The sequence below is a fragment of the Echeneis naucrates genome, chromosome 14, assembly GCF_900963305.1.
Source record: "Echeneis naucrates chromosome 14, fEcheNa1.1, whole genome shotgun sequence".
In the NCBI taxonomy this organism is placed as follows: domain Eukaryota; kingdom Metazoa; phylum Chordata; class Actinopteri; order Carangiformes; family Echeneidae; genus Echeneis; species Echeneis naucrates.
The window spans coordinates 4,346,611-4,459,735 of NC_042524.1; the positions used below are offsets into that span (position 1 = coordinate 4,346,611).

The 113,125-nt window shown below is 42.5% G+C and overlaps 6 protein-coding genes across 9 annotated transcripts; 3 read left to right on the forward strand and 3 right to left on the reverse strand.

Moving 5' to 3' along the window:
- Positions 1-1,208: 1,208 nt before the first annotated feature.
- On the reverse strand, positions 1,209-61,680 carry fat3b (FAT atypical cadherin 3b). Its single transcript, XM_029519717.1, has 54 exons — positions 61,589-61,680; positions 57,249-60,114; positions 57,023-57,157; positions 55,794-55,995; positions 50,164-50,282; positions 47,803-48,001; positions 42,546-42,607; positions 41,191-41,505; positions 39,978-40,188; positions 38,548-38,619; positions 36,019-36,155; positions 35,212-35,487; positions 34,834-35,044; positions 34,457-34,671; positions 33,855-34,013; positions 32,387-32,508; positions 32,094-32,276; positions 31,861-31,975; positions 31,495-31,776; positions 30,874-31,224; positions 30,299-30,472; positions 29,631-30,161; positions 28,462-28,826; positions 27,943-28,096; positions 27,041-27,148; positions 26,734-26,917; positions 26,424-26,644; positions 25,375-25,827; positions 24,532-24,666; positions 24,031-24,424; positions 23,022-23,218; positions 21,086-21,239; positions 20,723-20,956; positions 20,301-20,479; positions 18,782-18,995; positions 18,445-18,659; positions 18,220-18,357; positions 17,871-18,014; positions 17,589-17,786; positions 16,855-17,132; positions 16,204-16,763; positions 15,826-15,960; positions 15,511-15,668; positions 15,180-15,418; positions 14,887-15,131; positions 14,448-14,601; positions 12,907-13,063; positions 11,192-11,602; positions 10,265-10,520; positions 6,829-6,927; positions 6,124-6,183; positions 5,813-5,851; positions 3,132-3,197; positions 1,209-1,963 (listed from the first exon to the last, which is right to left on the reverse strand). The coding sequence occupies exons 1-54, from the start codon at positions 61,678-61,680 to the stop codon at positions 1,209-1,211; spliced, it is 14,328 nt and encodes a 4,775-aa protein (XP_029375577.1).
- A 36-nt stretch (positions 61,681-61,716) lies between these two features.
- On the forward strand, positions 61,717-70,677 carry chordc1b (cysteine and histidine-rich domain (CHORD) containing 1b). 2 transcript variants are annotated; one of them, XM_029518705.1, is made up of 11 exons: positions 61,717-61,901; positions 65,055-65,104; positions 65,190-65,246; positions 65,403-65,563; positions 66,195-66,295; positions 66,559-66,617; positions 68,103-68,173; positions 68,405-68,510; positions 68,673-68,792; positions 68,899-68,961; positions 69,340-70,677. In XM_029518705.1, the coding sequence occupies exons 1-11, from the start codon at positions 61,838-61,840 to the stop codon at positions 69,511-69,513; spliced, it is 1,026 nt and encodes a 341-aa protein (XP_029374565.1). In that variant the 5' UTR covers positions 61,717-61,837; the 3' UTR covers positions 69,514-70,677. The 2 variants fall into 2 exon arrangements, with proteins under 2 accessions (XP_029374565.1, XP_029374566.1); XM_029518706.1 differs by lacking the exon at positions 65,190-65,246.
- Positions 70,678-71,170: 493 nt separating this feature from the next.
- On the reverse strand, positions 71,171-74,404 carry LOC115054475 (tyrosinase-like). The gene is made up of 5 exons (XM_029519719.1): positions 73,583-74,404; positions 73,128-73,344; positions 72,090-72,237; positions 71,817-71,998; positions 71,171-71,436 (listed from the first exon to the last, which is right to left on the reverse strand). The coding sequence occupies exons 1-5, from the start codon at positions 74,402-74,404 to the stop codon at positions 71,171-71,173; spliced, it is 1,635 nt and encodes a 544-aa protein (XP_029375579.1).
- Positions 74,405-78,757: 4,353 nt separating this feature from the next.
- Positions 78,758-96,091, forward strand: grm5a (glutamate receptor, metabotropic 5a). Of its 2 annotated transcripts, XM_029518746.1 has the most exons (18): positions 78,758-78,960; positions 79,043-79,176; positions 80,396-80,657; positions 81,069-81,183; positions 83,739-83,988; positions 88,478-88,713; positions 88,843-88,964; positions 89,038-89,162; positions 89,265-89,433; positions 90,720-90,846; positions 91,336-91,453; positions 91,799-91,985; positions 92,958-93,116; positions 93,240-93,365; positions 93,503-93,685; positions 93,770-93,939; positions 95,008-95,344; positions 95,471-96,091. In XM_029518746.1, exons 1-18 carry the CDS (start codon positions 78,763-78,765, stop codon positions 95,912-95,914), a joined length of 3,462 nt encoding a protein of 1,153 aa, XP_029374606.1. In that variant the 5' UTR covers positions 78,758-78,762; the 3' UTR covers positions 95,915-96,091. The 2 variants fall into 2 exon arrangements, with proteins under 2 accessions (XP_029374606.1, XP_029374605.1); XM_029518745.1 differs by having other exon boundaries at positions 95,008-96,091.
- A 3,164-nt stretch (positions 96,092-99,255) lies between these two features.
- rab38b (RAB38b, member of RAS oncogene family) lies at positions 99,256-103,855 on the forward strand. The gene is made up of 3 exons (XM_029518853.1): positions 99,256-99,487; positions 100,836-101,113; positions 102,837-103,855. Exons 1-3 carry the CDS (start codon positions 99,265-99,267, stop codon positions 102,984-102,986), a joined length of 651 nt encoding a protein of 216 aa, XP_029374713.1. The 5' UTR covers positions 99,256-99,264; the 3' UTR covers positions 102,987-103,855.
- A 2,963-nt stretch (positions 103,856-106,818) lies between these two features.
- On the reverse strand, positions 106,819-112,334 carry bach1b (BTB and CNC homology 1, basic leucine zipper transcription factor 1 b). Of its 2 annotated transcripts, none has more exons than XM_029518852.1 (5): positions 112,174-112,334; positions 111,792-112,040; positions 109,842-111,290; positions 108,691-108,897; positions 106,819-108,574 (listed from the first exon to the last, which is right to left on the reverse strand). In XM_029518852.1, the coding sequence occupies exons 2-5, from the start codon at positions 112,038-112,040 to the stop codon at positions 108,239-108,241; spliced, it is 2,241 nt and encodes a 746-aa protein (XP_029374712.1). In that variant the 5' UTR covers positions 112,174-112,334; the 3' UTR covers positions 106,819-108,238. The 2 variants fall into 2 exon arrangements, with proteins under 2 accessions (XP_029374712.1, XP_029374711.1); XM_029518851.1 differs by having other exon boundaries at positions 106,819-108,577.
- Positions 112,335-113,125: the final 791 nt, after the last annotated feature.

A 113,125-nucleotide genomic window follows, 5' to 3' on the forward strand; every position in this document is an offset into this window, starting at 1 on the left:
TAATACTGGGCGTAAAGTGGCTTTAAATTCTATTTGGAGCATGACTAAAAGTTCATCTTGGCTAATATATACAAGGGACATAATGCAATGCAATAAAGAGAGCTATATCAGAATCCATGTTGATAAGTGAATCTACACATGTCCACTGAGTGAGCTAAACTGAGAGGACAAAGCTGAGCAGCATGAATGGAGACAGAAATACATAACACTACCTAAAGTGCTGTATCTATTTATTCCTGAATGATTCAGATATTTCTGCTGCTTGTTTTTATGAAGAGGCTCGTAAGCAACCAAACAAATTAATAGTATAATTATAAAAATAAATAAATGATTAGACAAAGGCCCTTTGGAGTTACGTCATGTATATCATAATGACATGTATCAGGCTTTTGTCAGCAATGCAGGTAAACAGGAAACTACCGCTGGCATTTGTCAGTAAAAGTAATAAATTCACAAACCTTTACACTTGATTGAGCAAATGAAAGTGACTCTGTATTTGATCCAACTGGAAAATGTACAAATGGTGTAAGAACTTTGTCATTCAACAAAGGCACACACATACAGTAATTTTTGTTTGCTTAACCATGGTACATTTTTTTTTTTTTTTTGTCTACATCACTGACAAAAGCCTCACAGGTGTTATTAAGATATCCGGTAAATGATACCGGACAGTGGGGGGGAGCTTCATTTCAACATTATTCAGGAATATTTTTATCATGATTGCACAACTCATTTGTGTGGTTGCTTGTGGGTCTCCTCATAAAAAAAAAAAAAAAAAATGCGTGTAAGTGTGCGATCCAACACAACGACATGAAATTCATGATCCCATTTACACACAGCACTGTTGTCATTAAAATGGCTGCTTTAATACTTGGCGTTAATAAATGCTGTGCCAATGCATGTGGCAGGTGTGTGTGTGCGTGTGTGTGTGTGCGTGTGTGCGCGCACCAAACTCTTGCTAAAGTTTCGGAAGAACACACGTATCTCTCCTTTTTTTCCTCTCCAGTTTATAAATGAGCCGGGAGATCGTGGTGGATTAGTGTTTCCTTAATATGGGATAGTAAAGGTATATATTTTAATGTTCTTCTTTAATTATTTTCGGGTGGTCTACCAACGGTGTGGTATTATAAATGTCAAGTATAATCAGAGAGGGTCACTGTCACTCATCAATACAGAAAGGATTTGAAACCGATTTGTGTGGAGCAGTCTTATTTAAAGCCATCCCAGCCTGTCGTGGGCTCAGATCCGGTGGAGGCTCTGTTTATTCGTGTTGCTCTCCTGGCTCTGAGCGACACCAGGTTCAGTAGTCTCTCGAGCTCGTCCCCAGAACCTGCCAGACCGCTGGAGCCGAGCCCTCCGTGATCCTCCTGGGACTCCCTCCACTCCCCTGTCTCTAAGTCCCACGCCCTAAGCGGGGGCAGCAGCTGAGCCGGGTGCAGGTTTAGGCCTGGGGGGCTTGATGGGTATCCTTCGTAGGCTCGTCGGGTTGGGGGTAGGGTGTCATAAAGGCTCTCTGCGTCTTCGTTTTGCTCTGGCTCGTGGCTGCACTCTCTGTATTCCTCATACACAGGCGAGGAGCCGTCTTCACGGCTGTCGGGGCCGTGAAACGGCTGCATGTCTCTGCGGTCCTGGTGCCCGCCCATATCTCTGCTTCTGCTGCCCGTGCGCTTTCCTTCCCCTTCATATCTTCTCTTGTCTTCTCTGCCAAGGATGCATTTCCTCTCCCACTCACCCGACTGATTCCTCTCCCACTGGAAGGTCCGCCTCGTGCTCTCCCCTCCCTGCTCTTGGCTTCTGTCATAGCCCATCATTCTGTAGTCCAGCTGGAGAGAGCGCGTGCTACCTCCACGTCTGATGTTCTGCTGGGTGTCACTGAGGTCGAAGTGAGATCCCACCTCTGGTGGACGCAGACGCGAAGGTGACAACCAGCTTGAAGTCTGGCTGGAAGACTCCCAGCGGTACGCTGAAAAGAAAAGAAAAAATGCGGAAAGAATAAATCTTTTTATACGGTTTCAGTGTGAAACAATTCCTTTTTAATGAAACAACAAGATGAGTTGAGAAAGTGATCTGAAATAAGATATGCTCTAAGTGGCCTGAAGCTTTATTTCCTGGATAAACTGAAGCTGCCAAAACGGGAGGTGTGTAGTTCTCACTTGAAACGTATTCATTATGTTCGGTCTGGATTGCCCAGCGCGAGAGCGAATGAGATTATTTATCTAACAGGATCAGTTTGGGAAAAGGTGCCATGCCAATAAATCACTTCTGCACTAAAACAAGAGTATCACTGGAATCTTATCTTTGGAAGCTAAGGCAGGTGATTAGAGCGACTATGCTGCAGTGCATCAGTTACAGTTAAAAATGTTCCCAATTACTTCAGTAACCCCTCGCCCTGCAGAAGCCACAGCTGCTTACTGCAGGTGGAAAACCATAAAATCAGCGTGTCGGGATCTGGACTTTTACCAGCACCTAATAAACAACCTCATTTACGTAAAAGAAAAGATATAAGCCATTAATGAATAGGCTCTCTGGCTTATTTGTATTTTTCCGCCTCTTTAGTTTTTCGGAGGGAGGCTCATGAGCAGCTTTGTCTCTTATTGTGTCTGTTTTTGTGTTTGTGTGTTCTGAGGAACTTTTCCAGTGTGTTTTTGCGCTTCAATTCTCATTTACTATTTATTAATGTGTAAACAAAATCTGTCTGAATGCTTTTTTTTTTTTTTTTTTGCATCCAAGTTCATGCCGTTTAATGGACTGACACAGAACTCCCCACTAATCCCCTACTTCCTCCAAACTACGGCATGCAGGTTGCATAATTCATGGTTAGGTTAATGAGCTGTGAGAGAAAAAAAATATCATATTGATGAAGTGAGAGAAGCCTGAGGGGTCACCTTCTGTGTGGGATGGAGAGTACACTTCATTAGCAGTGTGAGCTTGTGGTATATAATGCATGACACATGCATTGACAGGGATATCTAACAGAGTGGCGTGCCAGCACACCACAAAACATGTGGGAGTTCTCACTGCATGCCACGGTGCTCTTTCTGCTTATATTTTCAAATGAAAGGTTAAGGAGAGGGAGTGCGCTGGGGGCCGGGGGCCGGGGGCCGGGGTGGGATATAACACAATGCTCTTACAATCCACAGAGTATTCTTTGATGAACTCTACGCAAATCTCATCTTTGCTCTGCAGGTGGCCAGTTGCTGTCAGTGAAAAGGAAAACAAAACAAATATCTCCTGGGACAGGACGCCTTTGATGATGAAATCTTCTCATTGAAAACAACTGAACGCAGACAGACAGTGAATCAGGACGTGGAAGACAACACACCGAGTAATGAGAGAGGGGAGCTGGCAGGGAGACATTTAGTGCGTGGCAGATACATATAAACAGAAATAATATACATATACATGCACGTGCACTGTACACAGGCGCATGCTGTAATAATGTGCATTTGGCTGCCACTATATGATAAATGGAGACTGAACACTTCAGATCCCATTTCCAGCATATCAGACGCTGTTGTTATAAATGACTTTTTTCCTATCTCACTTTTCCTTATGCAGCTGTTTCTGCAGAAGCCAATGTTTGTTATACACGTACGGTGGCCCTGAGGGCTCAGTACTCCGCAACCTATGCAAACACATGCCAACAGACAAAACACAATTCAGAAAACATCTTCATCATTTTGTAAACAAATGCACACCGCAAATATACAGCAAACTGCAGAGGCACAACCAAATATAGAGGGAGCACTTAAAAGCAATGAATGCAAAGTGTGTATTTGCAGTACTGGCAGTGTTTGTGTATTTGTTTGCTTTGGGTATATTTGAAGAGAGTTGTATGTATATGTAAGTTTCTGTAATTGGTTGTGTTGTTGAGGATTTGCCTGTATTTTGTGTATTTGTGTGTATTTTCTTAAACTGTCTTACGTTCCACTCCCAGGGGTGCACGGCCTTCGCCATTGTGTCACTTCAGTGAGGACAGGCGCATGTAAAATGAAACTGTCAGTGTGTTATATTACCACAAACACACTAAATCCAATATTTATTAGGAGCAACACGTTCGACAACGATTTCATTCATCGTTTCATCCTGTGTCTGAATTGAAGCTTCCTGTGCTCCAGCTCCAGCAGGCTGACACTGACACAGCCATAAACATAGTCTTGCTCTAAGTAATGAAATGCTTTGCCGACCTAGTAAATTACATGCAATTGACAACAAAGGGACTTGGTAGCTTTGAGCCACTTAATATTGGTTTTACAACTGTGGCACAGAAACACGGGGATGGGGATAGGAGGGAAGAATTAGATCATGACTGCCCTCATCTTTGTTTAAGTAAAACCACGCATTGGTTAAGATTGGAGAGTCAATGTTTAAGCCTGCAGATGATGCCCCATTTACTGTGAGAAAGAAAGCGTTTGAAGCTGCCATCTCCTCTGTGATTCTGTGCGGATGTGAGACTTGGCTCAAAGAGCCCCTAAAATCCACTGAGACCCTCCACAAGGCCGGGGAGAAAACTTTGCTGTGCTTGGAGTGAGGACGACTACACTCCACTTGAGCAAGCATAATTCAGCATGATTCAAATGATCACAATTAACTATTCAGTTACATTATTCACCTGCATATGCTGCCAAGTAACCTTCGGTGAAAGATTTGTTTTACAAAGCCAGAAAGAACATTTTTATTTTCTAAGACAATAATCCAGTATTAATCAGCCGCACAAGCGCTTTTAGCTCTGTAATTAAGCACATAAACAACGATCCAAAAAGATCAATTGTAGATCTTTGTCAGCTTTCACCAGCTAAGAAAGCAGAAACACAAAAGCTTTGATTGGAAACCTATTTAGTAAATAAAGAATTTACTAATTAGTTTCAATAATTAAAAAAAACCTGTGGTTCGACCTTGGAATGCAATATTGAGTTTGGAGACACACTGGTCTTGCTGACTAACAAAAGAAAAGAAAACGCAGGGCTGGCTGCAGCCCATCCCAGCTCACTCTGGGTGAGGTCGGCAGTACATGACAGGGCCAACGCACAGACACGCACAAACACTCACACAATTTAGAGTCACCAATGAACCTAAACATGATGTGAATGGAGGAAACCCCTTCAAGCACGGGGGAGAATGTGAAACCTCCACACAGAAAGGCCCCAGGCCTGGGAACCGAACCCACAACCTTCTTATCGTGGGGCGACAGCGCTAACCAGTGTGCCGCTGCGCTGCCCCAGTAGGGTGATTTGTACAAATCAACGCTAACACAACTTTGCTACTCATGGTTGTGGAGGGGTGTCTAAAAGTCAAACAAAGCTGAGCACAGATAATCTCAACCAGACAAGGTCAGAAGCTTTGATAGTTGATAAATTCCTCACAAGAAGGGCTGCTGGAGTCAGTGATGACAATGAGATCAGAAATCTGTCAAGGTTTTGTAACTGATAGCCATAAGCTGACGCCAAATATCTTTCACACCCCTTTGAAATCCCACTAGAATTAATGCTAATTAGCCACAGCTCAAAAAATTCTTTTGTTGTTGTTGTTTGTTTTTTGTTTTTTTGCTCTAGATTTGAAACAGGACCATCTGTCAGACTTCAGCCACAGATGGAAGTCAGGAAACACAAACCAGAAAAGTGGGAGTCCACATTTTATATTCAAAGTCTGAGAAATGGTAATCAGTGCTCTACTGCGTATGATAAAAGTATTCAGAGGAAATAATGTAAAGAACACAAAAGGTTGGGATTTTGGGGGGATCACAGCTTGAGAAATAAGCCAAAGGGGTGGCAAGTTAATAAGATGTTTTGCCGTTGCTTTTCATCTCACTCACCAGGGCTGTTCCGCTGCTGCTCTTTGTCCATGTTTGACACTACAAAGGGAAAGAGAAAGCAGAAGTCAGAGAGACAAACAATGCTGAAACGCAAAGGGGGGAATTGAAACACAGAGAGATCCAGTGTCAGTGTCAGGCGCTGACAAAAATATTGGAAATCTAAGCAGGATGTTTTTTTGTGAATAATAAAAGGGGCAGATTGAAGCGCGAAGGCTTGGCTGCATCAGTACATTATATCTCACTGAACAAATGCTTTGACTTCTGAGGACACACACAAAAGACACAGGGGAGACAAAAGCATTCTTTCTTACCTTCACTCTCGATGTTATCAACAGCGTCGTTGACTAGACGTATGACTGTCACAATAGAGGCTTGGCAGAACGCAGAAAGAGAAGAAGAAGAGAAACGTCAGTGTACTTATGAATAGGGTAAAGTTTCATGTGCTGGGTGTAGCTGGCACATGTGAACAACAAGTGACAACAAGGAGACAAGTTGGTCCTACAGACATGTTTGTGTGCATCTGACGTGTGTGTGTGTGTGTGCGTGCGTGTCCTGTAACGGGGTGGAAGCGGCATTACGACTCTTTTCTTTGCTGCTACACTAATTAGACAGGAAACACAACATCTACTGAGTTCCCCGTCTGAAAAAACACACACACCTGCACGTGCACACACGATCATTAGCGAAGATCAATGGTATCGAGTGCTCTTGGAAGAAAGACACCCTATAGAAGCCGAGAAAGAAGTTGAAACAGTTTTTTTTTTCCCAGCGAAGGCCTGTGCATTAACCTTTAATGCACTTGATGCATACAAGAGGACTGTTCCTACATTAGAGGTTTTTAACTACATCAGTAGTACCCACCCTTTCTTTTTTTTCTTTGTCTCTGATATGGTATATTAATTGATGTCTACTTGCAGACCCAGTTTTTCCTCCGCCTCGCACTGTTTGTTTTGAATAACTTTTCAAAGCCGTCGTGTGATAACACTATAAAGACACAGTGGTTTGGCTGGGCTTACCATTGTCATCAAAGGACTCTGAAGTGAAGGAGCTGAGGGAGTGTTCTTCAGACGTGGAGTCGGTGAGACAGGCCACCTCGTCCAGCAGCTCTGGCATGTCTAATGTGCAAACACATGTAAAACACAGGTAGAGTCAGGTGAAAGCAATGCTACATTTTCTGGGATGAACTCAGATCTGCTCTTATTAGGTCCACCTTAATCCTGCTCTCACACACCTACATGCACGTTTAATAGATTTTTCTGATCAATCCCTCTGTACACTTTCAGGCATGACTTCTAGTTAACATGAGGATTTTGCAGTTTGATGGTATTTTGGAGACTTAGTCTTTTTAGCTCCCTTTAGATTGAAGCAGGCGTTTGATTTAACTCAGACCGATGAGGACCCTTATTAAGGTTGACTGGGCTTCGGTACACATTTGGGAACTGCAGAATTCCCCACGTGTTCCGAAGAGACCTCATTACAGCCTGGTTAAACAGATAAAATGGCGGCACGGAACAAATACTGTTGGGTTCGGGTATCCACGTGTCCCTTAATTTTCTTTATGAGCATGCCAAGTAAGGAGAGCCTGACTGAGTTACCTGTGTATGACACACATCACAAAACCATTCACACCTAAAGACAATTCACCTAAAACCTGGTCTGTTTTCAAAGGTTGTCCAACTGCTGTGGAAAGCAGATATTCCACATAAATCCCTGCACCACCCAGGAGACTCCAGGTTTACTTATTTAATACTGCCTGCATCAGCTTGAGTCATGGAGGAGCGAACACCACAGAGTTACTTCTGGTGCAGCAGTGTGTGAAACACAAAACTTCTCAAAACAAGAGTTATATGGGTGCATGTTGGACAAAGGCAGCCTGAAGTGCAACCGGTGGGAAGTTGTTGCAGAGCAATGAATGCTCTCTTGTCTGATTACATTTCTTTTGGAAGAAACTGCCAAACTTAAGGTCTCCAGTTAAATGTAACTTCCATCTCAGAGGCAAAATTTCAAATAGATAAACACTTGATGCCGGTGTGATGGCTGACGTTATTTTAATTTGCCAAGCAGCTGTTACAAGGGTTGTAATCTTTAAAATTACTCTGAATTGCCTCTGAGTGATTATCAAACAACTGCCAGTGGGACAGAACAGGTAATTTGAACATTAGTGCTCAAACTGGGGGAAAGACACTGGTATCGGCTCTAAAAACAATTCTATTAGGAATATAAAACCACTTGGATATAAGAACTGCCAGCTCCCCTGACGTGATTAAAAGTAGCTTTGGAAAAAACTGAAAACGCTGGTGGATCAAGTAGGAGAAAGCAGAAAGTGAAAACAGTTTTTCACAGCCTCCACTGCTGAATGCCAATAAGACTTCAAGTACCAACCTTACTGTGTGAAGTCGATTGATCAATGATTGACACCTTAGCATTTATCAGATATTTCCTTAATTAAATCCTAACTTCTTTCATCAAAGGAAACACTATTCCAGAAATCATGCGCTGATGTTTAACAGATGAAATTCTTTCAAGGCCACCTAAATATTTAACATTGCCAAACAGCTTATCCGGTTTTTAAACAATTTGCAAGAGTAGCATTGCTTGTTTGACAAGAGTTGTTTCTTAAAACTGGAGAGAGCGTGTCCCTTTCACGCTTGTTTGTCGCATCTTCTTAAAATTTCCCTGTCTGTTTCACACAGAACAGACACTCGGAGGCTGCTTCACGGTTCAGTGTTTATGGAAAACTAAAATGCTCTGTCGGGAATGATAGCAGCAGGGCAGCACCATCAATCAAACTAAATAGGAAAGCCTCTAATTCAGCGTGGAGGTGGTAGGGCACTTTGAAACATAACTATGTTCGAGAAAGTTAAAGAAAACTAAATCTTTCTTCATTTTCTATATATTTTCTTTCCCCAAACATCTTATTTGTCATTCAGCCAGAGACTGTCCTGCCACGTGCCAACATTGGCAGCTGTGCCTGAGGTTGTGGACCTGACCCCTGCTCTAATCCTGCTACTAACTAACACTGCCAAACTATTTTCCCATCCTGGTAGCAGACTTTTTAAATCCCACACAGTTTTCCGTAGTGTAGGAGCCATTTAAAAAGTTTCTCACTTTTCTCGACAAGGTAGAATCATTTCTAACTTAACAGCTCACCTTTTTTTTTTTTTTTTTTTGGACATCTTTCCCACTGAAAATTATTTACAACATTTTATTTGGAATTTGAATGAAGACCTGAGCACTTCCCTTTTGAGAGTATATTTGCAAAAAAATACACACAAAAAAAAAAGAGAAAAAAAAAGGCTTGATGTGTTCGCAAAGTATCCTCTAAGTTTTTAATTATTCATTTCATTTTCTTTATTCATGAAGCAGCAGGTAGTGACAGAAAAATGACCAATGTGCTGCCTTGTTAGTTTATGCCTCATGTATTGACTTGTGCCAAGCTAGTGCAATATTCATCATCAGACTTGTTAGCGGTTTCCGTGGTATAAATAAATAACTGTTTTCAATTGATTGACGAAACTGCCGGTTAATATTGGTCTCATTAACACAAACATCCGGGTATTATCATGTTATTCTTATATGCCTCATCACATATTAATGGTGAACTCCAGGGACAAATACTTCACTTTCAATTTTAACTGCAGATAGTCTCAGCAGGGTTGGAAAAAAAAAAAAACAAACTACATAATGTATTTCCCATTCCTACAGGAAGGATAATTAACGAGCAGGAAGTTTCCACCACAGGCTGTATTCTTCAAACAACTAGGTGGACAGAGGATTGAAATATGTGACATTTACTTTACCACTGAAATGCAAAGTGGCTATTTCATTGGCACACACCAAACTCTTTATTGGCAACTAAAAGTTAAAAGATCAAAAAACGTTGTGTTGTTTTCACTCACACCAAAGGCAAACTTCATATAAAAAAACGGCTGAAAGCATAGTAGGAAAGTTGACTTTCTTTGAGGAGAAGTCTGCCAACTACTTTCATTTTGACTTTACTTTTTTTTTTTTGGTGGGGGGAAGTAGGACAAGAACATAGGACATCAGTTCTGGCTGATTACCCTGACCATTCAATCAGAAGTGCACAGAAGATGTAAGAGACTTATCCTTATACAGGAGGACGTAATTGCCAATTTCAACAGTGTAACAGAGGAGTCAGTTATCTTATCATTTACCGCTCCCAGGAAGTAAATAGTAGACCTAAAATGAAATGATAGCAAAATAAAAAATGTTACTTCTTAACCACCATTGCTCACTTAGGGCCATTTTCTTTGATGTGTGTGATCAAAAGGCATAGATCAACGTAGAGGCAAACTCCCTCGGTCGACATGGGTGCAACACAATGAATTCATGGCCTGTGTACACAGTGCCTTTTTTTGATCAGAGGTTAGAAAGCGTGCATATACGCATAAAAGTGTGTGTGTGTGTGCGTGCAAGTGGTTGCAGTCTTACCCTGTGGACTGTTATCTCTCTGTGTTCTCTCCAGCTCAAAAGCTCTCTGCCCCCATTCCTCCTCTCTCTCATCTCTCGCCCTCTCCAGCCCTTCCCCTCTGGTCTCCTCGCCCTCCCAGGACACTTTGTGGGCCGGGCTGTGCTCTGACCGGCAGGCCGACGCTGTGGGGAGATTGGGTGCCACGCTGCACACGGCGATGCCCCTCCTATTGGCCAGACCTCGCACGTTAGACATGTCTGAGAGGAAGCTGCTCAACTACGAAAGTGAGGGGGGGAAAAAAAAAAAGCAAACATGTAAAACACTTGACGGATGTTTAGTAACAGTCTGTATTTTTCTTATTGGGAATAGCTGCAGTGAAAAGTGCAACAGTGAGGGGATTTTACTAAAACTCTGCTTTTGTTCATTCCTCCCATTCATGGAGCTTAAACGTTGTCCAAAACAATTAAACACACACACACACTGTTTCCTCACATAAATTCTTTCTAGTTAAATCTGCAGCAAGAAATATTCCCCGAAAAACTAATTTAAACCATAGTGGCCAGCTAATTTTTATCGCCTGAGATTTTTTTTTTTACCTTGTAACAAAAGTTAAATGTCATGAACTGAAAATCAGAATGAAATATATTGAATTTTAGGTATAGGTATACAACAAGAGGGTCCAGGGTGACCCCACCCTTGCCCCATGTGAGCTGGGATTAGCTCCAGCATCCCCTCTGACCCGCTAATGGATTAAGCAGTAGAAGATGAACAAACGAATGAATGAAAATAGAGAATTCAAATATACATGTGACTCAATACTCATTTTAAACAAATAAAACTGAGTTTGACCAAAAAAATCAAGCAAAACTAAATCATAAAAATCAAAAATAAAAAGAGGAAAATAAACTTTAATTATTAATATGCCCCCTAGTATAGTCTGACCTTACCTGACTGCCCTCACTAGAGGTGGTCCTGTCACCGTCTCCACTCCTCATGCCCTGGCTGCTGAGTCCTCCCGGTAAAGGGGAGTGAGCGTTCGGACGCACCATGACCTGAGGTGGGCCTCCGGTGCTGCTGCCCATCTCACCGTAGGTGCTCGTGGTAGCCGGTGACCCTGATAGACGCACAGCTTTAAACTCGATCCCTTCTGCCCCGATGCCAGTCTTGCGCAGCATGTAGCTGGTCTCTGTGGAAATAGCTGAGACACCCATCACAGCCTGAGTCCCTGGCCCTGGGTCTGAGTCTTTCCTGAATTTGATCTTTTTCCTAAAAGCGACGAAGAGTATGAGGAGGAGAATGATGACAAAGGCAAGGACCCCGATGCCAATTATCTCGCCTGGTCCGACATAAGACAGCGGCTCCGCCTGGGCAACAATAAAAAGGTAAAAACATGAATACAGCTACACGTAAAAAAAAATAAATAAAATAATAAAATAAAATGCCTATCCCATCATTTTCTGGTGGAAGCATAGCAAGTCCAGCTTTGGGGATTTTAATGCTGCTTTAAAATGACTGAGGTGGTTCAATGTAGTGAAGACGTTTGATGGTGGACTGGACTGTCAGGCTCCCAAGCTCAGCAGGATCTATTTGAGTCAAAGCCGTTCATATGCAAATGCCTTTTAAATAAGTAATTTGCTATTAGTAATCATGTTGTCTGCTCACATTGGTGATTCTGTGTATTTTTAGACATGACAACATATCATTTTTTATAAGCTTCCATCTCCTGAAGCGCTCTTTTAACTTCACTGTACTGGTTTTGTGGACTGGTGCAGTAAGTAACAAGCTTTCCTGCTTCCTCAACACAAGTTCACTTCCTGCAATATCTTCACTGCTGTGGCTCAGTGAGTTCTTTTGCTTCCCAATGCTGCTCTGCTGGCATTCTGGGACTTCAACAGTTTGCAATTACCGTCCTCTGTCTTTCTCACAGCAGCAGGTATGTTACGTGAGTGGGTTGTAATGCTTTTACCCCTGGAGCCTGGAGCAGGAGAGAGCCACAGCGCTTTAAGGTAAAGCTGCCCGTGAGTCCTACAAATGGGTTCCACTGTACTCACAGAGGAAATCAATAAATCCATCATTACACTGGCTTTGAGACATTATCTTGGTGTGAAATTAAAATGTTATGTCATATGATGTTGGGTTCATTTTCTAAATCTAAAGGATTATGACAAACACATCTCAGCTTGGCTGCATGGAGAAAATGATTGTTGATTTAATAGAAAACATTAGTGGTAAATAAATGACTATAAATAAGTATGACAGCTAACACGTCCATCAGCTGTAAAAGCTAACGAATGCATTTAGTTGACTTTGGTTGCTTCTCTTAGCCTTTAGGGGAATAATGAAAGCACGCTGATTCTCACAATGTGCATTATCAATTGAGCTTGCAGTTTTAGTAAGCTGTGTCATGCATGCCCAAAGTCAAGAGCGTGACAACTTCAAATGGAAACCGTGGTTTATCCATTACCACACTTAAATTCATCTACTATGGAGAAAAAGATACCAAGCTGGCAAACAAACCTTCTGGGAGGCCAGCGCACACTTAAAATTCTCAGCAGCTTCCCTGAGTATGTAAAGTCTAAATGGGTGCAAGCTGAATACACAAGAAGCAATTTGATAACACCTGAAATTCACTCCAGCATCGATTGTGTTTTTCATACTTCACCTGCGTGTCATCCCCCAGATCTCCAGCTGCCTGATCATCACAAAACTGACCCTCGTATCCCTCCGAACAGTTACAGTAGAACGCCCCGAATGTGTTCACACACTCTCCTCCGTTTCCGCACTCGTCCTGGTCACACTCATTTACATCCTCATCGCATCTGCAGTCACCGTAAAAAAAAAAAAAAAAAAAAAAAAAAAAAGTCACCATGCACAGAAGTGCTGAAGATTTATTTGATTCAAGGTGAACCAAACAAATTATGCCAATGAGACAAAAACAGAGGGAGAAAATTAATACTTCTTCTCTGAGGGCTTTTCCTTTGCTAAATGAGCAGATTATCTCCACCAGTGTGCTTTCCCTCATTTGAGTGGGCCTGATTTTGAAAATGTGCCTTACAAAGAAGACTCACCCTGTTAGATGGTGACATTAATTCAAAAGGAAAGTCACAAACACAATTTTTGTCAGTCAGACACACACATGCATGCTCATCTTAGCTTGTCATTTCAAACATGGTGTCCTGCTGTGTGGGAGATAGAAAATACTTGTATGTCTCTCTTCAATTATTTCTTCTTAATGGGATTTTCAAAACACTATACATGAACGAGTGTGATGTGAGAAGAAAAGGCATTTCTGAGTGGTGCGAGCTTGCTTGTATAACTATCCAAAGTTTTGCATTTCGTGATTAAAGTGCAGAGAGCGCTGAATCACATCCAGTTTACCGAACAAGGCCTGAATATTGTGGACAGTGATACCCATAAAGAGTGTAGACCTTAATTAAAAAACATGGATTCAGCCTGCTTATCCAATAATAACATAAATTTTACTGTGACTGAAATGAAATGAAACATTTGTCCACATTTTTATACCTTCACAGCCAGTTATATTTAACATCGGTTTGTTTGTGGAAGACTGGAGTATTTGGTTTAATTTACCTGTTTATCAGAAGCTGATATTAATCTGATAATCTGCTGCCTAAAAAAAAAAAAAAAGAGTATTTCTTTATCTTAGTTGTGATGCCGCTAAATTCTATTTAATCCAACTTAATTAAAAGCATTTTTACAATGACAAAAAAAAAAAGGCAGAACTATTTTCTATTTTGAGGGAAAACTGCTCTCTAGTGGTGGATACCGTGAACAACCACATGAGCAGAGAGGTTATTTCAAAGACAATTACTGAGCCGTAATTAAGTGGGAAGCTATAGAACGATTATAGGCTTTTCTAAGGAAATGGTACTGAATTGAAATCGAAAGACTAATTCACCTCACACAGTAACAACGAAAATAATACAGTTGGTGCCGCAATGTTAATGTGGGTTAGTGAGAAAATATGTGTGTGTGTGTGTGAGTTCAACCCAAGTTCATTCCTGATTCAATGTGTGTGACGACGGAGACGTTTGTGTGTCTAAATCATCACTGCTGTTACCATCATTGCGTGAATATTGTGTAAACAGGCCATAACATTTGTCCACTCTGTATTTATAGTCAGTGATTAAATCTTGAAAGTGTGCTTGTATGATTGTGTGACTTTTTTTTTTTTCCCCTTACATAAGCCCCCCGAGTCCCCTGGGACAGACACAGACGAATGCACTGCCTACAGCTTTGCAGTCTCCACCATTCTGGCATGGATTTGGCATGCAGGATGTCAACTCGATTTCACAGCGCCCCCCAGTGTAGCCAGCAGTGCAACTGCACATGAAGCCTGTTGAAAGGGAATTTAAAACAGAAACATGTCAAATGAAAAATATTATTTATTACTGATAGGAAAAGGTGATTTCATATTTGAGTAATTTAAGGTTTGAACAAAATAAAGACAAAACTTACACAAACCGACATTAACTGCTGCACATATTAGACATAAATTGTAATAATTACGGAAATGAAACTCTAGATCTAAAATCCGTTTCATGCTGCTTCCAAGTTGTCATTGACATATAAGGCAGGATGGTGAACACCCCCATGCATTCACAGTGTCTCGTTTACAGACCTCCAGAGGGCAGGCTGCTGCAGATGGCTCCGTTGAGGCAGGGCTGACTGACGCACGGATCCGGATACAGCACACATCCCAACTTGACCTCGCTCAGCCCGGCGATCTCGGCGTAACGGCTCCTCTTATTCTGTAGGGGAAGCTCATTGCCATTCAGGATTAGTGAGCCCAGGCAGCCCTGAAAGCCGTCCTGGGCTCTTGGTGGGCCCCTTGTGCCACGGTCTCCAAGTCCTGGCCCTCCTTGGCTTCTACCTGGTCCCGGACTTGGTCTCTCGGCTTGCCCGTTTGGTGGCCTCACTTGTGCCCCAAAGAAAAAGGACGAGTCTGGGGCAAGAGGCCACAAGCGGACAGGAGCCCGAGCTGCGCGGCGGCGCTCCACGTAACTGTCGTCCAGTGACAGGAGGGTGTAGTTCCTAGTCAGCTCCAAGGCAACGGCATGCCAGAGGCCGTCATTTATTGGTCTGCCGGAGATACCCATGATGCCGAGAGTGTTGTCACAGTCTAACTGGAACCAGAGTCGACCACCTTCAATCTGCGGTATAAACGTAGGGACGAAACCATTTACATTCAGTAAGGTTCACTGAGTTCAGCTGACTCAGTAAAAGGCAGCATTCGGATGTTCACCTTCAGCATGGTGCAAGGGTTAACCCGCGTGAACATAATGACCCCTCTTCTCTGAAGTGTCCTAATTCGCAGGCCGAGCCTCATCTCTCCACTCTGGCCACTCTCTGTCACCCTGTACTTGATGTAACTGTTTCCTGAGAAGCTCAGAGAGGTTTGTCCTTCACATTCACAAAACAAAAAGGCACAGGATTCAGATTAGACAGGAAAAGCTTCAGTGTTTTTACTTTAAAGCCGTTCTATGTGGTTATCTGTCTCCGGAGATCAGATGGACAGATGTAGCACAAACATGAAACGTGAGAGAGGACATGAGCGTACCTGCACACTCGTCTAGTCTCTCCGGCTGGCACTGGCAGACAGATGGCGCTGTAGGACCAGAACGGACACACTGCATGTCTGCTGGGCAGGACTGACCTTCACAGAGCTCCACAGGGGTGGGGCATGTGCCTCCTGCTCAGAAAGGCATAGATACAGAAGTGTCAGGAGATGACATCTTCAGGTTGTCAAAATATTATATGTCAACAAATGAAAAATCCTTGAGGTTTATTGCATTCTTTAATGCGCTGTCAAATCCAAACGGACTTCACACAAAAACTTTAGGATTTCAAATATTTTGACAAGTGGCTGTGACAGACAGTGGGGGCTCAAACAGTGTGAGCTGGGCTTCTTTCTTTTTTTTAAGTGCAGTCTCACCACGGCAGGTGCAGGTGTCCATTCGGCTGAACGTGGGCGACACCAAGCTGACCCTCTCCGTGCTGTAGATTACAGGCGAGCCACTCTCCAGCAGCAGAGTCTGTTCGCAAACCCTGTCCCCACAATCCACTTCCCCAGAGCAAGCATTGCTCAACACCACTGCCACTGCGAGGACACCTCGAATCTGGCCCCGCGCTGCCGCGTCCTCCAGCTTTGCAGCCAACTCTTGCTGGGTGTAGAAGCCACCCATCCGTCCGCTGCCTGACGTCTCAGGCCGCTCAATGGCCAGGAGCAAATCCACATCAGGTGTGCCCATCACTGGTTGTACACTGAGGATGTGGAGGGGATCCTGCTGTCCCGGTGACCATTTCCACCCAGCTAGTCCACGTAACATAAGCTTGATCTGGCTCAGGTAGCGACTAAGCAAGTCCTCAGGGGACAAGGTGGTGAAGCGTAAGATCAGGGCACTACGCAGGAGCACGTCTGTCACCTGTTCGACCTGGACCGACACGTCAGCGATCACAGCGAAGCGCCCATCGCTCACTGTGGCGTTCATCTGATATCTGAGGGAGGACAAAGAATGCATTTTCTTATTGCGCCCTGAAACAGAAAGTTATTTCCCACAGCATACTTCTTTTCCTTCTGCCCGCGTACCTTCCAGGTTCCAGACCAGGCAGAGCCACGATGCTGCCATCCTGTCTGTTGATTGTGAACATGCTCTTCGACTGAGGCCTCTGCGTAAAAGACAGAGCATCAGTGGGGTCGCGGTCAGTCGCGTAGATCCGACCGACCGGGCCGCCCGGGAAGGTATCTGTTGCCATGACAATGAAGATTTCCAGGGGCGATGCGATGGGTTTATACTGGCTGTTCCCGATGACCCTCAGTAATACCCAGGATGAAGACGTAAGGCTCGGCTTCCCAGAGTCGCTAGCCTAAGAGACAAAAGCAAGCTGAGAGCAAGATATCCAGTACTTCCTGTTGAAAAGTTAAAGGCTGAAAGTTCTATTTTTAAGTTTCTTCCAGTTTTGGATGTCAATGAAAAAATAGTACCAATAATAAAAGTGTCTTATTGTCTGACTCACTCTTCTGGTATCTGCGTCAAAGGTTAATGAAAACATAGACAGAATCAGATCTGATCTAGATCTGACACTCCAACATCACCAGATTTAAGTTTTAATTTCCTCTCTGTGACTGAAATCTGTCTTTTTTTTTTTTCTTTCTTTTTTTTACACAAGGCACTAATAGCCCGACTTAACAGCTAAGAATAAGAGACTTTGAAAGTAAAGAGCAACTCCCAGCAGTGGCTCTGTGTGCTACCACGCTGACAAAATGTATTTGTCAGTCAACCTTTCTTGATTATGTGGGTTCAAAAAATATCTGCCCCGAACCTGGATTTCAAGAACAAACTCTCTGGGGGCTTCAGGACCAATTACACGGTTGGACCTCAGAGTTCCAGCCTGGTCCAGAGACAGGAAATTTCCCTCATTGCCTGACACCATGCGAAACTCAAAGGGAGGGCCATTTCTGGTGGAGTCTTTATCGCTGACTGACAGCCTCAGCAGGGTGGTACCGGCAGCTTGATTCAGCTGGAGGTATGTAGGGAGAGAAGTTGAGATTAGGTAAGCAACAGAAACGCACAAACACAAGCAAACAGAGCACTGGATCGTTACCTGGATGACGGCTGTGGAGTTGGCTGGGGTGAAGACGGGAGGGTTGTCGTTGACATCAGAGATGTCGATATTAACGGTGACAGTGGAGGACATGGCAGGAGAGCCACTGTCGAACGCCTGCACTGACAATGAGTACTTGGATACCTGGGTGGGGAAGAAGTGAACCAAAGTCCCATATCATCTGTTTGTATCACGCACCGGGGCAAGTGCTGTTATGCTTAGATAATATGAGACTTCACTGAGTATTGACCTTGAGCCGACTTGGTGTATTCTGGCATGGCTGTGCTTATGAACCATAAAATTACTATTGATTGTTTATGACATCTTCTGCTTAAAGATGCATCCTTACTAGTTCTCTGTCGAGCCGCTTGTTGACCTTGAGCAGCCCGTTTACAGGGTCAATCCAGAAGTGGTTGTTACGATCACCCTTCAGGATAGAGTAAGTGATTCGTCCGTTGACCTGACTGTCCAGATCCTCCGCCAACACCTGGAGAACGGCACAAAATGGAATGAAAACGGGAAGAACGAAAGAATGAAAAGAACAAATAGACAAACGCAAAGAGAGAAATGTTACCCTTGTAATCGTCTGCCCAACAGAGGCATCCTCGCTGACCAAAACATTGTAGATGTCTTGACTGAAAGCTGGAGCGTTGTCGTTCACGTCCATGAGCTCAATGGTTACCATGGTAGCGGTGCTTAGAGGAGGGTTTCCACTATCCCATGCCTCGACAGTGAGATAATAGTCCTTACACACCTCAAAGTCCAAATCATCAGCCACAGAAATGGAGCCTTAAGCATACAAATATATACAATATATTCATTGAATTAATATTTCTGTTTTTTGGGCGCTTTTGCTTGATTCAGTATTTAGTTATAGAAATAATATTCCTCAGGTGAGGACCTTGGCTCACCCAGAGTTCTGTCTATGGTGAACTTCCTTAACTCGTTTCCTGACCGGATGCTGTAGCTTATCTCGGCATTAGGCCCGATATCAGCGCTGGTCGCCAGGACCCGCAGAACCTCTGTTCCCACGGCAACATCCTCGGGGACCGTAACAGCATAGTCTCTCCTCTGGAAGACCGGAGCGTTGTCATTCACATCCAGCACCAAAATGGTCAAATCAACCTGAGGGAAACACAAGAGGCTGTCACATGTTTTCGTCAGTGTCTTACTCTGTGACAGCGGGCCAAAAATACTCATGGGAGCGAATATACTAAAAGCTTTACTAGCAAGATTGGGTCCAAGAACGTCTGACAGTTCCTTAGCTGAGCGAGATAAATGCAGGTATATTGGTGGAATTCCTGGATTGCACAGATGCTGTTTTGCTCAAGTGAGTTGAACTCAATATTTCACCTTTTCTAGCTGTGTCACGTCGATTTCTGTTTCTTTTGGACGTAGATTCAAACATGTTACAAAAATAAAGTGTTGATCTTATTAATGCGTGAGAGGAATAAAAGTTATTCTCATTGTTGTTCAGCCTGGTGATAGAGATCCTCAAACTTATTTATCCTGATAGCCTTTACTTGTATACATGAGCCGCGTATGGTAGCTTATTACGGAGAAGCCACAGTTGCTCTCAGTTGGATGCCACCAGTGCCACTACAATTTCTACAGATTATTTTATCAATACATCTTATATTTCTGGGCGAAATCTACAGGTATAAATTATAACGTGGACAGTGGAAAAAGGCACGAGTCGGTCAGAATCGGTGCCTGGTCTCACCGGTATTTATATTTTGTGTTTGTGGCTTGATTTAACAGCTGAGTGGGTCTGAGAAAGACGGCGTTGCTCCAACTCGTCTTCTGGTCTTTTCTCCCTCCTCCCACTCACCGTGCAGCCTCTGCGTCTGGCTCTGCCACCTTCCCCAATTTTTCTATCCAGCCCACTGCACAGTTCTAATGAAGATTTATCTTAATTAGATCTACAAGGTTTCTTTTTTTAATCATTATTTTAGCTGATCTTTGCAGTAGATAATGTTTATTTACTCTGGTTTTATTCCTGTGTGTGGACAGAAATACAGATAGCACATCGCCGGATAGATGACTCAATCTATGACTAATCTGCAATTTAATGTGTGGTGTATGAATTACATCATTGTGTTAAAATGGTCTAATTACGAAATCATATCTACTTTGCTTTTGGAAATAATTGATGTTAATTACTCAGAAGCTGCGTTAATCACTATGTATCTGATATAATTAATCAGAAGACCTTGATTAAATCTCATACAATACAATTCAAAACAGAAAAATAAATGTTGTGCAGACTGATGCAAATTTTACTAATGCTGACAAGCGCATTTAACTATTATTATTATTGTTACCATTGTTTTCCAGGATTACTTCAGAATAACATGCCGTGTTCTTTGGGGAGTATTTCTCCTCGTGAGATTGAATAAATACTGTGTAACGCTCGGACCTCTCACCAACCTGAGTGGCCAGCGCCCCCTGTTGGCCGGCTTGGTCAGCGGCCTGGACACGCAGGCGGTAGGAGTCTCGGCTCTCTCTGTCCAGAGATTTCTCCAGTGTCACCATTCCAGATATTGGATCAATGGAGAAGATACCGTTGACTGAATCCATCAGAGAATAGACCACCGTACGGTTGAGACCTGGGCAGGGCAGGAAACAAATTCATCCAGACAGAAGACCTCTTCTCCATCCATGGAAATCAATGGAGTATTGCTCCCGGTCATGCTCATCATCTCGCTCATGTCCAGCTCAGCAGTTTGAATGATTAGTGACACAGTGGATTGAACTTGCATTCATTGCACGTAGGAAAATGTGCTCATTATCAGCCTCGTTTGAAGAGTCACACACCTAATATATAACAGTATGACATCATTGCAGCTTACCTTCATCAGGGTCGATGGCTTGAAGCCGGGTAAGCAATGCCTTGGGGGCTGCATTCTCATACACACTAGCCAGGTAATGAGTGGAGGAAAATGAGGGGGCATTGTCATTCACATCCAACACTTTAAGAGAAATGTCAGAGCGGCAGAACAGCCCTCCCCCGTCAGTTGCCTGAGCTATGAGTTTGTAAGTGGATGTCATTTCTCGATCCATGACAGTAGCTGTGCGCAGCTCACCTTGGGACACAATGTGATAGAGAGAGAGAGAGAGAGAGAGAGAGAGAGAGAGAGTAAAGCTGCAGAAAGAATGAACTTTTTAGAGCATAAACAACCTGAAAGAAATGGGAAAAAAAAGACTGAATGTACCTGTGTTTGCATCCATGTAGAAGTCCTCAACCCCAATGCCAAACAGTGAATATTGAATCTCAGCACTGGAACCTGAGTCAGCATCTGTTGCGCCCACTGTCAGGATGCCCTTGTTAGTGGGAATGTCCTCAGGAAAGGAGGCACTGTACACCGCCTGTCACAACACATACAGTGAAAACACACTATCACAAGTCACACTGGGGGACAAAAAACAAACAAACACACCCCACATACATCCGTCCAGCATGTCAAAGAGCACATCAAACTGTTGGGCGCTACATCCATTATCCCCATTGACAGAAAAAGCCCAGCACAGTTAAGTGCCCTTTCTGAGCCGGCTCTGCTCCTGCCCTCACTATGTCAACATGCACAGACCGGCACAGTGGGACGGCTACTGTACAAGCACAGAGCAGCTTATTCCACCATGCTGCAGCCTGCAAGTGACTGAATAGTATTTAAACCTGAAATGACTAATATGAGAAAGTTATCTCCAACTAGCAACTCATGTTCGCAGACTATCCAATGTGGTACCTTTTCATTGTTGGCTTGTATGCAACTTTAATACACCACCTTGGACAAATTGTGACCTGTAACAATATGTACAGGAGCTAACTGCTTACAATACCGCTGCTATACTTACAGCTACCGCTTTCACTAGTACCATAATTAGTACTACTAATACAGCTGAACAACTAATGCTACAACCGCTACTGCGAAAACTACTACTGCTGCTCCACAGAGTTCACCGAGTGTGCGTAACAGAAATAAAAGAAATAGGCATTAAAATAAATCAGCATGAAACATAGATGAGAGAACAGATAATATGTAATTAAACTGAAAGATCAAGTGATTAAATACAGGCAGTGGGAAGTAGATAAGCATTATTTCTACCAGCCTCTTATTTCTTGTGCTGCCAGCTCGTAGCATTGATGCACTAAGTCCAACTCTAAATCCTATTGATCATCTGACTACCAGAGCCACAGATAGGACTACTACAACTCCAAATAATGATATAAAAAAGGGAACATTTTACTAACAACACAGCTTTAGTACAGAGCATGAGGCTTAATAACTTCTGGTACATTTGATATATCTGCAGTGTAACGCCAGAGTAAGCACTTTGTGGTTACTCAGGCCTGACGTGTCTGAGAACAGAAGGAATATAAGAGGAGAACAGGGAGACGGGGGTGTGTGATTTCAAAGAGAATTAGTAAGACTTTAGAGGGAAAATTAAAGTTTCTCAACTAATTATGTGAATTTGAAAAACTGCAGAATAATACTAACTGAAAAGGAATATTCCCAGACGTCTGCACAGACAAACTACTGTCCCCTTTGCACAGCGATATCTCTCTCATAGATCGTCCCATGGCACAGCATTTACATTCATCTGAAGATGACACCCTAAAAAGGTCCAAGGGAGGAATAAACACATTAAGCTAAATATGATGTGATTATTTTGGTTTGCTTTCGTAGGTTTTGCCATATTTAAAAGATCCTGTTCGCCAGCACCTGGCTGTTTCAGGGCCGACTTTTCATTATACACCAATTAAAAGCGCAAACACAATTTATTGGAATCACATAGTTTGCGCTTACTCTACAATACAACAATACATTTTTTTCAGTAAACAAATCCAGCTGTACAAATGCAGTTAATAATATAATAACAATAATAATTGTTAAATGACTTGATGACTTTAAAGATGGATATAAAAAAACTGAGGACTTTGTACTTCCCTCATATTCAGTGTACATGACTGTAAAAAAAACAACATGTATTCTCTTTGTCTGTGTGTCTCAAGGAGACATATGGAAGCAAACGCCTGAAAAAGACAGGAACTGCAACAGTGAGGAAAACAAACGCGAGTGATGGTTCAGCCCACAGTCTGCTCTGCGTTTGCTCACTAAGCGTCTAATGTTTTGTCTTCTTTTTCCTGACCTGGTTGCAGATGGGGCTGTTGTCATTGGCATCCATGACAGTAACTTCCACCGCAGTGCGAGCCACATACAGGCCGTCGCTGGCTGTGATGTTGAGCAGATACCAGTCCTGCTGTTCACGGTCCAGCAGACCGCTCACATAAACCTTCCACTCCCCCTGCACCAGGGCCAGGCCAAACACCCCCCGAGGGTTTCCCCCTGGAAAAGGCAAGAATGAGGATTAGCGCGTGGACGAGAGGCAGCAAAGAAAGAGGTAAAGATGTTGTGTAACAGACTTTTAAACAAACTGGAAGTCTTAATCCATCCACACACAAAAACAAATACTGCGGGTGCCACAATCAATAAACATCTATCAACGCAGAGTAACGGAGAAGCCGGTGTAAGTGACACTCTAAGAATCTGACCTTTTATTACAATGCATCCATTTGGCCAATCAGTGTTTTCAAATGCCAGAACATGAGGCCAAAATATGTCGTCCTTAGCCATTATTGGACAGTACGCTCTTACTGTACATGAATGGAAAACATCGAAGTCAGCATCAAGGTGAGAGCTTTGCTGGAGAGCCTTCGCAATGTTTTTTTATTACTCCAATAAAAGAGGAGCAACCACACAAAGACATGCGCAAGCCTGTGAATCTTATTTCTGATTTTTCATTATCGTTTAAAGCAGAGAGCTTTCAGGTTGCTTGGCCTTGGTAAAAGTAGCAGTGCATATTTTACTTTTTTTAGTTTTATCCTTTTAGCAAAAGAAATTCTTGAATAGAGTTTCTCGACCTTGCTTGAAATGTTGTGTTAAATAATGCATACCTTTTTGTACTCGAATTAAAAGAATATATATAAAAAAAAAAGAAAAAACAAAAGGTTAGTCACATTTGACATTTCAGAAAAAAGTTATTTAAAAATTGACCTTTCGTAATAACAACCCCATTAGGACAATGAGTAATTTTCATGCAAGTTAACATTATCTCCTCTCATGAGGGAACATTACTCAACTGAATTCAGTTTCCTCACCGGTGATGTAAAAGCTGACTTGACGGTTTTGATCTGTGCCGTCTCGATCCTTTGTCTTCAGGACGGCCACCACCTCACCGAGGGGGTCGCTCTCTTTCACCGCGCCACGGTAGAGCTCCCTCTCAAACTGCGGCGGGTTGTCGTTGACGTCGGACACAGTGATGGTCACCACTGTGGTGGAGGAGAGGGACTGAAGCTCCCCCAGATCGGTGGCCAACACCTCGAAGCTGTAGCTGGAGCAGGCCTCGTGGTCCATTTGACTCACTGTTGTGATCCAGCCTGTTTTGCTGTCCAGGGCAAAGACAGAACTCATCTTGACGGGGCCACTGAAGGAGCGTGTGTCCTTCGTCAAGTCCAAATCGTAGGTGAGCAGAGGCCCGAGTCTGTAGGTTACCTGCAAGTAAAAAAAAAACAACAACAATAAACCAAAACAAAACACACATTTCTCAGAGTCTGAACCACGGTCAAACAAATTAGTAGCTTCACTTGATAGTCACATACCTGTCCGTTGGAGCCCCAGTCTGGATCAAGGGCACGCACTTGGACCACTCGAGTCCCTACAGGCATACCCTCCATCACTGTCGCTACATAAGTGTTGGTCTCGAACACTGGCCTGTTGTCATTCACATCCAGAATCTGCAAAATGACAAGTGAGTTTTAAAATCCCCTGCATGTCATAATTTTAGATGCTCTTCTGGTCCTTTCTTCCTTCTGTGATGTTGTTTTTAAACATTTATGTTGGATTTTCATTGTTGTGTCGGTCGTGAAACTTAACAGGAAATATACGAATTACTAATAAACGCATTCTTTTGAGGTCACACTTGCTCTCATGTTTGGTAGTCATGGTGAATTTTGAGAATCGCAGCTGTTTTCAGCTTTCAAAATTGCCTTTATTAGTCACCCTAATAGATCCTTTATCACCGTGATTACCTTTAACATGTGTAATTTATTTTTGGTGACTCATTGATATGCCTGTTATGAAACTGATTTAACATTTTTATCCATTCATACATCCATTATTTATACCACTTATCCTGTCTGCTGGAGCCAATCTCATGTGACATTGAGCGGGGGTAGAGAACCCACCATTTCATCACGGGTTGCCCATAAAGAGGAAAACCATTCGCACCTAATTTAGAGTCACCAATTATGCAAAAGTGCTTTCTCTTTCAACTGTGGGGTCAAGGAAGAGGGAGCGTGCGCTGTGAGAACAAGCAAAAGCCGTAGGTTTGAACCCTGAACCCCACACTGTGAGGCAGCAGTTAATACAGCATTTTAATTAAATTCCATTAAAAAATAGCAACAAAAAGGCTGTGAGGCTCTGTGTGTATCGCTTTCACCAACCTTAACCTCCACGTCCACAGTGGAGACGGACTCAATCAGGTCTCTTCTTGTTGTTGCTGCTACTTTGAAGCGGAAGATGCTGACCTGTTCGTAGTCCAGCGGCTTGGCCAGACGGATTAGACCTGTCTCCCTCTCTACAAGGAAAGTCCCTCCCTGGTTGCTGTCGAGGGTCTCCCCTCCAACTGCAGTGAAGAAGCCGCTCTGTCCAGGGCCCATGTATACAGATCCCAGGGCTGTTCCTGTCGCCGTGTCCTCTGGGATGGTGAAGGAATACTGAGGCTGGCTGAAGGAGGGAACGAACGCATCTGGAGGCACCACATGGATGAAAGCGGAGACCAGGGAGTGTTTGGCCGGCAGACCGCAGTCTGTGGCCTTGACAAAGAAGGACAGCACAGTCCCCTGGAGGTGGTCCACAGTGCTTTTAGTCATCATCCAACCACTGTCTGGCTCCACCTGGGCACCAGCAAAATTACAACAGTATTTAAATCTACTTTAGAGCTGATACTCTCAGTGTAAACTCACACTCCGACCGAGCCAATTAGTTCTCACACCTCTAATTTTCACTAATGGGCCTCTTCCTTGACTGAGCTCATCCTTTTGCTTCCATGAAACAAAGCACAGTAAACAACACCATGGAAGCTCCCGCTCATTAACTCCTGCCACTTTTATGTATTGATATTCATTCATGTCATACCAGCCTTTTAAACTTAAGCCTCTCTGCTCATGTAGTCATTGATTTTCATTCTGTTTATTTCATTACATTTCCCTTTTTAACTGTGAAAATCGATTGAGGCATCAATCTTAGTTCAACATCATTTTGACTTGATGAGCAGAAATGTATAATCTACAGTTAACAGCTGGCTGTTAATCTGCTGAAAATGTGAAGGGGGGTCTTCCATTGAGAATATCTTGTAATGGAAAAAAAGAGGGTGATGGAAGCACTTTCAATGAGGTTCATAAAAACGAACACTTTTGTTGAGATTTGGGACTGGTTAGACCTTCTCTTGAGGGATCCAAGGAAATTATGACAAAGATTTAAATGCACTGACCTCGAGGACGTCAACCAGGGACAGGCGCGCCTCGCTGTAGAGGGAGTAGGTGATCCTTCCATTAGACCCGGCATCAGGGTCAGTAGCTTGGATCTGTGTGACCAGAGACCCTTTGGCAACGTTTGCTTTAATGCTCATGCGGTACTCAACAGCTCTGAACCGAGGGGCATTGTCATTCTCATCTGCAAGAACCACTCGAACCGTGCAAAACGATGCCCGGCCTGGAAAAATAACAGAATACAAGTGTAGAGAGGTGGTTGTGGTCGTTCTACAACATGTAATTTAAATCAAAAAGTGTCGAAACGGATACCTCCACCGTCCAGAGCCATAACCGTCAGCACCATGTCCTTGTTAAGAGGATTTTCTCTGTCTAGTTTCTGATAGGTAGATATGACTCCATCTGCATCGATGAGGAACTGAGTTTTCCCCAGGTCATTGATGAAGGAGTAAGTGATCTGGCCGAACAATCCAGAGTCCTCATCTGTGGCACGAACCTGTAGGTCCACCGGAAAAAAAAAAAAAAAAAAAAAAATCCAGGAAATGATATCAGATTGTTCTCCTCTTCATCGCTATTGTAGAAATATTCCTGAAAGGGAGCAGTGCGCCATGAAGTTTACCTGAATGACCTTTGACCCCGGAGGGGCGTTTTCCTGGACCTCGGCCAGGTAGAACCTCTGGCTGAACACTGGGCTGTAAAGGTTAGCTCCCAGGACACGTACGATCACCTGCGAATCAGTATCAGTATCGTCATCCTGTGTCAGAGTCTGTCTACGTTCTTAATTAAGACATCTGTAGTCCCAGCGAGCTCATCCAGTTAAGATTAAAACAGAACTTTGGTGATGAGCTCCCATTTGTGTTTCGTTTTTGTCATTTTTCTCTGTTCCGTGCCATGCTTCACATCTTGTGGCGCAGACAGCCAGAGCTGATTAAGGGAGTCTCCCTATCCACTTATAGCTAATTAGTTCAAATGAAGCTCAGTGAGTTTCAACGAGTGGGGGGACAAAAATGCAACCATGCATGCGCACATCTTTATTAAATGCACATGCGTATCAATGCTTTAGTGCGCCCACACGGTTTTAGTCATGGATCTGCAGACAGTTTTATGGGTCTGGCACCAGGTACCCTGCGCTCACATCAAGTCAGATTGAGAGGAAACAAAAGAATGTGTTGACGTGTTATTGCTACAAAATGTTATACAGTCTCTCAGAGATGTGGTGTAAAAAAAAAAAACAAAAACCCCAGTTGTAATTACCACTAAGTGACAGATGTGAACAATTTTTTGTCCAGTTGGCAGCTCATCCTCGTAGTAAATCCTGTATGACCTGAACACACATTAACCTCCACCAGCAGAATGGCTCAGCAGACAGTAGTAAAAATCTGTGGTTGTGCTGCACGGCTGCAAGTGTAATAAATCTGCGCTCAGGGGTTAGCAGGGGTCGCTTAGGTTGCCGTGTATCGATGCTGCAGAGGTGAAAAAAAGAGCAGGATGGTTGACAGAAGTAAATTGTAAGTGCCTCACCTGAGCAGTGTTTGTGAAGACTCCATCTGACACAGACACATTGAGCTGATATGAGAGTTTCATGCCTTGTCTCCTCTTGTTCGACAAACTGAGCACCCCTGTATCTGGCTCCATCATAAAAGTCATTCTTTCATTCCCCGAGAGAATACTGTAGCTGAAGGCAAATAGAAAAAAAAAAAAAAAAAGATTAAAATGACGATTATGGTGGACAATGTTATTTGACTCAGGAGCTGATGGAAATGAAAGACTCTAGTTTTAATGACAAGAAAGCCCGCCTGAGAGATAAAAGATGGAGTTAAACTGACAGCGTTTTCTCTTTGGCCAAAGTATAAACCAGACAAGTGAGAATGGCTCAAAACACCATGAAAGGAAAACTTGAGGAATAGATTAAACTTTCCTCAATGGGAAACCGTGTCAAGAAATTTCAGGCATCAATGGCAGAGAGCATGACTAGAAAAAAAGAAAAAAAAAGGACCAAATCCAGAACTTTCTGGTTTTAAAGCTGTTCTCTATTCTTACCGCAGCCTGTGAGCATCACAGATGTCAGCGTCTGACGCCTGCACACAAGTCACAAAGTGTCCCCGGGGAGCAAGCTCACTGACAAAGGCCTCGTACAGCGTTTGGCTGAAGTTGGGCGGATTATCGTTTGTGTCGGTAACCGCCACAGTTACGCTGACGTCGCTGCTGAGGGCAGGCTCTCCACTGTCTGTGGCTCTGACTATGAAGTTGTACCGCTGGATGAGCTCGTAGTCAAGCAGGCGTGCGGTGAATACCAGTCCGCTGTTACTGTCAATGTGGAAGTAGTCGCTGCTGTTGTAGATATCGGACAGGATCTGGTAGCTCACTATAGAGTTCTTCTCTGAGTCTTGGTCTTGGGCAAAAACCTGCAGCGAGAGTAATATTTAACTTTGCACCACCTCATGCATTATTCAAGATAATGTCTGGTTTATTCATCCTGCAACCCAGTTCGACGTAAAAAAAAAAACTAAAATAAATGAAATGCTGGATTTCACTCGTGATACCTTGGTGTCTAATACAACATCATACAATTTCAGTGTTATCTTCCATTTGAAAATGTCACATTGTTGATTGCAGAACCACAACATAGTAAAAACAATCACACACACACATTTGGTTTAAACTTGTTTCACGGGAAATATAATTCTCAATTTGAACATCATACATGCCATTTGCTGGATTTGATGTTTTGTGTTGGTTATTGTAGGTTGTAGTTTTCCAGTTTTGCTATTTTTTGTGTTGTAATGAGTTTGAGTTGGATTCACAATTTTGACTGTTATTCATATGTGTGATGATGTCCCAGCTGTATTTTGACTAACAATCAACAATAATGGTGATTTGAGAGTTAGTGATCATCTATCAAATTGTTTGGTTAAATTATACTGTTAAATGAGGCCAATAACTTCTTCTGATGAGTGAGTAAAGAAACAGTCAAAAAAAATTAAAAATAAAATACAGTCAATGAAATTGTCTTGTGCAAATATGCTTCTCACTGGTGTACTATTTCGTAAAGGTCAAGAGCACCCACTGGGAAATATCCCACTGCCGTCTCATAAATAAATGATTCGGCATCAGATATCCATTCAACTGCTGAAGTGAGTCTTGAGTCTTGAACACTCATTTCATAAGAGTACACAGTGGGCTGCCTCAGTAAACAAACAGACACACACCTGTAGCACGGTTGTTCCAATCATGGAGTTCTCTGGAAGCACACTGAAGAAGGAGTTGTTCTGAAACAACGGAGGATTGTCGTTGACATCCAGCACAACGATGTCCACGTCCACCTCCGACTTTGCTCCGGTCAATGTGTCTGTGGCCTTCACCGTTAAGCGGTAGTACTGCACAGACTCATAGTCTAACGGGTAAATCACACTGATGACTCCTGTGTCAAAGCCGATGTCAAACTGGAGTGAAGGATCTCCGTCTGTGATGCTAAAGATGACGCTCTGGCCTTCAGGACTGGTGGCGTTGATACACAGAACAGAGGTGGAAATGTCCACATCCTCTCTGACAGTGACGCCGTAGAAAGGCTTGTCAAACACTGGCATGGCTTTGTTTACCACAGTAACGGGCAGCTCCACCTCGCTGTACAGGGGAGGGGAGCCACCGTCGGTGGCCACAACGACCAGCTTGTATTCTGCATTAGATAAGTCTACTTCAAAGGCTCTCTTCAAGGTCAGCTCTCCTGTCACAGGATTCACCTGCAGCGGAATATGAAAATGCCGGTTTGTACCATAAGGAGCAGATTAACATACAAACCCGAATGCTATTTAAATGTACAGCCCCCAAGTGAAACAAGGAAAACTTAAATCAAGAGCAGGAAAGATGTAGATCTCACCTGGAAGTTCCTGTGCTGCTCCTTAAGGCTGTAGGTCAACTCTCCATTAGGACCATAGTCTCGATCGATGGCTGACACCCTGAATATAGCTGATCCCGGCCCGGCTTCTACCTGCACTGCAGCGTAGTAGGGGAGATTTACAAACTCTGGAGCATTGTCGTTTACGTCCTCCACCTAGAGAAAGGACAGGTAATTTCAGAACCTGATGGGGTCATTGTAGGGAAAGACAAAAAAGAGACTTTGGTGGATATTGAGGGCTTAAACAATCAACCCTTTGTAGCTTGTGCCATATATTTTTCCATCCTCTGGTTATTGTATTTTATTGATGCTACTGTGCATCATGCTTACTGAAATATCCCAAACCAAAACACTGTTTTCTGGAGCTGCGCCCAAAAATCTTTTTCTGCACGGCGTGAATAAGGAAAAATAAAGTGTCACACAGATCATGTATAACAGGGACCGCATGTACAGTCGGAAGAATAAGTAACAAGGAAGCAGGCTGTCCAAGGTCACTTATTCATACGTGTGGAGAGAACTTCACATACACACACACACACACACAATTCTACACTAACCTGCACTTGTACAGTCACCCTGGCCACTCGCAGTATCTCATCCTCTCTGCTGACCTCCACCACCAGCTCATAACTCTCCTCCTCCTCTCGGTCAAAAGGCACGCCGGTGGTGAGCACCACTCCACAGGTCGGCCGAATGATGAAGAGTCCGGCGGGGTTCAGCAGCGTGTACTTCAGTGGCTCATTGAGCCGGTGGCCAATTGTGTTGACTACAGTGACTAAAGTGACATTGGCTATATTCTCGGGGATGGAGGCGGAGTAGACAGGGAATGTGAAGAGAAGACCGCTTTCTATGGCCTCTCGGACAAGCACGATTACAGACACCATGCTGGAAAATCGCCCATCCCAGACCTTAAAACAGACAAAAAACAGATATCTCAAGATGAACATGACGGCTGGAAGCAATGCTGTAATTTTTATGTATATTCAGTAAAACCTCTTTCCTGTTTGCAGACATCCACACTAACTTAAGTACGGAGCATCCCTGGGAGCTGACCCTTTGGAAATCATTACTATCTAAGCCAGTCTAAGACAGCAGCCTGCTGCTTATCTAAGCTAGTGACAGGATACACAGGAAGTCTAAGCAGGTGGCATATCCGCTGGTGACCACTGGTCACTTGCCTTGATATGAAAGCGGTAGCGATCCTTATTGAGATTCTGATTGATGACCGTGACAACTCCGGTGTAGCGCTCCACAGAGAAGTACTCCATACCGCTGTCCACAAGAGAGTAAACCAGCACGGGGCTGATGGACTTGTCACGGTTCAGGTTGAGTTCAGGGGTCATATCAGGGTCAAAAGCCTCAACTCTAAGGACCTCGACTCTCATGTAGGTTGGCAGGAGGAGGACTGTCTCATAGGCATCCTGGGAGAACTTTGGAGGTGAGTCATTGATGTTGATCACCTGAGACGGGGCAGAAACAGGAGAGACTTGTACAAAGCTGATGGTTTGTGCGGCAGTGGAAGCTGATTCTCATCATTTACTTACTTTTATAAACACCTCTGCTGGTCTGTCAGCACTCCGAGGAGGCTGCCCACTGTCTCTAACATGAACCCGGAAGAGGAACTCAGAGAAGGTCTCATAGTCCAGACTTGCAATAGTTCTGAAATGTAAGGGAGAGGTCAAATTGGAGTGCAGTAGTATTTCCTTTGAGATTAATTAAAAACACTTATCTTATCTTATTTCAGCGATAAGAGGTCAGGCTTTTACATGTCACCTACCGAATCGATCCAGACCCAGAGTCCACGCTGAAAAACATGCGAGCGGTATCGTCTATAATCTCAAACACAAGCAGGGCGTTGTGATTGCGGTCCCTGTCTGTCGCCAGGATGACTAAAGGGTTCCCATCCTCTCCCAGCACCACACTGTTGACTGGGGCAGCCTCGCTGATTTCACCCACATACCTGTCAAGGTAAAATTGGAGGACGCTACTGTCAGAACTCAGAACAAAGCTCGAGCAGCGCAGCGCCTTTAAACCTCCACTCTCCCAGTTTGTTTTTACCACAGCGGATACCTGATCTGTTGGAAGACAGGCGGGCTGTCGTTGACATCCCCCACCTGGACGATGACAGTGGTGCTGGCCTCCATTCCAGCTATGCTCAGAGCCTGCACCACCAGGAAGTAGGATGTTGTTTGCTGTTAAAAAAAAAAAGAAATTCAACAAGGAAAAGTCTTTTATTATTCTACAAGTGCATGTATAGGTTATGAATAAGTTCTTTATGACATATTTAAGATGCACAGTAAATATTAATTATGAGGTAATAAATGCTATGTGTGCAGAAAAAAATGGGAGCCTTGCTCAAATATTAAGGTGCTGCTGGTTGTTATTTCCATAAATTAAAAAGTTTAAGATAAATGAAAAAAAATATATTGTAAAAAGGTTTTTACTTGCCATACATGCAGAACTTTTAAAAAAACATTAAGCTTGAATTGACTCTTGAAGTATTGCGTGGCTGAAATTATAATTAGAAGCCATCAGCTCATGGCATTTCCAGAGCTGGTAAATTCTCTGACTGCAAATCTTGTGGTAACATTTAAAAGCCATAGTCCGCTCTCAGCAACTGAGGATCTTAAAATGAAGCTAATTGATGTCTGCAAAGCAGAGGAGGCCATAAAAAGATATCGAAATACTCTGAGCATTCCCACTGCCTGAAATGCAATTAAGTAATGTCGGCTAAAGGGAACTACGGAAGTCAAGACAAGGTCTGGAAGAAAACAAATCGTCGTGAAGGCCACATCTGAGTTGTTTTGGAAATATTGTCGACTGATGAAGTTTCCTTTTTCTTCTGCTTTTTATTTTATAATATTTAAATTTTAAAAATTTTAGTTATTTATTTGTGGGAAAATAAAGGAGCAGTATTTGAAAGGAAGACCACGCTAACTGTTAATCAGAGAGGATGGAAATATTTAGAATATAATTCTGTATGCAAATGAAGCTAGTCAAGAGAATGAAAACAGAAATGAGGCTGGCATGTAAAGCAGGACAATGATCCAAAGTAAACTTCAAAATGTACCTCCAGAAACAGAAGCAGAAAAAGGCCCTCACAGTCCCCCTGAATTAAAATCTCAACGGAAATCTGTGGATGGATCTGAACCCTGCTGTGTGCGCTATACATCCTAAAAATATCCCAGAACCTGAAGTGAGTTGCCGGAGGAGTGGGCATTAATTCCTGAATCAAGAATATAAAGACTTTAAGCTGCTACAAAGAGCATTTGTGAGCTGTGATATCTGCGAGGTTACTAAGTCTTCCTAGGCTGCCAAAACTTGTGAGCATGCCACGAAATGTTTCAATGTTCTTTAAGTTCATGACACAACAATGCATTAATATTTAACGAAAGGCTGCAGGCTTTGTTTTGAACTGATGTTCACTTAATTTCTAACTTTCACACAGAGCTGTTTATGAGCACAACTGTTTCTGAGTGACTCCTAAAATGAATCATATCTGCATTTAGTTTTGAAAGATGCACAAGCATGAACAAACCTCAAAGTCGAGTAGTTTGCGTGTGCTGATGACACCAGTGTGCTGATTGATGAAGAAGCAGCGCTCCTCGTTGCCCCCGTTGATGTCATAAACGAGTGTTGAGCGGCTCAGGGCGCTGATGGTGGTCACATAAGTCCCAACTGTGCTGTTCTCCATTATCTGCAGACACAACAATCGGTAATGAATCATTTTTTAAATCAGTTACATGCCCAAGTAAATTGATACTGCATTTATATAGTGAATACCAACTTTTAAACTTTTACAGAGTTTTATTTGAAGTAGAGGGAGATATATTTGTGGTGTTAAGACCCAAAATAATCAAATAATAATGCATTTGTTTTGTTGTTGTTTTTTTTTTTATCTCCTTTCCTGCAAGGTGGGTCTGGGTGGACTGGGCTTGGTGTGACATCACAGAGTTACAAATGTCCTGACGGCATGTTTTAATGCTCAGTTTTCCGAATGCATGCTGTATGACTCTCTCCATGGACGGATCACTTTAATACTTTTTCAGCATTGATAGAGAATCTAGACCAACTCTATAGTCCAAGAAGACTCTATACAGTATGGGACCTTTCATTCATATCAGCCATCTCTGTCTTTACCTCGGCCTGATACTCCTTCTGAGAAAATTTGGGTTCGGAGAAATCAGAGAGTATCATGGAGATGCGAGCCGAAGCCGTTGCCATTAATGGAGGGAATCCACTGTCTGTGACGTGAACAGTGAGGGTGTAAAATCCCACGCAGGTGACATCGAGGTCCCTGGCGATGAAGATAAGGCCTGTGGCATTATCGATGCCAAACACACCAGCAGTGTTACCTGAAATCAGCAGAAGCGTTACAGACACTGTCACTGGTAAATGAGAAAAACAGAACTTTAATCCCAATTTGTTCCCCTTCTTAAAAAGCATTAAAAAGCAAGTCACAGCTGAGTCACAACACTGTTTCTAATAATTATATCTACTTTCAGATAGTATCGTACCTGCTTCCACAGTATACGTGAGTTGCCCATTGATCCCATTGTCTTTATCTAACGCTGTAACTTGCATCACAGAAGTGCCTACGGGAGAGGACTCGTAGGCCACAGCATCATATACAGTGCTGGTGAAGTAGGGGATGTTATCATTGGAGTCCTCCACTGCTACAAGGATACGAGCCAGGTCACGGTTAAATGGAAATTCCTGATCCTTGACCTAAAGCAGCATCAGCCAAAATGAGAGATGAAAATGGATAGCGTTGTATGGGGCAATAAATGAAAGAAATCAGCTAAAATTAAGTGAGCTGTGCAGAGTAGCCAAGAGGAGCATCACTTGGAAGAGAGCACAGGGATGGACACACACACACACACACACACACACACCATTATTGTGAGGATGTGCTGGGTTCGGGCCTCGTAGTCCAGCCTGTCCGCTATGTAGACCACTCCTGTACCAGGGTTGACCCTGAACAGTCTCATGCTGGCTGGGTCCACGCTGCCATAGATGGAGAAGCTCAGGCGGGCACGCTCGTCCATGTCTGACGCTCTGACCCTCAGTAGCTCCGTGTCAACCGCTACGTCCTCTGAGACGCTGACATCGTAAGCCGGCTGTGAGAAAACCGGAGGGTTGTCGTTGCTGTCTTGTATTCGGATGAACACCTAGTGTGAGAAAGAGGCGGAAGGGCTGTAAGGTGCTGTGGGTAAGAACAGCTTTGATAGTACTTGACACAGTTGTAAGGTTGTATCTTGGCTGGATTTTTTTTTTTTTTTTTTTTGGAAGATGGAGATACCACTGGCACAATGTAGACTCAGGCAAAACAATATTTATGGTGCTCCTCTAAGCCGAGTATCCAAGAGGGATATGGGCAATTTTTAGATTTATAGAAACACTTGACCTTTACTTGCCCAGGCTAATCCTATTAATCCATTGATATCAGGGATTTCCTTTACAAGGAAGACCCATTGAGCCGGCCTAGAGAGCAGGATCACGGGGACAAAACAGCAGAAATCACATTTCATAGTCAATAAGGGATCATTTCAGAAAAAAAAAAAAGACAGCACTTGTTGTTGGAAGGACGAAAGCTGAGCACAAACAGCTTCCCTAGGCAGAGGTGACAACAGTTTAATTTGATGCGGTCCGGAGTGTGTAAGAGGCAGCACCAGAGCATAACAAATCAAATGCGTGTGTACCTGTGCTGTGGCAAAGTTGGTCCCATCTGTAACCTGGACGGTCATGTTGTACACAGACTGCACCTCTGCATCCAAGGGCTTGGCCACAATTAGAGTACCCACTCCCACCTGAAGGTCAAACTGCATGTCAAAGCTCCCTGGAACCACACAGACACACACACAAAGTTCACACGGCGTTTCAGTCATTTGGTATTCACTTTGTGTTGCTAAACTCAGGTGCTTTAAGTTATTACTGTGTAATTGTTTTGGCCATGTGCCTGCATCTAGAGCCGGAGGGTCTGTGAAATAAAATCAACTGAAATGCAATGCTATGTAACAGCAAGCCCACTTGGCAGCCTGAGTGCTGTTAACAGCCACACAAACATCTGTCTTATCACTCCAAAACACAACCCATCTCAGAGATCAAAAACCTGCAGCCGGGTCTTTTCCACGGGCGGTGAGTGTACAGTTTAGAGGCTTAATGTTTGATTAGAGCGAGGGAAAGGATTGATACCTGTTAAGTATGCAGTACCATCCTTCTTCTCATTCCAGCTTCTCTCTGGAGATATCTGGGAACCGGAGCTCTCCTCAGCATATGAATACTGATTGAGCATTTTTCACAGAGCCACTGATGCGTGCTGAGTTGCAGCAAACCACAGGGACAAAATTTTTCTTTTCTTTTTGTGTGTGTGTGTGTGTGTGTGTGTGTGTGTGTGTGTGTGTGTGTGTGTGTGTGTGGGAGAAGAGCCTGGTCAATATTAGATACAGAATTTACAGTGTGGAGTCTCTAAATAAAAACAAGTCTCCTGTTTCCTTTCCGTCTGGGGTGTGTGATCATCCTTCGCAGAGAGCTTCAATGTTTTTCTGTACAGTAGCATCTCTTTTTACACGCTGTGTGAAAAGCATTTGTATGTACAGTATACAACATATCTGCTATGTAAACTGTTCAGTCAATGAATAATCAATGATTAAAGAACGTTTGACAAACACTATATTTTCCTTTCCGTTCCGTTCAAGAGTCGAAAACATAGATTTTCTTTTATATTTTTTGACATTTCTCTAAATTTGCTGTCAGTAGATCAGTGGCAGGTATAACTAATAACACTGAGATGCCCTGTGGAGTCGCTCTAATGGTACTTAGGAGTAATATTTTTGCTATTCGGACACTCAGAGGTAGTATACAGTTAACATTGCAGTTGATGTGGCAAACTTGGTTGCTTGTTTCTGCCCAGCCAGCGACTCTTTCCTCTCTTTTATCTCTCTATTTGGTGTATAGCTGTTCCCGGGGGAATAACTGTCTCTTTAGCTGGTGAATGCTCATCTATGTTCACCAGCTGCTCTCTAACGGTGAGTGTGCTGAGCAGGTGCTGCAAAGTGACTTTTTAGGAACTTTTTTTTTTTTTTTTGGGGATCGATAAACAGCTGCAGCTGGAAACATTGCCAGGAGTACAATGGGCATGAAGCAAAACAGGAGAAGTTCTGAAGTTCTGAAGTAAAACAGCTGGGATTTTTGGCTGGTAATTCACCACTGCGAGCAATACAGTAAATCTTAATTTACATATGATCACTGTTACATTTTTCTTCAGGGTTGTTATAATATATTGTGTGGATGCAAAACCACCAACCAGGTTTATGTAATGAAACAAATGACCGAAACCTCAAATGAACACTTTCCCATAAATGTGGCGTTCTGTTGCACATTACCAACGTGTTAAACTGAATACAATGTATTGTAACAAAATTGTGTTGCAAATGAGTGTCATTGCTAAACTTCTCTTAAACTGACACTACTACTATTATGCTGTAAATGTCTTTGAGAAATGCATTGAATAAATAGTACACGAGGATAATGTCAGGCACGGCATCATTCTTTAAGATATTGAAAACATAATACTTTTACTATCACAACACTTATTAAAGCCACTTTAATGTTTCAGGTGAAGAAGATCAACAGGTTGACTCAAGTAGCTGCACAAGTGGGTGGCTGCGGCTCGGGGGGAAAAGCAGATCACCTACTGATCAGAGGGTCTGTGACTCTGTGTGTCAAAGGGACCTGGGCAAAGATAATGAACCGCAAATTTCCCCCGATTCAAACATTGATCCCATCATTGTATGTGTAAAGAGCTTTGAGTGGCTTGATAAAAGTAGAGCTAAAGTCAAAACCTGAGCTATGTAAGTGCAGACCATTTACCATCGCAAGATAGTCATGGATTTTTAAAAACACATCTTTCACCTTGAGATTTTTCTCATTTTTCTCTGAGGCAGAAACATTAAAATCAGTGAGTCACACCCTCTCCCTATTTACTTTGTGAAATAACAGCATTGTAGCTGAACTAATGGTATAAACCTGTCCTGCCCGGGCAAAGATAACAAACTAGTGCTGCTTATGTGAAGCCGTGTGAGAATCCTTTTTTCAAACTCAGACTAATATACCCTGCCTTTAGCTCTACAAGGTCCTGGCACTGCATGCTGCATTTGCAGAGATTTATACATTTCCTCAGACCTGAGGCCCTTGACAAAGAGGTGTGGCAAGATAAGCTTTGACCAGACCTGTATCAAGCGAGCAGTTTCTTCCACACGCATTCTGCGGGATGTAGAACATTTCTCTGGCGAGCCGTCCGCCTTAATGGTGCAAGACAGAGAAGGAAAATAAAAAAGGATTATTAATATTTAGGGAGTCTAGGGTATTCTTTTTATCAAGGTTTACACCATTTATAATTCATAGAGCACTCCTTTATTTTGATGTTTTCTGCATTCTTCAGTTTTTATTAGGAAAAGCAGGTACTTCTGTGATTCATTTGTGGATGATGTTTGTGTCCAGTTCTAAAACTTTAAAAGAGAAGATGCTCATCATAACAAATAAAGAGCTAACAAAGAGCTTTTCCTGTACAATCACCCCCTCTGAAATCAACAGAAAAATTCATTTCTTGACATGATTCTGAAAAGAAAAATGGAGTAAAAATCTATTTGTTTTGATATTAACTGAAGGGAAGGAGCTGGAGCCCCACTAATGTTTTTTTTACTGTAACCATGACTATTGCGTGGCAATCACCATGGAACTTTTATTATTTCAGACACTTGTATCGAGGGGCATGGGCATGGGGTGAACTGGTATGACTCTGAGTCATCGTGCTCACCAGACGCAGAGCAGCAGCAGAGGCTGTAATTCTTTCATTGTGTTTCGTTTGTCAGTTTAGTTTTTGGCCAAATAAACCCTGAGGAGATGCACGACTTTGTCTGGACATTGCTCTTTGCCTGAGCGCAATTAATCTCAACTACAGAATATGCCAGTGGCCTTTTGATTTTAACAAGCTAAGTTTGATTAGAAGAAAAATGTCCAGCAAAGGTTTGATCATGAGAAATATCAACCATGCATCAGAGCAAAGTTGCTGATGAGGTTGAGGAATTTGAATAAAGCAAAGTCAACACATGCAAATTTTGTGTGAAATTCAAATAGGACATGCAGAGATGATTTTTGTTGAATAAATGTATCTGAATTAACTTACTCAAGTCCCCAAACCTTAGTGAAAATTAAATTCAAGGATTTTTCAAGGATTTTCAAGGCCCAATCCTGCCAATTCCCTCAAAGATATCCACATAAAACAGCATAGGACATGGATCAAGTTAATTTGTGTTAAAACATTATGTATTTTTTATAACGAGGTCAAGTCGCGGAGCTAAAGAAGCATGAATGTCAGAACACGTCTCCACTGTGTTATGTTACGGTGAACGCAGACTCTGTGCCTTCTGTAATGCAGCAAAGCAAAACATTACATTGTGTGAATTGAACAAGAGAGACAGGCTCCTATTTGCAAGCGGAACAGGCAAACGCAAACAGCGGCACATGGCATACCCACTGATGGCAAATAATCTAATTAACTCAAATTTCTACTTTTCAAAGGCTTGACTTTTTTTTCTTTTTTTTAAACTAACATTCAAGGTTTTCAGAGATTCTAAGTGTCATGCATTGGTTTTCTTACCGATGATATTGAACCAGACGGGTGTGCTCGACTGGCTGACAGCGACTACTCCCACTGGCTGAGCGACAGCAGCTGTCTCCAAAATGGAAAAGTTGTAGGACCTCTGCGTGAAGAGCAGCGGTAGAGGCAGGGGCACGGGTTTGCGAATCCACTCCACGTGGAGTTTTACAGTGGACCATAACGGGGGATCGCCACTGTCCTCAGCTTTTATCTAAGAGGAGGAACGATGCCAAAGAAACAAGACAAAGCTGCCTGTGCATCTAATGTTTAAGGATTCAAGCAAAACAATGAAACAACAGATTTCACTTTCAAAGACAGTAGATTTAGCCCTATACTTATTATTGTATTCTTATGTCGTTATGTATAATTAGGTAGTTATGTATTCAAGACAACAAGCATCAGCAAAATGTTAGAAAACTGGCTCACACAAAACTATGCTGAAATAGACATTTTTCCTACACTGTCGTCTCAGCGACCGTGTCCTATCAGTCTATGATATTTTTCGCTCAAACACATTATTTTATCGCACCAATTACAGTCTAATGGGATGGCTGCCCCTGTCTTCCCTTGCCTTTTGCACACCAAATAGGGATATCATTAACCAAAATAAATCTGCTAAACCTTTGGAGGAACCTATATGAGGGGTAATTAGAAAATATAGAGCTGTAAGTGGTGCTCAATGAAGACCAGAGGCTGTGAGCCAAATACATAATTTGATATATAAATTGTTATTTGTTTAGAGAAGAGCAATAATTATCAAGCCTCATTTTGACCATGAGCATTGAAAATGGCACCAGGCCCCCTGCAGTGCATAAAAACCCCCGGCATGCCACACCATCCATCTCGGTACTATTGAGCTAATTGAGCATGGAATTACCAAAAGTATACCAGCTCAGACACCTGGGCTTGTGCCAGATGAATTGCCAAGTGTTTGGTCCCGCCAACTTTGAGCCTGTCCATCCGAATGCACAGCCCATAAACTAATGGCATCTGAAATGCCTATCAATTTAGCTGTAATAAGAAACAGGAATTGGAAAGGCAGCACTGGAAAGAGAAGTTGAGCCTAAAAAAACCTAACCTGGAATTCAGACTATAGTTTTACAGTCATGTCTGCCATGTTGATTATGAAAGTAGTTTTGTTTTTTTTTTATAATATCTGAAAATATTGAATTCAGCTGAATCTTTTGAAACCAAACTGTAATTAAAAACTCACAGTGAGGATGTCATAGCTTCCAGCCGTCACCATCTTCTTGGATGACACCATAGCTGTTCTGGGGTCAATGGTGAACTTCTCGTCGCTGTTACCGTCCACAATGCTGTAGGTTATGTTGCCATTCGTGCCAAGGTCACGGTCATAAGCAAAGACCCGGTAGACAGGTTCACCCCGTTTGTTGCGGTCTCTTTCCGGCAAGCTGATGCGGTAGGTGACTTCCGGGAAAGTGGGCGGGTTGTCGTTTTGATCCTCGATGTGCACGATGACCCACACGGTGGACTGGCGGGTGGTTACAGGGCCGTCTATAACGGTCACCTGGGGAAAACACACAAGTGCACCGTTGCCTTTTGAACATGTTGCTGTATTTGCAGGGTGTATTAACGTCTTGAATCTCGGCCCTCAGCCGTGTGTGGATGGCAGTCTGAAGTGCAGGGCCACGTGGAGCTGAGCTCACGGGAAATCTCTTTGTATTATTGATCCCCTGGAGGCAGAGGCAGAGGTCTGATCACTGATCAATTAAATCAGGGTGAACACCACTGCTGCCAGCCTGACTCCTCACTAGACTATTAATTACAGGCAGGTGGAGCGGTGGGTGGCATGAATGCACAGGCAGTCCCATTAAATCTCAGGACAAGACAGGACAAGACAGGACAAAACGATGTAACAACAGAGACTTCTGCCCCCTGAGTCCTTAAAGACGCAAATGTTAAAATATATCATGTTACAACAGATAAAAGCCTCTGGCTGCCTTCAGCTTTTAGTACACACTCATAATCTAGAGACTTATTATGCACTGGAGCTGAAACAAAGCAGAACAAAGATCTATTGAGCTCCAGACAAGTCAATTGGCATGACAGAAAGAAAATACCAAGCTGCAATTCTACGGGTCAGCAGGAGGTTACTTCATTTTGTTGAGGGGCAAAGTGTTTGTAGAGTCAACAGAATTTAATAAGTCAAAGAAAAAGCCCAGGAAAGTAAAAGTTTGTGTCTCTGAAGTGGAGAATCTCTGATTATCCGGTTCATCTGCATGCAGAGCAGCAGGACCAGTTGAAGTGGTAATCACAGAGCTATCTGTATGCCCAGTGTCTGCGCTTATCAAATGCTGGGCAGACCAACTCCTCTCCTCTCTGCTCTCGTCCTGACTAGAGAAGATAACCAATGATGAATGATTACATTTAGAAAATCCTAAACCTGGGGCCCAAAACTATAGCCATTCATCACAGTTTATGGAGCCTTGAGGGCCTGCCAGGGTTGTCCTCCACCCTGTCTCTGTTAATAGTCGGCTGTGGCAGGTGGCAGAGCCAGATAAATAATAATGCTATAAACCCTTGAACACTGTTAAGGTTTTACTGTACCTCCAAGAAGTGCTCTGCCTGTTGTTCTCTGTCTAGTTTCCTTGCAGTGGTTGTGATCAGCCCTAAAAGTGACAAAAGATAAAGTTTGGATTACACACAGATTTACACAAGGTCAATAAAGATCTGCTGTTAAAGTTGGTAAGAATGAGAAAGGAGGAGTCATTGCAACCATTTGTAGATTTAAATCCACATATGTGACTCTAAAAACTACTGCCTGCAGCTCTGGAGGAGGGGGAGGTGCATTTGGCACGTGTTCATATGGCATTGCATAGCTGAGGGTCATTCAGTTGGCCAGCATGCCACCAGGACAGCGGATCTATTGACAATAGCTTTGATCGAACAGAGTTACTCGCATGACAGTTGGACAATCACTATGCTGCATCACAGATCACAGCTCCATTTTTGTTGTGCAAAACCAAAAAGGTGCCACCCCCACAAAAACCCACACAAACACACACACACACTAAGAACAAAAATTGGCTGAGTTTACGTTAATCAATAACTGCTGGATTTACTCAGTAACAGCTCTGTGATTTAAACAAATCAAAAGCTCCCCAGACATTATCCCGACTATCACACAAACAACAAAATGTGGCGATCGATCCCTGAGGAGAATCGGCCCCATTATATGGCAGTTTTATAACATTACAACCACTTTTTTTCCAGAAGAAATTACTTCTGTTGACAATGGACCTTGAAAACTATTTCAGATCTAATGAAATCATCACAACACGGCAAAATAGGTACATCTGTCTCAGCCTGGATCTATTTCATCACAATGCACACATACAAGACAGAAAACGATGCACTGACGCACGCTGTTCTCTAAAATTGCTTTATGTTTTTATGTATTCATTGTTTGTTGTAGGATTATTGTGGCCAGGTACAAAATCACAACCACATGCATGCATGCAAATAAAGACATCAAAAGAATAAAAGAGATACATGCAGAAAAAAAATCATAGCCGCACATATACTTACTCTAATGTCATTTCAGTTTGGTTGTTTACGAGCAATGATTACACTGAATGTGTGTGAATGATAATGATGGGTTTGTTTCGGTGTAATGAAGCATTGCAGTTAAGTAGGATTATTTTGGGTGCTTAAAATATCAGTGCAGTCAACTCTCGGTGGATAAGACTAAAGCCATGGAACGCAGACACTGAAAACACACACACACACACTCGTGCTCCTCCTGCACTTGCACATCTCGCAGTGTCACCTTGAGCTTGCTACGCAGGCTAACTTCAATTAAGCAAATTAGGAGTGAATCTAGAGCGGCGGTCACAAGCTGGAAGAGAGAAGGGTGGGAGGGGGCGGGAGGGGTAGTTTGACAGGACCCCTTGCGAGTAACAGCCCTGATAAAAATCAATGATCTGCAGCTCAAAGCGCATCTGGAGCTGAACAATCCTCCATTTTAATTGGACATCAGGAAAAAAAAAACAAACAAACAAACAACAATTTAGAAAGCCTCAACTCGCAGCTTCATGTGCATACAAACATGTGTAATGGTCCAGTAGCCTGTTTCAAATCTTAATCCCCATTTCCCCTCCAAAAAGATGCCAGCCTCAATTCACAGCCTACTTCTTATCCATCTGGTTCCTATACTTGTCCTACCTGGGGTCAGATTAATAGCACAAACTGAGGATATCAAAATCACACTCAGACTTTTTCTCATTATTGATCGTGTCGCACAGCTTCCATGACTCCATGTCTGCAGTTAGCAAACACGCACGCTTCCACAAGAAGCGCGCAATCTAACGCCCTGTGCCAACACTTATCTTCCCCTCTTCTCAACGCCCTGAAGAAGGTGGGCCTCACTCGCACACCGACCGAGATGAACAAACAGTGCTGTAAGCTGTCACCGCACACTGACACACTTTTGGTTCATTCAAATGCTTCAATGCATTTCGGGAATTGTTGCAGTAACCTAAAACACATCCAATTGACACTTCCGGTGTAAAATTGTGAAATGTATGACCATGAGCCATCCCAAATGTAGTTTTTGAAAAACGACTTTAAACTTTAAGGGCTTTCTCTCTTTTTTCAAAGCATGTTGTACTACGGCTGGAAGCTTTTTCATTCAATCAGCTGAGTTTTGTTTATGCATGTATCCAATGGAATCACTGTGGCGGTGAAACTTTTTGATTGGGTAAACAGTGAGAAGTGATTCACATTGAATGCAACTCTCATTCATGCATGTCTCATTACCAAAATAATAAACCAGAATTGTCGGTCCAATTATTGAGAAAATTATGATGCTGGTGTATCATACATCTTTTGATTGGGAGTTTCTAAAACTGCAGAATAGTATTATCCACAGCGGACACAATTTCCATATGCTATTTATTCGACTGGGTGAAGTTGATCTGATGTGTGGCCTCTGAGGGAAAGCATGAAACATTAAAAGCCCATTTTCTCAGTGAAAGTTCATTTATTGCAGTGTCAACAAGACAGCTATCAATACTAGTTCCTTTGTTTGGCATTAATGAGTAACATATAACAAAATGCTTAGTCTGTGCCGTTGACACAGACTCACAGATGCTCAGAAGGCTCAGATGGCTAAAAACACTCCCGTGTGGCACACAATCCAGACAGACCCACACAAACAGACACTCTCAAAAATGTGCACAAAGGCAAATTATTTTTGTGCAGCTGTTACGTTTCTGCGCAGTAGCTCAGACAGAGATGCATTCACACTCTTGTGCATTAGGAACCATCATATTCACAGACTCATTACAACAGAGCTGCCCTCTCTAACACTCTGCTGTCACAAATTAATTAAAGCGTTAAATTGCCACACGCACTTTCTCTGGCACAGACACACAAAAATGTGATTTAATCAGCAGGAAAAAAAAAAACAAAAACAAAAAAAACAAAACACACATAAACTCAATATGATTTTACCGTTCATACATCTGACGGACACACTAAAGCAGACAGAGATATAAACTGAATGTCCTGCATCATATTTGACTCACGAAGGATTTGAAAGGAGGAATTAAAAGCTGTGTGTCCAGCATAGTTTGCATATTAATGAGTACGTGAGGACCAGTATGTCCCTATTGGAATTAGCCTTCTCATCGTGGTTCAGCCCACTCTGCCTCCCAACTCCATGTCCTAATTATCTATCTGTGATGATGTAATGCACAAAGGGAAGAAGAAGATGAATGGAAACATCCATGTTGATTCACAAACAGAGCAAACATGCGACAGTGCTCCATTCGGGAATTCCTTCCCCCATAAGCTTGATAGCTGGCATACTGCACGGTGTAGACAAGCCATCGGGTTTTGATCATGATATTGACATTTCTTTGAATCAGAGCGCAGGTCCCTGTAACAGCTCAAAAGTGCATACTTCCCTTTTGTTGTTTACTGGAAAACTCATAACTTTATCTAGGGCAGACACAGCTAAGACTCCACAATGTTTTTTTTTTTTTTTCCACTGAATTTGAATAAAACATTACAACTGTTCAATAATTCTTCAATGGAAGCTTCAAGAAAAGCTTGTACTCAAAATGCACGGGGCTCTCCCCAGACTTCAAAACAGACAGCCAAAAATGAAACATGTCTGAATTTATTTGTTTTAACCATAATGTTTGTATTCATTGTGATAAATCCCCTGATCTTCAGTTAATTAGTTCATGTCACTTAATGAGAATCAACTGAAAGCAAACATTTTATGATACGCCAAGACCATGAAAAGTAAAGCGCCGAGACGGGTGACAACTATTATGTCTGTTAGACAGTCTAAAAGGTTTCGGAAAAAGTTTTAAAATTATGTTCAGGCATTATGCGGCAGGAGATGATATTCAGTTCACATGGAGAGGTTACAAATCATTTGTGAGGCTGTAAAAAAATTGCACGAGGAATTGAAATGTGCAGTTCATGTTAAATGAAACGCGGATGTTAAATCATTTTGAGACTCTATAAACAAAATATATGTGCACAGATTATCTTGCTCCGATGTGTCACACATTTAAGAAGGGACTTGCAGGAATACACCTGCATATGTGACAAGTGAGAGAGTGAGAGTTTTTTGAGTCCATAAGACGGCGCACAAAGTTTGATGAATTGTTTTGGTCTGATCTGAAAGGAAATTAAAAATGGAATCTGGAGGCGTGAATTTAGTAGAAATCTGTAGCTGTCCTTTATAATACAACAGACTTGGCTCCCGGGCCAAACTGTCACCAGATGAGTTGGATTTTGTGCAATTAAGGTTGAAGGTTTTTAATCGAAGAAGAATGCACAAACTGAAAAAAAAAAAAGAAAAACATCAGTGGTTGTGCTGCAGCAGTTTGAATCATAATTGTCTATGGTTTGTCATTGGAGGAGTGCAATGAGAAAACAGTGCACTCCTTGAAAATATTGCCAAATTCTGATCCTTTGTTTGTAGTTCACTACATATAGACAAAGAGAGAGTTAGCAGCTGACTGAAACTGAAACTAGAAAGCAGGTTTTATCTTCATTTGCTGCATGCACGCAAATAATTCCGATCATCTCAGTGTGTGTGTTTAGTATTTTTCTGCACGCTAACAAAAGACAGCGTATAGTCAAAGGATGCCAGCATATAATTTCCATAATCACAGAATCTGTAAGGCCAAATTATTATCCTATATGGAGTGGAGCGGGTATATGGCAGTTGGCAGTATTCTCCAAAGGAAAAAACTAAATCCAAATCCCATCTGATGTTCCACAACCCATTTTTTGGCCAGCTTGCGCTTTGGTTTTTCCCTTAGACTTTTTTTTTTTTTTTTTTTTTTTTCAATTTAATAAGAAATGCAAATTTTTTTTTTGCCAAATTACACGGGGAGACAAACCCTGCAGCCCTTCTATCTGAAATACAGGTAATGGGAAAGGAAATTGCTCTGACTAATGTAAACATCCTTTATAATGATTCACCCACACAGGGCTTAATAAAAAAACTAAAAAACGCTAATTTGCCACAAAGAGCTTATATCCCCAAAGAAGCCTGGAAGTCATATTTATTTAAAAGTGTAAAGAAAATGTTCCGCACAGCTCATCGGTGTCCTAGATGTCTGACTGTGTGGGCACAAAAGTCTCTCCAGTTTTTTGTGTGGGAATGAAAGCCTTTTATTGGGCGAGTGAAGTAGGAGGTACATGATGAAAGAAAATCTGAGTCATTTCCGAGACGTGTCATGACTTTTTTAAAAGGATACATCACAAACTATCCTTTTTATCTACCATTTATTACTTTCAGAGAGGCAATATTTTCATTTCAAATTGTGAATTTTACCTGTTTTTGGGTTGATAGAGAAGAAATTCTGTGGGTTGCCGGCAGTGATACGATAACTCAGGCGACTGGGTGTGGCAGTGAGATCGGGGTCCTGCGCCTGGATGTGGATGACTGACACATCCTTTGGGGAGTTCTCCATCACGACTGGGTGGTAAATAGGATCCGATGTGAGGGGAGCGTTGTCATTTATATCTTCCACCTGAGAGAGGACGAGGGGGGAAAAAAAAAAACAGGGGAATGGAGAGAAGGGTTGGGAGGTGTTGCTCATATGTATTCCTATTGTATTCCATACTGTACCTGAGCTGGATCACAATTGGCAGCAGGTGATTAAAAGCAAAACAAAAACAAAACGAAACATAATCCTCTGCAACTCAGCATATATGGCAGATTTAAATATATTTGTTAATCAACATCTGATGAGATGCAACTTAGACTGGGCTGATCTGTTATCAATCATGAAATGGAAATTTATTTAGCAGAAAATGCCAGCGATGTCACACTTTAAACGCACTGGAAATTAATTTCTCCCTTTTACAGCATGGATCTACAATATTTATGGCAAAACAGAGCACTGATTGAGTGTTGGCTGGGAGGCACTGAGAGCCAAGATGGTTCGGCCGGTGAATGAGGAGCACCTGTGCCTGATTAATCTCCCTATTTCCGTCTGTGATGAAGAGGCAGGGAGTAAAGCACCCGATCACACCACTGCACCTGAATACCCCGAAGCCAGAAAATGGCTGCTTGTTTATGTTTGTTTGTTTTTTCTGCATTGTAGCAGCAATGTGTGTATATGAGTGTTTAGACAGCTGATTACTTGGTGCCAAAAATCCAAAGCTGCGGCACAGAATTCCTGCCATTGTCTCTTTTGCTTGCAGACCGAGTTCCATTAGCACATTAAAGAGAAACACGCTGACTGTTTAACTTCACAGTCGCTCTAACACACAACACTGATGCACAGTCATAACTCTCCTGGATTTGCACATGGAGAGGCAGAGACGCTAATCTGTTGACGGCACCTCTTAATGCATTGTCATAATTTGTGTAAAGATGTGACAAGTTGTTTGAAGATGTCTGAAAACCGAACGGCATTAGTCGTGCTCGGTGTACAACCAAATGCAGTATTTAGAATGAATACACAGTAAAAGCCTGAAAGCTTAACTAAAATGTTACTGGACATGGTGGATATAATTAATGCACCATTAAGTGAGTAATTCTCCTTCCGAACGATTTCTCTGGTATCAAACAATTGCCCCCCTTGGACTGGAATCTGTGCTTTAAAAATGTATGCTCCTTTGCAGCGTGTGATTTCTGGGAAGCTGCAATACAAACTGTGGCTTGGTTCTGCAAAGGCCAATTAGTGCAATTAGTGCTCCGTGGTAGAGACTCACTATTTTCTTGGTACACTACGGGCTCTTTGAAGATCAAATTTGCAGAAATTCACAATTTAACTGCCTCCAATTTGCAGTTTTTCTAAATTCACTAAAGGGGTAATAGACCTTTTTTTTGTTTTAACTTGTTTGTTTTAACTCATCATTATGCGATAAATGTTGCTTATACAGTGTAAGGACTGTACAAACATTCAGAATAATTGGTTCCCTCTCAGGCTTGCTTCCACAAGGCAATTGTTTCTGCCAGCGATGATAAAATTTTCTCAGAAAAACAAAGGTGCAAGCTTGCTCCATCAAGTGGAATCTCGGTCAAATTGTGACAGAAATTCAGCCTGGAAGTATCTGCTCAGACTCCGGGGATTGTTTTTTCTGCTCACCAGTACCATAAATGCAGCTGTCCACTGGAGTTTGTCCCTGCAGTTCCTGAATAAAGCCCCAGAATTTGAAAGGCATCAAAAGCAGCAGAATTTCATCTGCTGAGATCATATTTTATAGTTCGACATTTGATTTCTCTACTTGTTTCTCGCTTTGGGCAGTAGCCTTGTTGCTAACTTCAGCACTAGCAGCCAGAAGCAAACGATTCATTGTCATTGATTCTTGGTCTGTTTAATAATCGAAGCAAACAGCGTTTCCCGACATTGACCTTTCTGAAATAAGCAGCAGCGAAACCTATATTCTTCACAACAGCAGCACCAACATTAATACCACTTGGAAACACTGTGGGGTGAAAGTTGTCTATTGCCACTTTAAACACAATGTTGTATTTTAGTGAGCGATTAAGGTTCCATTGATGAATTTTTTTATGAGAAGCAACATCAGTGTGAAGCACACAGCCCCGTCTCACACTGCAAACTATTACTTGGCATTTCGAGCCATGCCTCATCTCTGCGAAATCACAAAAGGCATTGTCTCCGTACGAGGCCCCTAATGCATGCACATTATAATGTGAATATTGGCAGCAGAATATGCGTACCTGGATGAAGACTTCAATAGAGGCTGACAGGGGCGTAACCCCTCTGTCTGTGGCGTAGACAGTAAGCCAGTAGGAGTCTTTGGCCTCACAGTCCAAGATACCAGCAGTGTAAATTACACCTGTTGAAGCAGAAAGAAAAGATTAATGGGATTTTTACTTGGGCTTGAAAATACATATCTATTAGGTGTGTGTGTGTGTGTGTGTGTGCGTGTTTGTGTCAGTGAGTGTGTAGGGGCAGTTGGGGTGTCATCACTAGAATACAACAAAAACTATCTCCTGGGGAAAGTCTTTGAATACCAAGTTTCCAGAGGCAAAGACATAAATTTGGAGTAAACTTTATGGCCTGGCTTCAGTGACATTCACAGGCATTAGGGGCGCCGTTATATTCACCTTCAATGTTTCAGCTTCTCTACAGCTAATCACAGCTGACCAAACTGCTCCCGCTGCTATTTGCTTAGTGCTAAACGTACCCTGAGCTGCCCTACAACAATGAAGACACACGCACGCATGCACACACACACGGACATCCAGACCCTCACGCACATTGACTGGCGTGTGCTTACTGGCCTTAAGGAAGATGAGTGGCTGACAGCTCTGTTGACCTCTGGAGGGACAAAAAGAACGCTCACGACGGATGACACATCAGTACACACATCTTTTTTTTCTTTTTTAAAAACAGTCAGGCAGGACTGTTCACGTAAACACTGGAGAAATGACACACACTCAGGCATGAGTTCCCATTCTAAATTTGAGGGTCAGGTCTAAACAGCGCACTGAAGCACAATGAAGTATGACTTTCACACCGAATATTTTACATTTTCTTAACTTGGGATGAATAAATATGCCAGCACAAATACATTTTAATATGTTCTTTTAATATAAATGATAGTCGTATCATTTCTATTAACATAAAATAAGGCTGCTAAGAATCAATAGACTGAGGTGATGCGGTTGATGCGTTTAAGCTCAGAGCACACAAACTTCCATCAGATCTAAGAGGTAGATACTCCCAGAAACATATGAAGCTTCAACCGAGTTCAAGCTACTCTGTGTGAGCGAAGATGTGTTTGCCAATGCTTGTAGAGTGCAAGCATCAGCACTTGAGCAGAAAAACAATTAACCCAAAGCAAATGCTAGACCACGCTCAACACGACACGCCAGCAAATGAATATTTACGTGGGCACTTTTGTGTTAAAAACCTGGGGCTAAGCAGTTAATCAAAACTTTATCAAAATTGTAACATGCCCAAGATGTGGGGCCCAAATTCTTGGAAGGTAAAATGTTTCATAACAGCCCATAAATGAGGCGCCTTAGTGGCCTATGAATCTTATTCTCCAGATGCACAGTGCACAGCAGAAATGACATCATCAATGTTGTTTATTCGTAGGGACACTAATTGCAAATATGATCAATCCCACTATAATTGAGGGTCATATCACGATTGCAATATGATTTTTTTGAATATCATCCGCTACTCACAGCTAAAAATTAGCTGATATTGATGGCATAATGATCTTTCATGTGCCTTTTTGGCTCTGCACTGTGTTGCCATTAGAATGTGTTGTAAAGGTAGAAGTGAGCTTGATTGAGTGGCCTGCGGTTATTACCAAATATTACCAAATGCACTGGCTTACCACAAATTCATTTCTAAAACATTGCTGACAAGGCCGAAAAACGATTGTGTTCGAAATAAGCAAAGTTGTAACCACTCTTGGTGGGTTTTTTTTTGGGGGGGGGGGGGGTTTAATACTGCTCCACTTGACAAGTGAAACCATAGGTATACATAAACAACCAACACATTTTTATCAAACAATGTGTTTCCTCAACCATGTAGTGCAGAAACAAGACCATATACTGGATTCCTTTATTTGACCAAAACAAAGGAAGACCTGTGTCTGTGATTCCTGGGAGCCAGATAAGGCAAAGATAGTTCAAGCCTAGACTGAAAACCGCAAGGGTAAACATTATGCAGCCCCACACGCTTGATTTCGTGCCTAACCTTGGCCGCTCTATCAAAAACATTTTTGCAGGATATCATTAAAAGATTTATGAAATAAACAACATTTTTTTTGTGAAAATCCTCTGAACGGAGGAAGAGGTTCAATGTCATTTTCGGAATAGATTAAAGAACTGACTGTTATATCAATTTCTTTGTGCTGTTGAACTTGATTTCTAGTCACACAGTAGATGTCAGCTGTTCCATAACTTGACACCTAAAAAAAAAAAAAACAACAAAAAACACATATGCCCTTGCGATAAATCATACAACCATCAGTGTCTTCAGGTGTGACTGTGTGGCCTTTAAGTACATGTGAGCCCTGTCCTGGCTTCTTCAGCTGGACAGCGAAGGTGTTTCCTTATCACCGAAAAAGCGTGTATACGTGTCGGATTATGAGTAGGCAGCAGCCTGGGCCACGCACAATGCATAGTAAGACTGTTTGCCAAAACCCATCCTTGCTCTGTTGTCCTTGGCCATGTCCTTTTCAAACCACATCTCATCTCTGTCAGATAGCCCGACACAGAAAGACGACAAAAACAGAGCTAGCTGTTCAAAAGCTCTTTGAACTCTAAGACAGGCAGGCAGTATTCAGTGAATTCAATATAAATCTGACTTGACAGCATCCATTCTCACTATAAATAACACACTTCAAAGAGTGAACACAATATTGAAGGGTCGTGACATAATTTCTAATCTCGATGTTCACAGAACACTCAGGTTTATGCATCTGTCACGTCTATTCAACTTCTGTGCCAAACAAATAGGTTTTAGGTTCCCACGCTTTAATTAGTACCACTGTATCAAACAATCAATCTCTAGTTTGATCACAAAATATAGCATTCATATTTCTGCATCTTGAAGCGACTGAATAGATGTACAAAAGAAAGGGGGACATCAAGAAACATATCGCTGCCTTTTTTCTTTTTTTTTTTAAACAAATGCTGAATACATGACGGCCAAAAACTGTGTTTGCCTTTAACTTAGGGAGTGCTTCATCCAGACTGTGACAAAGCCTGGAGCTCACACACCCACTAATAGAGAAGCAAGGGCGTCTGACAGCAGCCCAATGAGAAACTGCAGGGCTTGCTTTCCCTCCTAAACAATGACAAGAATACCAATTCCTGTTGAAAGTGTGGGAGAACTATGGATTTAAGCCAGAGGAAGATCCCACTTCTTTCCTGATGGATAGGGCTTTCGCTTTCCATCCACACAGGTTTGAGCCGTCTTACGCATGCACAAGATGTGGGGAAAGGTGGCCTTCATAAATGGGAGATATGACAGAGAAAGTGGGGTGTCATTAGCTGCACAAGAGACAATTTGCAACCTAAAAGGGAGGCAAAGTCATAAATTAAGACAGGGCTTGACAAAATTGATTTCTCGCTTCTTCCTCGTTCTCGCTGTCCCTTTTACTCCACTGCTCTGTCTATCTTACTTCCCTCTCTCCTCCATACTTTTGGCAGTTAGAGCCACAGATTGACAAGGAGTAAGAGCGCAGGCACTCAACAAGGCAGCTAAATGCATGGTGTGAGGACAGAGCGCTGCTCCTGTGTCTCAGTGTCTGACAACACCAGATCCTATACCTCAAGACAGAATGAAACGCTTTGATGAGAGTGAAACCTTGGCAGGTGCTTACACTTTCCCTTTATCTGATACCAAAGTGGCACTTGTCAGAAACTTTTCATTAACTTTTTATATTAGGTTGAAAATATATAACAAAAGAGAAACTTACAACAAACTCCCCAAAAGCAAAAAAGAAAAAGGAAGAAAGAAAAAAAGAAAAAAATCTAAAAATGTCTGTGAAGAAGAGAGCAGTATTTTCTTCTGACACATTTTATCTTCTCCAGACTCCCCTGCATCCTCTTCCTTCCTCTCCTCGCTTCACTTCCACTCCCCTCTCCCTTCACTTTCTGCTCCAACAAGCACTCAGATTTCCCTTGGAAAATCTGCGCTCAATAAACTTTCTCACTGGATGCGATGCTCGTTACTGAGGTTATAATGCTAAACTGAATAAAAGCGGCAATCACTATTACAGAATTCTGGAGGGATCTCTTTATGTACTGTACACCATTTTGTCTGTCAGTCAGTATATATACAATACATAGGTCATTGTGTATGTCTCAATGCATTGTCTATATGAAGAGACAGTGATACAGACTGTGGGAAAGAGACATGCTCTATGTCCATCCATCTGTTCCTCTCTAGCTCTCTCTCTCCACTACAGTCAATACTAATTAGCCTAGTTAAAGGTCAATACAGGCCTCCAGTGTGAGTAATGTACAGTAGGGATAGTGTGACGAGAGGTGAAAGAGAGGCCAGAAGAGGAACACTGACATTTCTTACTTGAAATTAAGGTCTTAAATAAAATAAAGTGGTTAAAATGAATAACTGCTACACTGTTGTAATGAAGTTTATCTAGCCGTATGTGAGTAGACAACTGTGACAAACTCTACACTGGAGCGGCAAAAATGGTGGCGGGCACCAAAAACCTGGAAAATTCTTATTCTGCTCATACAGTGCACTCTGGTGCGCTCTCCACTGTCATGCGAGGAAGAGAGAATAAATGAGCGAGAAACTGATTTTTCAAGCTCAAAGTTGGAATGTTTCAGCAGCACAGGGAGCAACGAGAAGGAAGATATTAGGTTTCACAGCTTCGGCAGCGCAGAGACAGAGACAGAGACTGCAACAAACTTTGATGGGAACGCTCGAGAGTCTTCAGCCACAACAGTCACACCTGCTTCAGTTCCCTGGGAAATTCCAAGCATGCACACTTTTCTACATTGTTATTTGTAGATCTGTTATTGGTAGGGTCCAAGATTCCAACCAATATCTCTGAGCTTACAAAAGTCCTGTTTCTCTGACAGATATATGGAAAAGGCAAAGACCTATATATATTGTTACTTCGTGCTCATGTCAGCTCATGCACTGATATAAATGTAAATATTAAAAAAAAGAGCTAACCTGAAAGAATATGAGCTAATATGAAATGCCCCATTTTGAGTCATTTTCTCGCTGGCTGAGTGAGTCACTGCTTTGTCTTTGGAGCAACATGTTTTCAGTTGTGCTTAGACACTACAGGACAGTTAGGGGCAACTACTTGCTTTTTTTGGATCAGGCGCCCTTAAATAAGTCAGAGTGATTTCAGTACACTTGGAGAGGATGAGGCTGGAGAGCCTTGATCAATGTTATCCACGCAGCACTTGAATCAGTCTGACCGGCCCGAGGCCCAGCCAACATTGCTGCCATGCTGCCCTCATTACAGTAATGATCTCCCAGTACACAGCTCCCACGTGAGGCCCCATCAACACACTGACTCTGACTGTACCTCACACTCACTCCTCCCGTCTCTCTCTCTAAAGCACACAGACAATATCTCCAAAACCATGCAACTGGTGATGCTTTCTCTCTTTCCATTGCTTGCAGTACAACTCCACACTGTGACAATACAATAAAAACTTGATAAAAACAACTGCATGCAAACGAAAATCATGGCTAATATGAATAAATAAAAAGATTTCCCATAACATGCAATAATTTGCAATAGATTTAGATCTTGATATTCCAAGCATGGCACTTGACATTATTGGATTCTCACTTTACATAAATAGGCTTCAAAATTGATCTAGTGTCACACCTGTGTCTTCGTCAATGGTGAAAGTGCCGAGTCCGCTGCCTCCTCTGACAGAGTACCTCAATACACCGTCTCGTCCCTTGTCGTCATCCTTAGCGCTGACTGTTAGGACGCTTGTGCCTGCACGAGAGTTCTCCTTCACTGTGCCCCTCATAGCAAAGTCGGGGAAGTAGGGTGCATATAAATTTTCATTGACATCCACCACCTGAAGAAAGTGAAAGGTTCACTTTAATTTTGATTAAAAAGCTAATTAAAGATTTGTGGAGAATTAAACAGCATGAATGTAAGAACTGAAAAACCACTAAAACAATATTCCCATATTGCCTTTAATTGCATTACAGTAAGCTATTTATAGCCTAATTCTTAACAACATGTTTTCTTCAAATGCAATCGCTATGGTAATTTTTTTTTTTTTTTACTTATACCAAGTATTAGGATAGTCCTTCTGACCTGAACTGAATTTAATTGTTGGGCATACTTCAGCTTCTCTGAAGACAGTCATTATATTTCATTGCTGTGGGTCGGTCAGAGGAGTTTTAGTGCAACTTGATCTAAATGCTGTCATGCAGGCTTTCTGCCCTGAGAATGAAAATGTAGGGAGCATCAATAACACAACTGTTTATGTAAATGCATCACTGACAAAGCTACTAGTTAAAATTTATTCTAATAAAAAAATTGTATGTGCGTGTTGTGTGTTCCTGGGCATATATAGCTCAAAGATGCAACAACACCTCCTACAGGTCTTTGTTCTTCAGCAATGAATCTGTTTTTGCTCCCAAAATAATGGATATGAATTAAGACCTCATAAAACCACTGAATCTTTTAAATCTTTTTTGGCAAACTTATTCCCACACTCACAAAGGCATGCACACGCTATAATGTTTTCACAGTCAGCAGCAGTACAGCATCCTCTTCTTCCTCTGCTCTGGCACTATGTGAATGCAGGCAGGTTGATAAGCACAGAGGAGCCACGAGGGAAAAGGAAGCGGAGGAGGAAGTCCAATATTAGGATATTTTCTTTTAAATAATCTCAAAGCCAAGAGCTTTACCTTCAGTTAAATTCTGGTTGTTTTTCTAGTTTGATATTTAATCTTAAGGTAATGTCACCGGCACAACTAATCCAGTATTATCTGCTTACTGAAAGTCTCTGCATTATTTTCTCTACAGTTTAAATATTTACGTGAGACCTGTATGTGTGTGTGTGTGTGCGAGTGAGACAGAGCGATACCCACCTCCACCTCCACAAATGTCTGACTTCTGAGGCTCGGTACGCCCCTGTCCTCAGCAAGTACTGTCAAGTTGAAAAATTGTTGCTTCTCAAAGTCCAGTTCCTTTCTAATCCTCAACACTCCGCTCACAGGGTTGATCTGTACAAATGATTACATTACCATACATTATAGAACATCAAATGAAAGAGGGTCACACACAACCGTAAATACAAGAAATTATATCACTTACCTCAAAAGTGCCATTGAAGTCATTAATTAGAGAGTATCGGACCTGTCCCCCAGGGCCAATGTCTGGATCCTGAGCCTGTACCCAAGTAATCACAGCCCCTTGTGGGAGGTCCTCTAGCACACGAGCACTATAGCTGCTGGGGATGAAAGCTGGGGCGCAATCATTAACATCCTCCAGTATTATACTCAGAGTAGTCACTGATGACCTCCGAGTGCCTCTCTCAGCCTTGTCTCTCACTTCAACCTTCAACGTGAACATTGGGAACGTTTCCCTGTCCAAAGTGCTGGCAACAAACACGCTTCCAGTTTCACCATCAATACCAAACTGAGGGACACTGGTCAGCATCACGTAGGAGAGCTGCCCATTTTGGCCCATGTCTCTGTCAAATGCCACAATGGTAATAACTTCCATTCCAATGGCCGAGCTTTCTGAAACTAGAGCCGAGAAGCTGTCCTGATAGAACTCGGGGTCATTGTCATTTGCATCCTCAATAATCATCGTGAGTAGTCTCCAATTGGACATCTGAGGAATGCCCTGATCATAAATGGTGATATTGAGGAAGTAGCGATCCTCCCGCTCACGGTCAAGAGGCTGCAATACAGTTATCAACCCAGTGTCCATGTTGATATTGAAGCAGTTTTCTTTGTTACCATCAGATATGGAAAAGAGAACACGTCCATTGAAACCTGTATCACCGTCTCGTGCTCGCACCTGAAATACGCTGGTGCCGGTGTTGAGGTCCTCTCTCACTAGAATACTAGTAGGCAAGGCCTCAAACTGTGGAGCCTGAGTGTTCATAGAGAAAAGGTCTGTATATCTCTCATCTAGTCGTGGTCGAGCCATGGCTGATGCCTTTGAGAGCATTTTTTCTGCCAGCATCTGGGCTACCCTGGTCTCTTTGCAGTTGAACCCCCTGGATGGCACCCTTCCCCTCACCACAGACACATTCACAAACGTAGGATCAGAGAACAGTTCTCCATCTGTTGCAACCAATTTAAGGTTGAATATACCATTTTTTAGATTATCTGCAGCTAATGATCTTTTAAGAGACAAAGCCCCAGAGTCTGGATTCAAGTAAAAATAGTCTAACTCATTACCAGACACTATCTTATACCTCACCATTCCTAGCTCGTCCATATCTACAGCTGACAAGGTGACAATTGTCTGCCTGAGAGGAAAATCGCGGCTTATCATGCCCCTGCACGAGACCCTCTCAAAAAGAGGCTGGTTGTCATTGATATTTATCAGACGAATGGTGACGTTAACCTCAGTCTCCCTTCTGTAGGGTGAACCCCAGTCAGATGCCCGGACCGCAAAAGTATAGATATCATCTGAGGACTCAAAGTCCAGGTCTGCTGTGAGCCTCACCTCACCTGAATCTTGGTCGATGGCAAATGGAAGAGACTGCTCACCGCTGATTGTGTGGGTTACATAGCCATTTTCTCCTTCATCAAAATCCACAGCTGACACAACAAGAACAACAGTGCCGAGAGGTAAGCTTTCATTGATTGCAGTCTCATAGAACGGCCTGTTGAACACCGGAGAGTTGTCGTTTGCATCTTCTATGGTGATTTGGACCCTTGCTCGCTGCTGACTGATCATGTCAACCACCTCCAACACCATGAAATCCTGTGATATCCTCATCAGCCGCCTTGTGGTGGTAATAACTCCAGTTGATGGGTTTATTTCAAAGTACATTGGATCTGAGAGGCTGCTTAAGCTGTAATTGACACTCAGAGAAGCAGGGGAGACTTTTACCACCTCTACAATTGTGCCTGGGGGAGTTATTTCGCTCAGCTTAAGTACATAAACATCTTTCTCAAAATTTGCCAAGACTGGCACTGGCTTCGTGACCAACAACTGAACAACCTGGGTATTTGAAAACTTAGGAGGTATTCCCCTGTCTTTAGCCTGGACTGTTAAATTGCAACCAAACGGGAATATATCCCAGTCTACAAAATCTGATGCTTTAACCCAATACTCATTGCCAACAGGTGATCGATCAACCACAAACTGTTCCAACGCGTCACCCTCAATGATAGACACCCACTCAATGTCCCCAGATACCCCTTCGTCTTTGTCCTCCACAGTCACAATAGCATAGACCGGGCTCTTGTCCTTCCACGATGGAATGACAGCAACCGCACTGAGGACAGGAGCAAATTCATTAATCCGCTCCACAGTCAGGACCAGTCTGGCAGTGCTGCTGATACCACTGTTCCCGTAAAGCTTCATCCCTCTGTCGACAACCTGCACCTCCAGCTCAAAGCGCTCTCGTTTGTCCACCCTGGGCTGACCTGTGAGGGTGATGACCCCACTGGTCGGATGAACAGCGAAGAGTTCCACTTTGTTGCTGAAAAAGTAGTAGAACGCCCCATTAGAGCCCACGTCAGCGTCTGTGGCTGTTACACGGCCGACGCTGGTGCCGAGAGGAGCACTCTCAGGGACGATGAATGAATAAGAGGTCGGAGAAAATAGAGGTCGGAGATCATTGGTATCCAAGACCTTGATATAAACAGTGGCTAAGGCCTCCAGGCCTCCCTGGGCAGATGCCTTAACTGTCAGTGTGTAATTGTCCTGTACTTCCCGGTTCAGTATCGCGCCACTGCCTCCATTTGTGCGTATGCGGAGGAAACAAAAATCTCCCATTACAAACTCCTCAGCCTGGAAGAGTCCCTCATTGTCTCCAGACACGATGGAATATTTTATGTCTAAAGACCGAGGTGGCGCAAGAATTATGCCCATCTTGACCTCACTTCTCGTATAGGTTCTTGCTGCAGAGTTCTCAAAGATGGAGGCATTATAGGCAGGCTGGGTGAAGAGCAACAGGCCCTGTCCTGACCTAGGTTCTAGAAGGAACTGGGCACTGGCGGAGGGGAACAGGAGGAGGAGGTGGAAGCAGAGGAAGCAAATGAAATGAAAAAGAAGAGATAGGCTGGGTAGAGGAAGCATTTTTCCCCACCAATTAGCCTTCATCACTATTCCATCACCCAGTCACCCTGTAGTTGGGAAGAAAAAAAAAATCTGGATTCAGTTGATGTGTTTCTTGAGACAGCTACTCTGAACACTCAGAAATTTGACAGAGTACTGTGAAGCAAAAGTTACAGACATTTCACCGTGGGGATATGATAGTGAGTCAATGTTGAACTCAAACTGTTTGCATTCAGACACTGAACATTGTTCCCAAAAGGTTCTGAGGCAAAGTCTGACATGTCTTTACACAAACCACATCAAAAAGCACAGTGCACAATTTCACAGCCTCAGTGAAACATATCATGCCACTGTATAAAATATCAGCGATCAGGAGCAATCACTGTTACTATTAGAAATGCTGCCTAAAAGAGACGAGGATTTATTATTTAGCGGGTGGGGACTTTTCAGGGATGTGGTATTTTCACCGCTCAATACAATAGGAAGACAGAGGATGCCGTGATCTGACAAATACCGTGCTGTCAAGAATAATACACTTTTTATAAATCAGCTGAACAAACACCCAAGCCGAGAAAGTTACCATCGAGTAAACTGTAATGCACAAAGTTTTCACAGACGTGTATGCCAGTGCCAGTGTGATTGCAAATGCTTTTAAATATTATGTAGATTGGTGTGGGCTAGATTGAATGTTGCGTGCGTCGCCTTAAAGCTGCTTCTTTCCTCATGAAGTACAACTTAAAAGACGGGTGGTATCTCAATATAGGAATAAAAATGAAATATGCGGGGCTCATTTACATTGCATAGACGAACTGTGCTACGGATTAATATGAGCAATAAATAAGCTGTCAGAGAGATACTGTCCCGGGAGATGTTGGGCTACATTTATTCTCTCCCATGTTGACGCAGGAGCAGTTGATGCTGATTCTCTGTGCAAAATCAACGAGTTTAATTCAGATTTATTTATTTCTATTTCTGAAGTCTGCAGCTGAATGAACTGTGTCGAATGGACACTTCTCACACACACATATCACCGCGGGTCCTACCTTTAGAAGAAACAGCAGTGATCAGTGAAAGTAAATCCTTCCCCATCCTCTCTGCGACAGTCTTTTATTTCAAGAAGAGATTGAAAAATACAAAGAAAAAAAATAAAGGGGGCAAAAGTCGGCGGTGATGCTCAGAGGCAGTTATCCGGGCGGCTGCAGTCGTCCTCCTAAAACTAAAAACCTATTGCCCCAGTTTTTCGTGCACCTGACCACTATCACCCCTCCGGGTGCAGTGGGAGTATTGTTCTGCTCCCCCTCTGCAGCAGTTTACATAAAACACTTAGGTGTCAGTTTGCTGGACGGATTTAAACGAGAGGAAAACGTCGCCAAGTTTGGAAGAGGGCAGCTCCAGTTTGTCGCTTGTGCCGGACCGGCGGTGCGCTCGGGATGGAGGCAGCGGCTGCGGCGGGCTGGGTTCGGGTTCGTCTCCGAAGTTTGCCGAGCGCAGCCGACGACATCCGGAAGTGTGAGCCGAGTAACGTGCGGCGGAGCAGGCAGAGCAGGCAGAGCAGCGGCTCGGTTATCTGCCCACCACCTCACACACACGGCCGGCTACAAACTTTGCCTCCGATTTTTTTTTTTATTTTAGCTCTTAAGACTCGTCTTCGGCCCACCATGTCTGTTTTGTGTTATAACAAAGGATGCGGGCAGCGGTTTGACCCAGAAAATAACCCGGACGGTGAGTAGTGCCTTAGCTAACGCTGCTCTGATGGTCTGTTAGCTAGCTAACCTCCGATCTTCTAGAAATTTCTCAAGTGTGGCCAGGCCTGTTGGGCCCATGAAGCTAGCCCGAGTTTAGCCACCTGGTCCCCGAACTGTGGCAGTTTCATTCACTGGCACTTCTGGAGCTGATAAATTTGGTGGCAAATGGCACTTTAGCCCGCTGCTGCTACCACGTTTAGCTCGTTTGATTAGCCGAATGATGGCTAAGACTTTGTCCCGGACAGGACGAGCTAAACTTGGTGGTTTTAAGTTTCAGTAAAAAAAAAGTCATTAAACTTTTTAATTATACTCGGACTGTCCACATTACATTTCTCAATGTCACACACAAGGTGCGGGGACAAGTGAGATGAGGTTTTTTATTAGCTTTGTGTTTATTTTACCAAGTTAAAGTTAGCACCACCTTAATGCACAGGACTGTGGTCGAAACGTCCATTCAAATGGCACTTTTTTCCCTCTAAAGCTTCTGCAGCCAGTTTTACACAAGTTGTCAACTGTTATTAGTGGAGCAGCAGATGAGGACAGATACTGAAAATTCATCACAGCTTCCCGTATGCCCAATGTCTATCCTCCTTATGCAGACATGGCAGGTCTGCTTTGAGATAACTACAGTATATGGCAGGTCTTCTTGTCTGCACAGAGATGTGCAAAATATCCATCACATCCAACCATTACCCATACTGCTTATCTGTCAGGATCACAAGGTGCACAGGGGTGAGGTACCACCCCGGACAGGCTGCCAGTCTGTTGCAGGGCTGCTGGTAAATATTGGCATAAAGAGACAAAAGGCCCATTAATGCTGACATATGGATGTTTAAGGGCAATTTAGGAGGAAGCTGGAGTAACCTGAGGGAACCCACATAGGCATGAGGTGAACATGCAAAAAAACACAGAGGTTTGAACCCAGAACCTTCTTGCCATGAGGTGATAGTCCTGTCGAAACGAGGACATAAAATTTAAGTGACGTAATAGAAAGAAATAAAATGACCTCATGGGCTAATCCCTTTCTTGACAATCTGAGTATAAGTATATTTTGAACCCTCAGTGTCCACCACAAGCAGCTAAACCTGGATCTGTGGATGTAAGCGCATCCGCCCCAGTAATTATTTTCCTTTTGAGATCAGGACCTCCGACAAAATATGTGTGTGCATGATATTTTAACAGTGTATCTTTCTCTCCAAAATCATGGACTAATGCTATAGTTACTTTAAAGAGAGATGTCTCTAAAAATGTTAGTTATTTTGGCACACATGCTTATGTGAGGAATTGCTGATTATTAATTCTGGAAATAATGTTAGTTATTCATTTTGTTATTATATCCTCACAGATTTGCCCGAAGAACAGAGGTGCACAATAAACTAAAAATAATTTAACCGTGAAAGTCATAACATTGTCTTCAGCTCCCATTACAAGACCTCCATTACTTTTATTTGTTAGAAATGCCATCTTCTATCCTCAAGTAATATAGGATTGTGTATCAGTAGATGCTCAAAACAGGAATCAAGTCTAATTTCCATTTTAATAGGATGCCTCTATTATCATTATTTTTCTATCTAAGATGTGTATCTAAGGCAGTGGCATGGAACAATTGCAGTTCACCCTGATCTTTCATGTCCCCCAACCAGATTTCTTTTACAAATCCACTTTGCAAAAGATGGACATTAGAACTAATCATGTTTTGCTATTCGTTAAAGGGAAATCTGAAGTGATGTATTGTCAAATACATTTCTGATTACATCTCAACTCTAACACTAATTCCTTCATTTAAAATTTAAAGTATTTTCATTTGGTGTTCTGTTTTTAGAGTAGCATTTGGTTTGTCTATCGTTATGTTTGTGCTTCAATGGGAAATACTAGTTTTCCAGAGAAGTTTCTTTGGGTAAAAGCGGTGTGTAATATCTCAAGTTAATCATTTATGTATGTCTTTGTTTTGTCGCACTCCACAAGGACGAATGCAAATCATTTCATAAATTTGCAAATGTGCAAGAGGTTGTGAAAATTAAAGCCATTTTTATCAAAAGGAAGTGTAATACTGAGTGACTTTTGAAAACATGAAAAATGATCATAATCTATATCTTCTATATCTTTTTTTAATCCTTTTGTGTTTTGGGGGTTTGTCTGATTTGTTTCTGATTGATATTTTAGCCCAAAGAGGAAGACGGTTGATTTTAATGTATCTTTTTTCAGTTACTGCTGAAGCTGCTTTGATCACAAAGGCTATCCCTGCTGTTTATTTTACCCACCTACAATATGCATGTGATTTATACTCGTTCATTTCAGCATGTCAAATCATTATAGCTTAAAGTTTAGCATTTATTTACTGAAAATATTACAATAGATATTTAAACTTGACCACAAACAAACAAATGCTGCCATAATCATCCTCTGAAATTACTTCATGGTATTTTGTTGGCGATTTCACTTGAAGCACTTCAGTTGGCAACATATTCCTTTGACAGGGTACACCTAGAGGCAGCATCACGCAGTCTTTTGCGAGTTTTACCACACTTGAAAGGAGGAGTATGACATCATTGATGTTCCAGTACTGCGAAAGGCTCTATGCCCATCAAAACTGTTGAAAATGAATATGGATTACTTGCAGTGATAGTCACAAAATCCCTTGGCATATTCAGAGACGACTGGTCTACAACCTTTCTCTGTGTTCTGTGATGACATGGGCATTTTTCCGGTCTGAGCAATTTAGATGAACCTTTTCTTCTGAAAGATGATGGTTTAATTCTTTTTGAAGCTACAGACAGGTGAAAAATCCTGAAAATGAGGACGCTGCCCCCCATCCACGGGGCTTCATGGGTCACTAAATGATTAGATGAGAATGGAAAATTATGTGGATCATGCTACTGCCTTCACGGACACCAGATCTCAACTCAGATGTACTCCGCACCACCATTATGAAAACACTAAATGATGGAAAGTCTTTTAGAGGGATGGTATTCTTCCCTACAGTAGAGTTTGGATACTCACTGCTACACATCATTAAAACTGCTCTGGTGGTGTGTGGAGGCCAGGCAACTTACTAAGACATTTCATGTTGTTTTCTCTTAATTTACCCAACATCTATAGATTTAATCAAAGCTGTGTTTTCTATTCACAGACGGCTGCACATATCATCCAGGAGTCCCGGTGTTCCATGATGCATTGAAGGTATAATACTTAAAACTGCTCAGTCAGTTCGTGTCCTGCAGTACTGTAACCTGGTCAGCGTTAATGTCTCTGTAACTTCCTCCAGGGGTGGTCTTGCTGCAAGAGAAGAACAACCGACTTCTCAGACTTCCTTAGCATTGTTGTAAGTTTGTTGCCTCAGTTTTTCATCTATTCTTTTAATCCTCCATGGTCATGTTTCCATTGTCTATTTACAATCATTGACTGCCGCCTTTTCTGTGGCTATTTTGGGCAGAGCAATCATCTGTAATGAGTTCAGCAAGTCACTTTCTCTTTACAGGGCTGCACTCGGGGCCCCCATAACAAAGAGAAGCCCCCTGAGCCAGTGAAACCAGATGTGACATCATCAGGAGAAAAGGAGGCAGATGACCAAACCAAACCAAAGTTCAATGAGTACATCATTTCCGCGCCAAAGCCTCAGGAGGCGATATGCAGACCCAGGTTGTACAGTTGGCTTCAAACTTGGATTGTGATATTTGAATCAATACTGTAGGAAAACCCTGAGCTCTTATCTGGGCAGTTACTTCCTCTCCCTGCTCCTCCATTATAGCAGCTATGATTTTGCTGACACAAGGATTTAGCCTACACTAAACAGTAATGTAATTATTTCATAGTTTTAATTTGACCTTGTTTTGAAATTTTGCTCTAAAGTATAAATAAAATGGCCAAGAAGACATCAAGAAGCTTCTATCCACTGAACTGGACTCTCTGTTTACTACTGTATATCCGCATTCTGCTCCAAATTTTTCTGATCCAATGCATAAAAGGATTGGTACTGCATAAGAAGAATCAAATCAGCCTGAAATCATCAAACACATCTACATCTACAGAATAGTCAGAGACGTTGTCTGGTGTTTTATCTAGGTTACGTAGACCCATGATTGATGATGCAATTACCATTTAATGGTGAAAACCCTTTCAAGTAGTATATTGGTGTGTGGGTGGCTTTACACCAGAGACCTACATTTTTACCAAAAAACTACAAATCACAATATCCTTTCAAATAGTTTTCAATTAAAAACATTTGCAGCAAGTTACTGGTTCATAATTGGTATGTTTCTTATGATTATAGTGCTGATGAGCCGATGGTGAGATTGCAGCATAAAGTTTCTGCATCGCTGAAGCAGGCTCTGGAGAAACTTAAGTTGTCTGAAAACGCAGCAGAGAATAAAGGTGAGAACTTCTTTCCCCTCTCTACTACATTTCTGTCTGTCCTCTACATCCTACATTAGCCCATCTACTTATAGTAGACAGGAAGGTCATAGTGACAACAAAAGCTAATGGATGGCCACTGGGACTTTGCCCTTACTTGTGTCAATCACATCCCAGGTGTTTGAATAAAAGCTGACAGGGACAGGGCAACATGGCACCATTGCATTTTTTAAAATGCACTTCCAAGTACTGGTGTAACTTCTTCTATCTCTCTGTGTTTTTAGAGGAAGATAGCGACGAGATCAAGATTGGAACGTCCTGTAAAAATGGAGGCTGCACTAAAGTAGGTGAATCTGTGACTATCTAATGAGGAAACATTCTGGTGTTATGGTGTTACAAAAATCTGTCTTTGTGAATATTGTTGAAGTGGCTACAGCTGCTTAAATCTTCAAATTTTTAAGCCAGATTGAGTTCACCAATTCAAACAGTTTTTCAATTTAGAGAAAACAAAATATACATGTAATGAAATGAAATCAGTATGAAATCACATAGATCAAAAACAACTAGAACACACCAGACGCACTCCCCACTCCATTTAAGGTGGAGTAAAACCAGCTCCTTTTCCTCTTCCGTCACGTTTATTTCGACAGAATGAAAAGAAAAAAAAAATTTTTTTTTGCTCAAGCTAATCTTGCCTGTCAGAGCAACAACCCCAAGATGAGAGCATAAATTGTGAGAAAAATTTGCATTGACAGGTTCCGTAGCAGCTCACAGTGGGACTTTACTGATTTGCATAATTGTACCTTAAATGAGTTGATTGCCATGTGATTCTCTCAAGGGCTGCCTGCTTTTAGTTGATTAATCAGTCAGCATCTCAGTACAGTCTAAATGTTGTACTTTTTACATTTTGTCTCTGAGGTCTTTATTAGAGAAGGCAGTATTAGTCATTAATCATGCAATCCCCTCTATCATTCTAATAATAACCCAGAACAAGCTTGAGGCTTTAATAAGCAGTATATTTGATGTGATCCCTCTGCATGCTACTACTCATCTGCAATGAGAAGTCAGCACTAGAGAAATAATGTAAAACTTATAAGTTCAAATATCTAATTGGGACTCTTACCACAAGTTACTAGGGGTTTCAAGCTTTTGTTGAGAGCCTATTAACGTTTTCATTTATGTGCTCATTCGATGGGTTGTCTGTGAAGGACAAAAATTGTCTGAATAACATTAAAGTCTTCATTAAGATCACAGGAGCCCCAATAAATGACCTGTGCTCTCTCTGGAAGAAAGAAGAAGGAATAATTTGTCAACCGGATCATGTATTATGTGCCCATGCTAAAAATGAATAGCTATGCAAATTCATTTATTCTTTTTGCTATTCGGCTACTAAATGCTGATAGTAGCCAACTTGCAGATCCTAAGCCAACTCAATAGCATGTGATTTCTTTCTTTCTTTTTTTTTTTTTTTTTTTTTTTTTTTAACAGTGAGGTCTTTAACAACTCCATAAAGAGTTTGGTCTAGATCTGCTCTATGTGTAAAGTGCCTTGACGTAACTTTGTTACGATTTGGCGCTAAAAAATAAATCTGATTTGATTTTGGTTCAGTGGTTTCTTTTGAAGTTCTAACCCGTTGATCTGTGTATCTGTCATATCGGGGTGAATGTCAATGACTGGTTGTTGCCATCAACTAACTTATTCATTTTCTTCTTTTTATTATTATTTTTACATGAAATGGATAGGCTGTAGAAATTGGGCCGAATAAAATATTCTGAATCTGATTAGTACTAACTACAATCTTCTTCAACTACACTTTTGTTGTCTTCAGAGTTTTGAAGGGCCTGCAAGTGATTCTGATGTGTGCTTATACCACTCTGGGTTTCCTATCTTCCATGAAGGGTTAGTATTAATGATCTTTTCTTAAACTATTTAATTAAAATACCTAACTTTCACTATGTTGCCATAAAATCGTAGCTACTCTGGACAGTATAAAGGAGACATACAGAGAACAACACTTGTATTTTTCAGTTACAAGATAAACAGTAAGGTTTATCTTGTTTATTGCTCCACTTGAGTGACAACTTATTGACTTCTAAAAATCCACCGGCTGTCTGTCTTTAACATCTGCAGGATGAAATACTGGAGCTGCTGTAAGAGGAAAACCTCTGATTTTAACACATTCCTCGCTCAAGAGGGGTGCACCAAGGGAGTACATCTATGGAGGAAAAAGGATGCAGTAAGTTGGCCTGCTTCACAGCAAAAAGAAAATTTCATGTGTCTTGGAGAGAGCCCTCAGCTGTGACTCCATCTAGTGGAGTCCGGTGAATACAGTGGAGGAAATGCTTTGCAGGAGAGAGTTAATATGAATAATGAGCACCGCTTCAAATTGTTTGTGCAGGGTAAGAAAGTGGTTCCCTGTCGGTTTGACTGGCATCAGACCGGGTCACAGGTCATCATCTCCATCTATGCCAAGAACTCCGTCCCAGAGCTATGCTACGTGGATGCAAACAGCACCACGGTGAGGGATATTACAGCCTGTCAGACGATTTCTCTGCCTCTCTAAACTGCTTTGATTGTGACACTGTTGTTTGCATTCTAATATTTATTTTTCTGTTCTCCTTCAGCTCAACATTCATGTTATATTTGAAGGGGAGAAGGAATTTGAGCAGAAAATCAGCCTGTGGGGAGTAAGTACAGCATCACTTTATTTCTGATGTGAAACGTCTTGTTACCGTTTCTATGCTGGCACAGCATTTCAGATAACTCAGTATATCATACTTGTATACTGTTTGTTCACTTTATAGGAAAGGAAGGAAGAGGTTGTTTTTTGTTTTTTTGTTTTTTTTTCCCTTCCCTTTTTTTTGCTTGGTACATTTAGATTCAAATTTCAAAGTGAGCCCACATGTAGATAAATCCAAGATATAATAGATTTGAGTTTGGTTAATCTGTTTAAGCCCTGCCGTAGCGTTTCTTCTGGCTATGAAAACTCACCTAACTAATTGCTCTAATTGGTTATATTTATAACAGCAGACCTTTTCAACACCGGTTTCTTCCTTTCCTTGTAGGTGATAGATGTGAGTAAAAGTATAGTAAACATGATGGCAGCCAAGATCGAGGTAGCCATGAAGAAATCCGAAGTTATGTCCTGGGCTCGTCTAGACCTCCCTCCCCCCATCACACCGCCCAAGGAGAGTGAGATAAAAAAAGAAGAGGCTGATAGCGAAGATGAAGACGAATGATAAGGACTTAGAATAAGAACACAGTGTGTCTCTTTTGCTGAATCCAAGGCCACACAGTCCATTCTTTACCTCGTCAAAGAGTCACCTCTTTCGCTGTCATGGGACTTTGGCCTCAACTCCTCAACATTTGCAGCCACAATTGAGAATACATAATAGTTATCATTCTTTGTTTTGCCTTTTCTTCTCACCCCCTTTTTTTTTCTTGGAAATTCAGTTCACTAAAGAGAATCTTCAAGTTTTTTTTTTTTTTTTTTTTTTTACATTTTTTATTTTTTCTTTTTTTCACCATTAAGGATTTTGAGTGGTAAGAGAAGGAACTCTGACTCTTAATAGCCTTCAATGAAGTCAGGCAGTTACACACTAATGAAGAGCCCTGAGTGTCATAATGACCATATTTTAATTTCACACCCATAAAGCCTTTCATGTGGACCACTTCCATCTAGCCATCCTAACAGACTTTAGTCGTGACCATCTTCCATTTCAACAATGTCCGTTTCAACAAAGTAAAAGATGATTCCATCTGTATGCTTCCATTTTTTTTTTTTGTCACTCAGGCACATTTGAAGTGGCACACTTACACTTGATTACATACATTTTCATTCCATCTTTTGTCTGTATAAAATACTGCATTGTTTTGTTTGTCGACATCACATCAGACTAAATACTGTATTCATAGGTGACGATGAAGCTGCTCTATAGTTTGAGTCGGAAATCTGGATCTGCCCACACTCGTATAATGTGGAGTTTAATCTGAATAAACGGTGTTAAACACAACAAGGATTCAAATTGGAAATTAAATGATTGACAGATGTGCACCAATATCCCACTTTTTCACAGTCGAAATGTAGATTGGCGCCATTTTTTTAACCTAATTATACCGAATGTATAGTTTGTACACAATTTGCTTCCAAATGATGATAAATGCTGTATTTATCCACCTTTTTTGTCATTTAACAACATTTTAATGAGAATGTACTGTAATATTTGAGAATGGCAAATGAATATAAGTATTTCAAGCAAAGTACGGTGTTATAGAAAATAAAATTATGCTAGACAGCATGTGTCAAGGCTTGGAACGACAAATGTGGCTGAATGAGATCACAGTATAACGGTAAAATAATTGGGAAATTTATTTCTCTTACCAAAAATAAACTTTTGTGTTAAACTTTGAAAACTGTGATGGGAATGTGTGTGTGAGATGTCAAAGTAAAAGGCTAGACTCTTCTAACCTTGTTGGACATAGTCTGAAATGATAAATGAAAGTAGAAGTGACCTTTCACATCAAGATGTTGGCTCACTTGCAACTTCTGAGATTGAGTAGACTTTTCCAAATGTCATAGTTCTCTAAGAAATACAAAACTTCAAGTTAGGCATCACTGGGGAACTTTATCCTGATGTAGCTGCCATGTGTCAGACCTTAACAACTCAGCAGATATTTTTTTTTCTATCTTCACATCTCAACCTGAACCCCCCCCCCCCCAAAGTTACACCGTGTCTTAAATGATCTACTGTGAAACGTGCTAAAATGTTTTATAATCAATCTCCATTTAAATACACAGGTATCGATAAAAGTCATAGCTTCAAAGCACTGAGTAAGTATAATGTATAATTCACAGCTTTACTATGAAAATTCATAGACGTGCCTATCAACAGATGTTTATGTACTTGTTTGGTAGTTGCGGTGGCTGCTTTCCACAGTGTCATTGCTCCAGATAAGTGGCTGTCTTTCAGGGAGAATAAATAAGGTTTTCCACTTCCTTGCAGGCAACCAAGGCAACCCTCCATATCGCCGCTTTGCAGTGAGAACAGCTGCGGTGACGGCCATTGTCACAATCCCTCCAAAGAGCCCCGCCATCAGCAGCCAGGGCCACACATCCTGCAGCTCCTCCAGGTAAGGACGCATAGATTCTGCCAGCCTCTGGTCTGGGAAGGACAGAGCAGTAAAATAAGATGATAATCCTTTATTAGTACCTCAGATGGGGAAATAGGCATGCAGGTACAAAGACAGACCAAGCAAGGACGATGAGTTTACCTTTTAAATTAGGAGTAAGACGATGAGCAGCTTTGTTGTGAGTGGGTTAAATTCTTAAACTTTAACGGTCTGGATATCTTGTTGAGATTAGGAACTTTGGTTTTAAGCTTTGTTCTCTGAATATATTCAGGGTTTTCTTTTTCTTTTTCTTTTTTTAAATGCAGGGTGAGCACGAGAACCAGATTAACAGATAATGGAAAACAGTAATAGACTTCCCCAGATGCAAATGAAAAATGGAAATCGAAAAACTCTGCTACCAAGGTGAACTTACTGGCGTCTAGCAGGTGAGAGTATTCATATCCAAGATCCTTGCTAGAGATGAAGTATTCTTTGTTTCTGTGGAGGGGCAGGAAGGGCACCATGTGGTATTCACTGTTGTGCCCAATGGGCGCATTGGACTCTGGATACTGGGATGGTGATGGTCTGTGCCTCCTGAGCCACTGCTCATAAATGCTTTCATGAGGGAAGAAAACAAACACAGTAATTACTGTAAAAGCAGCTACATCATGTTTTTCAGTCTCTCTATACCTGTGTCCTCTCTTACCTGTCAACAAAAGCATGGTGAAGAAGGAAAATGGGGTCATTTGCTGAGGCTTGCACTGAGGACATGGAGCCGTTCATGAACACGTGGATGGCAGCGTGCATGCCCATACGAGAGCTGCTTCCCAAACCAGTCTGAGGGTCCCCGAATCCTGCAAGGCGAGAACGTGCTCATCAGCAGTGACAAGGATGGCAGCACGAAGTGATAAGAGAACAAAAAAGCTTTTTGTTGCAAAATGAGATACTGTCACACAAACCCAGAACAATAGGATCATTTCTGCTTTGGAAACATTGAGCGATGGGATAAAATAACACTCAGCGAGAAAAAGTTGCAATTCGAAGTGTCAGACATGTCTAGAAATGATGTGCATTTCAATGACAATTTCTTTCTTCAGCAACTGTGAGATTAACTTTGTCTGATACAGACTTTGGGTATCCAAGGAGACCATCTGCAACCCTGCGTTGGAGACTGCACTTCATCTAAGTCACACTCAATCTACTGTCAATAGAAAGTAGATGTGTCATTTAACCTTCCTAGAATTGGAGGAGTCAGCTGAGGCTCAGGTAACATTTTAGTGATGCATAATTAATTCATGTGAATAATAACACAGACAATACAATGGATGGTTAGTTCTTTTAATTGTCTGAAAAGCTCCGTTTCACTTGTTCATCACCTCCGAATCAGCGATAAATGCCTGAAAAATTACAAATAATACACAAGTTACACAGACAAGAGGCGGACGATGGTTTGTTTCTGATGCAGAACAGCCTCCAACGACAAATACAATGTAACCTGAGCATCTCTCATACTCTATTCAATAAAAATACAAACACGTGAGGCCGCAGATCAAATTAAAGTGCAGATATTCATTAATGACAGAGACAGAGACACCAGCACACAGAGGAGCACGTAGAGGAAGCAGATTAACACAGTGTGAGCGGAGAGCAGCAGTGCAGTGCTGTATATAATTTAAGATGAAGCAGCCCAGTGAGTGATGATAGTGTGTGTGTGTGCCCGCACTTGTGGTTGAGCTTATCTGACCTTCCAGAGTGTTCCTGAAGCTCATGTTGGAGCTTCGGTCCATGGCTCCAGTGTCATAGTTGGTCAGACTGAGAGTGAACTCCACCTCTGCAGAAGTTGGCAGTCGTTGGACCACATTACGGTTCTGGTTTCCAGGGTGACGATGCAGTGGACCTTCTTCCGTGGCATCACACAACACTCCTCTGCTGTTGTAGTCTGCGGCTCTGGAGCACAGCACCTGTGCATGCACACAAAGTCAGTTCTTGCAGATTCTTTTTTACTGTGTCAGGATGTCTCCTAGTGAGATTTCTGTCTTGAATGTTTGTGATGTTTTGAGTAAAATGGATAAATGTGAGATATAAAATTACTGATCATCATCCTAATGTTTGAAATTCTAAGTTTTCATTTCTGAATGAATTTTAGGTTGCCGGAGGAAGAAAACAGCAGGAAACGAAGAGTTATTTGAGCATGTTTACCTTCCAAGAGGAGAAGACCGAGCCTGCGCTGAGGAGACTGGGGTCCTGTGGGCTAGGACCCCCCATCAGCTCATCTATGCACACCTCGCAGCCCTGGGCATCCCTCCAGTCCCAGTACGGGATGGTGAAGCTCTCATCCCCGGTCAGCTTCCGGATCTCATGCTCCCAGTGCAGCAGGTAAACGCGGTGCCAGGGCAGAAAGGCAGGCGCCCAGTGGGCAAAGTCCACATCGGTCCACACGTTCCCAGGCCCCCCGATCAGGGCGTCCCGGGACACATAGTAATGCATCCACACGAAGACATCATACACAGACACATCGGCAAACATCGGCACAGATCCGTTCTCCATCTCTCTGTAGGTCGCTGTGGCCACAACGTAGTCCCTGCTGACGGTCCTCTTGGCCAAGTTCAGGTAGGACACCAGTCTGATCCTCTCGGTCCTGGACAGGTGGAATATGTTCCTTCTCAGAGACTCCCTCCTTTCATTGCAGTTCACCCCAAAGTAGCCAAACTTACAGTCCGCGCAGTTGAAGCCCATGAAGTTCCCTGCGCACTGACAGGTCCGGTTATAGAAAACCAGGGGCCACCTCTCCCTGTCGTCCAGCCCTGAGAAGGGGTACTGCGGCCCGTCGGGCTGGTCTGGCACCTCCACATCCTGACAGGAACCCCGGCCCGAGCTGGCTCCGCAGGCCGAGCCGTCTCCCTCCCAAGGCGGGCAGCACTCCTTGGTGCGTAAGGCCTCCGGGGTGGCGCACAGACGGGGGAACTGCTGACAGGAAGGAGCCAAACGCAGAGCCAAACTAAAGAAGATCAGCGACCACATTACAGCAAGATTTCACCCGGAGAGCTGGCAGTCAGGAGTGAAGCAAAGGTGGGAAGAGAATGTGATGAAGCCTCATCCTTCAGCGGCACAGGGTTTTCCCTTGGCACCCCCCGACCCCCCCCCCAGTTTATTGAGCCAGTCACATGCTGCTTAACCTCAGGGTGAGGCTTAACTTCATTGAGTAGCCCAGCTGCTCCAAGACTGCAGCTAAGTACTCTGGTAGGTTTACAGCATTTATTGTGGCAGCACAGTGTTTAGCGCTGTTGTCCCACACAGCAGCTGTTTCCAGGCCTGGGGCCTTCCTGTGTGTGGAGTTTGCATGATCTCCTTTGTTCGTGTCCGGAATAGGAGAAGTGGTAAAAGATTAATAAATGAGTATAAAGTATAAAGTATAAGTAAAGTATACAGTATAAAGATAGCAGTAAAATACAAAGAGTACTGAATCACACCGAGTCACATGTCATACTGTCACAAATCACACACTGTAAGGGGGGTGGGGGGGGCACATTACACCTATATAGCTTTATTTTGTGTTTACAGTGATTTTCTGCTGGATATTCTGCCCCCCCACCCCACCCAGTGTAAAACGGACATGACACTCTCTTTTTCCTCACATTATAGCATGAAAGTGGCCATGACCTGAAAAAAAAAAAACAAAAACAAAAAAAAACGACTAAAGGGCATCATTTTTAAAAACATTTACAATTTCATCCTACAAACAACATTCATCTATGATTTGCACGTGTTTTTTTCTCCTGTATCACCACATTGTGAAAGTTAAGGGCCAATCGTCCATCTCAAATGATCTGATAAGCTTTGTTCATATTCGAATGCGCACAAAGCCATGTCAAAGTTAAATTTCTTTCTAAGTGAGTGTTTTCATGCAGTCCTTTAGAATAAATCTCATTTGTGGAATGTCCTTTGTTGATGGTGTAGCCACATGACTGCATGCTGCACCACAGCATCACCTAGAGCCAGATCTAAAGCCAGCACTTAAAACAAAGGGTTCCCTGAGCACACGCTGCCAAGGAAACAATAACACATCTGCTGTCGCCTCAGGTGGCAATATGTGTCAGCTATAAGAAGAAAAACTTAAATGTTTCTCTGTATTGCTGTGTGCACTGTGCACGCATTCTGACCTTTGACCTTTAGTCTAATGATGAGGAAACTGTCTTCATGTGATCATCACACTGAAATCCCTTTAGGCCTCTTTATACGTCACCAACATGCATATCAGTGCATAACAGTAGATTTCCCTCACATTGAGCGGTGCATAAATGAGAAACCTTCATTTAACCTTCACCTTCATCAGAGAATCAGAGAAGAACACAGAAAAATAAAACTGTAATCGTGTTTGATGAATTTTGAAATGCGTTGTCCCCATCAGCATCACATTTTTATGTCTTCTTTGATAAAGCATCTCTGGAAGCCTGCTCTCTAACGACTAATTCAGTCCAGACAGTCGTCGGGCTTCTGGTCATGATGATAGCGGCCATAAACTTTCACCCCCCCCCCCCCCATGCAGAGAAAGACTCAGCCACTGGAATAGGTGTTCCCTGTTTTGTTATTGGACAGACATCTTATCTGAGCATACTGATTTCGAAGTTGTTTTTCTTTTTTTTCACATGTTCATTGCCACTCTCAACAGGTATGTACTGCTTCATCCCTATTTTATATATCTCTTCCACTGTGGCAATTCCGTAATCATATTTTCATTCCCTAAAGTGAGCTCGTCTGCCAGCAGTCTGCCCTGAATTTCCTGCAGCTTTATTGCATTGTTGCCATTGTAAATGGCAACAATGTCTGTGCATCTAAAAATATTCTCTCTCCATCCCTGTGGGAGACAGCATTTGGATCCTTCTGTTAAAAAAAAAAACAACACAAAACAATCATTAAAAATGTCAGCACACGTAAAACACAGCGAATTGCATTGTATTGTATTCTATAGGCCTGTTATCACTGACAGACCTCACCTGCCAGGAAATGTGTACTAATCATGCAACTGTTGATTGTTGGAGATTTGGTTGGAAGCAGAGACCGCGGATTATAACATTGGCTGATATTGCTGGTCGTTGTCTCATCAGAGACCACCATTCCTCATCTTCCTCTCCTTTGTCCGTTTAGTCTTCGTCTCGCCGCCGCTGTTCTCTCTTCCCAGAGTTGTTATAATTTCTAGACATTCACAACCAATTTAATGACGGCAAATTCGTCCCCACCAGAGGGCATCGTAAGACTGTTTCAAATGTTTTGTTTCTACCAATGATACCGATGACTTGAGGATCTTTATTGGTCTCCATTCAGTTAAAACACCCGACAACAAAGCTTTCACACACCTCATATCCACATCACACACATCTGTGACCTCTCCTCTCATAAAACCACCGACATCTAAATGCATCACCATGTAACCTCTTGATAATTCTGTGATAAACTGCCGCTTGCTCTTGTTCCTTTAGGGGCGTAGCCTCCAGTTATTGGTTAGTCATAGGTATCAAATTATCACAGTGCACATTTGACCCATTGTTGTCGTCATACTGAGACTACTTTGCGAAGTTCAGAATATTGTTTTTCCACTGAAGATGAAGCCAGTCTCCTCAGAGCAGCACATTAAATTCTATGCAGCGGGTCAACTTGACCTCAGCATTTTACTTTTGAAAATAGGAAGCTAACCTGTGTCTCACCTCTTTATATTGCTGATAATGTACCTGTTTGTCAGATTTCTGTACTCTGCAAATAACAATAAGCAGCTGCTGGTTTCCATTCAGCTGCTAAGTCACTTTAAAAGAATATACTAAAGTAGGAGAAAGGTACACTTGTACATGGTATTTATAAAACTGACCTTTAATTATGCTTGGATTCATTCTGACCTGAGACAGGAGAGGGAGGAGAATTGCGGCAAAAGTGCTGGAAGGATAATTTTTCTCTTTTCTGTGCCGGCCGCCGCTATTTTCCATTCAACGCGGATGTACCCCAGACATGTCTCATTGAATACAAAGATGGTAATGGCAAGTTTATGAAAAGCCGTTCAGCTTCAAGCTGAGTAGATATGAAGTATATTTTTAGATTTAATAAGGGGGTTAACATGACCTGGAACGCCAGAGAGTCACCCACAGATCACAACCAAAAGGGCATACTGTGTAAAAGTTTAATAGATATATTGAAACTGTAAATTTCCAATTGGGATTCACCAGGTTCTGTAGCTATCATGGTTTTTAGCACTTGAAACTGAATGTTACAGTTTAAAATGTAAAATTACACCGTTTGATAAAATCAAATCAGAGTGAAGCTCAATTCTCCCTCATTTGCTGGGGACCCCCAGGAGTCCTTCAGGGGGTTCCTGTAATAGGCACAGCAATTATACATCAATCATTTCATGTCCTTTCCACAGTCATAATCAAAGCATGAAAGGACTGACCACCTCCCATGATGAGCACAATTGTTGTCACCTAAAACAGCTTCAGTAGTCCATGATTTTAATCTTCAGTCTTTGCTCCTCCTTGACTGAACTACATATGTGTTTACCTCTTTTACTCTTAAACGTGTATCTTTGTGCCTCGTGTGTCTGAGCTCTCCACAGCTGAGCCCATTCAGCCACTGCTAAGGCTCCATGCTTTATACTGTTTTGGAGTAGGAGGAGGAGGAGGAGGAGGCAGAGGAGAAGGAGGAAGAGAGGAAGGGGGAGGAGGGGGAGAGAGGGGAGCGTCGTGTGCGTCAGTAAGTCAAACATGTTCCAATAACGGACTATATTATCTGCTGCTATTTGCAGTGTGCTGTAGCCAGGCGCCAGACTGAGCCTGAGCAGAAACCTGCAGCGCTGTTTTTTCCTCTTGTTGCTCCTCAGTGGTGGAAACGCTCTCTGAAGGAATGGCATCTGCAAGGCAGCTGGCAGAGAAGAGGTAGGTTGAAGTTATCACTTAGTTTAAGGCATGTGGGGCTAACTATAATGATTGCATTCATGAATGCAGATAACTGAGTTTTAGATTGATAGATAGAGTTTGATAATACTACCTGAATAGATGTCAGTTTCACCGAAATCGTATGTTACACAGTGAGCATGATTTCAGCACCATGGACAGGAACTTCTTTTCTTTAAATGGAGGGTGATTTTTCAGTAAATAGCAAAAACTACTTTTCTTCCTTCTTTTTTCCACTATTTAAAATATTATGTTGGATACATATGCTGACTTGACCGACAGAGATTTCTTTGTCTCTGACCCCATTTACCTCTTGTCCCTTTTCATCAGGAATCCAACCTTTACTCCCAGCATTACCAGCACCAGGCCAACAGCAACACATTCACCAAGACCTCAGCTCTAAGAAGACAGAGTATGGCTGGAGGAGTAAGGGGGGAGATGGGGATGGGAAGTTTGCTGGGTTTGTATTTGAGGATGTTGGCAGTGAGTGTGTTAATGGGAGCTGATCTGAGTTGGCTGGGCCTGAAAGACCGGGTAGGGGTCAATGCTCAGAACAATGAGAGAAGGGTATTGGCACGTATTCCTGGTGACATCATTATGGGAGCTCTATTCTCTGTCCACCACCAACCTCCTGCAGACAAGGTAGGTGTGCATTTATCAGCGTGCGCTCGTTCTATACACGTGCGGCCCGTCAGTAACCCAGCTGTGTTGCACCTCACCTCAGGTCCACGAGAGAAAGTGTGGTGCGGTGCGTGAGCAGTATGGAATCCAGAGAGTAGAGGCCATGATGCACACTTTGGATCGAATCAACGCAGACCCCATGATCCTCCCAAATATTTCCCTGGGTTGTGAGATCAGGTCAGAAACCAATCACAAAACTTCTGATTTTGTTATTTATAGAAGTAAATTGTTTGTGAATCATATCGTGACACAAAGAAGAGTATTTTTAAAATGAGGGCTCGGCTGCAACCAGTTGTGTCTGCAAGGGAGATATTAAATTATAGCACAAGTACAGCGTACTACAACAAATACATACAACAAATAACCACAGCAACCGTCTCAGTTTAGTCGAGACGCTAGTTATCACATGAATTAGCTAATTGCAGGTCTAACATTGTAAAGGAAATGTTATGTTAAAGTTATGTATGGAGGAAAAGTCTGTTACGAATTGTGTTGCGATTTTATTGATTTTTTATTTTTAAGCAGCTAAAAACCCTGTTTTAAAAAAAAAAATCAAACAAACATGTAAGTTAGGAAAAATTTATCCATAAATCCAAATTTGGGTCCAACATTTTTAGTAAGACAGGGACAGACGGTGTGAGTGTCTTCAAATGAGTAGTGGGTTTGGGAGTGAGTGGGGGGGAGTTATTGGGCAGCATGGAAAGACAGACTGGAAGCTTGAGGCAGCAGGCAAACGTCCAGGGGGACCTTAACTGACTGGGCTGTCTGCAGACAGATGGACGATGGCTGGAGGAATCAGGACATTAACAGGAGACAGGTAACTAAAGAGTCCAGACAGTTATGTGAACCACAGAGGCAGATCTGCTGACAATAACCCGCTGCACATCATTTCGTATGCTAACAAAGGGTGCCTGGAGACAGTGAATTAAAAATAACCGAGTAACTACACTTACTCTGATGGCAGATTTATGTATGAAGAGCTTGTAGCGGTTATCCTTCCTCCCCCAGATAAGGTCTGTGAAACACAACTACACCTTAACAAATGCTCTGTTTCGTACAAAAGCTCACCTGTAGCTATTATGAGGCTGATATCGCTGTGCCTGTCAACAAACCTACAGCCAAGGAAACGTGTCTCAGAGGGATTTCTGCCCTAAAAAGATTTAGGAAACTTCCAGATTTATTTGACTCAGCTTGATGAAATTTCACATTAGCTTTGGCTAAACCTTGGACTGACAACTTGGAATTTTTCTAACACTGAGTCAAGTAGCCTCTTACGAAATGATGAAGCACAGACTGTGTTTACAGATTATCCAATTGGCTACTCCAAGCTATCCTTGCCTCTAGTTCTCCTTCCTCTTGCCAAAACAGCAATGTCAACTCTATCTTTCTGTACCAGGGACTCATGCTGGCACTCTGCAGTGGCACTCGAGCAGAGTATTGAGTTCATTCGGGACACTCTGGTGTCTAGCGAAGAGGAGGAAAGCCAAGGCAGGTGTGCCGCAGAGGCGGGGAGTGTGTTGCTTCAGGCGAAGAAGCCCATTGTGGGTCTGATTGGACCCGGATCCAGTTCTGTGGCCATCCAGGTACAAAATCTCCTCCAGCTCTTCAACATCCCACAGATTGCCTACTCAGCCACCAGCATGGATCTCAGTGACAAGGTATGACAAGTCACCAAGGACATTAACATCAGAGTTTGTTTTCTTTCTTTCTTTAGATTTGTTGAAAATCACCTCTAATAGATTTCATGTCTGCTTCTGTCCTACAAAGTAACCCAACTAGTAACTGTGTTATTCACTGATATAATGCAACAATAAAATGAACTGTTTTCATCATGGTGGTTCACCAATGAAAACCCAAGGAAAACTCACATAAGCATGGTAAGTATTCTAATATATCAGTATGACCCTTGTTCTACGAATCAGCTGGAAGCCAAAGTATAGTGGTGTATCCATGCAGTGGTGTTCTGTTGGGGCTCTCGTGAATGTGTGTGTGACTGGTAGACAGGCTGTCAAATGAAAACATGCCAAGTAAAGTGCCAGACGTGTGAACATGTAATGTCCTTCCAACAGAGCCTGTATAAATATTTCATGAGGGTAGTGCCATCAGATATGCAACAGGCCAGAGCCATGGTGGACATTGTCAAGAGATATAGCTGGAGCTATGTGTCGGCCATTCACACAGAGGGTGAGCCTCTGTTAACGTTTGTGTGTGTGTTTGTGTGCATGTCTGACATTTACGTGTCATCGCACCAATCAAACAGTTAACGACAGTTGCCAGTTTATCAGTTCGATTTCTCCGTGCCATTGTTGCCGAATGCAACAGAGCCACAGTAAATTGTACTTTTGTTTGGACAAGCAGTGACACTTTATGACAACCTGAGCTACCATCAGCTTCGAGGTGGCTACGCTAAATGACATAAATCACTGATACATACACACACATATGTACATATATGCTGTATATACCACACACAAAAAGTAAACGCCACATACATAAAGGAACTCCCCTGCGACACCTCTTGTTTCAGTTTAATTTTACAGGGGAGGCCATTATGGCCATGGCATGAAAGTGAAATTCATATGAAATTGGCTCTGCTTATGTATTCCCTGTAATCCTGTTCATCACTGGCAGGGTTTCCGAGGGAGCATCTGTCATGGGCTTTCATCTCCCGTGGCACACTGTCCACAGATTTGAACGATGCTTCAGCCATTGATCACACTCTCACAGCAGTTGCTCATGATCTGATTTGCATTTGCATTATTTTTAACCCCATCTATATGCCACTAAAGGAACTAAAGTAAAATTTACAGTGGAGCAGTTTGACGTTAACAGTCTTGTGATCGATGGCTGCACCACCAAAATAAAATAGCTTCATTTTAGATTTGATTTATTGATGTTTTTGTAAACAAATTATATTTTATAACGCATACAAAAATATGGATATCTCTTTCTCTCACCTCAAAGCATCTTCTGCCTCCCTGCTGTGGATATCTGGGCAATTTCAACACACAGAGTTATCAGAGTTCGTCGACAGATCCAGCCCCCGAATGACAAATACCACCAATTCAGAAACAGAACACATTCATACTGTCCCCCTTCTCTCTTATCTTCTTGGGGACTAAGGCCATCATGTTTATGAAATAAATCCCCCTTGATAAGAATAGGTGCTAAATCCTGACGGCATTTTTCTGTTTGTTTCATGAAAAATGCCAAACTTCTTGAGGGGGATTTACAACAACGAGTATTTTGCATGTTAAATGTTCTTTTGCAGAATAAAACCAGACAAATCGCTTGTTTTTTTTTTTTTTTTTTAAGATATATGTTTCAATAATTGCCTTCCAGACTCTCTTGTTTGTAGTTTTAGGTCCAACCAGCATTTAGTGTGGTAGATTTAATGTCAGACTGTGATTTTGTTTTTGGTTTCTAATCTCTTTCTAAACAGTTAGAAATGTACCGCACATACTTATTAGTGTGACAACACAATTATAACACCCCAGCTGTCAGATGCAGGTGCACCTATCTTATTAATCTGCATTACATTTGCATGAATTATTTAAAAAGAAAAAGAAAAGGTTATGAGCAGGTGCATGATATCAGCAGCTCACAAAGTCAGCAGCAAAACATAGTTTGAATTTGCATAATGTTTCTTTAAAGTTCAGAGATGTAAGAGATGAGCTTGCCTCAACCTATTTTACATTCCATTTTGTCTAAATATTAAACTAAATATTCTTCACACAGTTTGGCACATGGAAGGTAAAAGCAGAGAGGGAAGCAAGAGGTCCCATATGCTGCACTTTTCTGGTGTTTTATAAGTGCTGATATCCATAAATAAGCATATTTGTGATTTTTAGCACCAAAGCCATCTTAGTGTAGTTTAACACCTCTTCTATCAGGCTTCTCCCTCAGCATCAGCCTGTTTCCTGTGTGATCTAAGATTTCTGTGTATTATTTAAACCACATTTGAGGCAAACGTTCAAAGTAAACCAAATCCTGTAAGGGAGTAATTTAATATTTTGTTGCTGATTTTTACACCGTTTTGTTGTGACATTATAAAATTATTGATGTCATGGCAGCACTAGAACCTACACCCGTTACATACTCAGAAAATCAAACATGGAAATCTCATTTTATCCTTAAAAGAATAAAATAAAACAGTTATAATGCCGACAAAACGGCAGCATCGTCAGCGACTTTAACAGAGTTGAATGGCGGTGACGGTTTAGACTTTATCAAGTGAAAGTGTGTTATCGCTCAAGGAGACATGCCGCATATGGGAGTAAAACTCACACGTAGTAATGAAAAGGATGCCTCAAAGAGCGCAAGCAACAGAAACTAGGTGACCTCATTTCCAGCAAAAACAGAGAAGTCTCACCCCTGACAGTTCCCGTAACAGAGACTGAATTATGTGTTGTGCTGCATTACACCTGTGTACTTGACTGTCTACACCCTGTGTGTGCATCTTCTGCATGTGTGTTAGAGATTACCCATGAGCATGACTGTGAGGTGCAAAACAAATGTGGACATTTCAACGTGAACAAAGTGTACTAGAATTTCAGGGTTGTTGTTTTTTTTTTATGTAAATACATTTATAAATATAAAAAACAGTGCCAAATATATAAGTAGCATCAAGAATTTTGTCTCTGTCTAATCTGCTCAGTTTGATAGCTCCAATTAGGTTTTGTGCGTGCTGTATTGTGTGTAATGTAAACACAAATCCTTTTGTTTGGCCTCATTCATAGGTAATTATGGAGAGAGTGGTATGGAGGCTTTTAAAGACATGGCAGCAAAAGAAGGAATCTGCATCGCCCACTCAGACAAGATATACAGCAACGCAGGGGAGCAGAGCTTTGATAAGCTGCTGCAGAAACTGCGAGCCCACCTGCCCAAAGCCAGAGTGGTGGCCTGCTTCTGTGAGGGCATGACGGTTCGAGGCATACTGATGGCCATGAGGCGTCAAGGCCTGGTAGGAGAGTTCCTCCTGGTGGGGAGGTGAGTGGCGGCTCATTGCGTGTGACGTATGACCGCTTTTACATCGGAGGCTAAATGTGTGAACTGTGTGCGTTCATTTTTCAACTCAGGCTTTCCTCAGATGTGATGTCCAACATCACCCGCACAAGATGTGTTTGTTGTAATCTTTGTCCTCTCACCATCACCTTTGTTTTCATCTTCATCGCATCCATCAACTTCACAGTGGTCTCAGAAACTCAAGGTATTTTTTTTTTAATCAGCTTTTCTTTCTTACATAAACGAAACAATCAAGAACCAGGTTTCACATTCAGCCTGCTACCTTTTCGGCTCATTCTGACCGCTCTGTATTATTTATTTATTATTATTGGTGCAACATTCATTATTTGCTAGAAAACCAATTTTCAGGTGACGAATAGTCATGGCAACGGCAAAAAATAAGTTTCAACAGAAGATCCCTAAAATCTTCTGGCGCTCTATATAGAGAATTTACATTAATCTCAAAACAGAATTATGATATTATTATTTTTACAGTAACAATAGTTTATAGCAACTTGGATGATTGAGGTTCATTTGGTATTCGAGCGAGAATTCATTGATAAATAAATAGGTAAATGAATGGGTCAAGCAGAGATTGTCTTAAATACAATTATTCATACAGTCCCTTGACTCTTTCAAAAGATAACATGGTGGAAGATAACTCATTAAAACAATGACATTGTCACCTCATCAAATTTAGCATATTATGTAATAGCGTCCTCAGTTAAGTTCAGGAAAATAAAATGTTAACAACTGGGCACATGGCACGAGAGGAAACTTGTGAAATTAAAATCACGAGGGGGGGGGGATTATAAGCGGGAAAGAGGGGGTTGATGTAGCAGAAGTTTCACTCTCTCCGAGAATAACGTTTTATTTTAAGGTTTAGCTCTCAGGCTCACTCTCGTCCCTGGTGTTCTATAAATGCCTTTCCTCATTAGGAGCCACATATGTAGGCTGTCGCTCAAATTTGACGGCAGGAAACATAAAATAACCTTGAACTACATATTGCCAAAAAAAAAAAGAAAAATGCTCTATAATACATATTGACGCCCGACTGCCAGATAGGCGTGGCTGTAGTCTGCTCTGGATTTAAAATCATCAGTAAGTTAGGATGTAATTTGCTGTTTTCTTTCGAGGGTAATTAGATTTCAGATGTGCTGTCGAAGAGGCGGAGCATCGATGGCTCCTTTTGTTGCACATGCTTTCGTGAAATTACATGCATGCCCCGTTTAGAGCACATATTTGACCTCCCTTCCTTGACTTCATCTGCGTCTGTCTTATTCTAGTGAGTTAATTTTGTTCGTGTCAGCCTAGAGGATTTGTCAGCAGCTTTGTGCATGTGTACAATGCATTCCTAGGTTCCATTTATAGAAAGAGGGAGACTGAGGGAGCAGATGATGGTTTTCGTTTTTTTGTTTTGTTTTTTTGCCAGCACTGGTTCAGCCTATTTTCAGCTATTGTATCCATGACACTGGCCACCTTCAGTGTGTTTGTGAAGAAATCGAGTCACACAAATGCACTCCCTCTGTCTTGATTTTTAGCCGCATGAGTAGTTTGGATCTGAGCGGGCAATGTCAGTGAGAGTGAAATGGTCGACCACGTCAGTAAAATCTCAAGTACCACTGGATCCACTGACGTGTAAAACACATTCATGTTTCTCAGGAAGTGAGGAACCCCTGAGTTTTGTAAAGGCTCAAATTGGACACCTTTAAATTGCGTCTGAAATTACTGAAACACGAATGATCCTCCCATCAGCCTCGGTTAAGTTCGAACTGGGAAATGATCGTATGCTCACACGTGTGTTTAGCCCATCACCTGCACGCACTCACTTCCAACATCACCATTCAAGCCTTTCATTTAGAAGCAGAGAAGATTTTGATTGTTGGTTTGTTTTGAATCAGTATGAAAACCACTAATGAACTTGAGGAGGTTGGTCTGTGGAGCAGAGCAGAGGTCAGGCTTGTTGTGGGACTTCCAGCTTCTCCATTAACCTCAAAGCTGTGCTGTTGTTATTTTTGTCCGGCTTTGCATCCTTTTTCCTCCCCAGTGAAGCAGACAGTACCTCGACTGTCCATACTATTCCTTCTTACTGGTCTTGCCAGGATGAAGACTGCTGTGTGTTCAGGGAAGGCATAAAGAACAGCAGTGCCCTCATACAAGTGCTTCAATCAGCTACTTTGTGCCGCAAGTGCGAGCAAAGCAACACGATCCCTGACTGGCTCTTGACTGAGCTGGTAACGCAGCAAATGGGGCTGTTTAGGTCATGGGAGTGTTTTTCCTCTCTTCAGTCCAGATGGATGTTTCACATTTTTCCTTTTTTTTCCCCTCTTTGGTTCTTTAGTTTCATTTTCAGAAATTGACGTGCTTCCAGCTTCAGGTTTGTCCCACTACAGGGTTGTAAAGTATCCACTCAGAAAAGATTTGGCTGCAAAGTTGACCAGTACTGTGCTGGATGAGGCGAAATAAGAGCACAATTTATGAGTGTGTGTGTCTTCAGCCTTGTAGGTGGTGTAGCAACACGCCGCATCCAGCATATTGCCCTCCCAGGTCGGTGTGTGGGTTTCAGAGCTCTCGTTGAAGAGTGATTCAAACTATCCAGAGTCAAAGCCCTCCATTTTTTCACTTCCATTCCTGCCTTTTTTATGCCAGCATACCATTTCTGTGCTCGCTTCTCTAAGGCTCTGTTATGAAATGATCTCCTACCTCACTCAGAGAATCATAAATAAATAAATAAATAATAATAAAAAAAAAAAAAATCCACCCACACTACTGTTGTGTAACGCCAGCTTGGTTAGCGAAGTTTTCAAAAAATGACTTCTTTGCTTTTTTTCATCGCAGAGAGAAACAGAAGAGCATTTCCCTTTGAGCGTTTGCACGTGTGTACACGTGTGGAGGTGTGATCAACCTTCTGTCTTCTGTTGATTGTAGACGTGAGGGAGCGCTAATAATAGCAGTAATAATAGAGTTGAACGCTTTTCAAACAGGTCACTGATGAGATGGTTTATTGAGTCTGAGCCCACACTGCATCTGAATGAATGGTAGACCAAATAAGTCTGCAGATGCAGCAGTTGAGTGGTGTTTTGTCTGCTGCTTACTGAGCAGCATCAGGTGTCTATCTGTTCCCGTCAGAGGGTTCTTCCTCTCTGCAGAATCAAACTAATAGTGTATCACTTGTGCAACATTTCGAAGTTTCAAATCTGCGTGTGCTCCAGCGTCCGAGTTAAAATACCTTAGCAGACTGGTTCACACATGCAGCAAAGACCTGCTCCTATCTACAACTAGATGGTTGCTTCGGTTGTCAAAGTCGAGCTAATCAATATGCTCTTCATTAAAAGAGTGCCTCAGTTGGCTTCGCAGATAGTGAGCCTACAGAGATCTAATTAATCAGCAGCCACAGAGAAACTTTCCAAACAAAGTTGTGCGACCGTGGAAGTGATACATGCAAAACAAAGCGTGCAGCACAAAAACTGTGTGTGGAACAGCAAAGACGCAGCCGTAGAGCCCTTAGAGGTTTATTACAAGTTATCTTTGCACATGTACATAATTAAGAATTTTCATCATTCTTCCTCTACTTGGGCATGAGAGCAAGTTTTTATTTTTTTTTTTTTTTTAAACCAACCCCAGTGAGTCTGGTGTTGGCGCATCTGAGTCATCATGATCATTTTTTATTTTGCTGTAACTCTCCGCAGAGCAAGCATTAGGTTCATTTTGTAAGACACCACCTGCCACCTTCAATCTGTGCAGCAGTGGTCATAAGCACCAACTACTTCTTATTTTTTACACAGAAGAAATTCACTGCTATCATGAACAGAGTGGAAATTTTTTTTTATGAAGATGTTGCTGTTAACTGCTGTACCCTAACACAACCTGGATTCTTCATTTCTGGTATATTTCACGCTCAAGTTTTTATTATTATAATTATTATTGTAATTTTAACATTTTCTCTCAGCTGAGTTTTTCCAAATTCTCTAAACCCTGTATCATTGGGAGTAATTCTGAACCAGGTTCAAGGCTAAATGGAGAATGCCAGTGCATCAACATATTATTTACTCGGAGGTGGAAGCTGTTCCTTAGAATTAACTTCATTATCCCAGGGATGTTTTCACCCATCACTGCTGATTTGAGGCTAAATTTCTTGGTGAATTTGTTCGGAAGTTTATAGAGAAGAGAAATTGTCAGAATAACCTTTTTATGATATCTTCCTCCAACGCTGTGCAAAGTTTGCTGTTCCTTACACATAACACAGAACATGAAATCCAGCTGAGGTGACAGAGCTGTCAAATTCTCAAGTAGTTTCCAATATTGAAGTTTCCAAGATATTAAAATGTTCTGCAGTGTACTTCGTCCTTCACTATATGTCTGTTGTAATTGTATATAATTTAATCAGTAGTAAAATAATTAAAACTCTGTAGCTCAGCATAAGTTAGAAAACATTTCTTGTGTCTGGCTCTAACCTTCTCCTCCTCCTACCCAGTGACGGCTGGGCAGACAGGTATGATGTGACTGATGGCTACGAGAAGGAGGCGGCCGGTGGAATCACTATAAAGCTAAAGTCTGCGTACGTTACTTGGTTCGATGATTATTACTTGAACCTGAAGCCCGACGCCAACCTGAGGAATCCCTGGTTCCCTGAGTTCTGGCAGCACCGCTTTCAGTGCAGGTTGAGGGGACATCCGCAGGAGAGCGCCATGTACAACCGCACCTGTACCTGTTAGTCCAACACGCCGATCCTGCTCCACACTCGTCCTCATAAAGCAGTCTGTGTTAAATTCAAAATTAGATCACCAGGACTGCAGTTGACCGGGTTTGTCCTCATGAGCAGGTCTGTATTCTCCACAGGGAGAGAGTCTTTGCGCCACCAGTATGCCCAAGACACCAAGATGGGCTTTGTCATAAATGCCATCTATTCCATGGCTTATGGCCTCCATGCCATGCAGCAGTCCCTCTGTCCAGGATATAAGGTAAGACGATGAACAGTGTGCACATTATTTTGCTTACATGCTGGGTATTAACTATCTTTGTTCTCCCTGCCAGGGTCTGTGTGAGGCCATGCGGCCCATTGACGGCCGCAAGCTGCTGGATTTCCTGATGAAAACCAACTTTACGGGTGTATCTGGGGAAACTATTCTGTTTGACCAGAATGGAGACTCACCTGGCAGGTAAGAAACATGATGGGACGGGGAAGGAAAGGGGGGTGAACTCAGTAAAGCAGTATGTATACTGGTTCAAGCATTTGGTGTGTTTTTGTGTGTGTGCCTCAGGTATGAAATCATGAACTTCAAGCACATAGGCGAAGACGAGTATGCTTACATTTACGTTGGAAGCTGGGATCAGGCCGGCCTGAGGATGAACGATGAGGAAATCTGGAGTAACAACAGTGACGCCATCCAGTCGGTTTGCTCTGAGCCCTGCCAGAAGGCACAAATCAAGGTACACCCCACGTCAGTGCACACAGTCCAAACCTTTGGTGTGAAATTAAATTCCTTTTGATTTACTTTTTCATAAAGTAACAACAACAGCGGCCGTTCTCTCTGCTCCTCCATTCGCTTGCTTGCTTGAGAACATAAATCAGCCTCAGAGATTTAAAGTCACAATTTACAACTCTACATCAAACCACGTTCACTGCAGTAATACAGTCAGTTAAAAAAAATCAAGTTTTTGCCATCTGTTGATCTTCATCTAAAATACGTGGTTTCATGCACAAGAGAATATGTCATAGTCTTACTGAAGGAAAATGCCAAATAGGACCCACATAACAACCTTAAATTGATCCCACAGGACCTCTGCAGAATTGTTCCAGTTGGATCCTTGAGTACCCCACCAGGGGGACTCGGCAAACTCTTTGTTCCGGCTTTTATCATCTCCCATCTGGGCTTCGCTGACTCCCTTCAGCATCTCCACATTATGGAGAATAATGCATTCTTCCTCCTCTTTGTCATCCCAAAAGGCTCTGGCAGTAAACCCTCCCTGTGCACTCAACGCCGACTCCCTGTTAAGTAGCATCTTGAGGAGAATTCAAAACTCCAGACAGGTTTTGATATGCATGTCCATACTGCACCTCAAGGCTTTACACGTCAGCCCACGCTCAAGCTCTGCCCGCTCTGACCCGTGTCTGCACTCAATATGAGCAGATAGAGGTCCGGACTGTAATAAGTGAAAGTGGATATTACCAGAAAATGAATTATAACAGTAAAAGTACCGTCTGTGCAGGCTTTGTCTGGATGATGCTGTTATCAGATTATTATTGATTGATGTGTAAGCAGCATTTGGGGGAGGTGGAGCTGATTGTAGCTGAGTTACACACTGGTGGTTTTGTTTTTTTTTTTTTGTTTTTTTTTCCCAAAATCTCTTTAGAAATTTCCAAAGTCACATACGAGGACAACAGAGTCCTGCTTTCTAAATGTACCCATGCCTGTATGCCTTCAAACCCTTAGAGGAGACTGCAGCACCCAGGGGTGCCATATGAGCTCAAACACAAACATGACAGCTGGGTTTCGAACACTAAGACTCTTTAGGTGAAGTAAGTAACCACTAAACCACTGTGCCTCCCCTTTCCTGTACTTACAATAAAGGGATGCTCAGGTGAAGTAATGAGGCTCAATGAGATTCAGCAAAGCGCCATTGGAGGTTTGAGACCTTTCCAGCCTTTCTTACTGTGCCGTGTGTGTGTGTGTGTGTGTGTGTGTGTCTGTGTGTGTGTGTGTGCGCGCCTCCAGGTGATCCGTAAAGGAGAGGTGAGCTGCTGTTGGACCTGCACACCATGCAAGGAGAATGAGTTTGTGTTTGATGAGTACACTTGTCGGGCCTGTGTCTTGGGCTCCTGGCCTACCGACGATCTCACTGGTAAACTCACTTTGTTTTTATCTCTCTTACTTTCAAAAGCGTGACTTCCAAACGGATCAGAGGGGCCCCAGATCTGGGCCATCCACTGATGGGGCACCCAAAGTCCCCTTCATGTCTTATTCTGAATTATGACACTCTCAACTATATGAAAATCAACACACAGACTTTAAATCTCTGCCACAAAACTACCACAAGTACCACAAAACTATTTGAAACTCTTTTCCTGCCCTTCTATATACATTTACTATTTCCACCAACATCTCAGCCTGTCTGTGCTGTAGTATAAAAATCGATGAGCCTGTTTTTGTCACAACAGCTGTGCCTTGCACCTTCCTTACAGATCCTTTTATTGTCACATCAAATTTTCCTAATCCCTTATTATACCCGTCTATCATAGAGAGGAGAGTTTACAGTTGCGGTTCACAGTGTGTGGAGCAGTCTGAAAACACAAGGCGTCTGCTCATGTCCTCATCTCTCTGTGTCTCTGAGGTTGTGAGCCGATCCCGGTGCAGTACGTGCGTTGGGGGGATCCCGAGCCCATCGCTGCGGTGGTCTTCGCCTGTCTGGGCCTCATGGCAACACTCTTTGTTACTTCTGTCTTTATCAAGTAATTACAGCCAACAGCTCCACCAGATATGTGCAGGCAAACTAAAAATCTTGCAACAACAATACACTACTCAAGAGAAGGGCCTGCTCTGACCCACTGTTTGTTTTAAGTTATATACTTTAAACTGTACTATGGTTTGGTTGCAACTCTACCATTCTTAATTTCAATGTCTCTGTTTACGTTGCTATGTGTGGCACATTCGACAGCTGGGCCAAATCAGCCATAGTGTAGTTTGGGTAGTAAATCCAACAGAAATATAAATAAAATATAAATCAAAACCTCTCCATCTATCTTTCATGAACTCTTTGAATCTGCAGCAGTTGATGTTATTGAATTTATCCGTAGATTTTGGGACACGCCTGTGGTCAAATCATCCAGTCGTGAGCTGTGCTACATCATCCTGGCTGGAATATGTCTGGGTTACCTGTGCACCTTCAGCCTTATTGCCAAGCCCCACATAATCTACTGCTACCTCCAGCGGCTGGGCATCGGCCTGTCCCCTGCAATGAGCTACTCCGCTTTGGTCACCAAGGTACTTTCTTTTCTGTCTTGTTGCCAAAAGGCAGCGGAGCATTTTGCTGAATGTCCATGTTTCACGTCCTGTGACGTGCTTCCACCATCGGCTTCACTTTGATTCCGCTTAGTTTTCTGTGAAAAATATCACCAGGCTGCAAAGTGGAAAGCCCTTCTCATTAGAAGTTTGGTGCATGTTGCTTTAAGGTTTCTCTTTCATTTGAATAGAAACTTTTTTTTTTTTTTTTTATGGGCTTTGAAAAGCCCTCTTTAATTGTGTTTATATAAAGGTGAACTTTGACTCCGGGTTTGCAAAGTGAAGCCAGTGCAGAAGTTCTTTGAACCTGCATTCTATCTAATGAGCATCAGGGGTTGATTGAAAAATGAAATCAGATTGAAATCTATGAGAAAATAACCCTACGTTTCACTTCTCACACGCACATTAGCATCCCAAAATTGCCCAAAAACCCTGATACGCATTACTGTGTGGCTGCCCCATAACTTACATCACAAATGGCAATCCTACTGATTGAACCAGTGGGTGACATAACTGTAAGCTTGAAAACAGCACATTACACAGCTCACTGTTGGAGCTGCCAAGACGATCAGTAGTAGGAGTCAACCTGATGGACGTGTGACTTAATTACTTCAGACAGATGTGTGTCTACAGTGTGGGGTCATCTGAATGATGGATCAGCTACAGATATTTAAAAATTTATGGCATTGGTCTTTTGTTGTTGAGGCTTTCAGCATGAACGCAAGGGCATCTGAGGATAAGAGCAGAAGTAAAAGAGCTATCACCAGAGATTGGATGATGGCCAATTGCAAGGGGAGGTATGGTAGATGTTGAGGATCTGTGTGTGGGCTGAAGTTGATGTTTAGGATCTAGGAACTCAAAAAGGGGATCGTTGTTATGAATCAGTGGAAGCGCTATCATCCACTATCGATGTCCGTGACGCCTGCATAACCACTTGATTTATTTTTGATCCAGACCAACCGTATAGCACGGATCCTGGCAGGCAGCAAGAAGAAGATCTGCACCAAGAAACCCCGCTTTATGTCCGCCTGCGCACAATTGGTCATCGCCTTCCTACTCATACTGCTGCAGCTGGGCATTATTGTGGCACTTCTTATCATAGAGCCACCACAGGTGTGTGTGTGTGTGTGTGTGTGTGTGTGTGTGTGTGTGTGTGTGTGTGTGTGTGTGTGTTCCAGTGTGGGAGACAATCATTTACATTTAAGTAGAATGACCTCTTCCTTTGTCTCCTCTTAGGTGATCTATGACTACCCAAGTATCCGCGAGGTACACTTGATCTGTAACCTGACCACTCTGGGGGTGGTGGCGCCGCTGGGCTACAACGGTCTACTTATTCTCAGCTGCACCTTCTATGCCTTCAAGGTAAGATAACAGTAATTAATTTCACGCAATCTAACCCATCATATCTGTACAATTTGTTAATTTCCTACATATATTCTGCTCTCTCTGCTGAACCTTTTGCTGCTTTTAAAATTGTATCAAATCCCTTCCTCCTCCAGACTCGTAATGTGCCAGCTAATTTTAATGAGGCCAAGTATATTGCCTTCACCATGTACACCACCTGTATCATCTGGCTGGCTTTTGTTCCTATTTACTTTGGATCCAACTACAAGATCATAACCATGTGCTTCAGCGTCAGTCTCAGTGCTACCGTGGCTCTTTGCTGCATGTTTGTCCCAAAGGTGAGTCTGAATTCATTAGTAGTAGTGTTTTGAAAGTCTCCATCGTTATGCTGTTAGTAATTTATTGATGTTTTTCATTGACAGGTTTACATCATGCTAGCCAAGCCCGAGAAAAATGTCCGGAGTGCTTTCACAACATCCACAGTGGTCCGCATGCATGTAGGTGATGCCAAGAAAGCGGCCAAGGCTGGAAAGTCCTCCAGCAGCATGGCCAACTTGTTTAGACGTCGCGGCTCTGCACAGGACGACATCAGGTATATAGGGGACCAAAGTAGGTATCAAACTACTGAGTAATTCCTCATTGTTTAAAACGTCTGTGCCCAGTTGGATAAAGGTTCTTAAGAAAACACCAAGTAGTTCTGGTTAAATCTGATTTAAAAAAAAAAAAAAAAAAACCTAACTCAACCAAAATGTCCCTGTGAAAAAATAATAATAATTTAAAAAAAGCTTGTGTTTTATTTCTCTAAGGCCTTTGGAAATAAGGGAAAATATTGAAGGTACTGCAGTGTCAGACTAAAGATGTTTTTCAAGGAACAAAAAATGAAAATGTGACATCTGAAACCTACATTTGAAGATTATTTTATGCATGGACGCCTTCGAATTGGCTCCGCTTAGATTATGTTTTACACTGCCATATGTATATGGCATATTTATTGACATATTCAGAACCGTGAGAATCTTCTAATGAGTCCACATTAACTTACATTTGTCTGATTGTTGCCAGATAAGGGGGATAATTATTCTATAGATATACTAAATTCAGTTGCAAGGGAGTGTTTGTGGTGAACCCAAAAAAAAAAAAAACACAAAGGACTGTGTGAGGAAACAAAAGTCCAGAGAGGACAGGACATGGCAGACTTAGCGATCTAACACAGCTACATGCATGACTGCGGTTGTTTCTGACCACGAGTCAATGCATGGAAATGGAAAATGTGCTGGAGCCACCGCAAACGGCCGGATGTGAAGCCGAGAAAAACTGCTCCCGGAGCTGTGAAATGGTTACCTCATCTGGGTTAAGTACTCCCACGGGAGAGCGGTTGTCTTTAAGGATTTCTCTTTCTAGGGAAGATGAAGGAACATGGAGGAAGATGTGAAATGAAACAGACAGTGGCAGATAGAAAGGGGGGTGGTAGGAATTCTCCCAATAAGAAGTACAATGTGAAGTTCAGGGTAGATAGATGAGCTTTTTTTTTTCTTATCTGCCTTTATATACGCACGTCTCGTGGCTCTTTCACATTTACTGTCACATTTAAACCCGGAACCGTTCAAATCTGCCGAGAAGTGACTACTCTGTGCTCCTCTTTTTCTTTCATGTCTCGCAGTTCCAATGGGAAATCAGTGAATTGGGCACAGAACGAGCGTGGCTACAGACCAAACCTGTGGAAGAGGATGTCATTCCACGTCAAGAAAAAAGACCCGGTGGAGGCAAACCAGACAGCCATCATCAAACCCTTCTCTAAAGACGGAGACACGCCCACGGATGCTGCTGTCACAGAGCACTATGAGGAGCCGCAGCAGGCGTCTCGGCCCTTCACCTGCTCGCCTCCTCAGTCTCCTCTGCCCACCGTCAGCCAACACGCAGCCAAGAGGAGGGGCCTCCAGGGGGGAGAGGACAGAGACGAGCCACAAGCTTTGCCCACTTACGTCCTCGACCATGCAGCCGGGGTCAGAAGAGTAGGTGGGGACAGCAGCCAAGGAGTCGGTATGGCGGATGGCGGGGACAACGGCATCATACCTGTAGGTGTGGGTGACATCGGCATAGGGATGATCGGCGGTCAAACTCAGGGCACCACCATCATGGACCAGATCAGCTGTGTGGTTAACCGTTTCACTGCCAACATCAGCGAGCTCAACACCATGATGCTGCCAGGGGGGGCCGCCGTGGGCCCCACCTCCACCACACCTTTGCCCGCCGCTGCGGACGCCGCCCCCACCTGCCCTCCCCAGTACCTCACATCGAGGAGCAGACAGGTCCCCTCCACCATCACCACGTACGCGGAGGTGGCAGCTGTGTCCAATTTCTGTGAGAATCGCCTGGCCGGGACTTGCGTGAGCAGCAGACGGGCCAAAGACATGGAGGAGCTGGTGGCTCTGACGCCTCCCTCCCCTTTTAGAGACTCGTCTCTGAGCTCCAGTGGCAGCTCAACCCCCTCACTGTCCCCGGCCTCTGAGGCTGAATACGACCAGCTTCTGCTGAGACACTACAGCCAGAGCTCCTCCTCTCTCTGAATCTGCTCTTTCCCCTCTTATTTATGCTCTAATTGGAGTTTTTTTAAAACTCCCAGAGACAAAAGCTTCACTGGACCAAACTTGGATGCCTTTCTACTTATCGATACTCTGAATGTTTTTGCTGTTTTATATATACATGTACTTTTCCATTTTTAAATTTGATTGAATGCACCCACAAATGCCTCCAATGAGAGAAAAGCATTACTGGCAAGACTGAGCAGTGTCAGTGCTTCTTCTTTTGTCTCTCAGCGAGTAAAAAAATACAAGCCCCCCCCCCCCCCCCCCAAAAAAAAAAAAAAAAAAACTCAACAAACTCCAAGACTCGTGGGCATTTTACAGACTACTGGCACAGGTTTCAACTCAGTTTTAAACTTCTCAAAATCCAAAGAAATCACTGATTCGTCATTAAACTGTTATCTAACATACGCGGAGGAAATTTACCAAATATTTATGTTCTGTGACTCATACTGAATCTTAAAATTTAGGTATAATACAGCTGTTAGCTCTCTAAGCATAACTGGACTTTACTTGTATATTTTGCATCATGTGCTATCATGAACACAGAAAAGGTGATTTGTTTTTATTGCTTATAATTCTGCTGTTGACTTTCTGTACATGTGATGGTCCCTGTTACTGACATTAGCCAAACTTTTAATGTTCTGAGTTGAAAATACGATGATGATGGCGATGATGATGAGGAGGAGAAGGATCAAGCCAAGTGTCCAGTGATGTGCATCGAACGTGACATATTTTTTTTCTGCCCTGTAACCTGTTGTCCATCCTGGAGAGGACATAAATAACACTTCCTGACGCATAATAAGAAAGTGTACAGTTGCTACATTGTGGAAATCAGGGAGAATTTAATTTATTATTATTATCATTTATTTATTTATTTATTTATTTTTTACTATTACTAGTATTTGTGGATAACTTCCCTTTTCTTGGAAAGAGAACATTTAATAGGTGGACGGGAGCTATTTACATCACCGGTGGAAGTAAGATGATCAGGTGTCTCACCCACACAGAGATTTTGGACTGCTTGCTTGTCTTTTTTAATTCTCCTCTCTGGATGTGACTTGGCTGTATGTAAGATAAGCTGTCATCACATAAAGTGGACCAAAACGATCTTCCAGCTCAGGATGTGTCTGAACCAAAATATTCTCTGAGTCCTGCCATCTGCTGGCTCACAATGTTTAGTTTTTTTTTTTTTTTTTTAATAGCTTTTTTTATTTTTTATTTGCATGTCAAGATTTGTTTCCACTTTTTGAATATTACATCTTTCTTATCGCAAATCTGTTAAGATGAATAGACAGTAGCAAGGTAATGATGCAGTTAAATGATTATAGATGTGTGTTTAGGATTAGTTTAAGGGCGAAGGGAGGCAAACTGGCGATGGGCCAGACTTTACAGATATCTATTGCTTGTTTCCAGTCTGATTTTTTACTTACACGGTGTGTGCCAGTGTCTCCCTGCAGGAAATTACATTGTGTTTCTGTAAATGGCGTAACACGGAGAATCCCGCCCTGAGTCCATTTACATTTACATTTTAATCAAGACATTTCAGGCACGGTGAGGTTACTCTTTTTTTATACTGACATTTTGACCATGTTATTTATTATGCTTGAACATATACAACTTTTTTTTTTTTTTGCCTTTTAGCTTTTCTGAGGATGATGGCTGATAGATTCACTGGCTTACTTCTAACTATTGAGTCTGTATGTTTACACAGAAATGAATGATTTTCATGTTTCTTGAAATGCACAGTATTTTTATTTATTTATTTTTTTTTTTAACTGGTTTTCAGTGTAAAAATCCTCATAGACAGTTGTCAGATTTGCATGCAGGTTTGTGCCAATAGAAATTATACAGGCGCATACACTTCTTGATGCCAATAATTCATTGATATAATCTACAGGAAACTTTTGTCTTGATTGCCTTTCATAGCCTGAATTTACTGCTTAAATTTGTGCCGCATTAAAAGTTTCCATCCAAAATGCAATATATTTTTGACATTCATCTGTGATTCATTGTATAACTCCCTTAGAATAGAAAGTCTTTAATGCAGTGAAGGGAATAATATCTTATTTCAGTATGCTGCTGGTATTTGCTCCATTATTCTAATAGCTCACAAATCTTTCCTTTCCTGCTGTAACCATTATAAAATCGTTTGAACTGAGTTTGAATTTCATAGCTAAATGTTTTTCATTTAAAGGAAGGGGACCGAGTGCAGCGTTATTTTTGGACCTCCAGAGCTGATGTTACTTATGAACCTTTTTCTAAATAAGAAGATAATTATGTCAAATCACTGTGTGATAATTAATAAAATGGAAATAAGGTTTCTAGGGCACACTTTATTAAATAACTATGTCTAAATTGCTACAGACACAAATTGTTTGGTGCAATTAATAGTCACAAGATGGTGGACAACGTTTATTCATAGTTAATAACTTTTCATGAGCTCAGGGAGGAAGTGAGGCCAGTACAGACCAAACCACTGTTTATGTTTGATAATAATTAGTTTATGACGCTTCATAGCGACACAAAAACATTGAATCAACACTGAACATGTGTCAGTTAAGGGTAACTCTTCTAGACACACACTAGGTGAATGCATTAATTGGGAAATGTTAATAAGTTTACATGCATGTAAAACTCCAAATTCTCCAGTCAAATATGGTGCGGTTTACATAAAGGCTCTATGTTGACTGTTGTTTTTCTGCAGTGCTCAACCTGCGTGATCCTGCTGTGATAATATGACAATCAAACAGTTTACAGTGTAAACTGTAAGCTTCTGAAAGTGATGACAACCTGGGAGATTGCCTTTATTATTATTATTATTATTGCTATATCAGAAGAAGCACAGATTGAACTAACTGTTATCTTATTTATTCCATAAGGTTACAGGTTTAAGGAGCTTATTTCCTCTCACTGGAATAACCTGTGAAGAATCTGAATTCAGCTTCTGAAAGGAACAGTACTGGAATACAAGACGACTGAATACTTATTTTAGATAACTGAAGCCAGGACGTGGATTATTATTATTATTATTATTATTATTATTATTATTATTATTATTATTATTATTATTATTTATTTAATTTAAATTTATTTTATTTTTATTTTTTTTTTGCAGAGAGTTCAGCAGGCTCCCCTGAAGAGAACTAGTCCCGGTGAAGCTCCAGGGAGGCGAGGTCACAAGATCACACACACACACACACACACACACACACACAGCTACACGAGCAGAAGGAGGGCGGCTCCGGCAATCCGTGCGTAAAAAGAGGGAGAAGACGCCTCACACCGACTTCGCGTCGAGGAGAAGTTGGAGCGTCTGAGAGTCGACAGGTGAGATGAGCCCCTCCCAGTCCAACGGCATGCAGAACCTCCGGAAGGAGCACCTGTACAAGGTCCTGGTCATCGGAGAGCTGGGCGTCGGGAAGACCTCGATCATCAGGCGGTACGTCCACCAGACCTACTCCAGCAACTACCGGGCCACCATCGGAGTGGACTTCGCCCTGAAGGTGCTCAACTGGGACTCCGAGACTGTTCGGCTCCAGCTGTGGGACATTGCAGGTGGGACAGATGTTCAGTCCGAACTATCACTGCAGATCAGGGGCACACAAAGTTAAAATCATCTGAAGGGTCGCTAATGATGATGGCTCTCGCTTGAATTTAGGATGTTTTCACGTTTAAAGTTTCAGTTTCACGTTTTAAAAACTCAGGAACATTTTCAAAGAATGGCTGAAGGGAAAAAAAAAAAAAGTAAAATGGTATTTAGCAAGACTGTTAGTTCCTTAAAAGCTGATTGTCTGAGGAGATAGTGCTTATCTGCAAACGGACAGAGAAGCCTGAGTGTTATAAAGTTAAGAAACAGTTTCTTCAGTTTCAGGATGCACAGTCACTGTGGAGCGTCCTCTCTCTCTCTCTGTCTCTCTCACACACACACACACACACACACGTGCTCATGGTGCTCAGGGGAAGATGAGCACACTGTCATTCAATCATTCATTCAAGGTGTGGTGCTGCATCATGTGAGTGGGCCCATGTGAGGGCGATTTGAAGTCACAAGAGTGCCATGTAGCCTAAAAAAAAAGTCCTGTTAACTGCATCGTCCGTTTGGTGAATGACATTGCGTCAGATGACATGTGATATCTCTGTCTGTCTGACTCCCGTCACACCAAAACAAACGAGGATTCCTTGTGATTGTTGAAAATCATTCATACACTCTGAAATGAGAAGGGGAAGTCCTGAATCCATGCCGTCAGATTTCCCATTTCCTCTCAAGTGAACGGAGCAATTTGCAGCATTTTGTCGTCAGAGGACTTGCAGCAAAGCCAGAAGTGAGCTGTTGTGCATTAATGCCTATCAGCCATGTAAACCTTTGTGCTGAGGCGTGCTATGTAAAACTCATCCAGCCACGTGCTTGGGCTTGGACTAACAAATACTCACATTAGACAACAGAACACACACAACCTGCTCCTCAAGCATCTAATTTTCATTCCCTGCACAATGTACAAGCGTAGATTAACACAAATGTATGCACACACGTGTCTCACATGCTAATATCATCGCGGTTAAGTTGGGCTGAGTTGAATGTTCTTGGGAACAAAGTTTATCTTCCGTTTCGTTTGGCCACGATGTAGAATTCAAGATTTGTAGAAGTCGATCTGGTAAAAGTGGGAACAAGAGCTTGCATTGAACGTGAGCTGCGGTGCAACGTGACAGTAAGACCACAGGAATGTGCTGTTTCATGGGAATGCTAACTGCTGTCGTAATGCCGGCTGATGAGCTATTTTGCTAAAAAAAAAAAAAAAAGTGGGTAAACAATGAGAATCTCTCATTAAAACCGATGAACAGGAACAATGGGCTGCCATACTAAGGAATAAAAGCTCCTCTGTGTTTGTGTGTCTGTCCGTCACAGGTCAGGAGCGTTTTGGAAACATGACACGGGTGTACTACCGTGAAGCCATGGGAGCTCTCATAGTGTTCGACGTGACTCGGCCTTCGACCTTCGAGGCCATCGTCAAGTGGAAGGAGGACCTGGACTCCAAACTGATGCTATCTGACGGACAGAGCATTGCCACTGTGCTGCTGGCAAACAAATGCGACCAGGGCAAAGACTTAAGCAGCAGCGGCATCAAAATGGACCAGTTCTGCAAGGATCACGGTTTTGTTGGGTGGTTTGAGACCTCGGCTAAGGTGAGATGGCACAAAAGTATAAACCGGGTATTTTATATCTGGCTTGCAGGGCGTAAATTGAAATGCACGCTTCCTGCTCTGAGCAACGAGTTGTCACTGAGAATGAAATGACAGGATCAATCACACGAATACAACTGGAGCCAATAAACGACTGATGATTAAATCTGTACTTAAAAAAATGAACACTTGTGGCTTTTACAGGCCAGCATGTGTGGGACTATTTTCTGGATGGATAGCTTCTTCCTGTTTCCAGTTGTCATGATAAAAGAAGCTAACCAGTTGCTGGCTTTAGCTTCGTATTTAACGCACAGACATGATGCTGGTGTTTCAGTTCTGACTCGTAACTCTCAGCAAGAACAGTCAGAATGTGGACGAGCACCCTTCCCCCAAAATAGCATTCATTTTAATCAGAGCTTAATTGCAGGCCTTTGCAGCAAGCGGCTGGCACACGGGCTCCTCTCCCACTCAGGTCGCTGCAGTCAGTGAAAAACATCCCCACAGAGAGAACTGGAATTTCATATGCTCATGGGACGCGGCTCAGCCGGAGCACTTTACGAAGCAGGGTCAGAACACATTAGCCCACCGAAGAACACTGTGTTTTCTTAGATAGCAGCGTTACATGAGCTTCTGGGTGTTTCACATATTTGCCTGCAGTCATACCTCGCGGTATATGTGCTGTGTGCACATAAAAATGATACTTTTTCTGCCTTTATTTGAATTAGAAAGCGGCAGCGGGGAATGGACAGTGACCCCAGGATGCTACGATAACATGGCATGTAGCGGGTTTATTCAGTGTGCTTGACCTCCTAAAGAAACAGCGTAAAACATCTATTCTATTTTTCCAACACCAAACAATTTTTTGTTTAACTTCTCTTGGTTACGCTATTCCAAAATCTCTGAACCCTTCGCACATAAATTCTGCGAACGTCTCAATTCGCACGTCCTCTGCTGACACTAATGTGTCGTCGCAACGTAAGTGCGCTGCCAGTCCTGCGGCATTGAGGCTCAGCATTCTCAGAGGTCAAAGGTTACACGGTGCAGGTTTGAGGCAGAAGTGTCAGAAGTGGGATACGGACACAGAGACACACATTCCTCCTCAGCAGCTGTGGGGAAGACATTTTGCAAACATCAAAGTGTACTCGTGACGTTGCTGTTCACACTGACAGCATGCACGGTTAGCCACATTTGGGCCACGCTGCTGATGCAGAGGGAGTGCGACCGTCGGCTGATTTCATTGCTTTATCTCAGCTTCACATACAATCTAAATTCAGCATTGGACTACCTGACGCAATCAGGGTTCTCATTACGGGGTTACTTGATGAAATCTATCAGAGCAGGCTGTTCCGCTCGATCTTTAAGAATCTCCTAAAACCTCTAACACCCTAACACTTAACATGACCTTACCTGGTCTCTCTGTCCTTATTAATTAGACTTAATTTTCGGCAGTTGCACAATGGTCTCCTACTACATATGTAACCTGCTTTTGAAAAAAGCATCTGTTAGATGAGTAAGTGTTATCTTGTGGGGCCAACCTGATTATTATTATTATATATATTATTAATTATATATGAAATGTTGTGTGCCAGCTAGGCCCACGATCATTTCCTGCATGTCATTCCTCTTCTCGCCATCCCATTTCCAGTTTCTACGTTTATTGTATCAATCAGCAAGAGGCCAAAAAAAACAAAGCCATGGCTAACTGCAGTCTTTGTTTCTCCTGAAGGACAACCTCAACATCAGTGAAGCTGCAAACTTCCTGGTCAAACACATCATGGCCACAGAGAACAACATACTGAAATCCGTCGTACCGGACACCATCTCACCGCAGCTCGACGCGCAGAAGCAGGCAGGCTGCTCCGGCTGCTTCAAATGACGACAGGGGGGACAGAATGGAATGGAAACACAGGAGGACGAAGAGGGACACTTCCACCGGCATGGCCTTTCAAGAAAAAACGAATTAGCCACCGTATCGTTGGGCTACTTCGGTCCAAAGCAGAGTTCAACATTTCAGTTTTGACGGTCAACCAGAGCTCACACACTGAAGTTTCACATTCACATTTATTTAACAGTGTTTTGGTAACTTGTGTTACTGTCAGCGTAAAAGTTAGCTGCCAAATGAGTGCAACTTTAGTTGGCCTCAACATGCACGTCGAAGCTCTTTGGCGTGATGTATTAGATTAATTAAGGTATCAGACCAGCGGCCTCACTTTAAGGCTCCTCGTTGTTAGCTGGCTTCCTCGCTCCCTGACAGAACTAAATAAAAAGACTGAATATTTGCAGCGTGGTTGGATCAACACACCAGAATCTCTGCATTAAAAAAACACCTCAACATTATACCTGTTCATCTCCTTTTCAGGAGAGTAGGATTGTTCTGCTTTCCTCATCTGCATCCCTCGATTCTCCTCCACAAAGCAGTTTGGGAGACACGGAAGCTTTCTGTAATGTTTCTGTGCAAGAGCCAAAGAAATCATTATTGATCTTTTGTTGTGTAATTGTGAATTTTGCACATGCATCGTTTTTCATTAAGTTATTTCCTTTTTTTCTGGTGAGCTGCTTATTGTATTATGTTGTGTTTCTTAAAATCCTTCCTACAACTGACTCTCGTACGGACTGTCATTTCATTAGGCAGTTTTTAGCAACAGCTCAGTTGGAGCGACGCAAAACGGAGCGGTAGACACACAACCATCCTGGTGAGTGTGTAGTGTTGAGTCTTATGGCTTATGGCTGGTGGGCAGTTTAACATTTAAAAGGCGTTATCAGACAAGATTTTGTGCTCGCGGAGGAGCGTGGTGGTTGTTCTTTGGCTGCAACACTCAACCACATCTGATTTCTGCTTATTCTCAGAAATCACAAATTTATGTGCGTATGTGTTATTTCTTCCTCAGTAAAAATTGTGTTGATTATCTGCTTCTGAACTTGACACATTCTTGAGTTGACTTGCCAAAGTCTAACCCTCCGTATCCATGGCAACTAGATGATTTTATTTTATTTTTTATGGGCATCCTATAACATCTGTGTGAGACTATTTCCCAGTGTATTCACAGTTACACACGCGCGTCAGTGTGCACACAAATACACTTTCAAATCTCTGTCCTTGCCTCTTATGTTCTTCTCTCCTCACCCACTCGATCTGCCATTATTATTTCTTCTCTTGTAACAAACTCGCTATCATCTAGCAGTCCAGAGTCTTTCTTCTGAGCATCCTCTGCTCGTGTTCACTGGCTCTAGTAAACACATGCAGCGCTGCAGAGACGATTCATGGCCTTAAACAACCATGAGATCAGTGCTTTTATGTGTATTTGCATCATGTGTTGTGCTGGGTTCGCACGGTTGTCGTTCATAAGTCCGGTCACAGCAGCATCATGTGCTATTGATCCACATTAAAGCGTAATAGATTTGTGTATTGTCTTCTTCGCGGGATCAACACTTCACAGTGTTAGTGTGGCTCATTACAGTATGCGTCATGTGACATCAGCAAGGTGTCTCAAAAACACACACACGCACACACAAAGATGCGGTAGTTGAAAAAGTTGAAAAAGAGCTGCTCATTCATACAGTTACAAACATTCTGTTTGTCTGAAAAGGACAAACATGGAAAATAAATTGGTTGGTTCCACAAGCAAACTGCACCGCTTATTGTTATACATTTTGATGTGGAACGTTCTTTTGAATTAATTGTTTTGAAGGAGTGAAAACGAAATCCATGTCATGCTGTGCTGTTGTTTTGTTTTTTGACACGTTAACTACAAAGTGCACGTGTGCTGTTTGACCTTTTCTTGGGAACAAACCATTTTACGGCCTCATGATCACTGGAGTACTTCAGCTTCGCTGATCACTGAAAGAAACAGTGACTCAACTCTCAAGTTTTATTAGTTTAGTCCGAGAAATGTGTGTGTGTGTCTCTGGGCTTATCCAGGACTCTCAGGTTCTCATTAGGAAGCCACATGACTGAGTGGATTATTCTCTGCCTGAGGGATTGGATTTGGTCGTCTGCTCTTGGCTCGCATTAAGACATCCACCACCAACAACTCATTAAATGATGCTCAAACTAATTTTGTCATCTGAAATTCATCAAGCCGAAACTTGATGAAGACACAAATGGCTGGGAGAGAGGGTCATTATATTGTCATTATTTTAAATTTTTAATTACATTTCAAGAGATGTAATTAAAAGTAAAACAATGAAACAAACTTCTTCTTTTGTGGTACAGGATGCTCTGTGTTAACTCTTCCTGTGACAACACCTGGCACAAATCTATCTATTCATTAGTGGGATTATGAGCCCAGCATATTGTGTAGTTCTCAGGCTCTGCCAGAGAACCACCTACAGCAAACACCCACATATATTTTCTGGGAGAGAAAAATATAGTGGGAGGGGGAGGGAACGAGGAGAAGCAGGTACAAGAAAATGAGTCGAAGGAGAAGAAATGTTCAAAATGTGGCAGCAACAAAAGGTTACTGACAGCTCGTCAGAAGTGACAGCAGGTAAACAGAAACAGAGGGTCGTCACACCGAAGTGCTTTGGAGATGTTTTCCAGACAGATTATGACCGGTAACTTCCTATTAGATCAGAACAAATTCAGCCGCTTAAGCAGGCAGACACCAACAGACGAGTTTCTTATTTTAGAGACATGCCAGAAAAAAAGCGACTGTTTTGATAAAAACATTTCTCTCCTCCTCTTCTCACCAGCAGTAATTGCTCATGGAGCGCCATCTGTTGTCAAATCAGTCACACTGCAGCTATTTAATCCACTTTGAACTGCTGCCGTATTCATTTGACGAAATCTCTTTTGTTCTTCAATTTCACTGACTTTACTTTTATTCCCCCTTTAAAAAGTGACAGGACTTATTCACTCCCACGACGTATCAACAGAAAAAGGAAGCCACAAAGATAAACACTGCTGATGTGCATGTTCCTGCATGCACACCAGCAGTGAAAGCATTTCAGAATGACTGGCGCCGAAACATAATCACAGCGTGTGAACATTGAGAAATGCTTTTCCAAGAAAATGACCTCATCCATCACGGCGAATTTCCCATCTCTTAGTCTGTGCTTCTCAGCAAATCCTGGTTCCCACTCATTAGTGTCAACATCTATTAGATCATGTTAACCTGCTTGACCTCTGCCCCCCCCCCCCAGATCATCCTTTAATTCTGTCTTTATGATGAGGCCTTGTATAGCCAGCGAGAATGACCGAACATCGAACTGATTTGTAGGTCTCAGTGTGGCTACGTAATCAACATTTCACCATGTTTGCTCACATAAAAGAAAAATGAGGGATGAAATAGCAGTCTCTGCTAATTAAAGCAGCCCAGAGAGAGAGATAGAAAGAGGAGGAGTGAAATGAAGAGAGAACAAAAAGAAAGAGAAAAAAATTTGAGGTAACAGAGGTGAGCGTAGGTGGAACAGAGAGAGCGACTGAGATTCAGAAGGGAGGAAGATGAAAGACTAAGTGCAGCATTAAATCATTAATATGTCTGTCCAGGTTGAAAGATGAGTCCTCCAAAGGCCTCGTGAGCTCAGCTATTCATCATTCACTCTGAACACTGACGGATTTTGTATCTCATTGACCTTACTGATGCTGTTTCAACAAAATTGCACCGCATGAACAGCCATCTTCATAAGTGGAGGACCATGAAAACAAACATCTTTTTTTTTTGTTGTTCTGTTTTAATGGTAATTAGTTATGTTTCACTTTTCTTTTCTTTTTTTTTTTTTTTTTTTTTGGGAATACTATCCGTATGGATAAAGTCTGTTTGTGCAACTAAGAAAAGTCATTTCTGCAGCATATACAGATATGGCTCTGTAAATGCACTGCCACTAGAGGGCAATAAGCACCAGCATCATCATAAAAACCTTTGCTATGCAACACTTTTAAAACACAGCAGCCTGAAATATGCTTACTTATCAGATTTTCTGTTTACAGTATTATTCAGCTCATTCTTACTTAACTCAAATCATTTGAAGAACGGCTGCACTGTGGTGATTTTCATGCAAAAAAGTCGATCAAATAAATGCAAAAAACAAAAAAAAAGAAGCACTGAAAGTTGATCTGGAGGAGGTTTTACAGGAAGTGTCAAAGCTCAACTACAGGCAAGGAGATGCGTTACAGCAAATAGAGTAATGACTGGAATTCACAAAATAATGACAGTTGTGCTGCGGATAGTGCACGTGAATCTGCTTCATCCATTGATAGGCTGTTGCTACATTGTTGACAGTAAAATAGATAAGACTGATGTTGTGTGGCTGCGTTTCTCCTAAGAGTCATTTAAAAAATAAAATAAAATGGTGAGGTCTCTTTTTGCAAGTCAGAATGAAGTGCAAGATTGGTTCAGCCCAGAAATAGCTGCGTCACCGTGGTGAGCTGAGGAGAGGCGACCACAATGACAACCTGGAATATGAGAAACCAGACATGTGACCAGAAGGTAAACATGGCACACCCTACGTCGAGTCCTTTGGTCGAGTTGCCTGGGTTTGGTGCAAAAGGCTGCGGTGCGTTGCGCTTGCATAGAAGGCACAACCAGCCTTGCGTGCAATATATGCTGAATTTTCTTGTTAACACCTGAGATATTGTATCAAACTGTATCAAAATGAGATCTCAAACAATTACATCTATCTATATGAGGATGGAATTACAGTCATCCTGAGGTAATCAGGCGTTGAAGCATATATGTTACAAATGCATAGATTGTTGTTGCTAGTTGATTTTACGCTTTTAACGCTGTGATTCTTTCAGTGCTGAAATCTTCACATTATCATTGTGCACCCTTTAAATTTTAAGCAGAAAACAAGTTGCATTAAACCGTTTGTGATGCTGGAAGAACTTGCTTTCGGAAGTTCACCAAAAAAGGAAAAGTAAATTGAAAGGTTTCAGACCTATGAAGCATTTCTGTCCGCTCAATGTGAGCTTGAAGTTTAAATTAAAAAAAAAAAAAAAAAATAGTAGTAGCCTGTGAGTTTATTATAACTTGTGTAACTTTGTCATTAGAAATGCACAGGGAAGTGGTTGCTTTCTCTCACAGCCTGTGCTGGTTCCAAAGTCCTTGGTAATATCCTTGGAGTCCGTCTGATGCAGGACGGGAACCCCTTAATAACTCCACAATCCTATTTTCAGTGTGTGTACGTTTAAAGTGAAGGCTGACCGTTTTCTGTGCATGTGTCCGTGGAGTTGGACGAAGCCTCCTCAGAGGCCGAGTATTCATCAGCGCCCACCGGGCAGGCCGAGCGTGAAGCCGGGGGCCGGACCGACAGCTCTGGCTGTGAGAGGAGAGCGTCTATGTGGGGGAAGAACGAGGACAGGGGGCAGTCTGGTGAGCTGTACTTAGCTAACACTTGGAGTTGCTCTGGCTGCAGGTTGGCTTCGTTGGAGACTCTCTGACATAAGGCCGTGACCGTGTGACGCGTATTCAGCTTCAGCTGGTTCAGCTGGAACTTCTCCATCATTAGTTTCTCCCTCTCTGTCTTCTGTGACACACACACACACACACAAGGCAGTATATACAATCTCATTAGCACGTCTGCGCACAGCAAGCAGCTTAATCAAAGGTAATTACTGATTTACAAAATGTGACTTTTACCAGCTTGTTGATTTCACACTGCAGGTTGTATATGCAGTCCAGCTTCCTCTTGCGGCAACGTTGAGCTGCTAGGCGGTTTTTGCTGCGCCGCCTCATGTCGTGGACAAACTCCAGCTGTTCAGGCGTAAACGCCTGTTGCTTCAGCAGCTGTTGGAAGTCATTTCTGCTCAGATCCACAATCCAGTCTACAGGGTACGGCAACTGAACCTGAGGGCAGGAAAATGAAGAAGGTTAGAAGTTTCACACAGAGATTCCGGGACAGTGAGATCATCTACACAAACAAGGGAGACAGACCGACGATCGATGCTTTTAATCTATGAAAACATGTTTTGTTGAATCACATTAGTGAGGCTGAAGGCCTTCAGGTGATAAATGCACCTGCAGGTTTATCCAAACAACACAGTATTGGCAGTGTTAACATTAGATGAATGGGATATTTAATGATGTGTGTGTTGGTTTTTTGCTTATTTCTTTTTTTGTACACAAGCACAAAATAGATATTGCGCTCAGTAATTTTTTTTAGCGAGCTGTTAATTATTAACTCTGAAAACGGGTCAACTTTTTAAAGGAAAGTCAGGCAAGGTTGGGCTATCGCTGGTGCTAATGTGTGACAGGAAATGTACACTCACACGTTTGTCAGGGCTGTATAAATCATGAAGTGTTTTATCTTGTGTAAATGAAACCTTTTTTTAATATCTGAAATGACCTCAGCTTAACTGTCTTAACTTTGCTCACGGCGTTGTTCGTATGTTCAGGAACATCCGCGTACTCACTAACATGGATAGTTCGGTGACGTTAGAGATTCCTCTGACCTGTTGTTTGTGTAGTCACTATTAACTCAACAGGCTGAGGTGTCAGATTTATCGGAGCTGGACTCTGGACCAATTAGCAAGGCACATGCTCATGGTCACAGCACACATGCATGTACACACACACACATCAGCTATACTTTGTGAATGATTAACTTGGCAGTGTAGCAACGATGGCTGATGGCTGCAGATATTCATTTGCATCTGATATAATGTACCAAAGACGCTTATCTAAAACAAATCTTCTGAAGTAATCTGTGACGCAGTGAGGTAGCAGGTGGAGAGAGTGAAGTGCAGAGCTGCATTGTCTTCACGGACTTCAGTCGCGTTTTCATCGCTCACCTCGATGGCTCTCTCTCTTGTGTAGGACTCGCTGTCTCCTTCTGTTTCTGTCTCCGAGTCTCCATCCTCCCCCGAGTTTATGGATGACAAACCTGACTGAGATGTCCCCTCGCACTCAGACAGCCCTGCTCCCTTCCATAAGCATTTGCTCTGGTCCAAGTCCTGGAAAAAGGGGCAGCTGGTGCTGCTGGAGCTCAGGTTGACATGAAGCTTCAGCCACTCTAAGGAGGGCTGCATCAGTCCGCTCCCTTTATCACAGGAACGTCTCGCATCGGGGTCCTGGAAGTTCAGCTGAGACGGGCCAACGTCTGGACCGGGCAGCTTGGCCTGGTGCTCAGCCACCTCCCTCTCCACAGTGCTCCCCTCTCTAACATTACTCAGTGGTAGCGTCATGTTTTCCATGATGCCTTTTTGTTCTCCTCTTCCTCTTTCTTTCCTGGTATTATTTGAGCTTCTTCCCTCGGCTTCTGCCAGTCCCTCAGCTTTTGGATGAATGGACACTGCATCTAGTGTGCCGGAGTCCTTTGGTTTCTTGACCTCTTTAACATCCATGTCAAACCTCTCCCGCTCCAGTGACTTAACTGCAGCACCCTCAGCTTGAGCCCTCAGCGGGCAATGGTGCAATATTAACCGTGGTGACTTCTCACCCTGAGCTGTGCTTTGCCCCATGGAAAGTGCTTTAGCATTAGACCCAAACAAAGAGCTGACTGCAGCGGTGTCCTCCATCTTCATCACACCGGTCTCCTTTTCATTCTCATCCCATTTTCCCCGTCTTTCATTTGTGTCTTTCTCGACCATGTGACCCTCTCCTCTGCTTAGCCCATCTTCGGTTTTAATGTCATATATTTCAGTTTTCTGCAGCTCATCAGCTTCTCCCCTGCTTTGTCTGGTGGGATCGGTTTGTGCAGTTGTCCGGAGTGGGCTGTTTGGATCATTTTTGATCACTGTTGCTACATTACTCTGGTTTTTCTCTGTGGCACAACTTTCCTTCCCACAAGCCAACTGGAACTTGCGATATTTGGGGCACTGCATAAAAGTATCACGTGACCCTTCGGCTGCAGGTGTAAACATGCCTGTACAATTCTGACTTCCCATTTTGCTGTTCACTGATTTTTTGACGAGCAAAGCCACTTCCTCCTCAGAGGGTGAGTCAGCAACCAGTTTTACTTCTTTCTCATCCAACAGCATATCGTCAGAGTCTATGCTGCTATCCTTCCTTGATCGGTGGCTCTTGCATTTCTTCTTGCAGCAAGTTTTTCTAGGAAAAGAGTTAGAGTCCTTGCTGCTGGAGAGGAACTTAGGCAGGAGAAAATCAAAGCAGGCCTCATCCAGGTCTCTGAAACCGAGAACGGAGGCTGAGTTACGTATTTCTAAAACATCGTCTTTCACAAAGAGGAGTTTGGACGTGTAGGCAAACTTCAGCAAGGGTTCAAAGCCAGCAGCAGTCACCTGAGAAGGAGGAAACATGAAAGAAATTAGCACTTTCTGGCCACAATTTACTCTGAAGGACTGCAGCGAGGGGATTTTTTGAAAATCACAATCATGCATCATAACGCTTTAGGGTCAAACTAGATCCACTGGATCCGCTCTAGTTACAAGCTTTTAAGGAAATAAAGCCAACGGTTGTTGCTCAGCAAGAAAAACACCTAACCAAAAAAACTAGTTCCTGTGGCTTTCCTTTCATGTGAGAAGACGCTGAGAAATGCACCGTCAGCATGATCATCAGTTAGAAATAAGTTTTGCTGAAGAAGCGCAATACTTCTGGAACATAAAGAAATCTAGCGGTCAAAATAACCTTATTAGCTTGGCTGAACTAAGAGGATTGGATTTTTATTAGTACAGCAAATACACTGACCCTGCAGTCATTTTACTTTCTCACAGATTTGTTGTTGACACACACAGGCAGCCTGGTTATCTGTTGTATAATGGCATCATGAGGTGACATCTCACCTCTTCTGGCAGGGTGATGACTGCCCCGTGTTGTGTGAGGGGGGAGATCCTCTGTGAGAAGTATTCGCTGCAGGAAGCGAGCACAGAGCGGTGAGCTCTGAAACTCTGCCCCTCCACCACCACCGTAACATCGCACAACATGTCCCGGCGGCGCTGGTCATCCAGGCAGCGCAGCACATGGGAGGAATGCACAGTTGACTCAAATGTAAACACAGACGACCGGGGACTAGACATGGCCATCAGGGACATCTATGTGTACACACAAACACACACATATACACTTATAGGTGATCACATCCCATGTATCAGGACACATACTTAAAAAGAAATTAACAACAACAACAACAACAACAAAAATAAAAAAAATAAAAAAAATGCCTACCTTACACAACAGACTTTTTATATCCACTTTTCTTAGAGATGTACAGAAAGTCCCAGCTGTTGAGGACACATGGTTATTTCTAAACTGAATGCCGTCCAACCAGGCTACGTTTCCCAGAAAGCCTTATCTCAACCCGGCTACAAACTAAAAACTGAGCTTGACTCAGTCATATGGCCTGTGTGTGAGTATGTGAGAGGGAGGGAGAGGGAGACATAGAGCGAGTGTGTGTGTGTGTTGCAACAGCTCTGGGTGTAACAGAGCAAGCGCTGACTCATACACTACTGCTGATAAAGGATGAGCAAGCGGTTTTCCCGTCCATACCAATCCCACCCTCGGATCCATGTGGTAAACTAAGAGGCCCTTCCCAGAAAATCCCTTTTTAGATTTATCCCCAAACACAATTCAGGGATTAAGGTGATCGTTGGGAATGTAAACCCGGTGTTTAGTCAGCCTCTTGCTTATTGTCAGTGTCTTTATATTTAGATTAGTGTGGAATTACACAACTGACTGCAGACACAGTGCATTTTGGGAGCAAGTGTGTAAATAGTGTTAATAACAAATGAAACCGACCTGTTGGGGACAGAGAGGGGTCGTTATGTGTGTCTAAAGGCTAAAATGTTTTCAGCAGGTACTTGTCATCTCATATTTGTATTTCCAAGTGGCAGCTTATCTTTTTATGAGCTCAGTTTATTTCTTCCTTGTTGTGTGTGTGCAAAAGACAAAAAGAGAAAGAGAGAGAGAGAGAGAGAGAGAGAGGGACCACACTCTGTCGGCGAAGTTACAAGAGGTTAACAGCTGTAAAACCTTCAGCAACTAATGTTATTGAATATTCGTCCTCCATGGGATTCAAATGTTAATACGCTAAGATAAAAAATATCTGTGACTGAATGGTCAGATTAATACAGCCAGAAGTTGTTTTTTTGTTTTTTTTGTTTTTGTTTTTTTTGCAAGC

Excerpts from the sequence above, each read along its gene's own strand:
- fat3b (XM_029519717.1), bottom strand. The coding sequence starts at position 61,680 with ATGTCGTCGGCTGCGCTCGGCAAACTTCGGAGACGAACCCGAACCCAG. Across the intron at positions 16,764-16,854 it reads CCTGGTCTGGAACCTGGAAG|ATATCAGATGAACGCCACAG; the intron begins GTACGCGGGCAG and ends GTCCTCCCTCAG. Across the intron at positions 15,419-15,510 it reads ACCCTTGCACCATGCTGAAG|ATTGAAGGTGGTCGACTCTG; the intron begins GTGAACATCCGA and ends TTTATACCGCAG.
- chordc1b (XM_029518705.1), top strand. The coding sequence starts at position 61,838 with ATGTCTGTTTTGTGTTATAACAAAGGATGCGGGCAGCGGTTTGACCCA. Across the intron at positions 66,618-68,102 it reads AAAATGGAGGCTGCACTAAA|AGTTTTGAAGGGCCTGCAAG; the intron begins GTAGGTGAATCT and ends TGTTGTCTTCAG. Across the intron at positions 68,962-69,339 it reads AGAAAATCAGCCTGTGGGGA|GTGATAGATGTGAGTAAAAG; the intron begins GTAAGTACAGCA and ends CTTTCCTTGTAG.
- LOC115054475 (XM_029519719.1), bottom strand. The coding sequence starts at position 74,404 with ATGTGGTCGCTGATCTTCTTTAGTTTGGCTCTGCGTTTGGCTCCTTCC. Across the intron at positions 71,999-72,089 it reads CACCATGCTTTTGTTGACAG|CATTTATGAGCAGTGGCTCA; the intron begins GTAAGAGAGGAC and ends CCCTCATGAAAG. Across the intron at positions 71,437-71,816 it reads CTCTCACCTGCTAGACGCCA|ACCAGAGGCTGGCAGAATCT; the intron begins GTAAGTTCACCT and ends TGTCCTTCCCAG.
- grm5a (XM_029518745.1), top strand. The coding sequence starts at position 78,763 with ATGGGAAGTTTGCTGGGTTTGTATTTGAGGATGTTGGCAGTGAGTGTG. Across the intron at positions 88,714-88,842 it reads GTACAACCGCACCTGTACCT|GGAGAGAGTCTTTGCGCCAC; the intron begins GTTAGTCCAACA and ends TATTCTCCACAG. Across the intron at positions 89,434-90,719 it reads GCCAGAAGGCACAAATCAAG|GTGATCCGTAAAGGAGAGGT; the intron begins GTACACCCCACG and ends GCGCGCCTCCAG.
- rab38b (XM_029518853.1), top strand. The coding sequence starts at position 99,265 with ATGAGCCCCTCCCAGTCCAACGGCATGCAGAACCTCCGGAAGGAGCAC. Across the intron at positions 99,488-100,835 it reads CCAGCTGTGGGACATTGCAG|GTCAGGAGCGTTTTGGAAAC; the intron begins GTGGGACAGATG and ends TGTCCGTCACAG. Across the intron at positions 101,114-102,836 it reads GGTTTGAGACCTCGGCTAAG|GACAACCTCAACATCAGTGA; the intron begins GTGAGATGGCAC and ends TTTCTCCTGAAG.
- bach1b (XM_029518851.1), bottom strand. The coding sequence starts at position 112,040 with ATGTCCCTGATGGCCATGTCTAGTCCCCGGTCGTCTGTGTTTACATTT. Across the intron at positions 108,898-109,841 it reads CAAGAGAGAGAGCCATCGAG|GTTCAGTTGCCGTACCCTGT; the intron begins GTGAGCGATGAA and ends TCCTGCCCTCAG. Across the intron at positions 108,578-108,690 it reads AGTGTGAAATCAACAAGCTG|AAGACAGAGAGGGAGAAACT; the intron begins GTAAAAGTCACA and ends TGTGTGTCACAG.